The 144,179-nt window shown below is 41.3% G+C and overlaps 1 protein-coding gene across 2 annotated transcripts; it reads left to right on the top strand.

Annotated features, from left to right (window-relative positions):
• The first annotated feature begins 37,469 nt into the window (after positions 1 to 37,469).
• SAMSN1 (SAM domain, SH3 domain and nuclear localization signals 1) lies at positions 37,470 to 138,912 on the top strand. Of its 2 annotated transcripts, XM_076352125.1 has the most exons (16): positions 37,470 to 37,538; positions 52,130 to 52,267; positions 58,429 to 58,469; positions 60,935 to 60,972; positions 62,410 to 62,496; positions 65,564 to 65,631; positions 71,986 to 72,054; positions 80,855 to 80,978; positions 82,146 to 82,492; positions 118,606 to 118,677; positions 119,258 to 119,413; positions 121,473 to 121,593; positions 123,025 to 123,176; positions 127,326 to 127,532; positions 128,557 to 128,707; positions 137,672 to 138,912. In XM_076352125.1, exons 1-16 carry the CDS (start codon positions 37,515 to 37,517, stop codon positions 137,875 to 137,877), a joined length of 2,001 nt encoding a protein of 666 aa, XP_076208240.1. In that variant the 5' UTR covers positions 37,470 to 37,514; the 3' UTR covers positions 137,878 to 138,912. The 2 variants fall into 2 exon arrangements, with proteins under 2 accessions (XP_076208240.1, XP_076208231.1); XM_076352116.1 differs by lacking the exons at positions 37,470 to 37,538; positions 52,130 to 52,267; positions 58,429 to 58,469; ... (4 more) ...; positions 80,855 to 80,978; positions 82,146 to 82,492 and adding an exon at positions 100,000 to 100,186.
• Positions 138,913 to 144,179: the final 5,267 nt, after the last annotated feature.

The raw sequence follows: 144,179 nt of genomic DNA, 5'->3' as shown, positions 1-144,179 counted from the left end.
TAGATTATACCAGCCCTGCCCCAGAAAGAGATCGGAAAATGAACCTGAGTCACGACAACTCTCTCCGGCCACCTAGCCCTCCCCCTCCCCTGCTCACCGTGGCTGGGATGCCATTTTGATCAGGATAACATCAAAGCCTCATTCTTCCACACTGACCTACTTCTCCTTGGCAGTGAGGCTCTTAGCCCCTGCTTTTCAGGTAAGCCAGAGCAGGATCGATAATGTCTCATCTGAAACCCAAGCTCTAGTTATAACTCACCTGTCTCAATACGAATTGCATTGGGGTGTGTTGTTAACGATGTGAGGACCACCTCCTGCTGCCTCCCACCGCAGCATCTGACAGTGTTGGGAGTAATAAGCTCTTGGGTTTGTCAGCAGAAGAAATTTGAGTCTCCCTGCAGAATTTGTTCTGTTTTGCTTTTTACCTTTGTAGCTTCCTTAAGGAGATTTTCGGAAAAAAATAAAATCAAAGAGCTCCTGTAAGTTTTAATTCAAGTACAATTGCAGACTGCCAGTCAACTGACTGGTCAGAAGAGGGCTGTGGCAAGGTTATTGATGGTGCAAAACGTGCAATTGTCTTTCTGAAGCTGTCTTTGTTGGTGGCAGCTCTAATGACTTTTAGCCGGTGGGCGTCCCCACTGCGGGCTGTGGAGCGGGAGCCCCGTGCTGTGGTGCCAGCATGTGTGCTGCCATGCTTGGTGCAAGAGGGACATGGGACTCAGGAAGGTTTTACTGAGGGTCATAAAGTCCTGGTGGGGATGGACACCACTGGCACCAAGGTAAGAGCTGCCCCTGGTCCTCATGTTACCAACACTTTAAAAGTCAGAGTGATAGACATAAAAAATGCATCCTGCTTTGGCAGTTGCCTAATAATCCCTCAGCAATGCTTTTTTTTTTCCTCCCCCCCCCCCCCCCCCCCCGTAAGATAAACATTGCAAAAGCAGCTTTGCCCTATTGTATTGTCATAGCTTTTAGTATAAAATTTCCTGCTGATAACAAATTACTCCCTGTACTGGGATTCTGCTGTCAGGGCCCTGGCAGTGTCCCCTCGCTGGGGCTCGAGGCCAACTCAGAGCATGCCGCAGCAGAAAGGCCCATTCCCCTAGGGCCATGGGGGAGCGTGGCCAGACAGCCTTGTGCTGCAGGCAGGATGCAGCCAGGGCCGACCCCAGTGTTGGGAGGGCTTTCAGCTGAGCTTGGACCAGGCCCGACCTTCAGCCCTGACGCAGCCCTGCCCCAGCCCCATCCACTCCAAGGGGCTGCCTTCTCAGCTGAGCCTGGGGCCTGCAGTGGTGCCTGGGGGTGGCTGGGCTGTAGCCAGCCCTGGTTACCGTCCTGTGCCTGGCCCGGCTCACCTCGTGGAGCTGCCGGATGGTGCTGGTTGGCCTCAGAGGGAGGGCACTGCACCACCATGACAGCCCTGCCGCCCCAGGCCACCCCCAGATGCACTGTACCCTGAGAGTGAGCTTGGGCACTTTCAACCCCTGAGCTGGCTCTGCAGGGCCTGGCCCCTGGGCTGTGCACGACCTGCCCCCCACAGAGCTGCATGCCACAGGGGCTGCCCCAAGGCTCCCGAGCTGCCCTGGCTCCCAGGAGAGGCCCTGTCTGTGGGTGCCCCCACAGCCCCAGTGGGGCTCCGAGCTGGCCCCGAGCCGTGGTGGGGGGCAGTGGGACACCCTCAGGCCCCTGACACGCATGACAGGACAGCTCCCAAATTATGAACATGTTCATAAGTGTGGGCTTTCCCAGATTTTCTATGGGCTTAAATATTTGTGTTTGATGAATCCAATGTACCTGCCTGAAGCCAAGTCAGAACCTGTGGCAGGCTCAGACCCATACACCTTATGAGCTTAGCGGGAAAGACAGTAATGAAAAAAAAATTTGAGTGCAAAGAAAAAAAATACTTCTTTATTCCCTTGCCATGTAGAACTTCTGACAACATGGATTTGTTGTCCTGTATCATCTTTCTTTGATACTGTTACTCAGGCATCAGCTTAACTAGAGCTGTGGCTGTTGGAAGAATCTCTGGTTTGCAGCACAATGTCCAGTTGGGCTCAGGGTGGCAAGTCAGAGCCAAAAGACATTAATTTACAAGCAGATTCCTTTAGGAAACTGCCCCAGAGGGAGTCTTTTAATGAACACTGTATTTTTCCCCTGATTCTCTTTCTCACTTGGAAAAAGGCATTCTCAGGTGTAAAGTTCCTCTTCCCTGAGCAAAAGTGTATTGCATCAATGTTCAATGTCAAATGACTAGCCCTCTGCCTTGTGCTTTGGGACACAGTGGGTCCTGTCCAGAAAGGCTACAAAAAGGATTTTGTTCCTTGGATGAATCTCCAGAATTTTAGACCTTCTCTCCGTATTCTCCCTGATCCCATCGGTGGCACAGGGTTCTTCTGCTGGGTTGTTGGATTTCATCTCCTATGAGAACAAGGAAAAAAAAATGTGAACGGCACCCTTATCTACCAGTGAGTTGCATCATCACTAAGATGTTAGTCAAAGTATCTTTGAAACATTTTCTGACTGTTTCAGGTTTTGCGTAGTTCATGCTATTTTTTACCAGAAAGGACATTTTAAAATTTGAAGAGTGCTTTTGACTTTAACACCCAGTTTGATTGTAAACTTTAAATTCCTACTAAAACGAGACACTAAGTCTTCAGTGATTTCACCAGGAGAACAAATTTTCTCCCGTCTTCTCACAGAATGTATCTGCACAGGCTGGAAAGAAAAATGTGGAAGATAAATTAGAAACCAGGTGGCAATAAGATACTACTCTAATAGCTAAATTGCTAGATGCTGTGGTTACTATATACTCCTCAACATTAATAAGAGCTCCACCTTCCTATGCCTCTGACATACTTTGGTTTACTTCAGAAAGTGAGTTTCTACTAGGAATTTTTGCATGTATTTCTACAGCAGAAAAAAACAGCTGACCTCTGTTTAAAAATCAAATTGACTTACAGTTGGGAAAGGTTTAGTGCTCCAATCTTTTGAAGTTGAATAATACTGGATCGTTTCTCTTTGTTGAAATCTCATCTCTATCTGTTTTTTTTTTTTTAGTGGAAATATTTATTTGAAGAGGTCAGTGACGGCATTATTGGGAGGCGGTGGGGAAGGTTGTTTTAGTGGGGCTCCTGCTTTGGTTAACAACCTTTAGATGCAAATGCTTGTCTGAACACACAACTTCTGAGAGTTCGTTCAGCCCTGGATAATTATTCAGTGGGACACATCTGGTTCTTACAGAGTCAGCACTCCCATCGACTTCACTGAGACTAGTACTGCAGGATTCAGCCCCACATGAGCTAAATAGAGAAGAGAGATGAAGCTGTTTTGCTGAGGCAGACAACAATCATTGACAAAATAAATCCACTGAAGGAAGGAAAGAAAATATTACTACAGCATTATGTTAACCTCTGGGAAAGTACTGTAAAGTATTTTGCCAATGCAAATGAGAGAGGGCTTCAGAAGGAGCTAAGACACACGGGGCACACAGAATTCCTTGCGTATTTTTGTCATTTATTGGTTTGGGTTTCTTTTTTTTTAATGTATCTAAGTAAGCAGGGATTTGTCTGCTTTATTTTCATATTTTTGCTGGTGTGACTTGTGTTTAATTTGGTGTTTGTTGGGACAACTTTCTCCAAGGACAGCTATATCCAAACAAAAAGTAAAAAAAAGTGAGGAAGAGAGAGTACTTTTAGATAATAGGACAAGGAATGGGAGTGAAAGCTTCTCTAATGTCAAAGGGAATGTGAAAACATGCTTGGCTCTACAGCTGAGATATTAAATTTGAACAAAAATGTAAATACAGTGCATGCTTCAGAATACTACTTTTCATTGGAAACAGTGTTGTTGAATAGAACTGAGGTCATTGAAACATGAATGATACAGGTAAATTAAAGGTTTATACAGACTATACCAACACTATCCCATCCATTAAATAAAACTGGAATTGCAGAAGACAGCAGGGCTATAAAGGAGTGTTTCAAGAGAATTGATAATTTCAAAGATCACTACAGAAGAAAAAAGATGAAGAACAATTCAGAGGAGATGGTGAAGAGAGCATCTTCCAGATGGGTGAAGAGGGCATCTGCCGGGTGCAAAGAGTCTGGGAAGAGGAAATAGAGGTTACTGAAAATACTTACAGATGAAGTGAAAGAAACCGCAGCTTGTATGTTGAAGAAGCTTGTGAAGGAAGAAAATACGTGTGAAAATTTATAGTAGCTCATGGTACTTGATGGGCGAGGGGGGAAGACATGGGGACCGGGGGGAAAGATGAGCCTTGAATGTGAGGAAAGCTGACAGTGGCCTAAAGCATACCTGGCAAAGCTGAAAGCTAGTGCTGGAGAGGGCTTTCAGTGAGAAATGGAGCTGCTGAGGGCAGGATGAGAAGGGAAGGATGCAGATTATGGAAAAAACCAGGGGTGAGGCCAATGGAAGGAGCCAGGGGAAATGAGATAAAATGATAAAGGAATTTGGAGAAGAGAAAGATAATCTGAAAAGTCAGAAATGTGGGAGACCTTTAAGGAGATAGTGTCCTTAATTTTCATCCTACAACCCTGCAGCAAGTATTACAAAGGGGACATACCACAAATCTTTATTCATTGGTACTCTCTAACTGTCATAATGGCCCCTTGGAGGTTTTGGCAGACTCCAATTTAAAATAGCTCTAAGATATAGTGACATGAAAAAAGACTCAACACAGCTTCAAAAGATCCTAAAACTGCCCTATCTCAGTGAGGAGTCTTCACCTGCAACTCAGGGTCTGGAGCTCAGCTTTGTATTTTGGTTTCTCCAAGCAGCTCTTGGTTAGAATCATAGAATCATTAAGGTTGCAAAAGACCTCTAAGATCATCGAGTCCAACCGTCGACCCAACACCACCATGTCCACTAAACCATGTACCTAAGCACCTCATCTACATGTCTTTTAAATACCTCCAGGGATGGGGACTCTATCACTTCCCTGGGCAGCCTGTTCCAACGTTTAACCACTCTTTCAAGTAAAGACATTTTTCCTCACGTCCAACCTAAACCTCCCCTGGCACAACTTGAGGCCATTTCCTCTCGTCCTATCGCCAGTTACTTGGGAGAAGAGACCGACACCCGCCTCGCTACAACCTCCTTTCAGGGAGTTGTAGAGAGTGATGAGGTCTCCCCTCAGCCTCCTTTTCTCCCAGCTAAACAACCCCAGTTCCCTCAGCCGCTCCTCATAAGACTTGTTCTCCAGACCCCCCACCAGCTTTGTTGCCCTTCTCTGGACACGCTCCAGCACCTCGACGTCCTTCTTGTAGTGAGGGGCCCAAAACTGAACACAGGATTCGAGGTGCGGCCTCACCAGTGCCGAGTACAGGGGCACCATCACTTCCCTGCTCCTGCTGGCCACACTGTTTCTGATACAGGCCAGGATGCCATTGGCCTTCTTGGCCGCCTGGGCACACTGCCGGCTCATCTTCAGCCGGCTGTCAACCAGCACCCCCAGGTCCTTTTCTGCTGGGCAGCTTTCCAGCCACTCTTCCCCAAGCCTGTAGCGCTGCATGGGGTTGTTGTGGCCAAAGTGCAGGACCCGGCACTTGGCCTTGTTGAATCTCATCCAGTTGGCCTCGGCCCATCGATCCAGCCTGTCCAACTTGTACTTGGTTGTACAACTTGTTAATCCAGTGATCCTCTTCCCTGAACAATATTACCAAAGGTAATGCTGGAGGGAAAGAAACCAAGGCACTACTTTGAGAAGTGAGTTTCAGTAACTGCTGCAAGACCTATGGACAGTGGGCTCACCATCTCTTGATGTTTTAGTGCCTTTCTGGCAGTTATGCAAATGGTGTTAGTGGGGGGGAGGCTCAATACATGGATAGGTTAATGACCATGGGTAGTTATCTGACCTAAATAGGGGGTTCCCTCCTTAGTGTAATGGTTCCTTCTGACCTCACCATTTATGAACATGAAGGTCTAGTCCTCTGCTACCTGTGGCTTCTTTGTGCCTACAGGTTCATAGGACAGGCTGATTTCAGAGACTCCAAGTGGTGGATAATTCTCCCAAGAGAGTTAGATAAAAGTCCCATCTCTCATAGTCACGTTTATTAGGAGGTTTTATGCATTAGGAAGGGCATCAAATGTTGCAAGTGAAATACATCTTGAGCTCAGCTGACTGCAGCTGGCAGCATTTTGTAGTTTTGAACCCAGGCTGCTGTGTGCTCTTCAGGGGTCAGGTGGCAATGGTGCTATGGGTCTGAATGATATATGCTGGCAGATATGGTGTCAGTAGGCATGATGGGAAGGGGGCATCCATTTTATGAATGTTGTGTGTGCTGTGCTCCCTGGGAAGTGAAAGAAAGTCCTGCAAGGAGCACTGATGCTATAAGTGACTTACATGTATTTATCAACTGTCCAGGGATACAGAGAGATAACAAGGTGAGTCATGATTTCCAGAGTGTACCAGAGTTTGGGTGTATTGAGATATCCACAGAGCTCAAGGCCTCAAATTAAATATGTAGGACTCAAAGGATCCTTTTTCTCCTAGGTTCTAGGTGAACCTAAATGCTTCCACACCCACAGCTGCCATCAGTCAGGAGGGCTGGATATAGAGCAAAAGGAGAAAAAGGAAGGACAAATCGCTGGTTATGGCTATTTAGAATACACTTGTGCAGTATGCATCTCCTTTTCCATACACTCTTTTGGAAAAAAAAAAAAAGAAAGTCTGTAACTAAAGTCACATCAGAATTCTGATTCAGAGAGCCTAGTCATGTAACCTTCACTTACCCTGGTGAATAATTCGGTGGGATTGTGTATGGAGTTAACAAATTCTTCATGCCAGTAGAGGAAGAAAAAAGGGAGAGAAGTAGAGCTGGAGATAGGTCCTTGGCTGGTGTAAATCACATAACTCAACTGAAGTCAGTGAGAGATACCTGCTTGCACTGGTTGCAAATCTGACAACATTTCTGAAGAACTTAGGCGATAAAATTATTAAACAAGAGAAAAACATGTGGTCGTGGTTATGGCATGTTCCTCACTGGCGGTGGATGGACAGAAAAGAGAGCTGGATGGGTAATTATTCATGAATAATGTAAATTACGAATGTTTCTTTTTCCATTCATTTCTTTACAAACTGTCTGTGGAAAAGGTCACAGTTTTCTCAACTGTTCCTTACTTTAAATTATTTGTCAAATTTTTCTGGCAAATAATTCACATTTTAACTCATCTGCAAGGAGCATAGTGGAAGACTTCTGAATGGGTGTGTGGGTCTTTTAGGGTCTGTGAATTGTCTTCTTTCCTTCTTTCACATTGAATTCACAGGGATTAGGTCACCAGCATGAATGATGGATGCGCATCAAAAAATTAGGATTTAATAGCCATGAGATACACCTGCTTTTCGATTTTCATAGAAACAGATACAGTTCCAGCTGGGAAATGTCAGGTCCTGAAAAGCAAAACTTTTTCCAAGAGGGCTCTGGAAGCCCTTGTCCCAGCTGGGTTCACTGAAGTGTTAATGAAGCAAGGAGGGACAGAAGAATGTTCTTGTCTCTGTAAGGGAGTTGGTTCTCAGTAACCAGCTTTTAGTGCCGGAACCTCCTTTACTACAGTCAGTGCTATTTGCTGAGGTCAATAGTCAATTCAAAGGCACAGAAAGGATTGTGTCATTGCTAGTTTTCAATCTCACTTTAATATATGGAACTGAGCCACTTCAAGTGGTTTTCACCCACTGAAGTTACAGGTAAACCAAGCTGCTGACACAGATTTGGTACATGTTCCCAAATGGGGAGCATCTTTAAAAGCCTGTATGCAACTTGTTTACAGCACTGAAGCTTCTGGCTGTAGCAGGTCAGAGCCTGCCCTTTCAACAAAATCAAGAGGGTACAATAAAAGCACTGGTGGTTTCTTTGAGCCAAAAAAGGGTAGTTTAAAACTATCTAAAATTTGTAATGTATGCTTATCAGCCCTACTCCCACATGGAAATCACTGTGTCTCATTGTAACGTTTATAGTTCTGTCCTGTCTAGCTAGTTACGTCAGCAGGGAAAACACCATTCGAGCAGGCACTGGAACGCGTTCTAATGTTGACCAGGAATAGAAACACAGATGCTTGTGCCTCTGGAAAGTGATGACCCAGATATTTTTCACTGTGAAATTATTGGTCAAACATATAAATGTAAGATTTATAACACCTTTATTTGAATTCTTATGGCTTTTACCATCACAAGTTGGGATGATGTCGTAACACAAATGATGCAGCTACCAAGTGCGTTTTGACAAACCAGCCTTTAACAAGTGAAGATTAATGACCTATTCCAAAACTGAGCTTTTGTGTGTGCTGAATATTAAAATGAATAAAATGGGCTGTCTGCCAGTGTACTGATGACATACAGAATATTGAAATAAATAGCTGATGATGCAAAAAATGCTAAGAGAGAAATTTAATCAAGCACTGTATCGTCACATGTTTGTATCATTGCCATGGAACTGTTGTCACACCTCTTCTCAGCTGCCTGTACACTCCCCACGACTGATTCTTGCCACTGTTACTCTGGGGCTGTTAGTCCTGACTCCAGTGTATATACAAGATAAGGGGGAGTTGTTCTGTCATGGTAGCAGAATATTAATTAAAAACAAGTTCTGTACGTTTCAATTGTGAAAAGAACAATATGTTCACCCACCTGAGTACTTAATAATTACTTTCTAAATGTCTTTCTTCAGCAGGACTCATTCCCAAGATGCCTGGTATAGCCTAGCATTGGGAAGTATCTCTAAAATGAATATTAAAATAATTACTTCAAAAAACCTCCACACCATGATAAACCAACAAAGAAAACATAACACAAAACACGAAAACTTCAACATTTATATAATATCTTCCACCCAAAGATCTCAAAACCCTTGCTAAATGTGGTCATGCTAAACATCCTTCATTTGTATTTTTAGATACTTCATTTTCTTTGAATACTAAGTAGACAAATTGCTCAGATTCACTACTGTGTTCGTATTGCAACAGATACTTAAGCATCACTGTCCTCTGATGTGTATATATTTTTTTTCTCCTTCCAACACAGAAATTGTTGTATTTTGGAGGTTAACAGTTGCTTCTATTGAAAAATATTCAGTATGATCTCAGGACAGCTTGGAACAAGACATGAGAGAGAAACCCACAGTTGGTGAAATAAGGATATAGTGAGGTGATATACAGTTACATGAGCAGGAATTCTCCAAGGACATTTTGATGAAGTCCTCTATTGCTGTGAAAAGCTGCACGAGATTATTTATGATCACAAGTGGTCAGAATGTTTTGCCTGGTCAGAAATAGGATAAAAATAACACACAACATTTTTATTTTAACAATCTGCTAGTATGGAAACATGCTCTGTATCATAGTGCCATCCTTATTGGAGTAGATCAAAAGTCTATTGATCTATTGATTCTTCTACAAGCAAGTGAACTACAAATGTCCAAGGAAAAGCGCACCCATCACTCTGAGCCTGAGAAGCAAAGTCTTATGATGCTCTTGAATATACTTAAAAGTAAGAACAGGAGATTTCTAAGGGGAAACAATCACAGTTCTCTGTAGAGACTGGAGGGTGCGTGATAATCAGAATCTCCTCAGAATAATAAGGGAAAGCCGGAAAGGGGAATCACATTCTTGTTGGTGTGGTATTTTCCTAATCACATGCTCTTAATGAAAATTATGTGGCAGGGTCACTGAAAATCAGGTTAACCATATGGCAAGCACAGTGGTTGCTTCGTAATGCATGTGCTTGCTAAGGATTAGAAATCTATTAGAGAACAGATTTAGAATTCCATTGAAGAAAGTAATGAACTGCATTTCAGTGGAGAGAAAGTAATCTCAGATAAGCAGAGAGCACAGTCAGTTTGACAGTGTGTTGAAGAGGTTCAAGAGGTGAAGTAAAAGTCATGCAAAACCACTGAGGAGATACACTGAGGTGGAGTTCTTTTATTTGTTTATTGTGCTGTAGATTTCTTGAGGAGGAGTTCTGCAGATGAAGTGCATGGAAGATCAGATCTATTAAAAGCAACTCTCAAAATTCTGAACAAATGGGGCTAAAGAAGTACTTATCTAAGAAGCAGATAAAAAGTCTCAAAGATCCTTCAAATAAAAAATAAGAAGCTAGTGAATTATGTTTTTTCTAAATGTTCAGTGGACTATCACTAGATCAAAATTATACATTAAATGGCTCCACAGGGTACACAGAATCTATAAAAATAGATGAGGAGGTATTTTTAAATCTCAAAAATCTGAAAGGAGAAGAAGAAGCGTATCCCTAACTTTTATTTTACAAACAGAATCCAAACCCCAAAACCCTAGAAGGCATCTCTCCCCAGCTATAGAATGAGCTGTTAACAAACTAGTCACTCTGGATGGATTTCCTCATTTATTTGGATATGACACCTATGCTCCCAGTGAAACTGCATAAATATGTTTTTTCAAAACAAAGAGCGGTACCGCAGAAATCCGTATGCAAACAGTGTGTTGCTTCAATATCACTACCAGGCTGCCCTGGATTCCAGACTTGATGTGTCATAAGAATTTATTTTCCCTGCATAGCATGTATATTGGGCCTAAATTAGCTGTCAGCATAGGTAGATACTTTACGAGTAGCAACTTTTTACCTTTTGTTTCTCTGTGCTATGGGATGCATTAAACTCTACGATGTGATGGGCGTAGTTTTCTTTCCTCTCTGTCCACCTGTCAGCAGATTAAAAAAATGAGCCATTTCTGGGTGTGCCTTTGTTCCTACCATTTCAGGGTTCATAGTGAATACAGAAAATTGAGAAAAGCAAAATATTTTGAGACATAATCTGCTGTTTAGCTTGAGTAGCATCTTAGTTAAGATGCCCTTCTGTTAATAGACCTATACTGGGAAAAGAAAAAGAGGCTCTGCAGAGAGTCAGGGGATGTCAGACTTCTGTCCGTACCAGCCAACAGACAGTTATTAGCTCACAAACTGTCTGACCTGGGATTCAGAGGTCTTGGGGTCAATATTTGGCTCTGATTTCTGTGTCACCTCACACAAATCATTTAATCATTACATATTCCTGTTCCGCATCAATAGAATTGATCTGAAGCGTGGAATTTCTCCACCCTGGAGAACACATGGTAAGAAAGTATTTATTCTCAAGATACCGAGGTCAGTGTCACCCACAGGCCTTCTTGCTTGATCTTTTTCCCCACCGTTTCTTAAAGCCAATAGCAGACAACTTCTCATCCACTTTCAGGCTTTTTTCTGGTTTGGGGCTTTTTTTTGGCTTTTTTTGGGGGGTGGGTCTGGTTTGTTGGTTGGGTTTTTTTAACTTATACGTTGATGCGTTGTTTTCTTTCCATTCTCTTTTACCACTAGTTCTTTCAATGTGTTCTCTAATTGCGTGGTCTGCCCCACTAAGCTGCAACTTGGAATCACTTTCAGCTTTCAGCTTCCCGCACTTGTGCATATACACTGCAGTGTTTCAATGAAAGCTGCTTCTCCACACCTGTCTCCCCCACTGCAAAAGAATTTCTCTTCTATTTCCATTCTACAGTCTTCCTGACTAAACAGTTTTTCTCTCCCAGCTTAGCTGAACCCCATGCCTACAACCTCAGTCACATTTTTCCCACCTTGCATCCCCTTTTGAAACCTTCTGCACCCCTACTCTTGACTTCTTTGTACATGTTGACAGCAATTTATTCCAGTGAAAACTGTGTATATGCCTTTCTCCCATGAAATGACCATTTGACCTCCCTACCCCGTCCCAGATTGCTTTGCAGTCTTTGTAATAGTTCTGCAAGCGTCATCTCCCCTGATTCAGGTGCAAGTTCCTGAGTGTGCTGCTTCTCTAATCACCTCCAGTTGCCTCAATACCATCCTATTTTGTCCTCAATCTGCCTTGTATCTGTATATTTTCCCTCCTTTACCCTGTCCTTTCTCTTACTGTGCTCAAGCTTTTCTCTTCACAGTACAACTATACTTCAGTCTTTACTATCTTAATACAAATTGCATATGCACCCTTAGCTTCACGTGCCTTTACAAGTACGTTCTCCATTTTCTTTCTCCTTTTCATTTCTGTGTAATTGAAAGTGTTATTTAGAACTCTGAAGGTCTACTTTTCCAGTTACATCCTCACTTTTCTTCCCCTCTTGCTCCATCAGACCTCTCCCACTGAACTTACTAAAACCTTTTCTCTCGGAAGTGCCCAGGACTGTTACTCAGGGTTCATTCCTCTTGAGCCATCAATTACATTCATATCAAGTATCAAACATATCAAACCTTTCTCATGATGGCCCTCATTCTTGGGCAATGATCCAAATAAATATCTGAAAAATTATGTTTATTATCTTACCATGCTTCAAATCTTCCTTAAAATTCTCCTTGTCAATGAAGGCGTTGGTGATCCAACTCTCCTCTGTCATGCTGATCAGCACTGTTTCACATTTTTTCTTGTGTAGACCCGTGTTAACTCTTAATGTCTCTCATGTTGTTCTTGTGACAGTAACTGTCCTTTGCTCTGGATCTGCGTAGCCCATAGCCCAGTCAGGCCTTGCTCCATAATTGCCGATTTAAGTACTACAGCAATAGTAATAACATTAATAGTAGATAGAATCCTATTGACATTCAGCACTGTAATCAGCAGCTTCAAAAGTGCTTATAAATAGTACAGAGAAATTATTGGCAGGGAGGTCAGATGTCCTCTTAATGAGCATGGCTTGAGTCTGATTTTCTTGGACTAAATCAGATTAAGCCACTAAACATCATTCATAGCTTCAAATCCTGATTCAGTTATTTCTTTTCCTGAAGCTAAAAGATGTTTAAGTCCTTCTTGTGTTGATTCAGTCTTTTTCGCCACTGTGACAAGCAAGGATTTAAGAGAAGAGTTTGGCAAATAAGGGGTTAAAGGACAGGTTGCAGCTACCTGATCTGTGTGTTCAATCAGAAGGTTAATCAGTTATGGTGAGCTGACTCTCCTTTTTATACTAATAGAAGGGGATGTGGGCTGAACTGTTAAAAAGGAGGAGTTTTTCAGAAGAGGCCTCCCAAGAGATGAGGATGCAAATGCGGGTTTCTGTGGCGTGTGGCCAAAGATTTTACTATGAATATTGGATTATGCAAGCTGTTATTTATGCGTGGCAATGAAACAATCAAGACCTCCCTTACATTAACATTTTTCTGCTGTCCCATAAAGCTAATAACACTTGTATATCTCTCAAAAGGTATTTAAGTCTTGCATGTATGTGCAGCATCCTCTCCATCCTTGCTTTGAAGGGCTTCTTGGAATGTGCTCTACACTGCATCTAGTTTGTCACTACATCATTAAGAAAAAGTGCTCTTTCTGTCTGGCCCAGTAAAACCATTACCAAAACAGGGTTCTGAAACTATATTCCTCATGCAGCTTCTCACCCGAGCCTTGCTGACTCCTAATTGGTTTTAGATACTCCCTGTTTCTTATGCAGCCATCTCCTGTTCTTTTCAGTGGTTGGTGTCTCTAGCAGCTTGTCAGCAGGAGCTGTTTATTTCCCAGCTCTCAACTAGTTTGCATTTCTCAACAAGGTAGTCTCACACACTATGTGAACATGAGCGTCAAAGTTCAAATGTGATCATCTCTTCATCAAACTGCTAATTTGCAAAACCCTGACCCAATATGTTTGTATTCGTGGAGTTAATCTTCCGTGTCTCCCTATTATCATCTATTTGTATTTTCAGTGTACATTTTTGCTCTCTAAGGTACAGTAGAACACAATTTTACGGATGACTGGTGTGTTTGCATGGTTATTTCCAGCTTTCTTCTTTATGGCTATTATTGTGTATTGATTATCAGAACATAATGTTGGATGGAGTTTTGGTAAATTGAAAATTTCTCTGTAGTCCCAGATCTCAGTGTGAGTGGAAGACAAGGGGGATATCGCCCTTGTAACAAGGGAAATTCAAGGAGAAATTCTCCCTTGAAAGGTTTCTACTATCAAATCTCCCAAGACATATTTTCCTTGCATTTTGCCAGTCAGGCAGTCAAATTTTCCCTTCCCCAATTTTTTCTGAAGCTCATGGGAACGTCACAGGGAAACTCAAAGGACTTGAAGTTAACCTCACCTAGGGGGCTTAAGTATCCCTCCTGGAATTTCATACCCATCTGGTTTTGCTTGCAGGAGGGGTACAGGCAGAAGACATCTTCTCTTGTAAGAAAGGACTGATACAAAAGACTGATACCCTTACACATGCATTCTTCTGGTGGCCTGCAGTTCACACATACCTTTTTTTCCCTCAGTGTAGGGAAGTTGTAGCTTTCAGCATGCTTCACTGCCACCCAGACCCCTCCAATAAAGGCTTTGCTTTATCCATACATCCTTCAAAAATACAGGCTTTGAGCTAAATGGCAAAAGGATAATCACAGTCACATAAGTAGTCACTAACCCCCCCCCCCCCCTTGAATTTCTACAAAGCATTTTCTGCAGAGAAGGCTGTGACTCGAGATTTATAGTATTTCTTGGTATGAAATTTTTGAAATTTGTAAGGTCATATAAACACAAAGTGGTAAAAATATGAAGACCTGACAGAAGGAAGGATGCCATTTCCATGCATAACATCTTGCTACCGAGACAGGACTATCTAGGGATTTACAGTTCTTCATACACTGAAAATGCACTTCAGTCTCTAATATCCATTGTTGGGTCTCCATCTCTAATGAACAGTACCTTCAGGCAATATTTAATTGGGTAGTACAGTAATTTTGTGATCAAGATATAAATTCATTACAGACTAGATTGCGACTGACAAACTCATTTCACCTATGACCTAAACTGAATATGAACTCAACTATTCTCAGGTAGGAAGCTGATGTATAAAATAGTTTTCAACTCATTGCCAGGGGATTTAGAGTGCACGTTTTTAATGGTTTATTCTGGGGTTTAAACCTGAAACCAGTTACTTGAAGAGCTGGCCAAAACCAAGATATACAGATAAAGCATACATTTTTTCAAAATGGGATCACTTCACAGGATTTTAGTGTTACCAAAATAGTGCTTTTGTTGGGGAAAGACAAAATGCTTAATTTTTCTTTTAGCATTGGAATACATGGATGTAATATTTATCAGAAGTGTGTCTATATGCTATGTTCTTGACTATACATTAAAATTACAAAACCTAAATAAATGTTACAGTGCTCCCAACATTTATGTTTTTGTATGTTTCACTGGTGATGACAAATTTGGCACAGTTTTAAAAGATAGTTCCATAAAATGGAATACAGACAGCCCTAATGGCAGACATTGGTCAATAGCTTTTTTAAAACAGATCCCTAAAAGTCTGCCACAAGTGGAGAGTCCAGCTGGAAGGGAAGAGAATGGCTATCATCTCAGACATTTTAATATGTTGAAATTGAGCAAAGCAAAAATTACATTTATGCTGTGCAATTAATAACTTTTAATAATCATTAAAAGTCTCTCTTCTCAACAGAAATGAAGGGCTTGCTAGCTTCATGCCTGGGTGAACAAAGACCTTTCAGGAACATTTCACTGCTATTCTGTAAGTTTATTGTCTTAATAGATATTCCCATTGATCACTGTTTGCTTTACATTTTTTCACTACATATTTAAAATTGACATATATTTGAATACTTACCATTATATGGTCAGCGGAGCTATTCATTTAATAGGTCAAATAATCATTATATTTCACTAGGATGCTGGGTTTTAATTCATTTAACATTTTGATCTTCCATCAGTTTTTTCTTTAAGAGGATTTCAGTGCATATACAGGATTTGTATAAATCTGTGCAGTAAATTTATTCTTTTAACAGTTTTATTCTTTCATCAGAAATTCATTTAAATGGATTCTACTATATATCACATTCACTGCCAGTGTGGCTTTAGGTCAGGCTGTAATTGATGCAAAAGCAATGAGGTATTAAAAGAGAAAGGAAATATCTGAAATTGGAAAGGGTTCAAAAAGTGTGCCATTGTAAGGCCATGACATTCTTCTGATACGATGGGGGTGGGGGATGGACCACTAATAAACCATTCTGCTCCAAAGCCTGGTATAGTTGCTACTTTCAGGTTTTACTGAAGTCAGAATCTGTGCTAAGAGGATGGTTTCCTTTAAAGCTTGAAGGGGCATGTCAACTCAAGAATCACCTGTCAGGGTATAAATATGGTCCCCTCTATTGTGATAAATAAGTCTAGAAGTATCAAAACAGAAAAATGTAGAGAAAATGCTTTCTTCTTTTTCAGTTTGTTCATGCTGTGCATTTGACATATTCAGCTTTTTTGTTTTGATGATGTAGGTTGCTCTGTAGGTATGGGATACACAGAGCAGTAACTGTAATACATGCCTTTTTCCAAGTTTTAAGGTAGATTGGTAATGACAAAGAACAACAGAAAAGAATGAAGCTAAAACTAGGAAGGGATTTCATGTGTATGTGCGTGAACAGAGAGAAAGGAAGTACAGGAAAAAGAAGAATGATGTGGGTGATGTAAATATGCTAAGATTTCCTACATACAGAGAGATGGAAAAAATTAATTGCTAAATTTCTACATGTCATCTACTACCATTTAATATATGCAGCACAAGGATATACTTTTTAAAATATTAGACAAAGTTAATTTAACTTAGACTTTTTGATGAGATAGCTAAGGTGTTTCACTGCAGAGCTCAATGTGTGAGTTCATACTTTGTTCCAGATTCAGCCCCAAAGCTGTCTATTGCTTACCTTACTGATAACAGGTTCTTGGTCATGTGCATGGGGAAGTCAAAGTCAGTCAGAAATGCAGCTCGCTTATATGACACCTTCAGTGCTATTCGCTGCAGAAGCTGGTGTAACTTTACTCCTCTGGAAACAAAGGGTCCAGGATATACGGGGTAGCCTGTGGACCTCTAATAGCATCGGTGCATTCAGTTAACTTTCATGCCCTCAAATTAAATAGAAGAAGAAAATAATGTTTTAAAACTGAAAATACACAGAAAACAAACAAACAAACAAACAAAAATAAAAAAAAAAGATTGCAAAATAGCTGAGGAAAATTAAGAAAATCTGAGGAAATGTGCTGGGAGCTAGAGTCTGTAATATTTATGTACATGTGTAAGAAAGACTACATGTCTTTATGCAGTCAAATAGTGTCATTAATTTTAATGGAAAAATTTCCAATACAACAAATTTATGATTACATCTTTTTTTTTTTTAAGGAAAAACATAAACCTGAATCCTTTGTTTTATTTTAAATGTATGGCCCATACAGTACATCCTTGCCATTTTAAAAACTGTTCTTTTGCTAGAATTGCCAATGGTTGGAAGGAAGTTTGGAATATAAGTAGGGTTTCAGCACTGATGAGGAATGGTTGATTAGATCAATGAAGAAAGATATAATGAAGGGTCTGTTGAACATGTACTGTGCTTCTTATTTTAATTCAGCAAATAATTAGCTATAAAAATCAATTATTTACATGTAAAAAATATGCAGTCTTACTTGCCAAGTACAATAGTTACACATAATTTTCTTTGTTTTTCACAGAGATCTTTTAGATGGTATTATGTAGAGTAAGAGAGAGAAATCAGGGTCCTGGAGTAAGGCTCAGCCCAAGCCTAAGCTTAGGGGAGAGGTTAGGAGAGAGAAAAAGCCCAGTGCTGGAGTAGGGCTGCAAAGGGGCTGCCAAGGAAAGTGGTGGGCTACAGAATTATTATTCTACTGAACAATTTTTCACCTGGACTATGGCTGGGGATCCTTGAGTAAGGCTCGTCCCACCCCGTGTGTTGAAGCAACAGTTAAGTGAGAGAGGAACCCAAGAGCTCCCATTGGAGCAGGGTGGGAAAAGGGCTCCCAAAGGAAGTGGTGGGCTACAGAAAGACTTCTTTCCTGACTGCATTTTCATATGGATGGTGCCTGGGAGGCCTGATCTAAGGCTGAGAGATCCTGACCTAAGGCTCACCAACCCTCTATCATGGTGAGCATTAGGGTTAGAAGGGAGCCAAAATCTAGAGCTACTTTTGGAGTGGAGCAGCAAAGGGCTACCAAAGAAGTAGCAAGCTACAAAAAGATTAATTCCCTGACAACTTTTTCATCTAGGTCCTGCCTGGGGGTCCTTGCCTGAGGCTCAGCCATGGTCAAGACATAGGGTTGGGGATAGATAGGGTGAGAGTTAGGAGGGAGAGAAAGACTAGAGCTCCTGTAGGAATGGGACTGGAAAGGGTCTGCCAAGGAAAGTGGTAGGCTACAGAAAGATTTCTCCCCTGAACATTTTTTCATTAGGGCTATTCCTGGGGGTCAAGGAATAAGATTCAGACCACCCTTAGTGTTGGAGATAGTTTTAGAGTTAGGAGAGATACAAAGCCTAGATTTTCTTTCAGATTGTGTCTGCAAAGGAACTTCCAAGGGAAGTGGTAAATAATGAAAAGATTATTACCCTGCCAACTTTATCGTCCGGGCCATGCTGGGGAATCCTGGTGTAAGGCCAAACTCTCTGTGATGCTTCGAATTAGGGTTAGGCTTATGAGAGATAAAGTGCATAGCTCTTGGAGTTGGCTGGAAAGGGACTGTCAAGAGAAGATATGGTCTACAAAAATATTACTCGCCTGACAATTTTTCATCTGGACCATGCCTGAGGGTCCTGGGGTAAGGCCAAGCTCTCTGTGACAGTTATTGTCAGGGTAATTGTCAGGGACAAAGCCTGGCACTCCAGGTAGAGTGGGGTTGGAAAGGGTCTGCCAATAGAAGTGGTGGGCTAGAAAAATATTACTCTACTTCACTTTTTTTTAATTTGGGCTTTGCCCAGGGGCCGTGAGGCAAGCCTGAACTTTCTAAAATGGTTTGCATTTGGTGCCGGGAGAGAGACAAAGGCTAGTGGGGTTGCAAAGTAGGTACCAAGGGTTGTGGTGGGCTACAAAAACCTTACTCCCCTGACTTTTTAGTTCTGTCCATGACCGGGGTTGCCAGGTCAGTGCTGAGCAAAGGGCAGCCCTTAGGGTTGGGGTTAGGGTTAGGGTTAGCATTAGGATAGAGACAAAGCCAAGGACTCTTGTTGGAGTCAAACTGCAAAGGGGTTGCCAAAGGGGGTGGTGGGCTAGAAGGGTATTAATCTCCTGACTTTTTTATCTAGCCATGAATGAGGGATCCTTAACTAAGGTTCAGCAAAGGCCAAGCAATAAGGTTGAGGTTAGGATTGGGTTTGAGGTTAGGATTGGGTTTAAGGTTAGGTTTGGGTTTAGAGACAAAACCCAGAGCACTCGCTGGAGTGGATGTGCAAAAGCTATACCAGGGAACGAGGTAGGCTGCAAAAAGATTTCTACCCTGACTACTTTTTAATCTGTACCATGTCTGGGGGTCTTGGGCTAGTGCCGAACTAAGGCCAAGCTAAACAGTTGGGGTTATGTTTAGGCTTAGAGAGAGGCAGAATCTTGTTCTCCTGTTGCAAAGTGGCTGGAAAGGAGCTACCAAGGGCAGTGGTGGGTAAGGACCATGATGCTGGCTAGATTTTGGGTTAGGGTTAGGAGAGTGACAAAGCATTGAGCTTTCATTGGAGTGTGACTGCAAAGAGAATGCTGAGGGTAGGATTAGGCTGCTGAATATTTCTTTCTTGACACTGTTTTCATCTGGGCCATGGCTGGTATCCTGGGTTAAGGCTCAGCTCATCCTTCACTTTAAAGTTAGGGTTAGAGTTAGGAGAGAGACAAAGCCTATATCCCCCATTGGAGTATGGCTGCAGAGAAGTTGCTAAGGGAAGGGATAGGTTGCCAAAATATTTCTTTTCTGGACCTGCTGTTCATCCTTAGCTGAAGCTTAGTACATATCCACCATTAGGATTAGCATTATAATTAAGCAAAGGGTTAGGAGAGAGACAAATCTGGGGGTTCTGGGTGGAGTGAGGCTGCATGAGGGCTGCCAAGGGAAGCGGTAGGCTACAAAAGATTTATTCTGTAATAACTTTTTCATCTCAACCATAGCTTGGGGTCCCAGGCTATGGCTCAGAGCACAACACATTTTAGGCTTATGGTTAAAAGTACAGTGAAGATTAGGTTTAGTGTTAGGAGAGAGACAATGTCTAGATCTCCCACTGTAATGGGGCTGCAAAAGGGCTGGCAAGAGGAGCAGTATCCTGCAGAACAATTTCTCTCCTGACAGCTTTTTTATCTGGGTGATGGCTTCTGAGTGTGGGCCAAGTCTCAGCCCATCCTGGTGGTTAGGGTTAAAGCTAGGAGAGAGACAGTTTGCACTTTCTTCACTCAACCTGATAATCGGTTTTTCATTTTCCTTTCTAAGAGAGCTCTGTATTTATAGGATATCCTTCCATCACATTTGAAGTTACACCCTTAAACTGGTGTGATGGGTCTGTATGTCAGGGAGTTAGTTCCTTCAGCTTGCTGCAGTCAATTTACTTTTGACAACCAAGAAATTTGATTTTTATAATGAGGTGTAAATCACAGGAAAGTGTTGTCTATAATGGACTTCAGCAGAGTTAAGAGCAAGAGTGCAGTAGTTCATATCAACAGGATTTTATAATAGAGAGCTGCACAATAAAGGACATACTCTTCATGGAGAAGGAGAATTTAGAGAAATTTGGACAGCTAGGTAATAGTTACACAGCTTGGAGGTTTAAAAGCTGTTGTCTTGTTATGGTCCATTGTTGTTCTGGTGTGGTACCTGGTTTGATACGTAAGAATACCACAGAGCCAGAAGGCTGGCTGAAAACAGAAAGATGGGGTGAAGTGCAGCATGCCTGAAACAGCTGCAGTATGTCTCACTGCTCAGTACACTGAGCTGCATGTTTGTTAAATTGAATTATATCTTTAAATTAATTCAATTGAATGTGAGACGAATGAATTAAAATAATTCTCGGTGAGGCTATAAATATGGCTTGATGGAACCTACCACCACAAATAAGAGAAGCCTATAAAAATGTACTTGCATGTTTACATATCACTCCCCTGTGGTGGATTAGCAAGCAGAAAGAAGTCTAAAACCACAGGGGGAAAGTTTAAATAGGATGATGCAGACATTAATGAATGATTAACAGTAATTTCACAAAGGTGGAGGGTAAGCTGCTCATTTTGCAGAATCTCACAAATGTGTTTTGAACGATTAACTAAATTTGTTCGGCAAAAGTTTAATTAAGGCCACCACTGATTAACTACAATTATTTAACTCATTGTATAGACTGGCTATACACGCTATTGGAAAGCACAGCATTAACCAACATGAAGGTGTCCAAGGGTTCTTGGGCCTGTCTGGGCTAGCTACCCCTTTGACACCACATCTCCAAAGAACAGAGAGAGTCACTCAGAGAACATTACACAGTTCTCCTGAAAGCCCTCTGGTAGCCTCTGACAGAGTCTTCTTAATAGAGTGCGTATGCATATACAGCGTGCATATGCAGCCAGCTCTGTGGGTCAATGCATGAGTGAATAGGGTCAAATCCCTGTCCCCTTTGGTGAAATGATGGATGCTGCTTTCAACACTCTTGACATTTCTACAAAGCTGCAAAAAACAGACTGGGTCTTGTGTCTGCAAGTGAACTGAAAGCAGGGAATGAATGGAGCTCTCTTGTATACTCCCTTGCTCCTGCTTCCTCTAACACCCCCACCCTCCTCTTCCTTCTTGTTGCTCTTGTTCTTTATGAGCCCGAATGTAATCTGTCCCTGGCTGGTTACACTAATATTTTCAAATGCTGCTTACTGTCTTTTATGGGTAATACTCTTTTGGCACAGTTGGACACACTCATGAGAACAAGTGACATCTGTGTAATTTAATTGCTTTTTTTTTCTTGTCAGAAGGAGAAAAAAAGACTAGTGCCCTTAATAATAACTTATGATTAAAGCTGATTAGGAAGTAAGTATTTCCTGGAAAGCATTTTGAGAGGAAGCACAGATTTTCCTTTAAAAAAAGAACAAAGAATTCTTTTTGTAGTTTTATTAAAACCTTCTTACGTGTCATTTTACTCTATTGTTAAACATTCTCCCAGCTTTTCATGTCATACATTCTGGTTTCACAATGAGACTCTGCTTGTCTGTATCCCAAGCTCCAGTGAAGAGGTGTTGATTGTCAGATAATGGTAGGCCAGGTAAATCTCTCTGATAGCTATTGAATGCAGCTCTTCCTTCTAAACAGTTCCATGAATATTATTAAAAAATTAGTAGGAAATATGGTACACTTGCATGGTAGACATAGCGACATATAAGTTAAACACTGTTTATTATTAATGTTCTTTACTATTAAGAAGATCCCTACATCCCAGTCAGGATTTCTGTGGCTTCACAAGACTTGACAAAGATGTCTTATAGAAACAGATCCTCCTGTGACTGAACCCCTTGCTGCTTTTATGCCTAAATCACACAGTTTACTTGTGTTCCATCCATTGGCTTGATGCTCCACAATATACTTTGAATATAGTTTGAATACTTAATATTTTGGATATACTTAGTATTTTATTTACATCCCTCCTATATTATGATGTTTGCAGAGTCATAGTGCTATTCAAGCAGTAACTTTGCATGTCCCAGAAATCCCAGCATTACTTCATTAGCAGTTTATATGAATGTTCAGTTCCAAAATATCTCAGTTACCTTGTTTACAAAGATTTCCAACCTAACACACAAATTCACTAAAAGGCTAACTAATTTTATTGTTCCATTAAGAAAACCATGTGTCTTGCTCTATATTTGTATCCAAGGCCTAAACTTAATTTCTACTATACCAAATATAGTATTTCTATTCTTTTTTCGACAAGTTATAAAAACTAGCTAATTTTTAGCTAGCCATTTCAAAAGCCTGCTTGCTTTCTGTTTGTATATTTCTAAATTGTTATTGCATACAGCAGTACAATAAACAACACATAGTCAAGTAGTATCATAGCCACAAAAAGTTAAAAAAAAAAAGTCAGGACTGGAAACCATGAATTATCTTTGGATCAGGTTATTAAGAGTGTTCATATCAATCTGCTTACATGCTTTGTTTGTCCTAATAACACTTTGAATATTCATAAATAATCTCATCTTCTTCTATCAGTCTTAAATAAAGGACTAATGATGTCAGGACAGCTTGCTTTGGCATTTATGGAATGTGCTATGATCTGCCTATAACTGATTGTAGGAGTAGCTGGAAGAGCATATTTTTTGATTGCTTCATTTTCTGTTATCAGAAAATCTGTCAACCTTAGCTGGAAGGCTTTAACAGTTCCCCTACTTCAAGAAGGCCTCTACAATGTGTCATGCCCTTGAGAAGCATCTGTTGTTCAATTTTATGAAATGATGTTCAGGTCAAGCTGCAGAAGAGTAGCCAGGTCCTCCTCCTCCTCCTTTTTTTTGTTTCCCCCTCCTGTTCTTCAGAGTCCCCGGGGGTGCGCGGGGAGCCAAACGCTGTCACTGGGGAGCTGGCCTATGCAGGAGGCAGAGCCCCACAGGCTGCCATTTGGGTTCCTGGGGAGGGCTGGGTTGGGACAGGGGTGAGGAGGGAAGCAGGGGGGAAGCAGGCTGTTGCCAGCAGTTCCCCCTATTCTCCGACATTCTCAGGCTCAAGGTAACTCATTCTCTTGCCTCTTGAGGCATCAGCTTTGAAGTGAGCTTTTCTTCGCTCCTGGAGGCAGGGTTTAGACCCCCCTCCCTGCTTTTCCTACATGATCCCTTGGATTACTGTCAATATTGAAAACATCACACTAGGTACCCAAAGGGGCAAACTTAAGACCACATGAATGCCTTATATTCAGGTATTTCTATTTTTTCAAGAGCTTTCTCAAACTTCCATCTTTACAGTAGCATAGCTGTACCACTTCACTATTCTTTCAACAATATGCAACTATAATTTATCCATGATGGCTAGTTTTCCATTGCTACCAAGCTGTCTTCAACTCCATGTGTCACTTCTCCCACTGGTGAGCACAAATCCAGGTTTGCCCGCTGAGGTGCTCTTTGCTCATTGTCCACCCCACACCACACCGGAGGAGCAGATGTGTGTGGGTAGGGCGGTGAAGATGGGACCCTGTTCCTTAGCAGTCCCAGCAGCCGGCGTGTGGCCATGAAGACCTAGAGAAAATAAAATGAACAGGAGGAGTTTCTTATTGGCATACGCAGCGTGAAGCAGCTCTGTTTCAATGTCAGCAGGCTATCCTCTGCAGAGCTGGGTTACCTGCCCCCACAGAAAAATCCACAGACCCTTTTTTTCCACCCTGAATTCAGAAGTCTCAACTCAGGTTTGACAATTCGGTAGTCTTAGAAGCAATTGTCAAGTCTCAGAGAAAGTACTGGATTGCCATGATCTGGTTGTGAGGTGACAGACGGTTGTTTAGCTGTGTGTAGGTCATCAGGTGGGATGGGCTATATTCTTCAGGTTGGTCCCTGGCCATAAGATGATAGGTAGTAAGATGTCATTTTGAAATTCAAAGTAACAAAGGGCTACAGAGGAACTCTTTCTCTGGCAGAGTGTTTTGATGATTTGTGGCTGTCTCTCTTAGATGCTGCACTGTGGCTGCAGATTCTTCGAAGTATCATCTGCTGCTTCTTGTAAGTATAATCTCAGTTTTGTGAAGGTTTAACATTAACCAGCTGTTCCACAACCATATGGTGACCTGAGCAAGACACTGGACTGTCTGAATTTCTGTGGTGTTATTGAATGTAGGTTTTTTCATGGCTGCAGAAAAATGCAAGATAGAGAAGTTTATTAAATCAGTCTCTCTCTCTCTCTCTCTCTCTCTCTCTCTCTGTATTTACTGCTACTCTTGGAGCAGCTGCTTATGGTGAGCCTCTGAACTGAGTCAGTCAATTTACTCCAATAGATACTAAATCAGTCCCTTTATCCATAATGATTAGACAGCAGCAAAATGCACATCTGATAAAATGTGGAGAAATTCAACACAAAACTTAAGCTTCCCTCACAGAGAAAGAAACGAGCCCTAACCGTGACTGAACAGGTTAATGGCAAAACTGTAGCAAGTAAATTCATTCTGCAATATGAAAGCAGAATCAAAGCCATTAGGCATAGGCAATAGCATATTTAAGGTACAATAAAAAGAGTGCCTCAAGCTATATTTGTCAGCAACTATTCCTGCATAAAGAGTGTTTTATAATTAAAAAAAGATTACAATTGAGTTAAATCTTAACACTTTGCATTGCAGATTTTCTGTAAACAAAGTGATTAGTTTGGCTTAACTCTGTATTCCAAATAACCTTCGTGAAAGGTCTACTTCACTGACAACTACCATCCATCTCTTAAATTCAACAGTTTTATCTGACCTGGCTTCCTTAAACGTTTTATTTTTTTTACAAAGATTAAAAAATACGCTGTGGAGTAAAATTATCTCAGCTTTGAAAATATGAAATTGCATCTGAAGCAGTGCTTCAGTATGTAGTAATTTACTATGGTAGCTCTAAAGCACAGATGGGAGAGTATAGAAAGAGGATTAAACTGCTTTCCATATCCTAAACTTTATCAGGGATAACACAGAAAACTGTGTCATTCATTACTGCCTGGGGAGTTCTTAAGTGTTAACAATTTATCTAGCTGATACATTAGAAAAGCTAGGAAGTATTTTTTTTCATTAGCAATAACAGACTGCAACTAAATGAAAGTCAAAGTTGCACTGCAAGAGTTTTATTCGTATGCCAAAGAGAGGAAATTAATTGCTTCATCTGGAAATATTGATCATAGTACATCTAAGCCAAACTCTAAGTACATGGACCCAAGAAATGCACTGCTGAAAAATTTATTTTCCCAAGTCTTTATTTCTAAAAAGGCTATTTTTGCTGCATTACAAATAAAGAATAATGAGACACTATTTGTGATACTTCATGTCATACAAGGTTTGTGTTCATACACCGTGCTTCATATCACAAAACCAAAATGTTTTAGGATTAAGTTCAGAACCTATTAAAATCAAAAGAAATACCCTCATTAACATTTAGCAGACTTTGGATCAGGCCTATGCAAAGATTCAGCTGATAATACCAATACATGCAAGAGATTACAACCAAAGTCTCGTTATCCCTTGTAATTGTATCCCCCTCATGTTTGTTTTCACTTGTATGCTTTGGTATTTTTTCTAGACACTTCTGTTTAAGCTGTGCACATAGATTTAGCAGACCTTTATGACTGCATTAGTTTTTCAATGATTTCTAAGTTTCTACAAATCCAAAGTTAGAATGCTCAAGTGGCAAGTTTACCGTGATTTTCTGTAGAACAGATGACATCACAGAGTTCTTGTTCAGTTTGTAAATAAACCCATTAATATAACATGGATTTTAATAAGAAAGAGAGCAGCAGATCTGTACTTGCAGGTTTTCTAGACTTTTTTTTTAAACCAGTTTATGGAATCCAGCATTTATATATACACATATACTTCTCTGCCTCAAGAGTATACATTTCATCCTGACAGTGGTAAGTTCATTTAAAAACTTTCCATGATTTCTCTGTCAAATTCCGTAGGACTTCGGTGTGAAAGCCTGGACCTGCAGGTAGACAGCTGCACTGAATCTCTGTTACGTGGTATTTTTGTCTTAGTTTCCACTGCAAACGTTTGCTACAGATCTGTTTCTCATCTCCTAGCTTTTGTTCTATTAATCTTTGCTCCTACTGGCTTTTTGTAGGCTGGACTGTAGCTTATCTTCCACTACTAGGATTAATATAAAACCAACAGGTAACATGCAAGTGTAGGATACCTTTTAAAAATGGGAAAACATCTCTGGAGTACTTAAGACCACATGAGCAGACATACTGCTCAGTATACTGAGATGTTTGCACAAGAACGGATGAGTATCCCATCTCCAACAGTGACCGAAATTGTTATTAGTCATAGTCAGAAAAATAATTCCAGCCCTTATATTGCGTCTTTTCTTTTTGACTATCTAATCCCTTAATATTATATTATGCCTCAGTTGCTGTATGTGAGGTAAATAATATGTCTTCTTTAAGTAAGTGTAAACTGACACCCAGCAAAGCTATGGCTGTGGCTAACACCACTCGTAGAAGCAGTAAGGGTTTCCAGTTCCAGGCTAGGACATATGCATACACATTTATCCTCTCCTATTCAATTTTCACATAGTATCGTCATTTTCTCTTAAATAAGATTCCCCGTATCCACTCAAGCCGACTGGGTTTTTACAGCAAGGTGCTGTTGACAAAACGGTCTGACTTCCCTGTGGTTAATGCTACACATAGCAGCAAGCTACTAGTAATCAGCTCATTGCATTTGGCTTTCCCCCTGCCTTTATGAAATGGCTCCTTCTTCACCCTGACAGTTTCTGTCCTGTAAGTTCCCAGGGACCGGAGGAAGGAGGTAAGCAGTGAGCAGGGGGAGCTGACAGAGTGAGAAGATGCATGCCATCCTTTGTCCCTCCAGAAGTCACGCATTAGAGATAATAAAGAAAATTAGAGACTGGCAAGCGTACTACGTATACTGCACAGTTTAACCGGAGAATTAAACTGTTTCCAGTTTCATTCTGAGGACAAGCAAGTATCTTCGCTGGGTGCTCAGGACACAAATCTACAACTCTGGCATGTGATTCAGACTTCTGTCTTCTGCAGACTTCTTGCCTGAGCACCTACAGCCAGTCCTCCAAAACATTTTATTTTACTTGCTGCAACAATTTTCATTTCTGCTCCAGTGACCTAAATTAATATTTAATGTTTATTGGAGCTGGGACTGGGGAATCCAGCTGTATCCCCTGTCAAGTGACTGCTCTAGCAACCAAGCCAGAGAGTCATGTGCAAACATATGCACACACACCCCCACACTCCTCCTTAGCTCAACTGGTATATAATTAGTCTGTATAAAGTAGAACAGCTAATTCAAGGTTCTGGAGAAGGAGAAAGTCTCTCACCTGGTGGTTGGAGAAATCACACTGAAGAGGAGAACAGAAACCAAGAAGAAAATTTGAACCCTAATCCCCACAGTGAGAAAGGATGCTGCAGTCGCTGGGCTGCGATTGGTGGGCTGCCAGGTAAGAGGCAGCAGGAGGGGCGAGTCCTATCCACTCCTTTACCCTTACTCTCTACAAAGCTTCTTTGGGTAAGTTTGCTCTGAGGAAAGCAATCAGATTAATCACAGAGGTAACATAGGAACATGAATGCATAAATTACAGATCCTGTTTTAACTTAAATGTAGGGTAGCTGTCTAGCTGCTCAATATTGTCAAGAATTCTACAGTATCTAGATTTCTTCACGGACACTTTACATTTCTAAGTATCTTTAAGCACCTTAAGAGTGAGGAAGCAACTTAAACTACAGATTTGAAAATCAGTGTTTTGGATTCAGACATCCCATCATTAGTGACTGCTAGATGACATGTATATGACTATGCTTTTTAGTGACACAGACAATAAACTCAACTGTACAATAACATGGGAATAGTACCACATTCCCTGTCATAGGGATGTTCAAAGGATAACTGTGCTAGAGATCGTTAAGTTTTAGATCTGATAATAATGGTACCATGCGAGTGCATACGATGAAGGTGGGAATATATGTCTAGCAGAGCCATCTTTGAAGTCCTACTTATACACTATACCAGGTAAAACTGCTTCTAGCAGTTTGTAGCACCAAACCAATACATGTGTGATTCACTAAGCTATTCCTGATGGACATTTGGAGCTTATTCATGGACACTACTTTCTGCATACAGCAGTGTTTTCTTTTGTGTGTTATTAGGGTAACAGGTTGTTGAACCACATCTGGATTCAATAGAGTTAGAGTAAATCTTGGCTGTTCCACGGTTATCCAGGATAAAAAAGACATCTATTGCATTGAATCCTACTTTGAAGAATTCGAGTGAAATAAGAGCAGGGGGAGTCACAGGGGGATGGGTCACTCTTTGATGTACAAGTCTTTGAACTGTAACTGTATCTGTTGTCTGTACCCTTTTTGCAGATCTCTGGATGCCAGTCGTCTTCAAGAACTGTCCTGATTGTTCCTTTTTCTCATAAGTTAAAAGAAGTTAGGCTATCCAGGTAGAAGTTCATATGCAAATACAGAAATGCCGTTGTGCAGTTTGCCCTCTGTCTCCCCTCTCAATCCATCTATGATTCGTTAGGATGCTATTAATTCTCCTGTTGAAAGATTCTGTTCTACTTAAAGCAGAACAACACTGAAATTTCCTCAACAGTGTGTTGTTTTTTTTCTCTACTGTTTTTTTCATGTATGTTCCAGTTTTCAAGTTATCCATCATAGGCTTTTGGTGAGTTGCCTGAGGTAATCATGTTCTGCTAAATCGGGGAGGGGGGGGAGGGAGGCGAGAAAGATTACCTACTCAACCTTTAATAAAGTTTCAGGAACTGCCAACTCCAAGCGTCTTGTTTAACTAGGATGGATTTAAATGAGTGATAATATCCAGTTACTAAGTCTGAGACAATTTGGCAGTCTGAGGTACCATGAGGACTCAGCTACAACAAGCAAGGCTGCTCTCCACAGAAATGAATATGTGCTGGTATGCTGCCAAGGCTATTCTAGGGCTGCAGATGGCATCTACATTTCCCACTGTATGAGCCTGGGTTTAATGCGACTGATGCAGAGAGTGTGTAGCTGATGCAATTTTTTACTGGCATGTGATAATCAAATTTAAATTTTGTTTTCCCTACATATTTTAGAACACACCGATATACTATGTGCTGTCCCTGCAACATGTCCTGACAGCAGTGTACAGACTTCTTGCCCTTAACATCAGCCTCTTCTGCATATTTGATTACCTTAATAAAAGCCGGTAATAGTGGGTACAGATGGGGCATATTTTGCAGGTACATAAAGGCATGAGTTGCAATAGGGCATGAGGACTGCCACTTTTTTAAAAGGGGCCCTAAGAGGCAAATACAGTTTGTCTCTCACATGGCATGGTATGTTTGTAGAAGTGAAGGAAAGTGCTATAACACATGGAAAGGCAGTAAGACAGTATAGCAGGGTCATGGATAGTCAAAAAGGAGGACGCTCCAAGCTGGAGGCTCTGCAATCACACGCACAGGGATGTAAACAGCTCAGATTGCCACTGTGTCAGTTGATGTATCCTTGCCTCTAAAAAATAGCACTGTCGCAAAAATTAGCTACACGGGTATAACTGTTTGGTGACACTGGATGAGCTGGCATAACTCAGATGAAAAATATGAAGCTGTTAATATCTATCAACTAAGGGTCTACGCAGAGTAACTTCCAAAGAATATAAAGGGTCTGCCCAAACAGCATGGAGCTGTTAAGTTACGTAAAACAGTAAGGTGGGAAGAAGTGCTCTGTGTAGCAGCAGCATGTATTTCTTGCTGCAACATGAACTATTTTATGTAGTTGATTCCAGCTCATGGCTATATTTGCAGCCCCAAAGTGTTTAGACTGTTGTCTTTTAAGCAATTTTTGTACTTCCTGGATGCGTTGGTACTCGCACTTCAGAACTGGTCTAGAACATTAGGTTTTGTCACTGTATTTTACTAAGTACAGATTGACACCTAAGTTGCAGAGTGTTAGAGAAAAGCTTTATTTGACACAACAACAACTGTATAGCCTTTATTGTATAACTGATATGGATTGCTGGTCTTCTCTGGTTGTATAGAAGAATTCCTTTTTTATCAGGAAGATGGTTTTAAAAAGCTACTAAGTCTAACTAAGAATTAGCGTGGTCAAAATGTGCTGCTTGTACAGCAGAATTTATTTGGAGTGATTTGTAAAAGAACAGGCTATGGGCAGCGTGTACATATTTAAATCAGCTAAGGATCCATGAGATATATGAAAACAGAATGGGGAATTTCTGAGTCCCTAATTTTGATTTCCAAAAAGGTGAGACTTGCACAGACCTGGTAAGAAAATTAAAACATAAGCCAGGAGCTCACCAATGAAATTGTTAGGCTTTAGTTTTTCTACTCTAGATGCTACTGTGGCTTCGCTGTTTACCAGTGAGTTACTCCTGATTTGTATGAGAGTGAGAGCAGAGACTGGGCCCGAGAGTCTCAGTGTAGACTCTTGAAGGACAGAAGAATATTTTAAATCTGGTGTTGTGTCTACAAATATAGGCAGATGCAAGACTGAACTGGCTGGCTGGGAAACAGCTCCAGCCCAGAAAACTGCAGATAAGGTGGTGGTATGGACAAAATAGTACATTCTGCTCAGAGGCTACTCATCTAGGTGCGGGGGTCTGTGTGAGCTGGCTGGCTCTTTCTGTTTCACTTGGAGCTTGGTGCTGTCAGCAGCCATCTGTGGGTATCTCCCGGAGGTAAGGCGGTGGGTGGGAACAGGAGTGGGTGCCTATAGCCACAGGCAGTGGGTGCAAGTTAGGTTAGAAAGACTGTCCTCAGGCTGTATCCAGCTTAGCGTATAAATTGGTAGAGGAACTCTGAATTAAGTTGCCAGAAGTGCTCAGATCGATAGATGGATTCCTTTTGGCTTCATTTAGCTTTGGATCAGGCTCTCGAGGAAGAAACAGATGACTAAAGTCCTTAACCTGAATTCTCATAGGCAAAAGTGGAGAGCCAATCTTTCTTGCAGAGTGGATTGCAAAACCTCTGCTGGCCTTTCGAAGGTCTGTTCTTAAATGCTCACGGAAGGCCTAGGTGGCTACAAACTTAGAGGGCAGCATTGATTGTTTGGAGCTGTTTCAAGCAGGGTGTGCTTAATAAGACTGTCGTCATGATATTAAAAAAAAGCCATTAAAGTAAAAGGGAAGTGGGCTGATGGGAAGCTAAATGTTTGCAAAACAGGCTGGTTCTTTGAATTTCCCAATCCATTACATAACAAAAATTCATGAACTATGTGATTAAGAATACTAAGTGGTAAGTACAGAAATCAATTCTGTTTAGTGAGGATTCAGATCCCCTTGAGGCTTTAAAATGTTTTTTAAAGTCTAAGGAGGTGGGGCGGTGACATCTTTTCTATAAATGCATAGAATTACTAAGCACAGGGGATTTATTTAACCAGGAAACTTACATTATTGAGATTAGACATCTCGTTTTCAAGGTGCTCCTGGAAGATAATGACTCCTATACCCATAATTCACTCTAGACATCAGTTTTTTCTGATAATACATAAATCGGCCTGACGATAGAAGTTAGCAGTTCTCACTCTAAATTGCAGTATAGTGCTAGATAGTAATAAAGAATGTGTGGGCTAGATTCACTGAGTTTCAGTAAAATTATAAAGCAGAGGATTTGGCCCTCCCATTTAGGAAATACACATTTCCTCTCTAGAACAGAGATGCAGTTTTTCTTTTGATTAAAATATAACTGCTCTGAAAAAAAATGTAAATTTTCTGGGACAAGGGAAAGAACAATGTGATTATTTATCCTAGAAGGAATGTTAGCTTCAAGGCATGACTGAATGTTACAATGAATTGTATGGGAAACACCACGTGCTTTTATGATGTTGTGATTAAATGTGACCAGTTAGCAGGAGAAGGTGCATGAAATTCTGGTTGCACTGAATTTGATGGGAACTTTGCCAGTGACTTTAATAGGCACAGACCTTCCCAGGGATTCTGGAAACTGTGAAAGTATTTCACTTGCCTGTTTGATTTTGAGTTATAGAATATTGGCTCTTCATGTCTTTATTTGCTTGATTTTCTGGGCTGAAGTAAATGTTATGGCTATTTATGCTGAGTGAGCGTAAAATAATCTTTAACTGAGCTAAACTCTGTTGTAAATCCTTGTTGCAAAGGTGTAAAAGCTGCTGTGTTGAATTGATCATTGAATCTGTAAAATTGTCTTTTAAAAGGAGGAACGGAATACTGCAGTTTGGCAGGGGTGAGGAGGGTTGTGAAAGTTTTTCCTTACCAATTTTTAATTAGCTGCTGAATGTAAAAGGAGGAAATTAAGAAGCTGTCTCTAAATTGAAGGAGATTCTAAAAGGAAAAAAAAATCAATAACGTTTAAAGAATCAGATTTTCAGTTAGAACTTCATGGGTCCTTTCCAAACTATTAAGCAGATGTAATTTAGAGCCAGTGATTGGAACATTTGATTCAGGAATATCAAATGTTAGTAGCTCTGTCTTAGAGGCACTATTGTGTTTGTGGTCTGAAATGGAGCTTTCTGCCATTTGGAGTATCTTCAGAGGATGTTCATGATAGAAAATGTTAGACTTGTTTTATAATAGCAGTTTCCTAGGTTCACATAGTGGCTTCTCATAGAGCACTCGGTCATGGGTTGTGGGTCAACACGGAAAGTGTTCTGCACAGAACTGCTTTGTCATCTGCCTATTGTAAGTGAAGAGAAGGAGGTGAAATGAGGCAAGGGTTTTATCCAGTGTGCCGCCTACACGGTTGCCTTCACATGTTAGAGAATATGTGGTGTAGTGAGTAGGCACTTGCTGAAAGTAGACACACAGTCTCTTTCCAAAGAAATGGGAGAGCCAAGGGGAAGCCTCTAACTGACTTAATTTCTGAATCTCCCACTTTCCACCAGGATAGCCTGTGGAGCATAGTAGCAATGCACTGTGTTTACCCTGAGCTCATGATAAAGTAATAATTCAGCCTTTTATGTGGAGTGAATAGAGAAATGTGACCACTTAGCATATGATTAGTTATATATTTAACACTCATACTATATCAGGCAGTAGCATTGTTCCTCTTAGTTTTAAATCTGTATGAAGATGCTCAGATGACAAATAGATGCTCATCAGAGGAGAAGTAGATGTATATTTTCTTTAAGGATAGATATGCTGTGGGAGGAAAAAAAGAAGGGAGAAGAAAATAGGCGTCAATGTTAGTCCCAGATTTACTGAAATGTGTCCAGGTTAACAACTAACAATACATTCTTTTTCCTTTGTCCAGCAAACCAAAGAATTGCACAATGCCTGCGAATTGCACAGCTCTGCTGGTGAGTTCTCCCAGTGACAGATGAAGCTGCATCAGTAGAATGGCTATCATAGGACTAGGAGCCTGGAGCCAAGACCTGAATCATGGCTCAACCTTAACTGTTTGTATGCCAGGCTAGATTATGGGTTGCCACTTACTGTGAATACACAGCTGAAATCCAGTCTCCTGAAAAGGCCAAGGATGCCTAGAGATCTCAGCTATGAAGTCTATTCATTGTGCAGGAATAGAAACCTCAATATATGAAAGCCTTGATTTGTGGGCATTTTTTCTTTTTTAAGGGGTTTGAATTACTTGCAAGGAGGTAGAGCCCAAGCATGTAGAAATCAGGTAGCAGTGAAGAAAGAGAATCAAATGCTAACAGTAGTGCAAGATTAGAGCTAGGAAGTGAAGGTTCAAGTGTTTCCTGTTTGGTAAAACTGACTTCTGTACCCTCGTTATAGTGTGGGTTTGCTGTTCTCGTATGCTACTGCTGCTGCAAATTGCTCTATTTATACCAGATAAAATGTATGTAGATGTCACAACACAGATGTTACCTTCAAATTTGTTCTACTTAGTCGCTGTTTTTTAAATTATTTTCAAGGCTCAAATTCTTTACACAGACAGCTGTGATATCAAGCGGCATTAAGAACTCTTGCTGAGTATTTTATTTATATTATTCATCCTGATCAATCAATCATAAGCTGTTGCATCTTATTTTAATTACTATAGTAGGTGTTTCCTCACAGTTTGTAATTTATCCATTAGTCTAGGACTGGAACCTGATGGGTAATGTCATCTATAGTTTAGGCCTACGAGCAAACTTGACCCTTACAGATGGCTATATCAGTGAATTAGTAGAGGTCTAAAATGTTACCTTTTCATAAGAGGAGTTTTATCACTGTGAGTACTCAAAAACATGTAATAACAAACTTACAGTCTTTAGTCTTCGGATTTTAGTGGCTTGCACCCAGAATATCTGCAGCAGTGCTTTGGGATCCCACCTGAAGTCTTCACGGAAGGCTATTTCTTGTAAAGCTATTAGCCCGGCAGAATGGAAATCAGAGTGGGTTAAATTTCTCTGTTTCTCAATTGGGACATTTGAACTGAATATTTTAAACCTGACTTGAATAACTTTCATCCAGTACCGCCGCCATAATGCCTTTGGTATAGATATATGCAGAGGCCTGATACAGCTGTAAACAAAAGGATGGATGCACCAGGATATGAAATGAGAGCAATTGAATGCTGGAGGTCTGTCTTTCGGAGAATGAAGGAAGTCAAATAAGCCATCTGGGGCATGCACTCAGGAGGCACGTCTGCAGAGTCTAAACCGGTATAACTCCCAGTTTCAATCTCCAGCTCCGTATTTGTGAAAAGCCTGCCTCTGGTTTTCACGTTTTACTTCAATGGAATAGCGCCTAGCTCATGAGATTTCAAGCCTGATGTGATGAATTGCACCTGTCCAAATGGTGAAGCAAGAACAACTGAAACAAGAGTTAGCCCAATGCCTTAGAAAGTTTCCAGATGAGCATTTATCTCTCTTCACAAAAGTTTGTCTTGTACAGCTCTTTTTTGCCTTCCTACATAGTTGCTTGCCATATATGTGTATGTCTGTAATTGTAGATACAGGCTGCTTTTTATTTTTAAATTTTTTTTCTTCTTAAATTATTCTCTTTTCTGCATGTCTACAAATATAAGCAAAATGAAAACTGAATAGCTCAGTATAAGATCTGTGCTTTCTTAGCTACTCTTACCTTGAGGATCTGTGGTATAAAATTAAGAAACTTCCTCCTAAAGGTTTCAGAGAAAATATGCATAGCAAAACCCCCTGAAAAGCCACAACCCAAAATCAAGAGTCTGAATGAAAAACACATCCCCCTGAGTTACTTAGGTGTTGATTCCTTATTGTATCTTGTCATTTTACTAGCTCTTCAGTCTTTCTGGAGTTTTCCAGATAGCTATTATTGTAAATAGGCATTTTTAAAAAAAAGTAATTCTCCATAGGTGGGACAGGGTGCTTTTGATCATTACTTTCATAGTACGTGGCACATGAGGTTTGTGCTGTTATTTCAGTTATTCCAGCTGGAGAACCTGAGGCACAGGAAGGGTAAGAACTTGCTCCCTCACGAGGAAACTAGCAAGTGAGGAGCCACAAAGCAAACGCAAGCCCATCTGTGGTAAGCTAGGCCTCTCAGATGTCTATTTTTGTATAATCGCATTAGGAAAGTGTCACTAGGTGGTAATTGACAAAATCTGTTAGTGTTCCTCAAGTTTGTAGGGGGAGTAAATGAGAAGTCTCTCGTTAATTGGCTTCTAAACTGTAACATTTTTCATGAAGCTCTTCATAGCCAACCCTACTTTTCTAATATGTGAAACCAACCTGAAATTATAACTGAAAAGGAGGCCTGGGAAAAGCCTTCAAAAAAGACTTTTATATACTTGACGGTAAATAGGAAATGTGCAAACTAGAGATCTTTTCCTTTTAAAATCTTGAATCTTATTTGTCCTCTGGTGTTTGTCAGCGTGCCTTTGTGTGAGCCTTGTTTCGGTTTTGTTCAGGGTAGAAACTAACTTATGTTAAAATGTATTTATCCTACCAAAATACGGACATTTCAAATTCATTGGGGTGCAGGATCAAACTACAAAATTACTAGAGTAAACTGAAATAGTCAGAAGTATGAGCAATGAAAGAGACGCTTGACACAAATATGAAGCTCTGGGCCCAAAGAAAGAAAATCAAGATCTTGGTCACAATTTGTGGTGAATTTCAGCTTATCTCTTTGGTACCAACTCCTGCTTGTTCATGTAACCAAATATCATAGCATTCACATAACAGCTATGGGAAATTAATTGTGGGTTGGGCGGCAATATTATTCCAAAATGAGTCTAATTTCAGGTATTTCATAATCTGAAACAATTTGAGACTCACAGTGCTTTCGGCATATTTCTTCCTCAGACTGTTCTACTCTACTACAGGTGATGGAATTTTGCTGATTTATACCAGTTAGTGACATAGGCTACTGTTTTTCTTTACAATTGCTTATCCCTCATCTGCCTGTCCGTATACACTGTAATACCTCTCATTATAACCCATGGATCAGCTTTGAATACTCCCAATTTTTTAATTTCCAGATTTGCCATGTTTTCTAATAGCAAAATTAGTTTAGTCCTAGTCTGCATCGTCAAACAGTCAACATGTCAGACACCAGTTTGGTAATTACTCTTTAGTGTACAGGCCCAGAGTGTGAAGTTTTCATTTGTTTTTGGTTTTTGTTTTTTGTTTTTTTAATTTGATTGTGGCTCACAGGTTTCTTTTCCAAGGTCCCTAAGGAAGATGTTTCTATTCAAAATGCAGTCAAAAATAATTACTGAATTTTGTAAATTAATTCATATGTACAGAAAATCAGCATTTTCCAAGAATTTCTGTGTGTCTTTTGATAATCTGAGTAAGCTGAGATTTGCCTTGGAGTTAGCTGTACGTTCCAGAGGTCTTAGGCAGAAAGAGTTTTATATCTATTAGATGATAAACTAAATGGAAACAGCCTGCAGGAAAGCATTTCCTGAGTCCATCATAATCATTCAGATCATGCTTTTGTTTTGTTGGTAAACATTGTTCTTTAATTCAGAAAACAGTTTGTACTGGCCTGGCGAAGCCTGTCTCATTTGATAATGGGCTCTGAATCCAGTGGATTATTGCAGGGATTTCATCTTGCAGTAATCTCCAGGGAGAAATGTACAAACAGCTGGGAGAGCAAGGAGGAGCTGCAGTGTGCGGCGGGAGTTTGTGGAGCAGAATTTTGGGGTGCTGGAGTGGATCTCAATACCACCATGAATCTTTTCTGTTTTTCTCTGGTAAGTGTACACACACATGTTTTTATTTAGTGGGTTGCTGAGTTGATCTGGTGGGTGTGTTTGGATGGAAAAAAAAATCAAGGTCTTGCATCACAAACTGTGCAAGGGTTGTGTAACAACAGTGAGTCCCTCTAGCATAGATGAAAGAGTTTATGTATGAGAAATTATATGTAGCAAAATACGATTCAGTAAAAGTAAGATGAAGCAAAAAGCATAATAAATGTACTGTGCGCTATCTGTGACTATTACAAAACCATGCGGATTTAAACACGAGGCATTTGACCTCAACACTGTAAAATGCCTCATATGTGTGTTAAAATTACTAAATATATGTATGCTATAATTTGCTTTAAGCTAGGTTTTTTTTTGAGATAATAGTATCTGTTTTCCTTTTTAAGTAGTTTGGGAGAACTGCTAGAACTTTTCAAGCATTAGTTTTCTATTAGCCAAGCATGAATACATAGTCATCAGGGCTAATCCGGTCATATGGCAATATTTACTCACAGACAGAGGAGTTCATTTAAGAGCCTCTTCAGGTTTTTTTTTCTCCACTTTCTTCCCCCCCCCCTCTTTCCTTGCCCCAAGACAACTGGTCAGAATGAACAGGTAAATCAGGATAGGAAATCCACGGAAACTGTTTCTGTTTTTAAAGCTTAACCATCTGCCAATACCAATGCTCGGTATTAGTAATGGTAATTAGGTGAGTATATTTGCTGTATTTACACAGCACAGTAGATCTGTTTGCCCATTTTTCATCTTTTGTCCAGATATTTAGTATAACTTCCCCATATGTTTAGAAAGAACAATAAAAATCAATATTCAAACTGAATTGACACAAATTCAACTAGGGGAGCTGCTTTGTGTAAACCATTGTTTCTGATTGCTAATGCTATCTTAGTGCAGAGTACTGGTGTTCTCCAGATTGTAAGGATTAAAAGCTGTTTTGGAGTACTTAAAGTAAAATGCAGTGGTATTTTAGGATTCTGTGACAAGAGGCACTCATAAAAAATAATTCCCTGGGAATTCAATGACACTTTTGATCATAGTTTAATGGGTATTAAACTGTGTATTTGTTCAAAATTAACAAAGGCTTTGTGGTACAATCTGTAACAGCTTGAAAATACTAATTTCTGAAGTTCTTTGGGACAGAACTCTTCTATCAATATTTTTTTGTTCCATTGGGGCAGCTTCTTGCTTTCTGTGTAGGTCACTGTTCAAAAAGGTGTTGAGCCTTGTATCAGTTGAGACATCAGCATTTAGACAAAATGTGAGGTAGATTGTGTGGGTGAGAGTAGGTCAAGTTGCAGTTTCTCTGTTAAACCAGGTATGCAGCAACTGGAGTTTTTGTGAGAGAGACAATGACTGCAGCAATAATGGATGGTTCAAACAAGTGAAAGCTAGTGCCATGATAGTTTCTGTAACGAAATAATTAGTTCTGTTTAAAGATTGCTGCTAAGAAGATAACCTCCGTTCTTTACAAGCTTTCCATGGGAGCCATTCTGTCCGCTTTGGTAATCTTTTGAGCACCTAGCAAAACACCTCAAAAGTTATCAAGATCTAAAGATAATTTATAGGTCACTAATGTATTTCATAAAACTGAAAGCCCTGTGCAGTCCTCCCTATGCATGCGACGTAGTGCAGTTGCTTTCTGTAATCAGATTGTCTAGCTTGGAAATGAGCTAGTGATCCAAGTATGTACACTAGCTACTTTTACTCTGTCAGCCTGTGACTGCGAAAAGGCTGACAACAAAGTGGTTAAGTATCAATATAAGGGTATTTACTTTACTCTTCAAGAGAGTCAAGTCAGAAATAATGTACAGCAACAAAATAATTAGGCTTTAAAGACAACTTTTAAAGACACTAGAGGAGCCAGCTCCTTAGTAGATGCAGATAGCCACTGATGAATAGAAATCACTGCTGATTTACATCAAGTGAACATCTGGAGTAACTGCTAAACCTGAAACCATGGTAGAGAAGTTTAGACTATCAGCAGACAGAACAAAAAGAGCTGTCCAAAAAAAAAAGTATTCTCATGGAAATATTTTCCTCACATAGACTGACTGACAAGATTTCAGACTGCAATGAGTGTGTGCTTGTGTGTAAGTGTGTGTGTACATATGCATATATTTTTAAAATACATTGTTTTCTAGCTCAGACAATAGTTTTCTACCCTAGGGAGTATAGTGGTTGAAGTAAGCTACAACCTGAGGGAACGACAAGCATATTCTGTTCAAAAACAAAGCAGAACCAGACTTCTGGCTGATGCAAAGTGGTGGAAGACTATGGTAATTAAAGAATCATCAGTTTATGCTGTCAGATTTGACTCTCTATGGGTTTACTTTCATACCTGTCCGTAAAACTGAGACATATTTTTAGCATGAGAGACGCAGTGTTATGGGCCAGTCTAGCAAGTGGTGACATGGAGGCTGAAGACACTCAAGAGTCACAAGATGGTTGTAAGAGCTTTGGAGCCTGGACTGGACTCTGCCCTTCCCAGGGAGGCAGAAGAAATTACTCCAATCTGTTGCCACCTGGGAGCCCTTTGATCTCCTAGTAGGAGTGCTCCAGCATGGGGTGTTTCCCCACCAGTACTTTGTGTCCTGAGTTGACTTCAGAATGATTTGGTTTCTCAACTAAGATTAATTTTGCATGAGACTCATTGCCTTGTTCTCAAGGAATTTGCAGACAAATTAGATTTGCCTTCAAAACCTTGTGTCCCTTTTCCATTTACAAAATGATTGAAAGCATAAATGTCCCTTCTTTTGTAGACATATCATGTTAAAAGGTCAACCTTAGACCCTGAATTTGCAGTGTCTTTTCCATCTTATGGTGCTTAGCATGTCAGACAATTAAATCAGAACGATACTCTTTGTATTATGGACAATATGCAGAGGGGTGCCCAAATTAAGCACTGCTTCTGTATGAATTGCAAGAAATTATGTCGCCAAACCATCTATTTTGATACCCTGCCTAATAAATGGCAGCATCCTACAAAACTGAGAAATAAAATATATTATTGAATCGTCAAGTCCTTTAATTAAGGTAGAATTTTTTTTTTTACATTATTCTGCTGAATCAACTCTCCAATATCGAGGATATACATACTGGGGTTAGCACCAATTCACCTGGAATACTACCAGTTAATCCTGTCCTGAGTTATTCTGTTTTCTGATAGGGTATGCTTTTACTGGTTTGGTATCATTTACTCCTGGAAGCAGCAGACATGTCTCCTTAGATGGGGCCATTTTTGACCACGGTTGTACGCTTAGCCCAAATAACAGGTTTTTCAGATATTTCTCTACTTTTGGTCCCACAAGGAAGACAGAGGCTTCAAGTCATTGATAAAGTACCCACATCGAGGAAAGTGTCCAGGCATTGAGCTTCCTTGGCATGTAAGAACCTGTGTCTATTCTAGCAAACCCTCCAAAACAAGGTGGCTGCATGCAACCTGCCTATCAAGTACGGTTTTGATGGTGTTTTAACAACTTTGCCAAGGAGTCGTTTGGATGTCTGTTAGTTGACATAAGACAAGTGAGGGCCAGGGACTGTTCTGGCAGGGGGCACCAGTGCAGGTGATCACGTTACAGTACCCTGGTTCATTCTTGTCCATCATTTCATTTACTAAGAGAGGTATAGCCAAATGTGTTTCTGTCTCAAAGAAAAACTGAATTTCAGTAAAGTTTCCTTAAGAAAGTGGATGTGAGGGGCATGAAAGACTTCCTTACACAAGGCAATACTTAAAGGATAGAGCCTACCTGCTCTGGCATTGAACAGTGGCATTAGTAATGGAACTAATGAATACAGGGAAGAATTTCAGATACTTAAGAGGTGCTGACATTTTGTATATCAGAAACCTGTGCAAGAAGGGCAGTAGGGAAAGGATACAACACTCCTAATCACAGGCTTGCTCAGATCAGTTATTCTGAGTTGAGCACTGATCTTGGGTTTTAAGCCAAATAAGATCCCTTGCATTTGTCTATTTCTCTTCCATATGGTAGCTTTCTAACTACCACTTTTGCTAGTAAAACATGAAGTTAAGTACTGAGTGAAACTCTAACCATCTTAGTGATTTTCAGTGGCATTGAACTAGTTATATATTTTATTGTGATAGTTGGTTTAAAGATGTGCTGACAGCACAATGTAAAATATATTGCACCTAATGTTATAAACTGAAACAGCCCTTTGCACTAACTAATGTTTCTATGGTGAAAAATGCAGAGAAAATAAGTATTAATAAAAGTGGTGTAATAGATACATTATTAACTAGATGGAGCCTCCATATCTTAAAGAAACCATAGAGTAAATAAATAGAAAGATGCTAATGCTAAGACGGCTATTGGGGCATGATGTTACTTAGAAATGGATTTGACTTAAAAATATGTGTTTTAACAAAGAAGGATTTACCTGAATGTGGAAACACCATCCTCTAAAGTGTAGTGTGAGTAGAAGAGATCTGAGTGGTTGAGCTCTGTGATGCTTCCCATGTAATCATCTTCATATACTCCTTGTTCGTTTTAGCTGGATTGCTATCATCCCACCATACACAGGAGTTCACATTTAAACACTGAGCTCGAGAATGACCTGACTGCATTACTAAATGCACCTCTCTCTGCCTTATGATCGATCTAGTCTCTGCATGCCATAATAATAATATCATGCAAAGAAAAGAGCTACAGATTATTATTTTCTTCTAGATCTGAACTAGAACCTTTTCTCCTACAATACTCCTGAGGCAAAGGGCTTCAAAAGGCTTTCTCATCCCGTGTAGGAGAAAGGAAATGTACTAACTACTCCAGAATTAAGTTAATGTTTTCTTCTGCTATGTCTCATATTGCTTTGTGCTGTTTAGTGCGCTCAGGACTACTAAAGGAGTTGATATGTGAAATGGAAAACTTTAGTGACACTGCGGTTTTTGGTATAAAAGTAGACCTAACTTAAAAAAAAAAAAGGAAGCAAGAAAATTTCAATTTCAGTTAAATACTTTGAGTTGCCCTGAAAGAAAGTTATTTCTTTCAATATTTACCTCCTACAATGGAAATATACTCCTACAAAGTATAAAACCAGTCAGCAAAGAATACTCTTTTGTAAACTGAAGGTGAGCTTTCTCTTTGTTGGGCACTCTCTTTCTCAGTCTTTTGTGCTTTCTCATGCAGACTTCCTTGCACTCGCTTTCTTGGCCGTCCTCTCTCGCACCCCATCTCTCTCTCGTGCACGCTCATTCTTTCTTGTGCCTGCTTTTACTTGAGCCCACTCTCTCATGTGCCCTCACTCTTTCTCATGCCTTCGCTCTTTCCCACAGTTTTGCCCTTTCTTGAGCCCACCCTTTCTTGAGCCCTTGCGCTCGCTCTTTGTATTGCTCAAGCCCTCTCATTCTCACACTCTTTTTTTGTGTGCTTTCTCTCTCATGCTCTCTTATCCTCACACGCTCTCTTTTTCTCGCATGCTGTTTCTCATGACCCTTCTCAGTCTCTCTCTTTCTCTTGCACTCACTTTCTATCACTCTTTCTCTCCCTTTCTCACATGCACTCTGCCTTTCTCATGCTTTAGCTCTTTCTCATATATTTTGTTGCACACACTTGCTCTTACATGCTCATGCCTTCTCATGCCCACGCCCTTTCTCATGCCCAATGTTTCTCGCATCTTTACACTTGCTTTTTCTCACATGTGTGCTCTCTATCTTTTTCTTACGTGCCCACTCTTTCTCTCTCACCCGCTACCTCTTTCTCATTCTCTCTCACATGAACTTGCTCTTTCTCCTATGCTTGCTTTTTCTTGCACATGGTCATAATCTTTCGAATGCCCACTCCCCTTCTCATGACCTTGCTCTCTTTCTCACTCCCCTTCTTGCCCCTTTCTCACGCCTGTATGCGCTTTCTCACACCCCTTTCTTGTTACTTTGCACCCTTTCTTGTGACTTTGTTCTCACTCTTTATCACACCCTCACTTTATTGCACATGCTTTCTTTTTTTCCTGCCATGTCTTTCTTTCCTGCACACTCTTATTCACATGCTCTCTCTCCCTTTCTCTTTCTCTTTTCCTCTCTTCCCCTGCCCCCTCTCCCCTTCCTTCTCTCCCCCTTCTTTCCCTCCTTCTACTCCTCTTTCAAGCATCCTTTCTCTCATGTACATGCTCACTCTTTCTCACACGCTGGTGCACCTGTTCCATGTCTTGTGCCCTCACTGTCCTCACAACCTCATGCCCTCTCTTGTGACCCTGCACTAACTCTTTCTCACGTACCCATGCTTGGATTCTTGCATGAGCAAGAAAGCCCTTTCTCACAACACTGTGCCTTTTCTTGACGCCTCATGTTCTTTCTCACAACCTTGCACCCTAACAACCTCACATCCTTTCCTGCAACCTCACATTCAGTCTTTCTCACAACTTCATGCTTGCCTTCTCAGGTACACTTTATTTCTTGCACCATGCCTCTCTCTTTCCAACTCTCTCACGCATGCTCTCACTCTCTCTGTTCCTTGCTCACTCCCTCCTTCCTTGCATACTCATGCCCCCACTCTCTTTCTCCTCCTGTGCTCCATTTCTTCTATACATTCATGCTTTCTTGTGTGCTCCCCTTCTCAAGTGCTCTCTTTCCCATGCTCTCACTTTCTCATGTGCTGTCTTTTTTCTACACTTGCATTTTCTCACATATTTGCACACATTGCAGCCTTGCCCCCACTTTCTCTTGCGTCCACCCTTTCCCCCACCCTCATGCTCAGTCTATTGCTCTCTCTCCGTTTCTCTCTCCTGTCTTCTCTCTTTTCTCTCTTTCTCTCTCCTACTGACTCGTCTCTCTCCTTCTCCCTCTTTTTGTCATGTGAAATCTTTCTTGTGCATGCTTGCTTTTTCTCATGTGTGCTTGTTATCTCATGCCCTCATGCCCTTTCTCTTGACCCTGCACTACTTCTTGCAACATTGGGCCCTTTCTTGCAAACTCATGCTTGTTCTTTCTTACCCACTCACACTAGCGTTCTCGTATGCACTTTCTCTCTTGTGCCATCTCTCTATTTCCCTAACTCTCCCTGTTTCTTGCTCCCTTCCCCCCCTCCTTCTTTCATGCTCTCTCGCTCTCTCCCCTTCTCCCTCTCCCCCTCTTTTTCTTTATCTTTCTTCTTTGTGCACCCTTGCTTTTTCTTGCAAGTGATCATATTCTTTCTTGTGGCCACTCTCTTTCTCACATCCATGCTTTTCCTCGCTCCCTTGCACCCTATCTTGTGCCTTTATGCCCTTTCTTGCAACCTCACTCTCACTCTTTCTCATGCCCTTGCACTCACTCTTTCATGCACACATTCTCTCTCCCTTCCACACTCTTCCTGTTTCTTGCACACATGGTCCCTCTTTCTTGAGTTCTCTTTCTCTGTTTCGCTCCTTCTTTCTCCTCTCCCCTCACTCGTTTTCTCTTTCATTTTCTATGTCCTTGTCTCCTCCTCTCTACCCTCCTCTGTCTTTTTGTCTCTTTGCATGTCTCTCCTTCTGTTTCTTGCTTTATCCCTCTCTCTCACTCCTTATCTCTTTCTCTCTGACATGCGGACATGCACTTTCTCATGTGCACTTGCTCTTTATCATACATGATCATGCTTTTTCGTGCTCGCTCACTCGCTTATGCCCTTACTCTTTCTTGTACCAATGCACCCCTTTTTGTGCTCTTGTACCCTTTCTCATGGCCATGCCCCCATTCCCATGTTACCCTCTTGCTCGTGACCTTGCACCCTTTCTCACAACCTCATTCTTGCTTTCTTATGTGCTTGTGCTCGCTTTCTTTCTAACACCACCTCTCTTTCCTAAACACCCTTATTAGTGCACTGTCTCCCCTGCAATCCCTACCTCACTCATTCACGGTCCCTCATGGTCTGTCTCGCTCTTTCCCATCTTTATCTCCCTTACGTCTTCTTTTCCTCCCTCTTTTCCCTCTCTCTCTCATTCTCACATAATCTTTTTCTTTCTTTCCCTCTCTCTCCTCATATTATCTTCTCCCTTTTTGTGTCCCCCTTTGTCTCTCCCTCTCTATCACTCTTTAATGTTCTTACTCTTTAACTCTCGTTCTTGTGTCCTTACTCTTTTTTGTGCCCTTCCTTATTCTCAGAACCTTTCTCTCTCTTGCATGCTTGCTCTCCCTTGTTTCTTGCGTGCTGGCTCTTTTTCTTGTGCCCTCACACCCATCCTTTCTCATGCCCACTCTTTCTCATGCAAGATTTATCTCCCTCTTTCTTGAGAGCTTTCTTTCTTGGGGGCCCTTTACCTCTCTCTCTGTGGCTCTCCGTCCATCTAGCTCTCTTTCTTTCACATACACTTGCTCTTTCTCACAGTTGATAATGCTCTTTCTTGTGTTTGTTCCCTTTCTCTCAACCTATTCTCTTTCTTGTGCCCTTACTCCCTTTCTGTCAACCCCATTCTCATGACTTCACCCCCTTTCTTGTGACCTCACACCCTTTCTCTCAACGTCATCCTTGTTCTTTCTCATGCTCTCACACTCATTTTCTCATGCGTGCTTTCTCTCCTTCTGCCATACTCTCTCTTGGTTTCTGGTGCGGTCCCTCTCTCAATCTCTTTTTGACCTTTATCTATGATTCTATTCTATTCATAAATCATATCTATTGGCGGCCGGTCATGAGCGGTGTTCCCCAGGGCTCAGTACTGGGGCCGGTCTTGTTCAATATCTTTATCAATGATCTGGATGAGGGGATCGAGTGCACCCTCAGTAAGTTTGCAGATGACACCAATTTGGGCAGGAGTGTTGATCTGCTGGAGGGTAGGAAGGCTCTGCAGAGGGACCTGGACAGGCTGGATTGATGGACCGAGGCCAGCTGGATGAGATTCAACAAGGCCAAGTGCCGGGTCCTGCACTTGGGCCACAACAACCCCATGCAGCGCTACAGGCTTGGGGAAGAGTGGCTGGAAAGCTGCCCAGCAGAAAAGGACCTGGGGGTGTTGGTCGACAGCCAGCTGAACGTGAGCTGGCAGTGTGCCCAGGTGGCCAAGAAGGCCAATGGCATCCTGGCCTGTATCAGAAATAGTGTGGCCAGCAGGAGTAGGGAAGTGATCGTGCTCCTGTACTCGGCACTGGTGAGGCCGCACCTCGAATCCTGTGTTCAGTTTTGGGCCCCTCACTACAAGAAGGACATTGAGGTGCTGGAGCGTGTCCAGAGAAGGGCAGTGAAGCTGGTGAAGGGTCTGGAGAACAAGTCTGATGAGGAGCGGCTGAGGGAACTGGGGTTGTTTAGCCTGGAGAAAAGGAGGCTGAGGGGAGACCTCATCGCTCTCTACAACTACCTGAAAGGAGGTTGTAGCGAGGTGGGTGTCGGTCTCTTCTCCCAAGTCACTAGCGATAGGATGAGAGGAAATGGCCTCAAGTTGCGCCAGGGGAGGTTTAGGTTGGACGTGAGGGAAAATTTCTTTACTGAAAGAGTGGTGAAACACTGGAACAGGCTGCCCAGGGAAGTGGTTGAGTCCCCATCCCTGGAGGTATTTAAAAGACGTGTAGATGAGGCGCTTAGGGACATGGTTTAGTGGGCATGGTGGCGTTGGGTTGACGGTTGGACTCGATGATCTTAGAGGTCTCTTCCAACCTTAATGATTCTATGATTCGATGATTCTATCTCCACCCCCCTTCTGTCTCTCCCTCTTTCTTCCTCTTTCCCCTCGTTCTTCCTCATTCTTGCTCTCTTTCAGACACTATCTCTTTCTTGCCATCTCTCTCACACACTCAAACTTTTCCTTGCACACGTGCTCTTTCTCACATTAGCTCTCTTTCCTGTGCCCTCACACCCACCTCTTACTGTGCCCTCTCTTTCTCGCACATGGTCCTGCTCTTTCACCCACTTGCTCCTCTTCTCACGACCTCACTCTGTTGCAACCTCATGCCCTTTCTCATGCCCTTGCTCCCTTTCTTGAGGCTTCACTGTCACTCATTCTTATGCCCTCGTGCTCGCTTTCTTGCACTCCCTCTCCCTCTTTCTTGAGAGCTGTCTTTGTCACAGGTGCTCCCTTTCTACCTTGCACACACTCGCTGTTTCTCACATGTGCACTATTTCTCACAAGTTGTCCTGCTCTTTCTCGTGCTCCCTCCCTTTCTCACACCCTCTCTGTCTCGTGGCCTTGCACCCGCTCTTACACCCTCTCCCCCATTCTCATGACCTCACCCCCTTTCTCTCAACCTTGCTCTCACTGTTTCTCATGCCCTCACGCTCACTTTCTTGCACACACTTTCTCTTTCTTGCACAATCGCTCTTTCACGTGCCATCTCTTCCTCACACACACTCTCTCTCTGTACTACTCACGTGATCTCTCTCCCCCTTTGTAAACGGTCTTATGATTTCTCCCACTCTTTCCCTCTCCCTCTCCCTCACTCTTCCCCTCCCTCTCTCTTGCTCTTTCCCTCTGTTTCCCCCTAATTTTCTCTCATGGGCACTCTCCTTCCCACCCATACTTCCTTTCTTGTGCCTCCTCCTTTTCTCAGACCATCACATCATTTCTTGTGCCAGTGCTTCCTTTCTAACACCATCATGCCCTTTCTTGTGACCTCACACCCTTTCCTGCACCCTTGCACTCTGTTTTTCTCATGCCCTCATGCTTGCTTTCTTGTGTGTGCTTTTTTTTCTGCATGCCATCTTTTTCCAGCACTCTCTCTTTCTCACATTCTCTCTCTTCCCCCCTCTTTCTTGCACTCTCTGTCTCTCTTTCTCTTGCATGTGCACTTTCTTGCACCTTTGCTCACGCATGCTTGCACTTTTTTTTGCACACTCCCTTTTTCAAGCACTTGCCCTCTCTCATGCTCTTGCCTTTCTTGTGCTCTTGCTTTTCTCTGTGTGCTTGCTTTCTTATGCTCCTCAACCCTTCTCTTGCCCTCAACCCTTCCCCTTCTTGCACTCACCCTTTCCTGTGTCCTCATGCTCACTCTTTCCCATGTGAGCTTTCTCTTTTTTGTGAGCATTCTTTCTCACATGCTCGCTCTCCCTCTCACTTGTACGCTCTCATTCTCTCTCTCATGTGCACTTTCTTTCTCACATGCTCACTCTCTCACATGCAGGCTTCCTTCCTCATGAGCTATCCTTTTCTCATGCCCTTGATTTTTCTCACACCCTCACTTTCTTGTGCCCTCACGCACTTTCTTAAAACCTTGTGCTATATCCTTTTCACACCCTCATGCTTGCGTTCTCACACACGTGTTCTTTCTCAATCCATCTCTCTCTTTTGCCTTGCACCCCTTCTCTCTCCTTCTTGTGTTGTCTCCCTCTTTATTCCTTGTGCATTTCTGGAGTGCTCCCCTTTTCTTGTGGCCTTGACTTTTGGTGCCCTCCCTCTTTCTTGCACCCTCATTCTGCCTTGCACGTGCTTGCTGTTTCTCATGCAACCATGCTCTCACATGCTTATGTGCTTTACCCCACCCTTGTGCTTTCCTTTCTTGTGCCCACGCCTTCCCATGCCCTCACACTCACTGTTCACACTCACTGTTTCTCACGTGGGCTTTCTTTCTCATTTGATCTTTCACACGCACTCTTTCTCTCCCTCGTACTTTAGCACTCTTTCTCACATGTTCTTTCTCTCTGTCTTGATCTCACCTCCCCTCTTTCTCTCTCACTGTTTCTTGCTTTATTTAGCTTTTGCTCTTTCTTGCTTCCTCACTCTTTCTCTCTCACCCTCTCTCTCTTTCCCTCTCTTTCTCTCATGCTCACACTTTTCTCATTCATGCTGACTTTTTCTTGCACTGGTGCTCTTTCTGGATATCGGCATGCTCTTTCTCATGCCCACTCCTTTTCTCATGCCCTCACTCTCTTTCTCATGCCTGGTCTCTTTGTTGTATCTTCACTTTCTTTCTCACAACCTTGCACCCTTCCTTGCGACCTTGTGGCCTTTCCTGCAACTGTGCACTCACTCTTTCCCATGCCCTTATGTCTTGCTTTCTTCCTCATGCCATCTCTTTCTTGCACCTTTCCACACATTCTCTTTCTTACACACTATTTCCCTCTTTCTTGTGTGTTCTTTCTCACACACTCTTGCGCACAGGCACTCACTCTTTCTCATGCCTTTGCTCTCTTGCTTACTTTCTTGTCCATGCTCACACCCTTTCTGTATATCCCCTTTCTTCAGCGCCCTCCCTTTCTTGCACCCTTGCCCCTTTCCGTGCCCTCTCTCTTTTTGGTGCCCTCGTTCTTTCTCGTGCCCTCACTCTTTCTCATTCCCTGGCTCTTCCTCACACGCACTTTCTATTTCTTATGCACTTACTCCCTCTCTCACACACTCACATGCTTCCTCATGCACTCATACCCTTTCCCGTGCCCTTATGCTCACTCTTCCTCAGGCGAGATTTCTCTTACTCATTTGACGTCTCTTTCTCATGCGCTCTTTCTTGCCCTCTCTCACTCTTAGTCACGCTCTCTCACAGTTTCTCTCACTTGCTCTCATGCATTCTCTCTCCCTCCCTTCCTACCTCGTCTCTTTCTTTCTCTTCTTCACCCGCTCTCTCTTCTGTGTGCTTGCTCTTCCTTGTGCACTTGCTTTTTCTTGTGTTCTTTCTCGTGTGCACTCGTGCTTTCTCATGTGGTCCACTTCTTGCATGCATCCTCTTTCTCATGCCCTCACTCTTTTTCATGTGCTTCCTATTCCTTATGGCCTCACTTTCTCATGTGCACTTGCTCTTTTTCTGCATACTTGCTTTGTCTTACACACCTGCTCTTTCTTGCACCCTCATGCTCCATCTTTCTCACATAAGCTTTCTCTCGTTTGAGCTCTTCCTCACGCTCTCCCTCTCTGCCTTTCCTAAGCACTCATTCTCACATGCTCCCCCTTACGCTTTCTCTCCCTTTCTCTCTCGTTGTCTCTCCGCTCTTCTTCTCTCTCCCTATCTCTTCCCCCTCTTTTCTTGCTCTTTTCCTCCCTTCTCTCTTTCACATAGTTTTCTTTCTCTTTGTCTTTTTTCTCTCTCTTGTCTTACCCTCCTCCTCTCTCTTCCTCTGCTCGCTCGCTCTCCTTTCACTCTTCCTCACCCTCTCTTTTCCCTCCCCTTTTCTCTCTCTCTCACTCTCTCTTTCACACGAGCTCTCTTTTATGCTTCCATCTCTTAATTAAATACACTCTTCACCAAAATTCTGCATGATTCCCTATTGAGGGAGAAGTATATGGTTGCATTTTACATTGCAGAATCCTGGAAGTGTGTAACAAGGTTTTAAACTCATCATTTTTGTCTAGAAAGGCTCAATCCACAACTTCAGACAGGGAGCCTGAACCATCGTTGCTACATGGCAACATAGTTACAGGAAGAAAAAGTAATATTCTTACGAATAAACACGGTTGGTGTCAAAACCCAGGCTCAGCTGGCTGTTAGGAGCACAAGCCACGCGTAGTGTGCTTCATAAGCCATGCGCCATTTTGCCAGGAAGCATTAACTCATTAGTTCTTAGAATAAATTCCAGTATATAACTTGAGTATTTTCAAGAGGTTCAACTTGTAATATTTCTCCCACAACATTTATCTTGGCTTATCAAGACTCTAGTAGACTGAAGCAAATAAAGATCTGTAGATAAACATTGTGGTTGCAAAAATTAGTCACGTCTTTGAACTGCTGTTTCACCAGTCAATAATATTGCCTGTAAAGCTTTACATATTAACAATATAACTTCAAATATACATCTGTGTTTATCTTCTGTACTAGAGGAACAAATGCTTTTAAATAATAATATACGATGTTAATTTCAATGGTGTTGCTCTGCTGTAAGTCACACTGCTATAAATTTGATTTATTCCTTAATTAATGCAGTTAAAATCAGTAATCAAAATTCATTGGAAAAATATTCAGTGCAGATCAAAGTGGCAACATCTAAAATCTAGGATCATTAATTAGAGTGTCTTTAGTTTTACCATCTGCTTTCATTTAACTCTTGAATTATGGAATGGTGGTGTGTGTATGTAATCCTGGCTCTTGGAGTTGTGGGATAAATGCGAAAATCTTAGTTTCTGTTAAAATGTTTATATTCTTGCTGGTTGGAGAAAAAGAACCCTTCAATGTGCATTATAACATAGAGTTTAAAAATTTGAATGCAAATGGAATTTATTTTTAATTCTAGCCATTCTCATTATTTTGGGGGCCTAAATCATGAATCTCAAATTCTGGGAGCTGGCAGCATTGTTGCCATTTATTTCTAAGGAATAGGATTACCTTTCTGCATCAAATCAACTTTTTCCCATGAAGAAGAAGTACTAACTATAAAACATTTTTACAGTTTATATACAAATTTTCATGGTTTATAGTTTTCATAGTTTTCACAGGAATTTTTATGTCGTATTCAGGTGGAGATATACACCTGATTTTACTCATTCTGAGCAGTTAATGTTCATTTTTGCTGTATCCTCAGCTTTACCCCTGCCAATCTGTGCAATCTAAGCTGTGATACTGTGAACTCCAGCATTTGGGTACTTACAATAATCAATTTCTACATGCTTTTTTAGAGAAAGAAATAACTAAAGGATTTCAAAAGATAGGGGAGGAAAATCACTCTTTCTATTTTGTAAACCACAGAAACTGCTTGAGTTTTTAATTGCTATTATTTTAATGTGTTTACAAGTGTTGATCTCTGAAAATCTGTTTAAATATATTTTAGGAGGGCTCAATGGACAGCTTGTATGAGCCTGTCCCAGAACATCAAGAACCCAAGGATACAACTACTACTGACAGCCGGTCTAGCACTCCAGTGAGCGTGCATGTAAACTGTGGACCGCCTGATAGGTCGATGTCTTTGGTAAGTAAAATTTAATTGCAAAGTATGCAACGTATTTTGCAAAAAACTGTTACTCTGTATGCAGGCACATGTGTGTTCAGCTGGCTTAACTGACAGTTTGAACTATTTAGGCTCTTTAGAGCCACTGTTCAAATCCCATCTCTGTAGCCAATGACCTGATTTCTGTACTGTCTTAACAAGCATGCTTGAAAAACAGGTCATGAGTTTCTATACAGCTAGCAGCAAAGTGAGATTAGTGCAGCTTCACTGTACAAGGGAATTTCTCTTTGCAAGTAATACCATATGAAAATGCTGGGTACAGATATTAGTACTGTACAGGATATACTATTGGTGTCTTTGGTTGTCCTTTTTATTAACAAAAAAATGCGTTTCTAAAGTGTGAGTTGTACAATTTTTGCAACTGATGGCCTCTGGAATAACCTTTACATTTTACAAGACCTCATTAGGTAAACATGTGAAGGAGGTTGTCTTCTGTTTTTTTTTCTTCCTGAATAATGTTACCCTACTTAATCCTTTATTATTGGTATGTTATTGGTATAATATATCGTTGAGGCTTTGACAAGTACTTTAACATAGTATATTAAATTTCATAATCTTTTTAATTTCATAATCTCCATTCTCTGCTTTACAATGCTCCGTTTATAATTACTATCTCTATCTATAGCAACATATGATGCAGTCTGGGGAAGGAATAAAGAGAAAACAAGGATATTCATTACTCAAAGAAGAGAGACCGTCTTCCCTTCAGAAATTATGCCAGGCTTTACCCGTGTGTGCTCTGGGTTAGGTACTGGGTAGCTATAAGACTGTTGGGCCTATGGTGTTGCAGTATCACAGAGCAGGTTTGCACACAGGATTTGCGTGGCGAGAGTGCTGGAGCTGGTGGGATAGGCGAATGGCTGGGGAACTGTGGCATGCACTTGTTGAATTCCTAGAGGAATGGAAATAACTTGTTCTTCTCGTGCCCTTCTGCTGCAACCGTCTCACTCCCCGCATGTCTCTCTCTTCCACATAATCACCTTGGTGCTTTATATAATGTTCCTGGTTTTAAGAGTATAGCAGTGCAGAGATCTCAAGATGATTCCTCATAGCATCAGCACAGATATATGAGCCTGGGCTCTGAAATGTGCCTGCATTATAATTTTACTGTAGTAGGTGGGAGATGCTCTCCTGTGTGACAGGTTTCTCCCCATTATCAGACTGTGACCTTGTTACTATAAAAATGAGCCACCTCTACTCTGTTCCAGCTAAGTGTGTTTAATCACGGTTGTGAAATACGGCTGTAACCTGATCCTAGCATGCTTGCAGTATTTCAGTTGTGCGAAGCTCTAGCTATTTGGCTAGGGCTGTGTTACACAACCGCATTGAAACATGCCATTCTACTAACAGAGGTAGACATCATAGTTCAGCTCCTACATCTCTTCAGTCTTTTTCCCTTTGCTGTGACTACAAACCAACTTAACAGTTAATGACAGCTACACTAATATTTCTTTGTCCGACAGACGTTTATCTGCTAGGAACAGCATTTAGACAAAGTAAACCAAAAATTGAAAGTAGATTTGTTTTCTGGTTTGTTGCCCAGCATGTGACATATGACCTCCTAAGATACTTTGTGATAGATAACTACTAGAAATTATCCTTTATCTTCTCAAGCTATGGTAGAGACACATCCCTAGCAGTGTGCTCTGCACCAGGTTTTCACAATGTGTAAGACTAAGAATTAAAAGTGCAGTGATAATTTCACCACTCTTTCAGTAAAGAAATTATCACTGCACTTTTAATTCACTTTTAATTCACATATTCACCTCAGGCTTTTTGTTTCTTGCTTTTTCTTGTTTTGTTCTGTTTTCTGATTTGACAGCATTACTTCAGACTCTTCATTATATTAGTGTAGAGTTAGGCTTCATAAATTTTTCAGCTAAATAAAAGTAATCAACCTATTCAATACAGAACTTTCTTTTCACTGAGACAGCCTAGAGAAGCAGATTTGCTACTAGTGTAGGATTAGAAAATCCTGTACGTTAATCTGAACAAATTGTAGCAAAACATTTTTCACACTGCTCAGTGCTGGTTTTGTGGGATGGCACTGCGTCGTCCATGAAGATACGTTTACAGCAATGAATAGAAAAATCTTGGTTTCTGTTAACTCTTATCATACATTTCTGTCTTCCTAAAGGAAATATTTTAGTGATGGCACATTTATTCATCACTAAATTTAAAATTCATCATCAATAAAAGTAACGGTAAATGGGTAAGCAAACTGTTGGCTCACTAGATATTAACAAGGGTTTTATTTTGTTCTGTTTTGAGAGAATATTCAGCTCAGCACTTAACTAAAAATAACGGCTGGATGCTGTGTCACAGTGCTGGCTGTAGAATCAACATGATTATTTATAAAATACTCTCTAGAAATGGAAAACAAGATTAGTGATGACGTGTTGGCAGTAAGACCTATGGAAAAATGCCACTAAGGCCAAAGGACGATGTGTAATCTTATCTGCTATTTCTAGCATGTGAGTTATTAGACCTACACCTTGGATGAAGCCGTTAAGCTTATTAACTGAGCCCATTTGTACTTCTCTCCCATTTTTAATCCCGTCACTTGGTTCCAGGCTGCAGGGCGGCCCCCATAGCATGATAAATTCAGAACATTATTGGCTCCCTCAGGCCCTGATTCAGCCATCTATCATTACTCAGTAATGCACATACTTAAGTGCACTGCTAAGTAGGTATGGGCTCGAGTGTATGTTTAAATGGTCGGCTGAACCGTGGCCATGCAGATTCCACAGAGCTGTTAAATCTCCTCAGGGTGGAGCAGCCTGGAACAGCACATTTCCTCCTTAGGAGGCTTTTTCCCCTTCGTTTTTTCTACACAACTTTGGAAATCAACAGGGCAGGTGTTCAAGGTCTTCTCCCCTCAACTTAAAAAAGGCAGGCTAGTGCTAGAGGAAATTTTTCCTTATACTGCGGCAGGGTAGTTATTTTCTTGCAGTTATATCTCATCTGTTGTGATTTGTCCTAATCATAGCTGGGCTGTGACATTCTTCTGGAGACGTGGGAAATATAGAGTACTGTGGTCACTGAAGCTGTGCAGGACATAATTCAGTGAACATACTCTTTGGGCACCTTTTTGAACCGTGATTATTTTTGCTCCTGGCCAAATATCTGCCCAAATGACACATCCTGGATGAAGAATAATCTCTGTTTCATGTACACTGTTCTTCTCCTTCACATAACTTAGAAGATCTGTTTAGTATCCAAAATGTTTTGCCTGGGATATTCCCACTCCAGGTTCGTATGGTACTGTCTTGTGCCTGTTATACACACTTGCATTTTGATTTTAATTCTCTCAGGGAACTGGCCTGTTAACTTTTTGGTTACTTTGCCTGTTGCTCGGCTTCAGTAATATTCTCAGACAGAAAGAACAAAAATACATTTTTGGATTGTTTTTGAACCTTATACACAGCAAAGCTGAATCGGATCTTCCTCAGAAACAGTTGGTAGCCAACAGTAATGAATCATATGAGTGCTCTTTGCCTTACCTATGCTATTAACTGGGAAACTGAATTTCTACCTCTTGTAGCTCAGTGTTACAGTCTTCTAGCTCATGAGCTGTCTTAAGCTTCACAAGAAGAGAGTCTCCAGTATTAAAACTATTTTCATATATTTCCTGTCAGATTGCAATCACCAAATGTCATGAGACCCACATATTTTTCAACTGCTGACTGTGATATGATCGACTACCCTGTATATCAGAAAAGTGCCAAATAATTTATCAGTCTTTCTAAGTTATGGCCAGGAAAATCACAATCGGTCATGATACCTGCTTTAATCTGCAGTGTTATAATTGGCATTTGATTCCAGTGAGGGAAAGAAGAGCACTAGTTATCTGAAATGATCATTTCCCTGTTTGAAAGTCTTAACAGACTCATGTCTTAACAGGCACAGGAGCTCTAGCTTTCTCAGCCAGCTTGGACACACCGATTCAATTCTTTAATTCAGAGTTATTAGACAAAAACAGGGAGGAAAGGACTTTATTAATAAATTTCATAATGCTGAGTTTCCACACGTGCAATTTGTTTTTAGGAAACAGATTGCTCAAATTTGGGATAGGGAAGGAAAGGATTGTTCCCATAAACAAGGTAATTATGCACTTTGGAGAATGTGGAGATTAGAGCCTAGATGAACCTTAACTTACATTCTAAGGTAAAACATGTTTTTAAAACTGCTTAATTTCTAGTTTCAGATTAATTTTAAGTGTAGTCAAATACTGAAAAGATTCTTAAAAAAAAAAGTACAGACAAGAGTAATTTATTCTTGTACCCCAATTTAGCCAGCTGATTCAGACATAGCAGGAAGAGGTGTGTCAAATAAAAGGTGCCATTTTTAAATGGCCATTTAAACCCACTGTCATATTTCATTGTGGCACTGCATCCCATGATATCCAGTGAACTCACATCAGTATCACCTCAATGTATGATGTAATGCCATACATGCATCTTTTGCTGGATTTTAAGAAACTCATGCTGAAACATTGGTTTCAGATCGTGGAGCAAAAGATTAAACCTACAATTCCATGTTTCATGTTCCATACCAGGATGTTGACATTACCCTTTTAAAAGAGCCTTAAAATCACTTTTTCAACATTTTTCAACTTCTCTGTGTGTCTGTGCACCTCATCTAGTCATTTCTTTAGAGCTATTGAAAAGATTTGTCCCGACTAATGCTGAATTTCTTTTCAGCAAGAAATTTATCTTACATTGCTTGCAGTATTTCAAAGTAGATGATAAATTCTGTATACTCTTTTGATCTGCATACAGCATCTGTGAACAAATCTACACATGTAAAAAAAAATTCTGTGAAACTGCATAGAATTATTAGCATTCACAAATGTCCAGGTGCTAAAAGGACCTCCTACACTCAGCTAAAATAACCTCAATGCAGTAAAACAGCCTTTTCTTAATGCACTCCCCTGAAGAAGCTTTAAAAAAATCTATGATGGCTTTTTCGGAGAGGAGGGGAAAAATATAAAATGCTCAATTATGCACTTACATCATTTTATGTAGTACATGTTTTGGCTTTTTATCATGCAACCTGGATGACATTTTTAAATTACTGTGGTCAGAGCCATGCAGATTTAGATAGTATTACATGAAGGAAATAAATTAAACATAAGAATATGAGAAATAGGTCCATACACTGAAGTTTTCATATTTATAAAATAATGAATGGTTATTTTTTTTTTTTTAATGTCTCTTCTTGCACAGCAGATTGAAGTGACATTCATCATGGACATTTTTATCCCAGTTTCTGCTTTCCAGGCTGGAAGAAATAGATATGAAAGTGATATAGTGCTTTGATATTCTGTCTCAGGAGATATCAAAATAGTATAGGGATCAGAGATCTCTTCTGTCCTAGCATGACATCCTCAGGTTTTCTTAAAGTTAAAATTAACTTCAAGTCCCAGGGTAACTGCGACAGCAAAGATGCAGTGAGATGTTTTGGCATCACTTGCAGAGCGAGGCACCCTTTTGTTCACTCTTTCAACACCCACATAACTCTTCTCTTCCTTCCCACATCTTGTCAGGGTACATATCATCTGGGCCCTGGGGGCTGTGTGACCTTGCCTCCAGGCCAGTGCTTGATTCTGATTTGGTGCCCCTCAGAGCTTTGCCAGGCCGACTTGCACAACTTCCAATTTTACTTGCAGTTTCCTGCTCTCTTACACGTTCCTCTGTGTGTAATGGGGTTACAGAGTCTGCATCCTTCTGTGTCCCTCAGAAAGCCACATACCATTGTAATGTGTGGGTATTTTATCCTCATAAAATTTAAAAGAATCATACTACGGAAGAAATATTATATTCATTCTTGGGGTAAGAGTCTTGTTCTCTGCTTTTTCAGGGGTATTACAGTTGTCAGCTGCTTGGGAGCCACAGATATTGAAGCCTCCTAAAATCAGGACACATAAGTCCATATATTCTCTGCTGCACTATGTCTTCCACAGCTTCAGCTGTTGGAAGAAGAAAGACTGGAATTGTTAGTGGATATTAAAAACTTGCATCAGAAGTACATTATTCAGTGTCTTTCCAGTGAGGAAAATATTACATTTGGATTAAACATTTTTGATTTTCATAGACTTCTTTTCTCTATCTTTTTAAAAGGAATTTCCTGATTTTGAGAACACAGTGACCAAAAAAAGAAAGTAAGTTGAGACCAGTTCGAGGTCTACACAGTGTCACTATATTTGTCTGTACTTTTCATCCTTGTTGTTTTATTAATGTTTGCCAATGTTGCTTTAATTCTCATAGAGTACATGTATTAATGTTGGAGTTGGAAAGCAAGTAACAAGCTTGTAATGCATTACTAAAGCTCTTTGCCATGATTTTTTCATATACATTAATATTTCTTCCAAAATATCAGAACCAGGACAGCTAAAATCAAATGCAGTTAATCTGAGCATGGTTTAACCATATGTCTGCTTTTCTGGAAGATTGAAGTGGTAACCTATTTTATAGCATGTTTGTACCATTGACCTGATAATCTCCTGAAGAGTATTTTGTTTGTGTTTTTAATCCAAGTAAAAAATTAGTTTGCAAAATGATTCAGATAAAGCAGGTCAGACTGTATTTTATCAAGTATATTTGTGACAGTAGCATGCTTTGCATCCATTCATTGAGACACAACGCTATGGTTTGGGCTAATGATTAATATATATTAGTAAGCAGGGGTATTTATTTTGAAAATTCTTTTTTGGCTTCACGTTGAAGGCTATTGCATTACTGAAGTGGTCCCCTTCAGATGAAATCTGAAATCCTGCCTAATGGAATGATAGAGACAGATTTTATCTGTCTGGCTGTGACAGACATGAAAATCCCTGGACATTCTTTTTTCTTTTTCCATTTTTAGGTTGGGCTCCACTAAACTCAGAACATCAGTGTTATCTATGTTTATTGCTGAGAAATTTCAAAATAGATAAAGATTTCAAAGAAAATCAAGAGCTCCTTTGTCTTAAGTAACAGTTTTAATCTATTTCTGGTCATCTGATAAAAATACTAGTAACTTATCAACTGCAAACACAGAGACGTATGCACTCAGAGCTGTGAGATCTCAGTTATCTGTGACCAGCCAGGGCCCTGTGAAAATGCTCCCAAAATTGCATTAATTAAAGTATGGACACAACTCTATTATTCATGGTTTTCTCATCATTCTTTAACACTTTTAAGGAAGCCAAACTACTGTGTAGGTCTTACCCAAGTTTTACTCTACCAAGCTCTACCAAATATGATGCAATCACCTAGCTGCCTAAGAGCCTCCTGCTTAGATCAGAACTAAGTCTGCCCCAGGAGTAGAAATAGTAGTCTATAGCTACAGTGTCAAATCTTACAATGCAAATAAAACTATTCTATTCTAAACCTAATCCTATTTTAAATGAATTATCAGAATTTAGAAGGGTTGTCTAGATCATTTGACTAATTGATATAAAAAATTAGTAAACTGGATGAAAATAATTTCACTCAACATGAAAAGATTTTGTAATGGAAATTATTTCATTGTGAGTGTCCAGCCATCACTATCCTGGCATGATACCCCCACTGATAATGCAGAAATTTTCACATTGGGCTTTTCTGTAGATATGGAGAAAGTGAATGAGGAATTATCATTCTCTTTTTCTTACAACAGGGCAACAAGGAAGCACCAAATGCAATAGAGTAGCAGAAATAAAATAAACAGAAGTATGCCTTGTTTAGACAGTAAGAATTAAATTGTGGAACTCTGGAAGCAAAAAAAAATCCAAGTGGTTTCAAAAGGATCTAGTGTTTACAGACCAGTTCCTTAAAAAACCAATAGTTCAGTTGCACCCTTTTGCTCAGGAAACCCTTCAGCACCTATGTGCCTGAAGTTGGGAGATGGATCTCATTTTTTGTGCTCTTTCCCTTCTGCTGATCATTGTCACAGATTAGAAAGTCTCTGGTCTCATCTGGTATAATCTTCTGGCTTCATCCTCTAGCTCATAGATTACTATCCATTGGGGTTCTTTATGGATGAAGTGAAACAAATTAATTCACAGGGTAAATCTTTGTTAATTCAAAGATTTCTTTTTCTTCTGTTAAGTCATTATATTCTTTAAGTCATCATCTATAAACCACTGACTACAGACGGAAGCATGAGTTAGGACTATTCCTTGATGTAAATGTGCAAAAAGCTCAAGGTTTATTTAGGCAATAAAATGTCACTCACAGTCATGGGGACGGTATGTTCATATGTAGCTCTTGGTTCAATCCATTGTTATGTCACCAAACTTCAGGCACTAATTTCTAAAAGTTATAGGACATTGCAGATCATGTCTAAAGAAAAGTATTTCTATTTTCTTCTGATGGGCTCCCTGATTCAGTCATGAATTCTTCATTCCAAAAAAAAAACTTGAATAACATGTTTTTACAGAATGAAAACTCAGAAGCTTCCAGAGCTTTGTGTGGCATGTGGGAGTAGATGATCGGGTGAATGAGAAAAGCCAAGTAACTCCAATTAAAGCCAGTGGGAATTGCACAGCTAAATCCCTGTGCCCTGCTTTGAAGAATTAGGTTGAAAATATCCATATTTGATTAAACGTGCTTTCATTTTTCATTCTGACTTTCAGCTAATGGTAAATTCTTTTAATTCTTGTAGATCCATCCAGAAGTCCATGTCTGAAAATGAAGCATTTGGTTAGTAACTGCTTAAATCATTTACTGTATACTTGCTAATCTCACAGAGCCAACTTTAATTAAGGGTCTGATTTGCTTTACAGATGTTGGAGCAAATGGAAAGGAAAGGAAAAAATACAGTTAAGCTATCAATATATTCCCCCCCCCCTCCATTTTCCACAGACATGTTTGTAGGTAGATACTGAAAACAAACTAGTTAAACATAGAAACCAAATTGAGATTTAAAGAACCTATTATGGGACAGCTTGAGAAATACTCAGCATGTCCAGTGTTTCTTTTAATCATTTCAATAAAAAAGTGAAATATCTCTGATCTAATCAAATTCATGTCCCTGCCCATTCCCACGTTAAACTACTTTGCTCCAGGTTTCACAAACAAGTTCACCAATGAAGACATTCAGGTGTTTTTTTTTTTTAACCTGTCTTGACACACCTGTGATTATCCACACTTGTGATTCAATAGGTTCTATTTTGTAAATCCTCTGTAGGAAATAATCATCAGTTTCTTAAAAAGTAGAAATTACTATTTTTTTCAGTGAGAGCTTACTGTTAACATTCTATTATTTATTCTCTGGAGTTTGGGTTTAGTTGTTGTATCTAGCCCTTACTGAGTAAAAAGGTTATTACATCTGCCTGTAACGATGCAGCTATATTTCATATCAATGTGTCTCAGATAGCGGAAAGTTCCCCTATGTTAAGACTTCATTCTGTAGCCCTGCACTGGGAAGACTTTCATGCAGAACAGTATCATTTGGTCTACAGCATCCAGGCTGTAATGAATTCCCAGCACTTGACAGAATCGACAAGCGCGTTCATAAAGAAAATTTTCTGACATAGGGTGAAACTTAACCCTTTTTTTAAAAAAAAAAAAAAAGAAAACCAGAAAGCACAAAAACTTAATAGTTATCAATATGCTGTGAAGCATGACTGCTTCGAAGTTCAGGAAAATGGCCATCTTGTTCTCAAAGCCAACCTAGTTTCTCCCATTAAGCTGAGACATACTAGCCTTGGAGCATGTGTGACACAGATGTGGGCATCTTTGATGCTATTTCTTGCTAACACACTAGCTGGTTAACTGTAAAATTAAATAATATTTATACAATTCCTGGAAGCAAAATAAAGGCACAGATGTTCTGTGGGCTCCTAGGTCTTAAAACCAGGGTTAAGATAACAATAATTCTGATCATGTTTTAACAGTGTTAAACGAGCTATTAGCAGCAAAAGATGATAAAACTTGAAGTCTGCTCACAATAAACACCATCCATCCATCAAATTTCCTATATTGTGAAATCATCAATTCATTTCTGTGTTTGAGCAGACGCTACACTGTTCTGCAAGCTTGTTTGATTTGCATTCTGATGCTATTTTTACAGACTTTCCTGTTATTTCACAGGTTTGCTATGAATTCGGGTGACCGCTCTCTGTGCTTTTACTTTAGACAGGAAAAATGTGAATGGCACACTTTGGCAGGGTTCCAGGAAGCCGGAGAATGATTCGTGCATCAGAAGGCACTGTCAGCTTGAAGGTAATTGCTAAACATATTTCAGCTGATTTTGCATTTTCCACAAAGTATTTTAAAGGGCACCTAGGAAAATTTCTCATTTTTCACCAATAATCTAGCTAAATAATTTGTCAAGTCCTTTTGAGATTTATCTTGTCCCCAAGGGGGGGGAAAAAGTAGTTAAAATAAAGCTTACCTTAAAACTGGGAAGCTAAGGACACACTCTGTGAGCAATTCAGTCTGTAGTCCACAGGCCAAAGACGACTTCTACTACAGTAAATTGCCATAGTCATGTTGTATAGGGCTTGCCAACTGTAATATGAGCCTACAGTAGGGATCTGTGTTCCCAGTATACTTTACACTGCTCCAGATATCCAACAGGGAAACAGTAACTTTTGTCAGAAAAAAGGTCTTGTGACAGGTGCAAAAGAGAGTTGGCAAAATTTTGTAGGCAACTGTTTTGTCCGATTCTCTTTCTAAACCTGTTTTGTCCAGCTTTATTGAAACAACCTTACAGCTAATATATGGGAAATTGCTAGTGACACTGTTTAAGAGTTGATCAGTATAAACTCATAAAAATAACTATGAGAAATAACAAGTGAGCAGTTGCCTTGTCTATTTAAACATAAACTGGATTTTTAAAAATCAAAATGCTTTGATAATCTGCTTAATGTTGCTTCCAGGAATGGAATTTGTATTTGTACCTTTTAAAGTCAAGGTAGATCCATTATAGTTGCCTAATCAGCCCAAACCAGACAAGGTTCAGCAGAAACAGAAACCAAGATATGTGAGATTAAAGTGGAGGCGTGTTTTGTTCCCTACTTAAGACAACAAAGTGGGAAGATGGCCATTGTCTTAATTTTTACTATCTCCTCTACAAATGGTCTAGATATCCACTGTTAGGAGATTCCACTGTTACCTGGACACGCCAAAGAAAGCACAGGACAGGGCACCAGCTTTCCCTTTGGATTTCATTCACTTCACCACTTGAAGATAAACTCTTAAATGCTTGGAAAATAGATCTGAAATTGCAATACCTATTGTATTTGCCCATGTATGGGCAAATTGGGTTTCTTGGAACCAGAACCAGAAAGAAGAGATGACAGGAAAGTTTAGAGGAACTCTGCTCTTGTGATGAACTGATGAGGGGAAAAGGGACCTTCAGTGAGTCTCATTGGCTTGCAAGGGAAAAGGTTGTAAAGATAGGTGAAAGAAAAATGAGGCATTTCTCTCCAGACAGGTCTTACTTTTAAGCAAAAACATTTTGGAATGATTCCTCATACTACTCCAGAGGTTGTCGGTCTGGAGGCAGAAAAAGGCTGAATGAGAAAACAGAACTTTTTGACCTTCCTCCAGAGTCTTCTCTACTCAAGACTTTTTTCACCCTTTTAAATATCCAAAGCATGCAAAAGAAGCAGTGCACATTTTAAAAGCTGACAAGTGTTGTAATTGAAGGGCAGGGGCCCAGAGGGAACAGGAAGCAAAGCTGGCAGCTAAATAAAAATCTCCCTTTCCCCTACTGCAGTAAAATTATTTGAAGGGAAGTCCCCTTCACACAGTGGTGAAAACCATTGCAGGGAGATTTACAGTGTATTCCTATTGATCAAGATAATTTGTCACTATTGATCAATCCTTTCTCTTAACAGAGATAATCCTTCAAGGTCTGCAAGTTTATTGCATAATATGAATTTCTGTTAGATATAATAAGCCATGTGTGGTGGCCAGCATAGACTTCTCTGCTTACTTCAGAGTTGCATTCACAGACCTGATCCAAATCTCACTGAAGTCAATGAAAAGACATCCACTGACACCGGTAGCCTTTGGATTAGGTCCTTAATGCTGCTGTGTGTATAACCCCTGCAAAAATCAGTTTTCCAGACTGATAAGGCAGTAAAAACATATATATCCCACAGACACAATAGTGGGAATACCTGTCTTTGCTCACAAGCCCAAACCCAAATTGTCAGTACCAGATTTGCCAGCCTAAAAGTATTGTTGAAAAAGATGACTATGCAAGTCACAGTCATTGGACTTCCATGAAAGAGTATGGAGGAGAAAAACAGAAAAGAGCTGACAGCTCTCAGAGTCAGTGGACATAATTCTCCACCGCTCCTAATTCACTCCACAGTAAAGTGACTGGTAATTGTTGCCAGACTAGGAAGAAAAGAACACTGCAGCTTACATACACCTTTTGCAGGTTTGGGGTTTTTTTTACCCATATACCCTATTCCATATTTCAGTGGATCGGAGAGCTGATTTAAGCAAGATTTAAGAGTACTGCGGATGCATGTTGTTAGGGCTAGCAAAAGAGATCACGGTTGGGGGGGGGACCACTAAGGTTTGCTTTAATAACTTGCTGTTGTTCATTTGGTTTTGACCAAAATTACATTAAAAACAGTGTCACTGTAAGTCGTCTTTCAGGCTAAGGTCATTATATGTTGCCCCACAGTTCTTTGTGATTCAGTTGCAAAGAGCTACCAAATAATACTATTTTGGACGAGACCGTAAGAGGACTTGTGGGCACAGGACTGAACGCTGCAAGACTTAGGTCTTAGAGTAAGCTTACAGAGCACAGGGGCACGGTGTGCAGATATGCCTGCAGGAGATGAAAACAAATTAGCCTGAGAACCAGAAACAACCCAGTTATGTGAAACTGGTGTTGCATAAGCACTTCTTGATATGAGTTATGCTGCTTCTAGAAGACCAGCTAGCTCTATATTTAAATAAACAACTGGATTGTCAGACACCTGGCCCTCAGTGACTTCAAGGAGATTTGCAGGTGCTTGAGACATCTTAAAATTGGGTCAGTCACGTTAGATTTAAACTTATGTTAAACTGAGGACTAAGAACAGATGAAGAAGTAAGCATGAATGAGTTTTCTTTATGTGAGTCAGTTTGCCAATTTGTTCTGTAGTCTTACTTCAAAGCAGTTTGAGATAAAATGCATGCTTAAATGATATAAGATTAAGTTCAGAGAGTCAAAATGTCACCTCAAAACATCAAGTGCAATTCACATGATATTCCTCAGAATAACTTAAAACAGGAGATTTTAAAGCATGTTTGTTTTGGGTTTTTTTGTCATAATTCACAGAAGATAATGTTATTGGTGATGGAATACCTTTGCTGCAAGGAAAGAAGATAGAAGAAACCACATGCCAGGTGAAAGAACTACTCTTCTTTTCAGATTCTAATATTTCATTCAAATAAAATGCATATTTCTTGCTTCCATTCAGTATTGCCTAGCCTAAACTTCATACTCAGTTTGCCTGTGTATTTCAGAAGCTGAGTTTAAAAGAAGACTCTGGTGACTACCTGATTTATGCACCATTTTCATTATGCAGACCGTATGGGTTTTAATACTTAGAAAACTTTTTCTTTCCCTGAGTGAATACATTTCTGTTAAATCCATGTGCTGGAATTGTGTCTAGCAAGACCTATACTAAGTGTTTAGATCAGTCTTGCATGATCCATATTGGCATATGTATCCTAATGTTTTCTGAATTTCTATAAACATATACTGTATCTCCGCTTCATAATACTATCCCACTAGTATGAGCAATTAAGGAATTCTGACCCTTGGGTTTGCAGAATAGTAATAACATAAAAGTAGGTAACAACCCATCAGCTGGCAAGCAGCAGGGAGGTGGGGGAGAAGGACTTGTAGCTCTGGAATTAGAACAACTGACGTTTGCTTTTTATTTCACTTCCAGTCCCATGTTTGCCTTGTTAATATGTTACTTAAAGGGCCAATTCATACCTGTTGCACATCAGCTTAGCTCTGCTGATTTCACATGACACAACAGTTTACCCAGTTTGGGAATCTGACTAAAAGTATCTAACACACATCTATATATATGTGTGTGTGTGTGTCTAAATGAGGAATTAATACAATAAATTATTTAAAAGCTGAAAATCTGGAAAATTTTCCTTTACAGAAGACTATTACATTCAAGGTGAATATTACACTTTATAAAAGGCTCCAAGTTGAGTTTCCTCTGCTGTTTCTATACAATGTCAGGAGTCCTTTTGGATGTTTAGGTTAAAAGAAAGAAAAAACTGTACATGCATCACTCTGAAGGCATCTGAGATAAGACAGAGAGCTGTGAAGACCCAGACTTTAGGGAGTGCTCAGCTCCAGTGTAGGCCAGAGACACGATCTGGCTTAAAAGGAAGACAAGTGAAATGATCTGTGTGTCGGAGGACAGACGACTGTATTGGTGACTTTAAAGCCAATATGTTCCAGTTTTCTGCTGCTTTCCCTCAGGGTTTTATCTGTCTCTGTATTGTTAGTTTGTTCCCATGATTACCTCCTCTCCCTGCTGCCAAAAAGTACGTGGGGAGGAAGGAAAGGAGAAAATAATTATTTTCTCTTCTGCATCTCTCATTCTCTTCCTCTGTTCTCTTCCTCTGGCCTTCTAAGTATTAAGAAGACAGATTATTCTTTGATTTCCCACAGCAGTTCTTCCCTTAGTGTGAGGGATCTCTGGCTCTGCCTCTGTCGTGCCACGGCAGCCTCTGGGCTGACTCCTGCTTAAGATCCTGGAGGCCATTCCCTAGACGTGATAGAATATGGAGGGAAAAAGGGAAGAAGAAATAATAGGGAATAAGGCCTATGTTTGCTTGAAGTGTAAGTTTCCTTAAAATCCCTTAAAGCATCTCCCCATGAACCATTTGCCCCATTTTAAAAGCAAAGCTCTATTTTTGACTTCTTTAATTTTTTCAAGGCACTTTTTGGGGCACATGACTAACAAGCTGTAGAGTCTTGGATAACTCCAAGCTTTGGTACCAATTTAAGACCTATTGAACTTGGCTTTTACAGCTTGCTTTCTAAAAATTTCATTTTTTATGACATTATTTTGAGTTTTAGTGATTATTACCTCTGGCCTTCATTATCATCAAGATAACATTGATATAATGCCCTTTTAAGCTTCCAAAATAGTCTGATTATGTCTGTTTTCATTTGCTGTACTGCATTATGCACACAAATAAGGAAATGTTGAGAGAACAGCATTATGGTGGAAGCTCTCACACTTCTTCTGCAAAATCAGCACAAATGATTCCCCTATGAAGTGCCTGTATGCTGATGCACACAGCATTGGCAACGAACAGGAGGAATTAGAGGTCTGCATGCAATTGCAAGGCTGCGGTCTCATTAGGATCACAGAATTGTGGTGGGATAGCTCACACAACTGAGTGTAAGCTGCCATGGATGTCACTCCTATCTTCAAGATGGCCAGAAAGAAGATCCGGGGAACTACAGGCCAGTCATTCTTACCTCAACCCCTAGGAATGTGATGGAGCAAATCCTCCTGGAAACTATTCCCAAACATATGAAGGACAAGAAGGTGATTGGGGGTAGTCAGCATGAATTTATGAAATGGAAATCATGCCTGATCAGCCTGAGGACCTTCTACAATGAAACGACTAGCTTGGTGGAAGAGGAGAAAACAGTGGATGTTGTTTATCTTGATGTTACTAAGGCTTTCAACACTGTCCCCCATAACATCCTCATGGACAAACTAATGAAATAGGGACTAGAAAAGTGGACAGTGAGATGGATTGAAAACAGGTTGAATTGCTGGGCTCAAAGGAATGTGATTAATGGCTCAAAGTCCCGCTGGAGACCAGTCCCTAGTGGCCTACCCCAGGGGTCAGTCCTGGTTCCAGTACTGTTTATCATAGAATCATAGAATCATAGAATCATTAAGGTTGCAAAAGACCTCTAAGATCATTGAGTCCAACCGTCAACCCAACGCCACCATGCCCACTAAACCATGTACCTAAGCGCCTCATCTACACGTCTTTTAACTACTTCCAGGGATGGGGACTCAACCACTTCCCTGGGCAGCCTCTTCCAATGTTTCACCACTCTTTCAAGTAAAGACATTTTTCCTCACGTCCAATCTAAACCTCCCCTGGCGCAACCTGACGCCATTTCCTCTCGTCCTATCGCTAGTTACTTGGGAGAAGAGACCAACACCCACCTCGCTACAACCTCCTTTCAGGTAGTTGTAGAGAGCGATGAGGTCTCCCCTGAGCCTCCTTTTCTCCAGGCTAAACAACCCCAGTTCCCTCAGCCGCTCCTCATCAGACTTGTTCTCCAGACCCCTCACCAGCCTCGTTGCCCTTCTCTGGACACGCTCCAGCACCTCAACGTCCTTCTTGTAGTGAGGGGCCCAAAACTGAACACAGGATTCGAGGTGCGGCCTCACCAGTGCCGAGTACAGGGGCACCATCACTTCCCTACTCCTGCTGGCCACACTATTTCTGATACAGGCCAGGATGCCATTGGCCTTCTTGGCCGCCTGGGCACACTGCCGGCTCATGTTCAACCGGCTGTCGACCAACACCGCCGGGTCTTTTTCCACCGGGCAGCTTTCCAGCCACTCTTCCCCAAGCCTGTAGCGCTGCATGGGGTTGTTGTGGCCAAAGTGCAGGACCCGGCACTTGGCCTTGTTGAATCTCATACAGCTGGCCTCGGCCCATCGATCCAGCCTGTCCAGGTCCCTCTGCAGAGCCTTCCTACCCTCCAGAAGATCAACACTCCCGCCCAACTTGGTGTCGTCTGCAAACTTACTGAGGGTGCACTCGATCCCCTCATCCAGATCATTGATAAAGATATTGAACAAGACCGGCCCCAGTACTGAGCCCTGGGGAACACCGCTCGTGACCGGCCGCCAACTGGATTTAAACTCCATTCACCACAACTCTCTGGGCCCGGCCGTCCAGCCAGTTTTTGACCCAGCGCAGAGTACACCTGTCTAAGCCGTGAGCCGCCAGCTTCTCTAGGAGAATGCTGTGGGAGACGGTGTCAAAGGCCCTGCTGAAGTCCAGGTAGACCACAGCCACAGCCTTTCCCTCATCCACTAGGCGGGTCACCTGGTCAAAGAAGGAGATCAGGTTGGTCAAGCAGGACCTGCCTCTCATGAACCCGTACTGTCTGGGCCTGATCCCCTGGTTGTCCCGCTCATGCCTTGTGAGCGCCCTCAAGATGAACCGCTCCATAATCTTCCCCGGCACCGAGGTCATGCTGACAGGCCTGTAGTTCCCCGGATCCTCCTTCCGGCCCTTCCTGTAGATGGGCGTCACATTGGCAAGCCTCCAGTCGTCCGGGACCTCCCCCGTTAACCAGGACTGCTGATAAATGATGGAGAGTGGCTTGGCAAGCTCCTCCGCCAGCTCCCTCAGCACTCTTGGGTGGATCCCATCCGGCCCCATAGACTTGTGAGTGTCCAGGTGGCATAGCAGGTCGTTAACAGGTTAACAGGTCATCTTCATTAATCACCTGGATGATGGGACAGAGTGGACCTTCAGTAAATTTGCAATCAGTGCAAAACTGGGAGGAGTAGCTGATGCAGCAGAAAGTTGTGCTTGCCCATCAGAAGGCCTTCAACAGGCTGGAGAAATGGGCAAACAGGAACCTCATGAAGTTCAAAAAAGGGAAGTGCAAAGTCCTGAACCTGGGGAGGAATAACCTCTTCCGCCAGTACAGGCTGGAGAAATGGGCAAACAGGAACCTCATGAAGTTCAAAAAAGGGAAGTGCAAAGTCCTGAACCTGGGGAGGAATAACCTCTTCTGCCAGTGCAGGCTGGGGGCCAATTGGCTGGAAAGCAGCTTTGCAGAAAAGGTCCTGAGGGTCCTGATGGACACCAAGTTGACCACGAGCCAGCAATGTGCCCTTGGAGCAAAGAAGGCCAACATCCTCTTAGGCTTCATTAGGCAGATTGTTGCCAACAGGTAGAGGGAGGTCATCCTTCCCCTCTGCTCAGCAGTGGCAAGCTGACCCACCACATATGGGTGCTGGGTTCAGTTATTGTCTCTCCAGTACAAGATAAACAGGGAAAATACTGGAATAAATCCAATGAAGGGCGATGAAGATCATTAGGGGACTGGAGCTTCTGTCATATGAGGAGAGGCTGAGAGAACTGGGACTGTTCAGCCTGGAGCAAAGAAGGCTCGGGGGACCTGATACATCTGTACAACCACCTGATGGGGAGAGTAAAGAAGAGGGAGCCAGGCTCTTCTCAGTGGTACCCAGTGACAGGACGAGAGGCAATGGGCACAAACTGAAATACAGGAAATTTCATTTAACATAAAAAAAGCACCTTTCTACTGTGAGGGGAGGTCAAACACTGGAAGAGGGTCCCCAGAAAGGCTGTGTAAAGTCCATCTTTGGAGATACTCAAAACCTGTCAGGACACGGACCTACGCGGCTTTCTCTGGTGGACCTGCTCTGAGCAGGGAGTTAGACTAGACAATGCCCAGAGGTGCCTTCTTGCGTCAGCTGGTCTGTGTGAGTCTGTGATTCTATGAGACATGGAAGAGCCAAATTTACAAGCAAGAGTAAATAAAATAGATGAACATTTTAGGTTTTTTTCCCTCTCTCAAAAAAAAAAAAAAAAAAGAAAAAGAAAAAAGAAAGCAAATAAGCTTCCCTGAGTGCTTCATAAAAACTTTAATCCCTCTCCATTTCCTAAATAGATGCTCATTTCATTCCATTCATTCTGTAAGTGCTGGAAAACAGGGGCTTGGAACAGGAGTACAGGTTGAGGAATACAGCATGAACAACACTGTAATAATTGTACCTTACCATAAAAAATAGCTTTACTTTCTGCATTTATTTTTCATATCTTTGTTCTTGTTTATTCATGTCTAGCAGGGCTCCCTTGATGGCTCAAACCCTTTGTAGCATATTGGGAAGGACATAAAATATGAAGTAATACAGTCTTTGGGCTAATACATTTTCAAAAATGTTTCATGCCTCATTTCTCACGTAAATTCTTAGGTTGCATTCAGCCTTCAAAGTGTCATTCATATTCATGAAGAAAAAAGGCTAGTGTTCATTACTTTCACTGATAAGCTATAAGCACTGTCAGGCTTGCCCACTAGGGACCGCATCAGTGCCCCAGGGAAAGTGTATTCTCATGGTGTTGCTATCATGAGGACGTTGTGACCAAGAAATGGATTATGGGCAGATGATGAAAGTGTATATAGTCTTGTCTTTGCTTAGTTCTGAAGATCCTCCCATTTTCTCTGCACTGTTAATCCAATTCAAACTCACACCCTTGGGGCTCAACATCCCAGGCAAAATGAGGTGAACTGAACAAGACTTTTTAGAAATGCATCAGTGACACTTGCTCCTCAGCTGGGGGGTTGCTGCTGAGGAAAGTCATCTGTGGCTTTCCTGCTCATTGAGAAGGGGGAGCCAAGATCTAGGACGAGATCAAAGCATCTCATGATATAATGCATGGCTCTGCCACTGTACCACATACACTGTGATGTCTCCAAGATGTTACTGAGTCCTGGACAACTAAGGAAATTAAGACAGCTCAATATCAAACTGATTTCAATGGGTGTTAGCTGGTGTATGTCAGCCATTGCTTTCATATGCACACAGTACTGGGTTGAAAGACTGCTGAGCTCTCAATCTGTATTCAATGACACAATACTAATTATGTTTATTCATCTTATTTATGTTGGGGTTTTTTTATTTTACTTTTCTTACCATCTAGGTGATAAACTATGAGCAGTGGATTCCACCACGAGTTCACAATCCAAGTGTGGCTGGTAACAGTGAAATGGTGAGTTGCCATGAAAATTGTTCATTTTTTTTCATCAGCAGCTAGCAGCCTGGAAGAACATGCTGTTTTAGTAGGATTTCCTTTACTGTATGTTGCTTCCCCAAAAGTTGAAAGATCTTTATCCATATCCATACTATTAATCATGCTATCTCTTTATCTTTTCTAGAATAACTATTATTGTTCTGCTATCATGATATTTCTTTATCTTTCATAGAATATCTTATTATTGATCTGTGATTCCCAGGAGAAAATGTGCCTATAATCCTAGCCTGTTTAGTTTGACTCTGCAGTCATTTTTGAGTAGCTGGAGTACCAAACTAAAATAATGGGAATATTTAAAGGTCAGATATGTATGGGCAGAAGCACATGAAAGAAGTTTGTACAGTGCTTGTCTATATATTGGTTGACTGTGACTTTACTGACATTTTTTAACATAAAATTTATCCAAATTCAGTGCATTTTACAGAACTAACTCTCTGTATAAATAGAGCAGAAAGTTCTCTATCATCATGTACTATTTTAATATTCACTATGTGCAGCAAGGGTATTACTGAAACTTCCCAAAAATTTCTATGGTACAATAATGATAGCACCATTGACACAGTAAACATGCAGTAATTTTTGTCTTCTCACTATTACACTGTACTCTGAATTTAAGTGCATAGGTAATCATGATTAAGTCATTGCAGTTCTTTGGGAAAGGCCAACCAGTTGAGGAAAAATCAGAGACATTAGACTCTGCCATGACTAATTTCTTTATGCTGAGAAGTGACATGCTGTGCAAGTACTTTCATTGAAATTAATGCAGTTACACCCAGGAAAGAGAGTGCTCAACAGGACTGAGATTGCTGGAATCTGACCAACAGTGTTTTACACTTAGCTTCCAAATTGCTGTATTTCTGTCACCGGGTTAATCCTCATAACATCTCAGTGAGCAAAGATTTCTAAGGTATTTAGAATATCTTAGGATACTGGAAACAGTTTATCAGACACAATTTAGGTCTTTTTTTCTGTAAGACTTTTTTATAAGTGCATTTTTAAAATGTATATTTTTTGTCCATAAGTATTCATGCACACTTCATGCAAATTATTTGCAACTAAAGGGCAGCCTGTGATTTGTATTTTTACACAATTCATTTTTATTTGTGGTGTGACATGATTTTGCATGACTAAAACCTGTTAAGCAGGGAAATAAAGAATACTCTTGTTCATGAGAGAATTCTTTCCTTATAGATAGCTTTGCTTATAGATTGGGCAAAACACAAACACAGCTACAATATTCAAGTGAGCAAATGCTCTGACCCTAGAATATAGAGGGGGGGAAATGTAAAAGTCTTTAAATGTGTTTTAAATTAACAGCTTTTTATGAGTGGAGACTTACTGTTCTGTGCACTGGTCTTCAATATTCCCCCATAGTTCCTTTTGGAACATCCTTCCCCTTCCACAGAGAAGGAAGGTACTGGAAAGTAGCATACTCCAAATTAGTGTACATTACTGGTCCAACCAGTAGCGCTGCACATTCTGTCATAGAATCATAGAATCATAGAATCATTGAGGTTGGAAAAAACCTCTAAGATCATCGAGTCCAACCGTCAACCCAACACCACCACCCACTAAGCCATGTCCCTAAGTGCCTCATCTACACGTCTTTTAAATACCTCCAGGGATGGTGACTCAACCACTTCCCTGGGCAGCCTGTTCCAATGTTTCACCACTCTTTCAGTACAGAAATTTTTCCTCACGTCCAATCTAAACCTCCCCTGGCGCAACTTGAGGCCATTTCCTCTTGTCCTATCGCTTGTTACTTGGGAGAAGAGACCGACACCCACCTCGCTACAACCTCCTTTCAGGTAGCTGTAGAGAGCAATGAGGTCTCCCCTCAGCCTCCTCTTCTCTGGACTAAACAGTCCCAGTTCCCTCAGCCGCTCCTCATCAGACTTGTTCTCCAGACCCCTCACCAGCCTCGTTGCCCTTCTCTGGACACGCTCCAGCACCTCAACGTCCTTCTTGTAGTGAGGGGCCCAAAACTGAACACAGGATTCGAGGTGCGGCCTCACCAGTGCCGAGTACAGGGGCACGATCACTTCCCTGCTCCTGCTGGCCACACTGTTTCTGATACAGGCCAGGATGCCATTGGCCTTCTTGGCCACCTGGGCACACTGCCAGCTCACGTTCAGCCAGCTGTCGACCAACACTGTGTCACTGCACTTCCTTCTCTCATGTCCTGGACAGCAGCAACGAGAGACACCAAATTCAGATAACACAAAGAGCAAGAAGAAAATTGCCTGAAACCAGAGCATAACATTTAATGGGTCTTTCTCACTTTTATGTATGCTTTCACTGAGCTGTGGCTGGGGGTTGCCAGGACAATACACCAAAATTGTGAGACCAGGACGGTCAGTTCACCTGATTGTCTGGTTTCTACATCAAAGAATGTTTTACCTCTGTTTGGGTAGGCAGCTAAACTTCTGGATTTGAATTCTTAGGTAAACCAAAATAAAATACTGTAAATTTAAAAGCTGTCCCATCACTAACTGATACTGCATGAGCTTTTTTCTCCATGAAAGGGGGACTGTATTTATTATTTAAGCACTTGTGACATTTCACTAACAATAGACTCTACCAAACGAGTGCTTTTAAGGTAGAGATGATTAGAGTTTGCTGTTAATAAAATTATCTGAATAGATTATCTTCCGTTTATCTTGATGTCTCCATGATGGAAATCCCAGATCATAACTCAAAGTCATCATGTTGCTTTTGTATCGTTACTTATAAGTGAACAAATGATTATTACTACAAGAGATCTTATATTAGAGCCATATTAGCATTTTAAACCCACTGTGATTTATTTTGCAAAGACATCTCACAATGACAGACTGAAAAATTACACCTCAATTTCTCTCTTTAGCTAAACTAAAACTGCAGTCCTACTATCCTGAATTTGGAAGAGAGGAGAGGGGGCTTGAAATACAAATCAGAACATGACTAATCTAAGGATGCTTGGATTTGGCCCACAGTGGATGATGAATACTCCGATACAAGCTGTAAAAGGGCCCTAAGCTGACTAGAGCTTTAAGGGGGATCTGCTGAGACCCTATCCTACAGTGAAGATCCTCAAGAAGACCTAAAGGGTTTTAAGCTCAAAAACACTAGGTTTTATTAGTCTACAAAATAAAATAATTCATTCTTCAAATGGCAGAAATTGAAAGCACCTAGGTTTTGTCTATATTAGTAACTAGCACAGAGTAATATGTGAGTATCAGCACAGCAGAACAGTCGGTGCTGATGTCCACACTGTATGTTGGTGGATGATGTCCACTCGAAGCCACCGAGGAGAAGGGGTCCAGAGCAGACGATCACGCCGGGGGACCCTTCCTGAAGCAGCAAAACCACGGCAAAACCCACGAAGGCAAAAGCGCAGGGAGTGAGAGGGTGCCCTGCACACCCCACCCCCCCCCCCCCCCCCGAGCCGAAGGAGGGAGCTCCTGAGGAGCGGCAGCTCTGACTCAGCGTGGGCAGGGACAAGAGGGACGGCGGCCAGACCCCCTCACTTACAAGACCAGGTGGATGATCTGCTCACTCTGGTGGCGGAGCTGAAGGAGGAAGTGGAAAGGTTGAGGAGTATCCGGGAGTGTGAGAGGGAGATAGATTGGTGGAGCCGCACCCTACCGTCCCTGAGGCAAAGGCAGCAGATGGAGGCTCCGCGAGACGCAGAGGATCCCCTGCCTTCTTGCCACCAGGTAGAGAGAGGGGACCTAAGCGACAGGGGGGAATGGAAACAGGTCCCTGCTTGGAGTGCCAGGCGAACCCTGCCTGGCCTCCCTCACCTTCCCGGTTGCCCTTACACAACAGATATGGGGCCCTGGAACTTGAGGGCGAGGCAAACGAGGATGTAGACGAAGGTCCATCCAGGAGGTTGCCTAGGGTGAGGCAGTCAGCCCCACGCATTATGACTGCCTCTGCTAAGAAAAAAAGGAGGGTAATTGTCATAGGCAATTCCCTTCTGAGGGGAACAGAGGGCCCTATATGCCGACCGGACCCATCCCACAGGGAAGTCTGCTGCCTCCCTGAGGCCCAGGTCAGAGACGTTACTAGGAAGCTCCCTGGTCTGGTACGGTCTTCCGATTACTACCCGCTGCTGGTTATACAGGCTGGCAGTGATGAGGTTGCAGAGAGAAGTCCTGCAGTGATCAAAAGGGACTTCAGGGCACTGGGGCGACTGGTTCAAGGATCGGGAGCACAGGTAGTGTTTTCCTCTATCCCTACAGTGGCAGGGAAGGATACTGAAAGGAGCAGGAAAACGCACCTGATCAACGCGTGGCTCAGGGGCTGGTGCCATCGGAGGAATTTTGGCTTTTTTGATCACGGGGAGGTTTACATGGCACCGGGCCTGCTGGTGACAGATGGAGTCCAGCTATCTCACAGAGGGAAAAGGATCATTGCTCATGAATTGGCGGGGCTCATTGAGAGAGCTTTAAACTAGGTTCGAAGGGGGAAGGGGATAAAACCAGGCTCACTAGAGATGAGCCTAGGGGTGGCATGCCAAAGCTGGGGGCAAAATCGATAGCCCAGCTCAAGTGCATCTACACCAATGCACACAGCATGGGCGGCAAACAGGAGGAGCTGGAAGCCATTGTGCAGCAGGATAGATATGACCTAGTTGCCATCACAGAAACATGGTGGGGTGACTCTCACGATTGGAGTGCTGCAATGGATGGCTATAAACTCTTCAGAAGGGACAGGCGAGGAAGGAGAGGTGGTGGGGTGGCCCTGTATGTTAGGGAGTGTTTCGATTGTATAGAGCTCAACGATTGTGATGATGATACGCTCAAGTGTTTATGGGTAAGGATGAGGGGGAAGGCCAACGAGGCAGATACCCTGCTGGGAGTCTGTTATAGACCACCCAACCAGGATGAAGGGGCAGATGAAGCGTTCTACAAGCGGCTGGCAGAAGTCTCACAATCGCTAGCCCTTGTTCTCGTGGGGGACTTCAACTTCCCGGACGTCTGCTGGAAATACAACACGGCAGAGAGGAAGCAGTCTAGGAGGTTCCTGGAGTGTGTGGAAGACAACTTCCTGACACAGCTGGTAAGTGAGCCTCCCAGGGGAGGTGCCTCGCTCGACCTGCTGCTTACAAACAGAGAAGGACTGGTGGGAGATGTGATGGTCGGAGGCCGTCTTGGGCTTAGCGACCATGAAATGGTAGAATTCTCGATTCTCGATGAAGTAAGGAGGGGGGCCAACAAAACCACAACCGTGGACTTCCGGAGGGCAGACTTTGGCCTGTTCAGGACACTGGTTGAGAGAGTCCCTTGGGAGACAGTCCTGAAGGGCAAAGGGGTCCAGGAAGGCTGGACGATCTTCAAGAAGGAAGTCTTAAAGGCACAGGAGCAGGCTGTCCCCATACGCCGTAAGAAGAACGGGTGGGGAAGACGACCAGCCTGGCTGAACGGGGAGCTTTTGCTGGGACTCAGGGAAAAAAAGGAGAGTTTACCACTTGTGGAAGAAGGGGCAGGCGACTCAAGAAGAGTACAGGGATCTCATTAGGTTGTGCAGAGAGGAAATGAGAAAGGCAAAAGCCCAGCTAGAACGCAATCTGGCCGCTGTTGTTAGAGACAACAAAAAAAGTTTTTACAAATATATTGATGACAAGAAGAGAGCCAAGGAGAATCTCCATCCTTTACTGGATGCGGGGGGGAACATTGTCACCGAGGATGAGGAAAAGGCTGAGGTACTCAATGCCTTCTCTGCCTCAGTCTTTAACAGGCAGAGCAGTTATCCTCAGGGTACTCGGCCCCCTGAGTTGGAAGACAGGGATGGCAAGCAGGATATACCCCCCATAATCCAAGAGGACCTGCTACGCCACCTGGACGCTCACAAGTCTATGGGGCCGGATGGGATCCACCCAAGAGTGCTGAGGGAGCTGGCGGAGGAGCTTGCCAAGCCGCTCTCCATCATTTATCAGCAGTCCTGGTTAACGGGGGAGGTCCCGGACGACTGGAGGCTTGCCAATGTGACGCCCATCTACAGGAAGGGCCGGAAGGAGGATCCGGGGAACTACAGGCCTGTCAGCCTGACCTCGGTGCCGGGGAAGTTTATGGAACGGTTCATCTTGAGGGCGCTCACAAGGCATAAGCAGGACAACCAGGGGATCAGGCCCAGCCAGCACGGGTTCATGAGAGGCAGGTCCTGCTTGACCAACCTGATCTCCTTCTTTGACCAGGTGACCCGCCTAGTGGATGAGGGAAAGGCTGTGGCTGTGGTCTACCTGGACTTCAGCAGGGCCTTTGACACCGTCTCCCACAGCATTCTCCTAGAGAAGCTGGCGGCTCACGGCTTAGACAGGTGTACTCTGCGCTGGGTCAAAAACTGGCTGGACGGCCGGGCCCAGAGAGTTGTGGTGAATGGAGTTTAAATCCAGTTGGCGGCCAGTCACGAGCGGTGTTCCCCAGGGCTCAGTACTGGGGCCGGTCTTGTTCAATATCTTTATCAATGATCTGGATGAGGGGATCGAGTGCACCCTCAGTAAGTTTGCAGACGACACCAAGTTGGGCGGGAGTGTTGATCTTCTGGAGGGTAGGAAGGCTCTGCAGAGGGACCTGGACAGGCTGGATCAATGGGCCGAGGCCAACTGGATGAGATTCAACAAGGCCAAGTGCCGGGTCCTGCACTTTGGCCACAACAACCCCATGCAGCGCTACAGGCTTGGGGAAGAGTGGCTGGAAAGCTGCCTGGTGGAAAAGGGGTGCTGGTTGACAGCCAGCTGAACATGAGCCGGCAGTGTGCCCAGGCGGCCAAGAAGGCCAATGGCATCCTGGCCTGTATCAGAAATAGTGTGGCCAGCAGGAGCAGGGAAGTGATGGTGCCCCTGTACTCGGCCCTGGTGAGGCCGCACCTCGAATCCTGTGTTCAGTTTTGGGCCCCTCACTACAAGAAGGACGTTGAGGTGCTGGAGCGTGTCCAGAGAAGGGCAACGAGGCTGGTGAGGGGTCTGGAGAACAAGTCTGATGAGGAGCGGCTGAGGGAACTGGGACTGTTTAGTCCAGAGAAGAGGAGGCTGAGGGGAGACCTCATTGCTCTCTACAACTACCTGAAAGGAGGTTGTAGCGAGGTGGGTGTTGGTCTCTTCTCCCAAGTAACTAGCGATAGGACGAGAGGAAATGGCCTCAAGTTGCGCCAGGGGAGGTTTAGATTGGACGTGAGGAAAAATGTCTTTACTTGAAAGAGTGGTGAAACATTGGAAGAGGCTGCCCAGGGAAGTGGTTGAGTCCTCATCCCTGGAAGTAGTTCCCACTTGGCTTTCACTAACTCTCTGCTTCAACTTCTTATAATTTCAACACAATTGTCTAGTGACACAAAACTAACTAAATACACATAAAAATGTTCTTTGCCTGGGCATAGAAATCTTGGACTTCTATTTCTGCTTACAGAACCTCATGTCTTCATAGAAAAATATCTGAACCTTTGGCACTTGAAGCACAGCCATCTTTATAAGCAGTTATCTGTTAAGTGAACGGTGGTCTTTTTTAAAATCTGAAATTAACATACACCCTATCCCTTATCTTTGCTGCAGGGGATCGATGTAAATTGCAATATGTGAATGCTGGGGCTTCAGACGTACTTCATGCTAAGACTTTGCAAAAAGCCTTTAACCCAAATGAAAGCTGAGAAGTTCAGAATCTCTTGAAACCCACCCCTAAGCAGCCTGCCCACTATACATTAGACTGTGCTGGCAAACTCCCTGATGACTTTGTCTCAAAGGATTATGCGTATGAGAAAGCAGAAAGGATCTATGATGTGTGACCTAATTGTTGGGGAGAGTGCAATAAAAATCTCTGCATTTCTACCTTCTGATAGCATCAGCGCTAGCACTTAATCACTTGTAATATTGCCAAAGATCCATTGCCACGATGGGCCAAATTTGTTACCGGTGTAAACGGGTGAACATCCATAGAAGCCAGACAATATTGATCCAAAAAGTAGCTATCGGTGAATTATGGTTTTACTCATTTCTAATATAGTTACTTTTTTTGGTTTCTAATGAAAAGAGATACCTATGTGAAACACAGCATATGACTATGGAAGAGAGGCTATTTGCTGTCAAAAGTATGAAATTTCTCTCTGAAGCTCACAGAGAAATCCAGAGTCAGACTGGGAGTGAACTCAAGTGTTTCTGGACTGATTTGCAAGGTAGCAGCTGGTTTAACATAAGTGAAAGCGTGTGAGATGGCTGCACATTCACAAAGTTCCCACTCTAGGAGCCTGTAGTACCCAAACCTTGAGTTTCTCCAGTAGTATGTTGTTGGAATGTACAGTAACAGATTTGAATTGTCATTTACGTTATTGTCATTTAACCTAGGAAAGGAAATAAGGCCTTGAATAAAGGAAGACATCAGTATTTCAGAACACACTCCCATACACATTTAAATGCAGCAGCTCACCGCATCTGGGATTTCTGTGCATACCTAAACTGCTTCTGGATGATGTAGTGGATGCATATATTAAAATGTTTTCTGGAACTAATCTGGAATTGACTATTAAGTAATAGTGGGGTATTAAAGAAAAGTAATATGTAAACGGCAATATGAACACTGATCTAAGTTTGATGTCTCTTGTGATTTGACTCTTTCCTTTTTTGTATCTATTGGTCCAAGCAAGGAAGTGCCTAACTTTTAAAGCATTGTGTAGATGATTAATTCTTTGAATCTGAGACTTTCTCATTCTCAAAATAAGCACCATGTTACCCTTAGTTTTTATTTGTAGGGTTTGAATACTTTTAACATCTTTGGTTTTTTGCCAGTATACAGAACCAGATGATAAAGCAGAGTCCATGGGAACATTAAAACGATTGCAGAAATTGGTCCGAACCAAAAAAACGAGTACACAAAGCTTGGAGGATGTCAAACATGTTTTGCTCCCCCTCAGTAAGTAAAGCATCACATCAACGTTATTTCCAACACTTGGCAAATGACACTATTGAACATAACTGTAAACAATCGTGTCCTGGTCTGTCATTCACCACCCACGATTTTCAAACCCCAACTGAGATGTTACTGTGATACCACTTTAGTGCTGACTTGCTCATAGTGTGAAAACCTGTTTCCTGTCACACTAGCTTGAGTTTTGTAACAGTGTATCTTGCAAGTGGGGGTTTTAGCTAAATAGAATTGTATAACAGTGGGGCCTCTGTGCTGAGGACAATTTGTTTTTACAGTAGTTCTTAGTTTTGTATCACATTTCAGATCAGAAAGGCAAAACTCACAAATGCAAAGATAACTTTCAGTGTTAATTCATGAGTCAGTAGCAGCTGGGAGCGCAAGAAGGTCTGCGGTATGATAAGCAAGTTGGCCTCTCATCATACCTGATTGCCTAGGGCCATAAGACACCGGAATTCTAAACCAATGCTGAGCTCAGGTTATTTTCTCGAGTCTCCTATAGATCACTGATCTGACTGTGCAGCAGTTCTTCATCTGAACTTGTTTTGCCAACATTAATTTAACAGTGCATGCATTTGTTGTACAATGCATTTGTGTATATGATTATTTTTAAACCAATGCTAGCAAAATGAGTTTAAACTATCTGATGAACTACTGCTCCAGCCAAATCGTTGCTTGGGCTGAAACACATGAGGAAATTTAGATTTCAGCAACTACTTTGTAACTGCAACATACGTACTGGGAAGGGGTGGGAGAGGAATTATCTGGAAAAGCTTTCTGAACTTTTCCAGTATTTAAGCTAAACTCATGCTCTCTGCAACTATGCAGCAATATGACATTTAATTAGCAAATTTTCATGTTCAGTGCAGAACCAGTATAATTTTCCACGCTTTTGAGGGAACAAGACAAATGTACCAAATGGAGAAAAAATCTTGCTTTTGGCTCAGATGTCTGACCCAGTACAAAATCCTTTCCATCTCCCTAATTATCATTATTATTTGTTTTCTATGGAGTCCTTGGCTTTTTCATCATACAGAATGCAACAGACAGCATTTAAGGAAAAAAGTGTGCTATTTTCTCTATGAATTGCAACATACTATAACAGAAGTATTTGCATTTTTAAAGATACATTAGAAGATGCTTATCTCTCTGAAGAGGATGAAGCAGCACTAACTTCTTGCATGAAACTGACAAAAACTCAGGAAAAGAAGACCTGGAAAGACAACATGAGGAGAAAAGAAGAGACTGAGACTAGGGCAGATTTTATTTCTGCATCTCTGGGCCGCTCATACACCTCCAGACTTAATAACTTAGGAACTATTTCAATCCATTCAGAAACCGAATTTCACTTGTGGAATGACTGGAAGCCATTTCCTGATAACCAGCTCTGTCCTTGTGACTTCCTGATTTCAAAAATAGAAGAATGGGAAAACTGTACTTGCTCTTCTCATCAGCCACATCTTACATATTCCCTAACTGATATGGATCTACAGTACTCCTGGGTAAGTGGAAGTGGTTTCTTTTGTGTTGATATGCATAAAAAGTGGAGACTCTTTGCTCTGATTCAGCATTAAAGAGATGCTGTCACCTTCCATGTGGTTATGAAATGCAATAAACCAAATTTAGATTTCAGCTAAACGGATGTGAATGCATTGTTCAGGCTAACACCAGGGGTTCATATAGCCCTAGGTAGTTCATTTTTAACCATGCAGACATCAGCGGCACCGAGATGAAAGGTTTTAGGCTATTCTGTTTCTCATCAGACACACTGTTTTTTTCATCTGTACATTAAATACTTGTCCTTCCAGGCTTAGAAAACTTTCTGGAAGTCTGGGGTAAGTCAGTAAGGGCCAATGAAGTCAGTGGGTTTGGATCAGGCCCCTAGAGGTCACTGCAATACTAGTAAAGGGCACCAGAGTTATTTAGACAAATACCAGGTCGAAGAGGCATTGGTGTTTCTGCCTTCTTGGTTCAGGTCAGCTGGTGGAGCCTGCTGGAGTAATTTTTGCAATTACTTCTGTGGCAGCAAGAAGTTTTTAGGGCCAGATATAAAGGAGCAGAGTTTAATCTTGGTCTGAAATTATCTTTCTGGAGGAGGCTTTTCTATTTTAATTGCTGGCTTTTTTAAAAGGGCTATTTAACACTAGAAAAATAAAACCAAGAAAAGCTTTAGTTGGCGAGATATACAAAATATGGACACTACAATCAGGCTTTTCTCCCTATCCTCACTGGGTGCAGCAGGTCTTCTGGCACTCCACATAGTGGTAAGCACACAGAGGGTGACTGGTTGACTGAAATATGTCAAGGAAGGAGTAAAGAGTAGCCTCTTTTCACTTTATGCCCATTCCCTGTACAGTGCTCCAGGGACAGAGCTGGTTCTCACTGTGCAATAAGGCCAGCCCCCAGGAACGTGCATCTAAACCACAGGAGGCAAGATACCTGCTGAAACCTGCCAGCTGAATGTTCAAATGGAGACCTGAGCAACCATAACCTTAGATCAGAGAGCCTCCTGCTGAAAACAGCATTTTCTCTAACGTGTGCTCATACATCATTAGGAAAGGTACACATGCATAGATGTGTGGGTCAATATAGCAACCGTATTTCTGAATACATGGAGGTAGTCATTCGGTTTCTTTTCAATGACACAGTAGCTGACATAACAACAGGCAGCACCTGAAACATGGGATTCATCTAGCTGATTGTAGCCCAGAAGATTTTTTCCTGGGATTTGACATAGAAAACAGAAAGGCTAAAGCTTTGATTGATGGAACTGTAATTAGAAGAGAGAGAAAGTAAACTGCTCCTAAAAAAAACTGAGAAAGGTACAGCAGTGAGACCGTGGATAGCCTCAGCACTGCAAACTCCCAGGGAGAGCCCTTGGAGACAGACCTTTGGGGCAGACTGTTGGCAGAAATAGGCTGTGAGCTGTGAGCAAAGGCTGTGCTCTGTTGGGTGAGTCGTCCTGTCTGCCAGTAAATAGGACTCTCTGTAGAAACCGAATTGTGTCAGGGATGCTGGGCTCCATCATATGCCTGCTCCTAATGAAAGCAGCTTTCAGCATCCCAAGCTAAGGCTGAAGTCCCAGGGCAAAATAATAATAATAGATGTGCAGGTCAGATTTATGAGAGCATAAGTGTCAATTTAAATAATTTTATTTCATTTTGTCACAAACAGGCTGTTAACGTCCTCTACCCTGGTGAGATTTGTCCTACCCATGTTACTATTAAGTGCTAGCAAGAGGTTTAGTGCTTTTTTTTCTGCATTATTGTTTATTTTGCCATCTGCTTTCCTGACGGGCTCCCTGACTTTAATGTATCTCTGTGGGCTTAGTGTCTTTAGATTAAAATTACAGGCAATGGCAAGACATCTCATTCTTTGCATTTGCATTCTACCAACTGGCTCAATTGAAGATTACAAAGACTGGATTTTCAGTTTTGCTTTTTAAGAATCAAACAAGCCAACACTGGTGGTTTTGCTATGAGGGGATCAGACATTGGGGATGATGCAGATGTTCTTTCTGATGTTGATTTACTTATTAGAGTAAAACCAATATATTCTATAATACTCTTTCTGATTCTATGAGTAAAGTATCATTCCATTTTCTTGGCTGATCTTGGCTTGGCTACTACTCTGTTGTCTTTGCTGCAGCGTGATGTGGAGGAGATAGCCTGAGATGTGCTACTGAAATGCTAGTTGGTACGTCCTGAATTGAGGCAAACAGGCAAAACTGGTAGATACAAGACTAAGATCCAAGACTCTGCTATTCCATCAACACACTGTGGCTGATCTGCTTTGGGGGACAGGCAAATACCTAGGCTGGACACATATTATCCAGACTCATCTCAGCAACATACACAAAGCTGATTGAGCCTAGCCTTAATTAAAACTTGAATTGCAGATAGTAAATTAAGTAGTGCTCTCCCATAATGGCTAGGAAAAAGACCTGTATCTCTTCATGATAGATTGCTGTTTAGAGAGACAAAATATGAGTGATCCTAATTCCCTTCCTCCAGTTTCTTCCCCTGGCTCCTTTCTTCCTCTTCCTTTCTTCCTCCTCAGCACTTTACACAGCCTCCCTTATGGTGCTTCATATTGCCATTGTTTGTTTCACCTAAAACAATAAAAAGACTGACAGAGATCATCCAAGCTAGTCACCTAAACAAGAACTGTGAGAACAGACTGCAAAAGTCACATCCATCTTCAGTTACAACAGGCTCACGGAACTCCTCCAGCTACTCATCCTTCAGCCTGCCCCGCTTAAGCGCACAATAAACACCTGTGTTAGCTGACTGCCTCTGGCACAGGGACATTGGGGACAACTCAAATCTCACCCATCCTGCCCATCTTCATGTATTATGAAAACATTTTAGAAGCCTGTATTTCTGTCCTTTAATTAAATACAGAACTGTGTGCGCTGCATTACCATTTTATAGCCACGGTGCCACCGTTAGCAACTTTGTGCAAAGTTAACTTAGACATAGGTCATTTTTTTCTGCATTGTTCAGCTGTTTACAATATAATTAGTGGTTGGTCAAAATTTTGCTAGGGGCAACATAGAGCATTGCTTTTTTAGGTGTGTCAAGATTGCCATGTGAAATTATTGTTACTGATATTCTTCCTAAGGAGATGTAATTTGTAAATAGTTCTTCTTTAGAAAGTGGAAGAATTTATTTAAGAAAATATTGAATACTTCAGCAAAAAAGAAAAAAAAATGTCTGGATAAAGAAACTACTATGCTGCATATTTTCATATTACCACAAAGTATATTGGGGAAAGAAATGAGCGATCCAGGCCGGTGTTTGCAATATTATGAATCAGCTGAAAATCAGACAAAGGATGGAAGAAAAGATTGTCCAGACACCACTTTAACAACCACTTGACCTTAATGTGAAAGGTTATTGCTTTTTATACTTCTTTTTATTCCTCAAGCTTAGCCCTGCAGAAAACAGTTCAGCTGTCTGTCTCAGACTTTTTTCCTCTTTTTTTTTTTAAATTGTGGTTACTAGAAGCTGCCTTTCTGCTGTTCATATGCTAAGATCTTCATTACCCTAACAAAGTAGTATACTTAGAAGTGCTGTGTCCATATGACTTTTATACGAGCCATTTCAGCCTTCTGTTGCTTTTTCTCAATCTGTGCAATTGCGTAAGACTTTTGCAACCTCATGTAAGGCATGGAAAATCTAGAGTCAGAAGCCTGGAAAGTACAGGAGCTTGATGGGCTTGGCTGGCCCTGAAAAAGACACCAAGTGGAGCCCATAGTGGGGTCACAACTGAGGGGTCCTCTTCATAAAAGGGTTCCCAGACTGTCTTGGACAGCCTGAGGCAGAGAGAGAAAAGCTGATGAGTCCCTTTCTCCTCTCCCTCAATACTTTAACATGCTGCTTCACTGGCTGACCCGTCCACTCTCCCAATAACTGCAATTGTTTGTAGGATGACACAGGCATCCTTTACAGGAAAGGGAGAGGAGACAACGTCTCCTCTTGGAGACAAATCAGCAGAGAGCTACTGGAAGGGGGTTTCTCTTCTTGCAGTATCTTAGAAGCATGGTTAGGTTTAACAGTAGAAGGATTTAGTCACTGATACCACAAGAATATTTATCTGTTGCAACCTGTGTTTGGTATTCAGTGAGAATGAGAAGACGAGGGTAATTTCCCAAGACTAGAGAAGACCTGGGATTTTGGTGAGGAGAAAAAAAAAATCTAAGGGTTCTGCAGAAAAAGATATCTTTTCTCTCCCATTTTCAGGTTAAGGGGAGAGTAGAAAGCTTCAAAAGATTGGTTTCTATCCAATATAAATGCATTACGTTGTGGTGGAATGAACAATAAGTTTGGGAAAACTGCAAGTGACTTTATGCCAATGCCTGTGTTCATTCTCTCCATGTTCCTTTCAGGAATGTCTTACGGTCTTATCACAGTTACATTAGCCCTGCTATTATGGCCATGGTTCTCTGCCATTTCAGTGACCTTGTGGCTTTTTGCTTTCCTTCTGGTCTGACTTGCTTTCTTGCCAGACAAGCCATTTCTCAGCATCTCCGTTTGACCCTTAGCAGACATGTCTAGTTTGACACTTGTTTGTTGAAGAAACACCCTTCTTCTCAGCTGTATTTTTGGACATTTTCTTGTCCTAACTTTTCCTGACGTATTCTACTTAATAGGTTCTTGTTCCTGGTTGCCCCATAATAGCCTTGCTTGCTTGTTATGATTGCTCTTACCCTGCACTCTGTACTGCCTCTGCTGCTCCTGATCATTTTGGTTCTCAAAGAGGTGCTGTATATTGCCTTGCGGTTTACCCAGGTTATTGGATCTCTTGTGATACCAGCGACTGATCATTGTTCTCTAGGTTAGCGGAGTGGGGAGGAAGAGTATGGACAGCCAGTAATGAACAAACAGGACAGAGTGCTCTTCTCTAGCAAAAGAGAAGCGCATCTTTGTGCTTCAAAGATGAAAGCAGCATTTGACCGTTTGCACAGCCCAGAGAATGGCTGCAGGAAGATTTCTACTTCATTTCAGCCAGCAGTTTCTTCTGTGCGCTAGAATGCTGTGGGCTTTAATGGACTTTCTGGCTGCTCAATTTTCTTAAGCAATTTGACTGTTTTCTGCATTTTTTCTTTCTTCAGCTAATGTCTCTGTTGAGAGACGCCTGAGCATGCCTTAGAAGAGCTTTCTCAATTACATTTTGGATCCTCATTTGGCACAAATATAGCACTAAAAAGAATGCCTGGAAATCCCCAAATTGCTTTTCTGAGACACCAATTTTCAGCTGCTCCGGTCACTCTAGCTGCTTCAGTGTCAGTAATAAGTGGTCCTTTTAAAAGCTGTAGCTCTTACTTGTTCCTATTTCAGTGACAAGGTAGGAAGCCAGATCCTCACCAAGTATAAATCTATTTTCTACTGATGTTAGGAAGTCCTGCTCAGCTTTACCCAAGCTGAGGCCCAAAGTCTTTGCCCAGGAAAGAGATGAAGAGGAGCTGAAAGGGTGGCAGTAAACAAAGCAGTCAAGACCATGATGATGGGTGTTCAGGTGATAAGCTGTGGCTGAGACATGAAAACAGGATTTGTTTTCTAAGATATGAAACTGTCCCCAGCTGCTTCTTTTTTGTCTTATTGTATCTTCATTTACAAGCCCCCTGACAGGTTTCCTGTTGCTTTTTATAACATTCTAGCTAATTTTACCTGTTACCCTGCTCCCCCCATCAGTCCACTAGCTCAGCCATTCACCCTGTGTACTCAGCACCTCTCCTGCAGGGTAAAGAGACAGCTAGAAACCCACCCAACCCCCCCCGCCCCCCCCCCCCCCCCCCCCCCCCCCCCCGTGCTTCCCAGACTGCAGAGTCTTTGAAGATACACAAACTGATAGACAAAAAGGAACAGTGCTACAGCTAAATGTAGCACATGGTTAAATTCAAAGGCACTCGCTATTTCCCAGTTCAAACCCTGTCCCAGAACCTTTGAAAGCTTATTTTGAATTTTAAGCCTTGTGAGGGGGTGGGGATTGAGATATATTTATACATGTTTGTCATAGTCAAATGCTGGTGAAATTTGAATGGCTTTGATTTTAAAACTGGGGAAAAGTCAAGATCCCTGACTGAATTTGCAGTGTTTACTTTTCCTGGAAATACCAAGCAAAATACAGACTCAGCCAAAAAGATACAAATGCTAGTGAACTTAAGAGCACTCATTTTCCTGATGCTTCAGTGTCTGTAGAGTCTTACTTTGTCTCCTGTCACAGGGAGCTTTATTTAAGAAACTACTACATCAGGAAGTCGGTAAATATTGTATGGCTTGCTTCAGTTAAATACAAAAAGTGAGAGAAAATCACCTCTTAAAGCGCAAGGCTTCATCTCTCAAGCTTTGTGCTTGGAAGAGAGGAGCCTGGGAGGGCGTCCAGCCTTGCTATAGCTGCACCATTGTACTGTGCTGATAACAAACATCTGCCACTGCCATTCTGCATCCTACAGTCATTTTTGCTATGTCCTGCATAGTAATGTGAAAAATTTAAAAATTTATTGTCTTCATCTGTGGCCACTTTGACCATGCAGTCTCAAAGCAGGTTTTAAAAAATATGGAAAATCTGATGCGACTGTTCTTTACTACGGTAACTCTTGTCCTGTTTTATATTTTTAATACCTTACTGGAATTTTCATAGCTATATAGGGAATTATGTCACAGTTTCCATTAATCTTAGAGGCACGTATACCTAACTGTACTAAAAAGCTTAACAGTTCCAAACTTTTCCCTCCAAACATTGCTGGACTGTTCTGTAAAGTTGGATTGCTAGTACTTGCTAGTATATATAAGGCAGAACGATAATTAAGTGAATTTATTTGCAGTAAAGGATACTTTAAAATACCACAAGATCTTTAATATGGTTGCAGATAACTGCAGAAGAACATTTCAATTCACCTCAGCAGATTTCATGGGTTTCCTTCTGACATAGCTGTTAGGTACTGCAGAGCTACAGCTAGAGAGAGAAATGAAAGGTTATTTTGGATTACTTTCATGAATGTAGAATGAAGGGGAATATAATTGTTAAAAGTGCAGGGAAAATTGTGCATTTCATATACTTATTCTTTGTAAATGGCATATGAATTCTTAATAGAAAAAAGGAATGCTACCTACTTCATGAAACATGATTAAGAGTCAAAATATAATTAGACTAAGTGCAGTTGTTGATAACAAACTGTCTGATGAAAGGATGACTTCCTGTTAGCATCCTTTAGAATTACCAAAATGATGCAGTTTTGCATACTGAAACAAATAGATTGCATTGTCTGTCTGCTGCTTTTATACCTACGCTGTGATAATATTATCCTTCTGTGGATCTGCTGTCAGTCCAGTATTTTATAATTGACATTTTTCTTCTTGTTTTTTTATATTAAAAAAATTATAAAAGCTATCATTTCTTCCCACACAGCATACAAAGCAAAAAAAAGTATACATTACTCTGCTTCAGCAGTGCTCCTGCCGAATCAATCAGCTAATACAGGCTGTGTTTTGATCCTGTGTTGTGCTAATGCATTAGCTCCTGGTGCTGGCAGGAACATTTTGACCAACGAAGCCATCAGGTGCCTTGGGATCTGCCTATCCAAGACTGCAACTTTTTAAGTGCAATTTATCTCCTTACACAAAGTAATGCAGTTTTACTTCTGCATAGATTCACTTCTGAAACCTAAACTTTGGCCTGATCTTGTGCTTGTTGAGTTGGTGACAAGCTTTCCATTTGTAGCCAAAATGTTTAATCTTCACTGTGCTTGCATTAGCTCAGTATACCTTATATGTGTGCTCATCTTTATTCAGGAGAAAAAGCAAGCTTAGCTTCAGATTTCTTCAGTGTCCCTGATGAAGTTGAAATTAAAGTGCTACCCGTGTGACTAATTTGGTAAGGATTTTGAGGCTAAGGCTTCGGTAAGGAAGCCACAGCCTAAGATGACTTAAGGATCCTTACCAACCGTAAGTTACAAGAGTACGTAGGTGGTAGGTAGCAGTGCATACCATGCCTGATATTCCTTGTCTTCTTCCCTAGCTAATTCAAATGACTTTTCTTTTGGGGAACATTAATTTTCTGGAAGTTCTGAGCTGGCTCAGGAGCTGATTATGTTTGCTTGCTTGTTTTGTGAGTAGATTGAGCTAGTTATTCTCTCTGGTAAGTCATTTTTGTATGCTTTAAAGTGTTCCGGTAAAGCTTATTTGTGAAATAAGCCTTTCATAAATCAGAAGGAATTAGTTCTGTTTTCATCTCCCTCACATAGAAATGTAGGAAAAGTCACATGATATCAGTGCTCAGCAATGGCATAAATGGAAGAGTGAGGATTTTCAGTGCCAGAAAGGCATTAAGATTTCCAGGGCTGCAGCATTATTATAATGAATGTGTTTCAAAGTCCAGTAAAAGAAGTACTTCTGTTGTGACATTCTCCAAAAGCAGGGTATGTCTTGCATAATTTCAAACTTGTTTTTAGAAACTGAAAATTTAAGTTGAATACTGGGTTTTCATCCAGCTTCGAAAAAATAATTGTGGGTAAAATGAACAAGAATAGGGCCTGAAAGATAAGATTGGAAGTGAAACAATGGACACACAGTGGACACATCTCGAATTCTGCTATTTAAATACTTTCAGGTATATGAGCAGATCATTAGAAGACAAAGACCAGGGCTTTTCAGAAAGAACTGGACAATTATTTATATCTGAGTATTCTCTTTTATTTTGAAAGGAATTCACCTATGGTAATGAAATTTCTGGACTGACTTTCTGTAGACATTTAATTGATTGAAGAAGTTCACCTTCCCTAATACATAAGCAAACCAAATTGCAAACTTGAACATAATTCTTGCTGGAAGTGCTTACACTCCAATCCATTTGAAGAAATCTGGCTGAATATTTCTCATGAAAGGACCAAATTAATTAGGTTAAATGACATGAAACTTCTCGTTCACTTCTACTTACAACTTACGTTTGATAGCATACCACAAGAAATGACGACAAAGTGCATGGGAAGTGGGAAAATCAAAAGTTCAGATAGTTTAAGATCATGAGACAGAAACTTTTGCAGATATTTTGAGTGTTTCTATATTTAGTTCTGGATTGTGTAGGTGTTTTAATACCTAGATTTCCTTCCTCACAGACCATCCTTGCTTCCACATAACTCCCCTAAAAATTAATCAGCATGGCAATACGGCGATACGTGTGGCCTCAGTTACGACGGGGGACTAGTGTGTTAGCTGCCATGCTAGCTCACAAGACAGTTCTTGTTCTCAGATAAAAACAGATGACAGCTCACATCCTACAGCAAGATGTGTACAGGTGGAAAAGGGCAAAATCAGTTAATTCTGGTGACTATTTTAAGATAGGCAGGATATAATTCAGATTTTTTTAGTCTGAAAGCCTTGAAGTCAAACTCCCAAAACTTCGCTTGCAGCTATATTCACTCAAATTTTCTGCACATCTAACTGCAGGGTCAAAACCTGAGGATTACGTGCAGTCAATGATCAGCTGCAAAGTAAATAAGTTTTAACACAATTTCTTAGCATTTCACTGAACTATAATGCCAAAATAAATCCTTATTCCAGTTCTTCATAGCAGCATAGCTTTCTTAACTTTGTGAATGATGATCCAGTGATTAAGGATGTAGATAATGCAGATTCAATTCCCCACACTTCTACAGACCTCTTGTGTGATATTAGACAAACCACTTAACTTGTCTGCCTCAGGCTTCATTTGCAAAATGGGGATAGTATGTTATTTTACACGTCAGACAGTTGTTGCATGAGCAAGAATACACATACCAACTTGTGCACCAGAAGAGCAGGAGTTCAAACAGTTTATTTGCAGGCTCTGACACCTCCATTCAGATTCATCCTTTGCACTGAATGAGGCAGACATTCAGTAGAGAAAATGTGGCAAATATTAAAGCTGCATCATTAAAACTGCATCATAAAACATACATGCATATGGGTGAGATTCAGGTGTCACAGATAGCATTAATTCTGCCTTCCCCTGGCTTTAAAACTTTGTTTTCTTAATCTAATGAGTTTGTGTGTGTATGGTATGTGAGGGTGCTATTTTTTAGGGGTTTAGGTATTATTATTTAGGTTTGTAGGCGTGTTTGAACCGAAAGATGTTTCAAAGATTTTTGTGAACTTTCACCTCCCAAAGCTAGAGGAACATAATATTAACATTTCTCGTCACCAGTTTGTACATATATTAAAAAAGTTACTTGCTGTAAACTAACGGGCCTATATCTAGCTTTCAGAGTTTTGCTGCTCCTGGAGTGAGACTCCTCTCCAGTTTGCTGTCTGTATCTCAGTAGAACTTTTAGCAGATCATGGAGCTGTTGGAGGGAAAAGCTTTGTTGCCTTTCATCAACCTCTGTTTTCCGTGGCAGCAAGGCAAAGGAGACAGAACACACTCAGATAATATGTGTGAAAGAAGTAAAAAGGGTCAGTTAGGTGAGAGTAAGAGGTAAAAAAAGACTCTCTAGAGAAGTGGTATGCAAGGAGTGAGTCAAAAGCTCATATACTTTGTGGGGAAGTGCGAGGGGAAAGAGTTTGATAATACAATGAAAAGAGATCAAGATTGGTGGAGGGAATCATGAAGAAAAGTGGGGTATTTGTGAAGAGGCAAAGCATCCATCTCTTTCCACAGAGCACAGTTTCAGAGACAGCCTCCCCTTTCCACTCCCTTCTCTCCCCAAAGACAAGTTACTGACACAAAAGTAATTACCTTATACCTACTGAGTACTGTGACTGTCCCTGTGAGTGCTTTTAGCCCACAGCCTGAGATAAAGCATGTTAACTTAAATCCTTAATGAAATAAATTCATGTGACTGTGCTTCACTTCATCTTGGTGATGAGCTAAGAGCATGTTCCCACCCTGACCTGGGGCAACTTACTCAATTGTGACCATTCAGCCCTGGCCCAAAGCATCCCATGGAGCCCCAAGTGAGGCAAGCAGGGCACTAACCATGACCGGCACAGGGTGCAGCAACCACCTGGTCAGTCGTCCCCAGTGAGGGACTTGGTGCTGAAATCCAGCACGAAAAGTGCCTCCTCTTCTTTATGGGGGAGCTCAGCGTGGCTGCAGCTTGCCCACCCTCCATCACCCCTGCACTGGAGCAAGTGGCTGATGGATCGGGGTTACCACCTACGCCTGCCACACAGACGTACAGAACAGGAGCCAGACCTCCCTGCCGCGAGGTTCGGGCCTGGAAGTGAGCATGAGAGCAAATCAACTGCTCAGGTCTCATTCCCAGTATGCGTGATTTGGCAGGTCTGCTGATGGAGCTAGCCTGACCCACATCCTGCTTGATTTTGAAGGTATTGCCATTAATGTTAGCACCTGAATCAAGTGTTGCAACAGGTAAGACCACAGCTCTGGAACAGAGTGTTGTAAGAAAAGACAATCAAATGTAAGATTGAAACTAATCACCTATTCTTGATGATGAAGCATTTTTGTGTTTCTGCTGGCTATCAATCAGGTATCATATCAGTTAGATGGGTAGAAAGAAAGTTTTAAAACCAATTACAAATAAAGCCATCTTGTCCCTCTCTGTCCCTTCCAAATTTTGGTTTTCACCCACTTGAAACCGTGTTCAAGGAGAAAGGAAGAACAGCATTTTCCTCTAGAAGCAAAATGAAATCGAAGCCCTGCAAGTGAATATGCAGTGTACCACACTTTATTCCTTTTCATGTTAGCATTTGCACAGCAGTCCTAACGCTGTGGTGGCACAGCGACTTGACACTCTGACATCAGGGAAGAAATTCAGCAGGAGATGTTTACTGGTAAAAGACGGCTCAAACTACAAAGAGTTTCCTGTCAGCAGGCTGCGCATTAGAGTTAATCAGAATTTACTTTTGTTGATCTTGATTCTAATCAGAGATAGGCAGGCAGACATCATGTACCTTCCCTGAAAAAATCCCCTGCTGCACTGCCAGTGCTTGTACATTAAGCTGGTCTTCTAAATGCTGAATGAAGCATGTCATGTTTTGTGTATGAGATTAAAACAGAGAGCCTAAATTTATTTTTTTATCAGTTCCCTTTATGGAAAATCTCATATTTGGGTTTTCTGAATAGATGTGCAAGGCAACTGTCACTCTTTATCTGTAAATGCATTTCTGAGAGGCTGAGCTTCAGCTGGATAACTATAAAACAAGTCATATAAACCCGCAAATTACATGGGATAAAATGCCCTCGTAGCTGATTAGTAATCGCAGTGTTCACTAACAGAATCGATTGAGATGTTCTAGGCACGAACATTGCAATGTAGCTTTGAGCTACATTTTAACATTCACTCTGAGAAACAGCGTGCTGTTCACTAACACGCCTGAACCCACAGCAGCATCGTCCTGCCAGTTACTTTCTGTTATTCACCACAGACAGTAAAGTGTATTCTGCTTACAATAAATCGTACAGGAAAACCACTAGTGACGCACATATTTCTGTTGGAAATTATTACACGGATGCTGGATCAGCCTGTGGCTGTGTTTTACAAGACACCAACCTTGCTGACTTTGAGTTTTCTGAACAGGAATACCTAGAAGATATAGACACAACTTTGGCTCTTACTCTTCAAGGTAATAAGAAAGGGATTTGTTCAATAGGTGAAAGTCAATCTCCTTGAGAATCCTTCTGTCACAATAGTATAGATTTTTATTAGCGTTAGTGCTAACCTGATATAGTGTAGGTATGACTGATCTGTTCATCTACTGCTAATGCAAGAGAATGTGTTGGGATCAAAGTTTGAAATAAGTTCTTGGTACTTCATTTTCCCTTTAGGCCAGGCAGTGTTGGGAGCATGCCAAGGACACAGTCTGAGGGCCTGGCAATGAGACACTTTTTCTTACTCACAGAGTAGCAACCGCTTTTTGTACCAGACACATCTTTAAATTCAGTAGGAGCTCTGATAGTGATGCTCTATAGCCTGTCCCTGCCATATCTCTTTGTGACTCCATCGACCTTCGTGGCAAAGCATTAGCATAAGAGAAGGAAGAATCAGAAAAATATTTTTTCAGGAAAAGAAGGAAGCCCCATAGTCTGAGAGAGGCCGAATTCACAATTCCTGGGACTTGGCATGATGAGGGTATTCCTGCTGCTCTGCACCCTGACAGTTGCTTAAACAAGCTTAGACTCCACTCTGTTGTCATTCCCTCATGCTGCTTCAGTGGATGTATGGCATTAAAAATCCCCTCAATGTAAAATACTTAGCAAAGATCAAGTTTTTGAAGCTAACTTCAGATGTTAATAATTAGCTTTGCTGAATCGCCAGTTTCTGCAGGCTTCTTAAGAATTATACTTTGTACGTGATAGGAGTCTTCTTGATATAATGTCAACCCTCAGCCAAAACAAGGGTGTAAGCTTAAAATATTCTTTAATCCCATTTTGTCTCTTGAAGACTCCAAGTTTCTGTAGCTTCTTCATTTTTTATTCCTGATGAAAAGCACATAGGAGCTTATTCAATAGAAATTACACGCCCTGTTGCATGAAGCCCCTAAGCATTTTGGACCAATTTTCAGTACTAAGTTCTGGATGCTCACAGTGATGAGTTTGCAGTGAGTGTGAGAGTTTCAAAGATGGCATCTTACGCATCCAGCTCCATTCCCCAGCATCCCAAAGGAAAATCACAGCCTCAATCTTTGGAGTTAAAATTAAAAGTGAGTGTTTAGTTTAAATAGTTATAAAGACAGCCCAGCCTGCAACATCTGGCTTCTTTCATGGGTTGTTGGCAGGAAGGAGAGCTTAACCTCATGTTTTCACACTTGTTCCTTTTAGTTTCTGTAGAGTCTTTGCCGTGGTAGTTTATGGAGAGAGCTCTGCTGAGGACTAGCAGTGACTTGGAACTGTGGCTGGCTCTTGCTCAGATTAGACCAGGAGAGGGAAGTATCTAGCTATGTTCTGGCCCATAATTAATACATATGAGGAAATTGTGTTCTGCTCATGAACATTCCTTGAGGAAATAAAGATTAAATTTGTTAAGTAAATTATTCACTGCAAATTAATCACGCAGCTCCACTTGCTATTCTGAGATTTCTGCAATATCTAAGGGAGCTAGATCATACAGGGAGAGGCATGGCCATAAAAGCAGAGGCTGAAGGAATGATTCCTTTCTTGTACAAAATACAAGTCTTATTTTAATTAAAATAACACTAACACACTCTGGGATTGCTTAGCATTAGGGAAAGCAATGTACAGCCCCAAGGTATCTCTGAGTCTCCAGTTAAACTTGGACCAGGTTTGTCTGACGGACAATGAAAAACGAGTTGCTAATATGAAAAAAGTCTAATTTCATTTGCTTTTTGACAGGTGGCCAGTATGCTAAACCCTTCAATCTACTTTGCACTCTACTTTTTAGTTTTATCAGAATAATCAAGTACTGAAAGGGTAAGTTTACACTTGCAGTTTAGACTGGAAGCGATCTCTCCTTTCAGCGCAAGATAACTGGATGGAGCCACTGAAGGGATATGTCACTGTTGTGGCACTTGATATCATGTGGGAGGGAGGAACATAAGGCACTTGAATATCCAGGACCATTCATCGTGGTCCTCACTAAAACCGAATAATGATAATAACAAGCTATAAAGTATGTTGCCTTTTATAAATATAATGACAGTGGGAATCATTCTTACGGGGTCATCTTAATTATTTTTAAGTGGATAACCTTGCTCCCCATAGGACGTCCCAGAGAGGAGAGTGACATTGCCTGGGTATTTCAGGATGGAGGAGTCAATCCAAGCCCCATAAAACTCACCTGAAAAACTTCTATTGATTTCACTGGGGTTTGGATCAGGTTCAAAGACCAGCAAGGAAATGGAATAAGTTACATGCAGTCATGTCCAACAGAAAACTAAGTATGAGAATTTTTCTTTTAATTTTACATAGATATTCATTTCCCTTTGAAAAATTAGCTTCAAATACAGAGGATATAAGCACCAAGCTTATTATTAATTTTTAATTCAAAAGAGCTCCTTTTGAAATGTATTGGTTAACTAAATTAAACGAACTTAATGTTATATATGTTTGATTTTCTTCACTTTGTTACTTTTTAAAACTAGTGTGGGTCAACCTTCCAAGGGCAAGAACATAATCAGGTCAGCTTTCAAGCGGCTATAATTTTTCTGATATGTGGATGAGGAAAGGAAATAGATATGGGTGGGTACTATATCTCTTGAAATGGCCTCTTTCTTCCTGTTTAACAATAAATAATCTACAGAAAGGAAGCTCATATATTACTCTTCAGATGAGTTCCCATTTTATTAATCATGAAGATTTTAACAGGGGCCTGAGACAGGAAATCACAGTCTAATGATCAGCAGAGTCTGATTTAATCCTCATGTTTGGATCAGATTAAAAAGAAAAACAATATACTGCAATGTACATCTATGTAGATAAATAATCGGGTTTAATTACTATTAAACATACATACAGCTTTCATAACAACATACGGCCCTACTGAATTACTAAGGCTGATTAAATATCCATGGTAAAACCTCCTTATGGTTAGAAACTTAAATGGACTTTTCAGGTGGTGTTATCAGATATATGAAAGAAACATATCTCTCAGAGTTCATAATTATTATTAATTAATTATTGACTATTAATAATAACAATGGTTATCTACTTTTATGGATATGTTATTATTAATAATAATAAATTCAACTCTGTTCTAGATGAGTGTAGTTCTGATTAAAATGTGACGTGAAACATCTTGGTTAATGGGCTGAGGTTCAACACATACTCCACTGCAATCCAATAAGGTAGAGAACACTCTTGCATTATATTTGGCAGAATTTCAGCACCTTAACCCCAGTTCCTCCTCCTCTTCTTACTATCCCAGTTCTTAGAAGGTCTGGAAAGGGAAACCTCATCATACCATTAGCATATAATAATTATTCTTTCATCAGTCAGTCTCAGTCCATTCAGTTGCCCATCCATCAGAATCCAAGAAGGCCTCCGAAACTTTTCTTAAACATTTAAACAGAAGTCCAAATAGCAAACCGAAATGGGAATTCATCCGATGAGCCGTGCCTTATCCCTCCCTGGAGTATTCATATGATAGAGGAAGCAGAGAGCAATTCAGCCAAGAGACTACCTGCCTATCTAGCATTGTCTCCTCATAGATGCATCAAAAAGTTGGAAGTGTTTATGGGACTGGGAAAGGCAATTCTAAGAAATAAGACCTGTGCATTTCTTACCAGCTTTCAACCACCAGTTCTTTTTGGTTTTCAGTTTGGATGGTTTCTTGTTTTAGCTTTCCTTAAAATTTGAGTTCAACCATATTAAAAGAATGACATAGAGAAAGAAAGGTCTGTGCACTGAGTATTTGGATTGACAAGGACCTCTGAATTTTTATTTGGTGCAAGAGACCTCCACAGTTACTTGCTTTTTTAAAAGAGCTTTTATCTATGCAAAACTTATGAGTAAAAGTTGCTTAGAATAAATTTGCTTGGAAAAAAAATTTGAAAAAATGTTATCAAAATTTTGAAAAAAAAATTTTTTACCAAAGTTTTTTCTTGACATTTATTCTTGAACCTTTTTCTTGCAACTTACTTAGAAATAGATTTCTTTTTCATTTGTAGTAACGTTAAATTAAGATTTAATTGAAGCTCTGTGGGTGGCCCAAATGTTTGGGGTTTGAAATTGAGAATTTGCCTCCATCTTTCAGCAAAAAGTTGGGAATTTTTCATGGTTTCAGGTTTTGTGGCCTATGATTCACAACAAATAAGTTTTACTTAGGATACTCAAGACTTTTGTTTGTTTGACTCTGGCAAATAATACCAAGCAAAATGAAGCAGAAATTCAAAGCTATCTTAATGCCCCCACCCTCATTTAGCCTCTGGGCTGTTTTTCAAGAGGGTATAAAAGACCTTTGTCATTCTCCTCTGTCTCTTTGTTGTAAGCTTTCTGTTAGACTTGCTTTTTTCTCCCTGTGACTTTGTCACCAAATCAAGGACAATGGAGGACTGAAAAGTGCTATTTCAGGGAGTCCAAATTCTGTGATGAATGGCAAAAAAATTATTCCACCATGCAAAAGAAAAAGATGGCTTTAGAAAACTTCCCTTCTCTGCCAGACAGCGACCTTCGATCTCATTGCTTTTATTGCATTACTGTAGAGCTGAGAGAGAAAGGGAGGCATTAGGCACCAGCTAGACCATGTACCACAGCGTGGTGCGAATCTGCTGGGGGATAATATCCCTCGGTCCACTGAAGAGCAGCATACCTTCTTCACATTCGAGTCCCAGCAGAAGTGGAAATGAAGGGTGCAGTTAGTGCCACAAGGCTGAGTGGGAAAAATGAGAGAGGAAAAGAGGATGATTTTCTTGAGGTCCAAAGTCTTACTGAGGCCTGGTGGTGACATAGAAGGAGATAAGTCTTAAAGCATTTCTCACTCTGAACCCTTTCCTCATTTTCAACTCATCTCCTTAGTGCACCTCTCTCTTTCTTTTCCCCGTCACTTCCTCCCCTCCTTCCTCACTCCCTCCCCAAAGATTTCAGCTCTCTCACCCATGCCGCAAAGCAGCTGCGTGAAGTCACATCCTGATAGAATAAGGAACTGCATAACTGATGTACACTTGTGCAGTACACTTCGTTGTACTTAGTTTGGTTACAAGCTAGTAGCAGTTGCACATCAGCTGGATAAACTTGAATTAAAAATGTTGAAGAGAAAACCATCTAACGTGTCTGATAAGGAGAAAAGTCAAAAGCCAAAGGTAAGAATGTTTAATTTTTATTGTCGATGAATAATAACAGGAATTCTTAACCATTTTTAAAAGGAGGATTTCCTTTTAAATCCTAGCTTCCTGATTTCCTGGTGTGCTAGCAAGTGCCTCAGTGATATAATCTCAGGAATCTATTTGTATATACTCACTTTATAAAAGTAATGATCCAATTCAAGGAATCATCATTGTGAAGCTGCTATAGCTCTGCTAAAGAGTCCTGGTACTGGACTTTGTCTATTGTTATACGCTCTGCATCAGTCTTCTAACAGGCAGGCTCACAAAAATCCCCTCTCTGCCTTTCATCTATGATAAACTGATGATGTCCCACAAAAGAGTGTGAGAATTAGTGAAGAATTAGAAAAGCTATTAAATTTGCTCCTTATTTTAATAAATGTGCTTCTGCATCATCATAACCAAAGGAGGAGAGGGTACTTGGCAATCAGTGTTTGTCATCTTCACTTTTCTGGGAATTATTATACTTTCAGCCTGAAATAAATACTCTCAATAAATTGATAGTATGCTACACTGGACACTTTCCACAATCTGGAATTGCAAGAAAGAAAGTAAGCATTTTGCAAGATGCATAAGTATGTGTCCTGTGCTGGAAATTTATTTTCAGTCCCTGGACTGGGTGCAGAATGACCTTTGCAAGTCTATTGTAAGCCTGAAGAGAAATGGTTACTGCTAGACCTGAGCGCATCAGTATCCATTTCTATTTCAATTTGCCAGTGCTGAAAATTTAAATAAAAGATTAGAAAAGCCTTTTAGTACATCTCTGCTCTCAGTAACTCACTGTCTCCTAGTTTACAGACCCATCTTCTCATTGTTTGGGAATACACCTCACTTTGTGATTTCTGGGCCCTAAATATTATTGCAGACACTATTTCAGCAGGAATGTCTTCTGGTTTTACTCAGCATTGGCTTTTGTGTATTGCACTTGCAGTTTTAGACTATGACTCATTAGCAATTAAAATTAATATTTTTTGCATGGATTTGAAACAATTCTGAATCCATTTTCCCATGGGTTTGAATGGGTTTTAAACATTTCACTGGTTGGTATGGTATATATTTTCTTATGTTCAGTCATCATATTGTTTTTTAAAGACAGGGCAGAAGTATAAATAATATCTAATTACACTATAGGTTAAGCAAGAAATGACCATGAGAGACTCTGTGGATGGGCTTTGTTTTCCTGTCTGTTAAATAATTTCAAAAGCAAGTTTTGGTCACTCTCTTCTTCCAGAATAATACATTCCTTAACAACAGTCTGATTTCTTTTTTTTTTTCCCCCCACACAGTTAGTATTCATTCATGAATGCACTCCATGCTATTAAAATGCTGGCATTGTGGCTTCTCAAATATATATTTTTATATATATATATATAATGGTCATGGATTTGATTCACCGTATGTGTAAAGCAGGGATAAAAAGAGTCTAACCACTTGACTGGGTGTCAAACCTGCTGACTTTGCTGTGCTGACTTTGTCTTATTATAAATGTTTACAAAAATGGAAAGTAGTGTGCTTTGAAACACTTCATCTACTGTAGACCCACTTTTGCACAGAATTGTGTAAACTTTCCACGATGAGAATGTTTTTGCTGAATGTGCTATTCACAAAAAGGGCATGGGAGGAAACAGCCCCACGTCACACGGAATGACAATCTTAGCTTGTTGTAGCATGTTTCAAAACGTGCCCCACGGAAGCAACGCAAATACTTAAGTTGCTTAATACTGAATTGGGTAACATGGGGCGCAGGTCCTTACCTCCCGACAGAAGTTACAGGATTTCACAAGTGACTTCCCTAGATGACTTCCTGGCTGCCCCTGCTCTGCGCAGGCAACATTTGGTGCCTCCTCATACTCACAGGGCAGGATGCCCTTGTCACTGTGGAGGTCTTGGGCTACCTCACTTTGCCTTTAGGCAGCTTAGAAGTCCCAGTGTCTCCAACACATCCACACGTGGCTGACGCAAGACCTACGGGAGAGCCATAAGGTCTGGAGAGTTAAGTGAAAATCAGGTTTGCTACCTTAGGCCCTCAAAGAGGACACCAAAAAGATCTTTTTAGGTAACTGAATCTTACCCATAGTGACCTTAATCACAATTGTGTCTTTATCGCAATTGGATGAACTTCTGTGCATTAATTCAAGTGCTTCACCAGGATTTTCTTTTTAATCCTTTTGCTTTTATTACTTTCTAATGTGAAGAATATCAGCATCCAGTTATGCCTTTTGATAAAGATGAAGGAATACCACGCAAGGCTTGTGTTAAAACCCTTCTTGAGGCAATTGGCTGTCCCTGTATAAAGCCTCTAGTAGTGGTGGGCAAGTTAATGACCAATGCAGGACTAATATAGATTTTCAGTATCTAACTGCCAGTTCTCTGTGTGCAATGCATTTACTTTACTTTATTGATTACTGTGGTGCTTAAGGGACTTCTGCAGATGCATTAGGTGCTACATAGACAAAAAGTAGCACCTTACAACTCTCAGTGTCTGCTATGAAAGGGTTGATACTTGTCCATTGCCATGAAATAGTAGTGTTGCAGTTTGTTTCGTTATACAGCAGGATTTCTGTAGTGCTGCAGTCATGCTAATAACTTCTTTGCATATCTGGCAGCTTTTGCATTATGCATGGATATGCATATAACTACTGTATGCTTTGTATGCAAACTAAATAAATACGCATTCGTTGCTAGGCAAAAAAAATTCTACACCTGGTGTCATCCCAGAGAACATAGGGAGAGAAATGTGAGAGAAATATTTTCAAAAGACATACTGGAAGGATTCTGTTCCTTTGCCAATGTTTATCATTGTACCTGCACATACTGCCATGGAACTGTACATTTATACCTTGTACATCAGCTGAGGACCCAGGTAGTTGAACTATAAAGGAAAAGTCCTAAGGCTTAAAAATACCCTGCTTAATATCCTGGGCTGCATCCAAAGAAGCGTGGCCAGCAGGTCGAGGGAGGTGATTCTGCCTCTCTACTCTGCTCTGGTGAGACCCCACCTGGAGTACTGCGTCCAGCTCTGGAGCCCTCAGCATAAGAAAGGCACGGACCTGTTGGAGTGGGTCCAGAAGAGGGCCACGAAAATGATCAGGGGGATGGAACACCTCTGCTATGAAGAAAGGCTGAAAGAGTTGGGCTTGTTCAGCCTGGAGAGGAGAAGGCTTCGGGGAGACCTTATTGCGGCCTATCAGTACTTAAAGGGGGCTTATAAAAAAGATGGGGGCAAAAATTTTAGCAGGGCCTGTTGTGACAGGACAAGGGGGAATGGCTTTAAACTAAAGGGGGGTAGATATAGACTAGATATAAGGAAGAAATTTTTTACGCTGAGGGTGGTGAAACAGTGGCACAGGTTGCCCAGAGAGGTGGTGGATGTCCCATCCCTGGAAACATTCAAGGCCAGGTTGGACGGGGCTCTGAGCAACCTGATTTAGTTGAGGATGTCCCTGCCCACGGGAGGGGGGTTGGACTAGATGACCTTTAGAGGTCCCTTCCAACCCAAACTATTCTATGATTCTATGATTCTATATTGAAGAAATTCAACCAGTTGAAGGGCTAATCTTTCTATTTCAATCCTGTCTAATCTAACCTATCTGTCTATCCAGGACCTTAAATGACTTTCTATCACAACAGAGCCTGTGCATCTCCCATCAGGGCATCCACCTAGAGGCAGCTCACTCTCAGCGCTTCCTTTCAGTCCTCACCTGCCCCCCTTTCTTTTCTGCCAGATGAGACATGGCTTGGTTTATATGGCATAGCTGTTCTGAGCTGCAGTATTATTTGTGGGCAGGTGAGGTCAAACAAACAAGGTCTTGCAGCTAGCCTTGAGGTTCATGGTCATGCTGATGGCGGGAGTCAGCCCAGCTCCGGCAGCTCACTGCAGGGAGAGCATGTGTCTCCTGCACTGCTGGAGTTTTAGTTGCAGAGCAGGAAAGTACTGTAGCAAGTGGGGGGGAAGGATGCTTTTACTAGATATGTTTTGTCTATGAGTTTGTGCAGTCTGTCCCACCACCCCTTAGAGAGCTGGGGAGGAGGAGAGCAGTTGACTTAGAGGATGAAACAAAGACCCCTAAAATCACCTGGATTTTAGCCTCTTTGGCCCTTAAGATGTTACAGATGTCAGTGTATCTGGGGAGTGGCATGAAGCAGATTTAGTAAGATGGTAAGAAAAAACATTCTAAGAAATTACACAGGATCTAGTCTTCTCTTTTCATATGCTTCAGGCAGGTACCATATCCTGGCACCATACAAATAAAACACCATTAAGGCATTTCACAGCTACTCTGCATTCCACTTTACACTGGTTTACACATTTGACCAGGTGCAAATGACAATGGAAGGTGCAAATAATCTGTAAAACATCCCTGCATTGTCTTGCCCACTTCACGGGATGTAATGTGCTGGGTAGAGCCTATTTCTTTCTCTCTATCTCAAATTCCTACAGACATAGCAAACTTGAGAACTGCATGATGATTCTTGGCTTTACTTCAAGCTGAAGCAAAGACTACTTTGTGCCATTTTTTTTTCTGGCTCGACTGAAGAAAGCCTTGTGTCATTATTCTACATGACAGTTGATCTATGTTTATGCTAAAGGTTTAAGATGTTTTTGTTTCCTTATTCTGCTTCCAAATGCGCTTGGTGCTTGAAACTCAGCTTACTTCTGGTGTGTAAGACAATTCAGGGTCAATGCCTGTGCATTTTGTTTAGGCAAAAATATGTTCAAGCTTCTAATTAAATCAATATTCGCTTACTTAGGTGATAAACTAGTATTTATTTTCAGGGTTATGAGAAAATAGTGGCAAATCCAATGGGAGGAAATATTTTAATGTGCAACTTTGTTCCCTAGTACTATTTCATACCAATAATTTTCCTTTTTATAAGCTTTAAAAGAAACCCTGCCTCCACAGAAATCAACGCACATTTTTGCCATAGACTTGAAGACAGGATTTCCCCTTTTTATATATTCTTCACAGACGGCCTGATCCTGAAAACACTTAAATGAGTAAATTAGCTGTGATCCCATTGATTTCAATGGGATTTGTCATCTGAGTAAAGTTTATTGCTTGCCCAAGTGTTTGGAGCCTGTAGTGCAGACAGATGCTATAAGCAAGTTTTTTGGTGCTGCTTTTTTCTTAGACAGTGGCTTGTGACTCTCCAATGGGGACTACTTATTAAAGAAAAGAAAATAGAAAATAGGTACAGCAAACCTAAACACCAAAAATCAAGACATAGTTAGGTCTTCTGTAGGACAAGATCTGCAGTGAAGAAATTGCTCAGTATTAAAGAATATTAACTAGGATTTATCCTTAAGTGGGGAAAGCTGAGGGTTTTAATTTTATTTGAAAAGTAAAGACTGGTAGAGTTCTGAAAACAGCAAGTTTTATATTCTTTTCTTTCCCCCTGAAATTTTGAGTGCATAATAAATGAGCCACTGTTAATGTCACAGATGCTAATTTTCACAACCATGACTGAAGTGATGTTCGTTTCCATTTGCATTTCATTCTAACAATGATGAGAGGTGATGAGTTGATGATAAGCTGTTTTCACCGTACTGCCCGCTGTGCAAATTTATGCTTATAGGCAAAGATGACACATAGTTCTGTCATTAAAGGTCTTTACTGCATTGCCTTTTGAAGAAAGACTGTTTGTCAAAATCCATTTGAACTCTGTTAAATAAGCAGAAACAGATGACAACATCTGGGAAGTAGTTTTAAGAACCTGGTTTATAGTGGAAATACCTGTGGGCCTTTATCAGGGAGGGTTCAGAGAAAGAAAAAATGATACTTGTAATAACCATGTATGTGTAGATGGGGAAAAAAGGGATTGCAGGTGACACTTCAGAAGGTGTTTCCTGTCTCCCTCAGGCTTCATAAAAAACTAGAACAAGGTTAGAGTTAATCTTGGGTTATTTTTCTTGTGTGAATAGAAGGCTCTACAATCGTATTACTGTTCCTCTTACCTCTGGTATTTTTTCTTCATTTATATTATCATCTTGCTTCTTGATCATCAGCCAATTTTTATGTTTTTTTTCAACAGCAGTTTCAGAAAGTTGTTTGTGTCTTAACATATATGTTAGGATATCTCTTCTAATAAGGTCTTGAAATTTGAGGAATTTTTTTTTCTCACCAGAAAGTAAGGGTCCAAGGTCTTTGTGGGGAAAGAACAGCTGTCTCTCTCCTGCCCCTTGCCAGGAGGCTGATTAGGATGTCCAGACTCCACATTATGATGCCCAGATCAACACACAGGCTCATTGAGGGCTCACACAACTCTAGACTAGCTCATGTGCCAAAGGAAAAAATGACATCTGTGGCCTGGTCCAGTCCTGGCCTCCTTTGTGTGTTCCCTTGATTACAGCACCTTTTAAATTTTGACTAACTTTGTGCAAAATTCAGGTCATTTCTTATTTCTTCCTGGTCTTGGTTTTCCTTCACTATCCGGGCTTAAATGCTTAACAGCAGAATATTTTAAAACAAGTGAGAGCAAATTTCCTGAGGGGAATATTTTCACATTAATATTAATTTTGCTTAGAGTAACAAACCCAGTTTGGTTCTTTGTTTGTTTTCCTAAGCAAGCCAGAGCATTTCAACATGTCTGAACCACCTTCTCCAGCCATTTTTAGAAACCAGACTATCAACCACATCATTTATAACTACTCTCTGATAAATACTGTAGCATAACTACCAAGATGACATAAATCAGCATTAGTTGCCTTCTAATTCTTTAATTAGCTTTATAGAGCAGTTGACTTACTTACTTCAATATTGTGTTTCTAGGAAACCCCAAATACCCCCAACTAAACATTGGCCAGGATGCCTGTCATTGCTGGAAAAAAGCAGTAACTGTATACGGGCAGGACAGGCAGAGGATGTGACCTACAGTCTCTGTAGGTTTCAACACTCTTCTAGTAATCTGTGTCGTAGCGTAAATCCAAATTGAAGTCATTATAAAGCCATCACTGGCCAGCTGGTATAAGCAATTTGTGGGTGGCTACAAACACTTCATCCAGAAGACTCAACCCCTCGATGTGTGGGCAGAAACCCCTGGCAATACCCACTGCAGAGAAGGAAAATAAAAAGCTTTCTGGGCCTCTGTAATCACAATATCCCTTAACCTTTATCTTCCGAAAGCTTGCAACAGAGACAGCAGAGTTACTTCAATTCTTAGAAACAGTTATACTCTCTTCCACAAATTAGCAATGTCAGCGTTTTTGCTCTAGACGTTTTGCTGCTTGGCACCAGGCTACAGATTATATATGCTCTGAATATTTAGCAAGTCATATGTCCTTTAAATCATCCTAATGGAAAACTTTGTTTTGTACACCAGATGAAGGCATCTGTGTGCATGTGTGTTGATATTCCACAGGAAGATGAATGACCATCTACCTTTTTCCCCAAGTGAAATCTCTCCTGCATACCTGCTTGCTCTTACCTTTCTAGCTTTTTATATCTTATTCCACTTACAGTGCGCCCAAGAGCATGTTCTTATGTTTTTTGTTCTTCCTAAACTTGAGACTGAAATTCCAGCCTAGGGAAAAGTCTGGAGATTTTGAACTGTTTCAGGGAAGCTGCTTCTTTGATTATACATATTATACACCATACTGCCACTTTTTTCCCCATACTTCTTTGGTTTATTCCATGGATACACAGAAAGCTGGATAAGGACTTCACCTGTACACAGTCTTCAGGCTGCTTAGTTGCCAGTCGTAACATCTACTGGCATCTTTCTGGTAAGCTGAATGTCAACAGCAAAGGGTCTCTCATCTCTAACCATCACCCAGCATTGAAGATGACAAGAAGATTTCTCCGGGAAAAAGACCTAGTGATCCATCTAATGTTTTGCACCTTTATGTCTTCTGGATGGAGTTTTACTCCCTTTCCTACCCTTTTATGTCTTACCTCTTTTATAATCTTCACAAGAACAACCAAGTAACCTCACACTCCAGTCCTTGATTTCTATGGGATGATGAATGGTTACTTCCTTGAGAACTGTAGGAAGTTGTAAGTTCCTCTACTTGGTCATGCTGACCTCATTCAGAAGGTGTGGTAGGTTTGCTGTTTGTTCAAGTATGTTGAAAGGCAAGTGAGACATGGGGCTACTGGAATACTTGACTACTTGGTTTTAGGTTTTGCTGCAGGGTTTCTCATGGCTTCTTCAGGGAGAAGAGAAGCAGTATAGGAGTGCTCTTCAACCAGAAAGCATGGAAAAGCTATGGTGCAGTTTCATCTCTTCCCTTTACCAAGTTTGACAGAGATGGAGCTTTGTCACTGGCAGCCTGCAGCCGTGAGATAAAGAAATCGGCTTCACTTAGCAACAGCACAGCCAAAAGCAGATGTGTGAAGATGAGATGACGAAGTGGCCAAGACAGCTGAATGAGCTCACGCAGCTTGACTCTCTGCTGCCTTCACCTGTGCAAAGCAGATGCTTTACCACTCATGAATGGCTTTCACTCGCCACAGCTGCACTGTTTTTCTCCTGTACTTCTGTCTGTCTGCCTCCTTTTTAAGGTCAGATGTTAAGTCCAAAAACTACTTCACAGAGCTGGAAAGGGGACATGGTTCACTGGTGGATGAGCAGCTCAGAGCCTGTGTAGAGGGTGTATGAAATGACTGATGATGGTAGAGCAGGCAGTCAGCTCTAGTCAGGAGTACATGGCAAGGCTCTTCTGATATTGGCTATTGGGGTGTTTCCATGATTTTCTTTCTGTCTCTATAATGGACCTTATACTTGTTTGATTAATGTCTCTTGGTAATTGTGTCTTCATGGGTAAAATGTTTGAAAACTATGTTTGGTATTTTGGTTAGTATCTGAGGGAATGGGAAGAGCAGACATGTTTCTGCCCATTCATAAAAGCTTAAAACCTTGTAGATGGTACAATCCCCTTTGCAGTGAAAGGCCACATTTGAGTAGGATTTGGAGTATGGCCTTGAATTTGGGCTTCACATAACACCTCAAAGCCCTCACTGCTGTCTGTGCCTCGGTAGCATCATCTCATTGGTGAGTGTCTCTCAGCTACGCGTGGTTTTTGTGGAGGTTATGGGAGCAGGGGAGGGTTGAAAAGCTTAGTCTCAGTTTTGTTGTGCATCAGAATGAAAACACACTTCAAACGTCTGGTACTTTTGTTTTTCATGAGATGAAACTGTAGTTTTCCACTGAGCTGTGATCACAATAACCCCATGCCACAGAGATAATCGAATGGGGAGAGGGGAATTGATGTGCCCATACTAGACTAGTACCATTTGCTGTACCCAGCACTCACAGTGAGCTGTTGATTGTACTCATTCCTTTCTGGTATAAGAGTGACCTGAACAGAATCAGGATGCTATCTTGTCTTCAGATGACTAGATTTTTTTTCCTGGGATTGCAGTTATAGAACTTATGCTACAAAGAAAACTCAGAATTTAACACATCATAACTTCTGCACTAAGAAGTATTCTTACACAGTGCTAAATCATTAGGAAACCCTGAGCTGGAAACCTTCTTTCAGCTTCCATACTGGTTCAAAACCAAAAGCTTATTGAATTTATTTTATGAGTTCAAATTTCCAAGGAGCATATTTTAGATTCCCAGGCATATATTGTGCAAGCATGTCTAGTTTTTGAAGCCAGCGAGGCTGCAATGAAGTGCCACTTGTGCTTTCTTCAACTGGACAATAATGATAACTTTGGCCTGTTGATGGCAATAAGCCAACACTGGAACTCAGCCTTCTGACAAGGGAGGATACATGAAGGGGAAAAAAATGGTGCCACTGGTCATAATTTTAAAGGAGTTAAAAGTTAAACTACTGTAATGAGTATAGTCTTTTTTGTTTCGTTTTCTAAGATAAAAATAATGTAAATAAACGGACATATAGATTTGATGAAACACTAAAATTCACAGTGACTGATGATAGATACTGCACTGAATTTTGCTTCTCTACTGTACTGCATCTCCATTAAGGCAATTTCAGCTAATCTCACTATGGATTCATTAATCAAGTGTAGTCAGGATGTCTGAAGGGAGATAATGAGGGGGAAAAATTGGTCTATTGTTTGGATCTTATTCTTCAGCTAATTAGTTTGTTTATCATGCTCCATAATATTTGCATCCCGATAAATAAGTTCCAGTCGCAATTAGTTATCATAACAGATGACTAACACATCTTTATCTACTTACAAGTTCAAAATTATTCCATAAATAGATCAATTAACTTTGTGCTCTCATTACATTGTGTGCCTATACAGATTTCTAGCCTGCAGTATCAGTTAACAGTGAAACGGAAACAAGGTGGACCAGTAGGATTTTAGGATTTTCTCCCTTTTAGCCAAAGGTGCAAGCATCCATGGAGACAAAGTCCTTAATCCTACATCTTCTTCTCTAAGCACTAACATCCTAAATGCATACTGCAGTATCAGCAGTCTCTTAGTGCCTTCCAAAATTTCTCCTCTAAAGAGCCTAAGAAAAGATTTGTTCATTTTTTACTCATTTTTTACTCATTTAGGATTACATACTGTAGATCTGCCCCACATAAAGCTGTCACTATATTACTTTAAAAAAAAAAAAAAAAACAGAAAACACAAAACGTTGAGGTTCTAAGAGCCCAGTGGTGTTGGAGACTGCTGAAGATGAGAATGTTTATAAGCTCTGTGATATTAACTGCAGCACTCAACCTCAGGTGACATAAAGCATGCAAAAAAGAACTTTCTGTCAGTTTTATTATTTCTAAAAAGGTTCCCCTTGAAAGAGAAGAGTGACCTTGCTCTGCTGAGCTGACATATGCCACTGAATTAATGGCTAAGCTTTGCTGTAGGGAAGCTTGCAGAAACATTACAACTCCAATGGCTGAGTTTGCTGTGAACATTAATCAGGGGAACCAACATGATGTATCAAACACTCATTTAGAAGTAATAAAAGCCAACTCTCTTTCTCCCCCCTCCTCCAAGTTTCTTAGAATTAGCTTATTGTTGGTCATTACCTGTTGTCAAGGGTAAGACTGCAGGACGGCAGTAAAACTTGTATAAGGGTTTTCTAAAGTTTGCTTACTCTTTAGAAAAACCAAACAAGCTTTTGGGACGGTCAGATTTAACTGTGACTTAAAGGTTATTTTTTAATCTTGTTTCCCTCTGGGAGGTCATTTGAAGGAACACCTTCCACTGAAAACGTGCCTCTCCCTAGCAAGGAATGCAGAAGCTGCCTTTCATTCTCGGCGACTCCCTGGGAGCAGGACCAGCTCTCACATCATGCATGAACGAAGCGTAAGACAGGCAAGGAGGCTCTCACTGCCATCGAAATAACCCCTGTAAAGGATCTCGTATGGCTGTGGTACAGTGATTGCGTCGCAGAGGCTCTGACCAAAACACTGTCACACCAGGCAGGAGTATTTTCTGCCTGTCCCCTGCTGCTCCACTCCAGGGTTGGCAGGCGAACATGCTGCAGCTGGCAGCTGTGGACGCTTCTCAGGCTTGCTGAAAGGAACAGCAAAGCCCTCGGATATGCTGTGTCTTCCCGTGCTATTCTGCATGCGGTCTATGTATAGCACGACGAGGCGGTAGGCTCCTTATCGCCATTTCTGCTCTGGCGTGGGAGCATTCATGGTAGTCGTATGAGGGAGATTCCCACCTTCGCTGGGGGAGTATGCCAGCTGCCCCACTCCGTGTGTGCTGGACAGGCATGGGGCTCCCTTTAAAACTGAGCCCTTGGGGGCTACGTGCTTCTTGGCTCATCTTTGGGCACACATATTTTCGTCTTCACTTAAAGCCCATTCTGCAAACACACATGAGTAATTTCTCTCGCACGAGAAATCCAGCTGAACCCTGCAAAGTCAGGACCTAGATAACACACAGCATTAATAAAATCATGCTGTATAAGTAAGCAGGGAAAGGACTTTAATTGAAGCAAGGTGATTCATTTTTAAAATATGAGAATTCATCTGTGAATTCGTCTGGTTCGGAGAGGAGAAAGTTTCAGGAGAGGAAAGACATTGGTATTTGAGGGATTAAAGATCAAAACCTGCAGTGCTTATGTAGTGTTTAACCAGTCTTTACTCAGACAGCGCTCCCCTTTGCTGAAGTCACGGTTCTGTGGAGGGTGGATTTCCAGGCTTGTCCCTCGATGTTTCTGCCCATGTGTAAATGAAGGGTAAAAAAGGATAGCAGGGAGGTAGAAGTGCACATCATGCCAAGTCCTTAACTGTCATTTTCATAGCTCCTCTGAGTTTGTCACACATCCTTAACCTTCTTTTAAAGTCATTTTCTTTTCATGGTTTTGTGTGCCACTGAAAGTCACTTTTAATTAAATGTCATATAAATAATAAAGTCTTAATTACATAATTATTGCAAATACCTGTGTGCACACTCCCAGAATTGGACAGACTGCCAGAAGAGCACTTGGAGTGACTTTTCTCACCAGGAACTGCGAGTGCTCTGCAGCAGCTGGGCAGGAATGATGGTACTCAAAATTCAGGGTCAATGTGCATTTAAAGGAAGAGGAGTCAGATCCCTCCCCCCTTGCGCATTTTGTAACGCTCAGTTGCAAAAAACTTAAGTGTTAAGATCGACGTTTCTTAAATTGCTTCCTTATTTAGTTCCTCACAAACTTGTTTAATCAACGTGGCACATTTTTTGCCAGATGAAATTGCCTTTTTGCTCAGACTTCCTACGTGGCTTGCCTCTTCCTGAGGAAGACTTACAGACCTCGCAAACCATCTCACCCCTGTTTAACTTCATGAACACTAGCTTCACCCTTGCTCTCAGCTGCGTCGGTGCCTGCCCTGCGCGAGGTGCCCTTTGAAAGCACTCAAGAACCCAGTTTCTAGTGGAAACTCTGACGTACGGGCTGGGTTATCGGGAACTACGTGTTTCGTGTCAGCATTGGTTCAGGCTTGAGAGACCGAGGCTGGTACCAGATAGTGGTACTGATAAAACAGCCGCTCGGTGTTTACTTTGGAGAGCGAAGTTTGTTGACCTGGAGGAGTGTTAAGTATGATTAACTCATTATTTTATACAGCTTTTCTTTTCCAGTCATTTTCCGTCATTAAAATTAGGGCGTTTGCTCTGAGGCTTCATGGTGGCAGTTTTGTTTAAAGACCACTTTGCTCCCCTCTCTCCCCACCTCCATGCAGTTACTGAGTTCCAGACCACAATAACAACCAGTCTTTTATAGAGTCATTTTTAAGCCAGTTAAAAATGCCATTTCAGTAGATTGCCCTATTTGAGTTAGCAAGAACAAGCTGTATCTTTTTTATTGCTTTTGACTGGCTAAGTACAAGGTTTAGGCCATGTTTCGTGTGGGCTATAAAGTTATATTAATAGCTCGGTTAGTGGTCACAAGTTCTATATGTGTAACTAATGTGTAAACAGGAAAAAATCCCTGAGGTAGGGAGGTCATGATGTCTTCTCTTTTTTTGCTTCTCTATTACTCTTTGGAGAGTTACTGAATCTTGTATGCAAATTCTCATTCTATATCCAGAAGTGAAGGGGTTTTTGTTGTTGTTGTTGTTTTTTCACAGAACATCCCAAAAGCTAAAAATTGCTATCTTGCCTTCAGGGAAAGTAGGAGACAATTTCTTTGATTATCAATGCCAGAAGATAAGCTAGCGGAGTGGCAATATTCATCCCTACTTTGGTAACTCTTAATTTCATTCTCAGAGTAGTCTCCTCCTTCTGAAGGAACTAGGAGCATCAGAGAATAGAAGAAATGAATCAACCCTGAGCTCCACTTATTTCCATCAATCAAAGCAGCAACCACAGACTGTCTTCTTGGGAGCTACTGTGGCTTCTTCCGAGGAGAGAGGGAAGAATACAAGTGTCTGTGGCAGGCGAGGAAATTGGGCAACATGCTGAGCTCCCTTTTTGTTACTCCCAGTGACTGCGTTTGCCCCTGTACAGCTTACGTGGTCTGGGTAGCCTAAGGATGAATGGAAGCTAAAAATGAAAATGCATGGAGGAATTTGAAGAGACTTACTTGTGCGAGACAGTCAGTACAAAGCCATTGCGTCATGCTGGCCTTAAAAGTTATTTTGAATAGGACTTGAAGCAAAACATAATGGGCCAGAATTTCTCACAGCAGGGAACCAGAACTCTGAGCAGTGTGAATTGTCCAAAGGAAAATATGAAATGAATATCACCCATAATGATTATTCAGTAGGATGACTGTTGTCAGTTTTGTCTCAAAGGTTGTCTTTAGACACGGAGAAGCTCTGACTAGTTTGTCATAAGAACTAACTGACTTCTCCTATGATATGCCCTATAAGGGAAGGATGTTTTATAACAGAAAGACGCGGATTGCAGAACCTCTTCTTGTTGTTGTTTCTCTATTTGTATACCATACCATTTTCTGGGGAAAATGATAGGCTATTTACAGACAAACACGATCACCAACTGCGGACTGTCCATATTAAAATAAACAGCAATTACATAGCACTTACCCCTTTAAAATGATTATTTAAAGTTCCTGGATTTCAGGGAATTGAAGATATAGGAAAAGATGGAAGAAGGATTTAAAATACTGAAAAACACCTTGATATTTTCTATTATGCTACTTTGGTGTACCAAAGGGGAAGGGATGAAAGTTAATGCATTGATATGTAGAAATTATTTGATCGGTCTTTGTGTGGGAAAATAAACGTGTTTCTCCCCTGCCCATGCCTCCATTAGATTTTACTGAGCAAATTCATATTTGCTTAACGTATCCATTGGTAGCTCTTGCATGAATCCAGCCAGAAAAATCACTTAACTTTATAGGATGCTGAATCCTGGTATCAAAAGTCAATAGCATATTTTCTCCTAGTAGCTTTGCATTTACTTTAAAAGCTTCCCTTCACCTGGAAATAAGGCCTGTCTGTATCTTCACAAAATAGGTGTTCCCTGACACTAATGCAGTGACTAATACTACCGAAAGTAATAGTCCTGTTCCCTTTGCAGCCCAGAGCTCCTAAATCTGCTTTTCGTTATCAGTATAATGGGGTTGAATACATTTTTAAAAGGTGGTAGCTATTGATTACTTAATGGAAAAAGTTAGTTTAAAGAATTGCTGAAGCAGCCCTATTTAGTGCTCTCCAGTGCAACAAGACCATTATCTAGAATAGTGGAACTCATCCTGTAACCCTTATTAATATTTAATAGGGATGAAGCAACATTGAAGTACACTACAAAATAGCCCAAGGCTTCTGCACATGTAGGATATAAGGTTGTTTCAAGGGTCGAAAAAGAATAACTGATTTCCCTGTGCTCAAGCTGTTTATAGGTAAGGCCAACAATAAACAATGTTTTTCCTCTTGTTCCTTTTAAAGTATTTGCAGCACATCTGCACTTTAATATACAGTTATTCCTACTAGACATCTTGAAGTGATTGAATGCAGCAGAAAGGTCAGTGTATGTTTAGAGACCGCTGTGTGAGACTATTTTATACTTTCCCAATATTGCTGTGAATCCCAGCCTCCCTCTTTCTATCCCTTCCGCTGCGTACTGCAGGGCACATTTGGTTGGGTTGACAAGCCAGTGAAAGGTGTTAATCCTGTCTAATAGAACCATAATCCTTGGGGCTGTGTTTTTATATCATACTACTGAGCTAACCCTTTGTCAAAGGATATTGTTCATCTACCTAATAGCAAAGTTCTTTATGGGAATTTTAAATAAAATTAAAGTGTACAATCCAAATTGTCCTTTTCAATTTCACAGGGTAAAAACAAACAAATAAACCACAGTGTTTAGCCAACAGAGATTTTAAGAGAGATTACAATCAATTAAGAGGAGAGCTGTGTGATTTTTTCTTTCTTTTTTTTTTTTTTCCCCTCAGCGAATAGTAAATGTCATTTTACTTGTCCAAAAATATTCACAAATCTGGGTCAGCTTCTTCAAATAACCTTTGGCTGGAAATATTTTTCAGGTTAGATGGGCCCAGAAACGTAGTGAAAAAAAAGTTTTTTCTTTTTCTCTTAAGCTGCAGTGGTTAGAACATGGACCCAAAATATGGGTACACTTTCCTCTTCTATCTGGCTGTGCTCAGGCCTCTCCCACTACTATGTCCACATTAATTTTTCTTTTTTTTTTTTTAGGGGGGTAGCTGGTTAATAAATAAGTGTGGGAAAACAGGGAAATTAAACAGCAAGGAGCTTTTATTTTCAGTTGTGTTCCAGGGGATGCTGATTTTCTTCTTCTCAAATGGAGACTTTAAGACAAAGTATTTGCACATGGTTTCCCATAGCTTTTCTTTGTCATTTTTTTTTCCCTCCGCAAACTATTTTTACTTTAAAAGTGACTGTGTGTAAGAGATAAAGGAGCTAATATGGATAGTAACCCTGTGATTTATGAGCAGGGACAGAATAAGATGGGGTCCTACCTGGATGGAAACACCCAGGGGAGGTATGTGTGTGCTCCGTGTAGCCGGTATCATTTTGATGAACTCCATCCTTAAGATCATGGTTGCGAAGCCTGACTGACACCTCACCACCCTGTGCGGCATCAGGAGCCTGATGCTGTTACTGATGAGTCCCGCAGAGGACTAACTGCTGCCAGGAGAGGAGAGCGTTAAGGAGACAGAGCAGCAAACAGCAGCTTAATAGCTGTGGGCAGAACAGGTACGGGGCCATACCAGCACTCAGAAACTTGCCAGCAGCTGAAATCGTTACTTAGGCCTCGGCTCAAACAGGTCTTTGTTTTTCCAGCTTTCCAGAGGACGGCACTCCCGCAGCGTTACTAACCTTGCCGCCTGAGTAGGGAACTGGAGGATGGGCGCAGCAAGGGCGGTGTTCCCTGCAGCACTTGGTGTTTGGGCAGTTCTGCTCCTCTTATCATCACTGAGAGATTTCTCCTTAGCTTCTCTGGAAGCAGGTTCATGCCAGCATTAAGCGTGTCTGCAACATGAAGGCAGGCAGTGAGACCAGTTATTAAACCACTCCTTTTCTCCTCCTCTTTTGTTGCCCAAAGGATGGTCTACCTCAGTTTCTTCTGAGGCTACCTCGTGAAAACTCTTACCTGGTAGAGAAGATTGGAAAGCTGTAATGGTAGAGCAGAGCCAGGAGCTCACAGGCCTTTTTGAGGCTTGGGGTGTTCAGGGATGGAGAGCGAAAGGAGGTCGCTGGAGACCTCCCGGGGAAGGGGGCACAATGGGCCCTTTAGAAACCATCTAGAAAGATGAAAAGATGGCTCATGTGGCTTGAGGGGAGGAAAGCAATGGAGCAAGGAACTGGTTTGGCTGAAATCACGTGGGCAAGGTAAATGGACGAATAAATACAGGAAAACCTGTAACCAGGTAGTCTGAAATCACTTACGTGTTTTTTCCCTCCAGAGGGGATTTTGAATACTCAGAAATATACTGAGATGATACTGCATAGTATATAACAGTAAACCCTGCTTCAAGAAATCTGATACTGCATTAAAAGACTTTCATTCAGTATGGAAGAGTGAAGAACTTTAAAAAAAGGAGTCGTTCTGGATTTAGCTTTGAGTATTGGTGAAGATATAAACATAAGCTCTTAAACACACTGTAGAGTTGATAAATGTCCAAATTCTGGCTGTTATTAGGGCCACACTTAAAGGGACTTTTGACTTGTCATCAATGCCAATTTTATGCAGTTTGCCACCATGGGCAGTGCAGAGTCAGACAATTTTGCCTGGGCATGTCTGGCAGGTATTTCTGTGTGACCTCTCTTGCAAAAATCTGCTGTACCGCTTCCTTCCTTACCATGTCAAGTATCCACACACAGAAAGGGTGAAAATTAGAAGGAAGTAAAACCAATCCATTCACGGCCTCTTAATGCACAGCTCAGGTGATACAGCCTTTCTTATGTGCTGTGGCACAGGGAAAAAATGCACCCGTGCACATTTAAAAATCAGATTTTTGAGTTGGGGGATTGGGAAGAAAAACAAGGGGCCCGCCTGATTATTCTGTTACTTACTCCCTCTGCAAATATGCATTTTGGAAAAAATGTATTCATAATCCTCAGCGGTCCTTGCTGATTCCTGTTGGTAAAGAACCATAAACAGTCTCCCCAGCTGCGAAAGTAAACTGTACAAATTGCCACAGTTGACACCACCATAACCGACTCTATAGCTCGTATAATATTTATGGAAACACCTTTTTTTCTAAGCTCACAGACAGCAATTTTACCTAGAAGTAACTCAAAGATATCTGTGTATAATTAATGTGAAACAGATGTAGAAGAACTCAATCATATCCATGAACTAGTTAGTATTTGAAGCAGTATTTGTTCGCTTATTCATTTTTCTGCTTCTGGCTGTACAGTCACAATTTTTTTTCCCTATAGTCACCTCCTAGTTTGTTTCTAGCTGGATGTAGTAGTTCATGGTCCACTGATCTGGGAGGACTTTTTAACACAAACAGGTGACTTGACAGTTGTATTTAAGTCTTAATAACAGAACAAAACACCATCAGTAAGTCAAGGTTTGTCTTCTCTTTTTTTACAGCGCACAAGCAGCTTTGGAAGCTTTGACCGTTTCAGGCATCACTTGGTATCAAAGACAGATGATTCAGCTGAGGTCTGTATAACACAGAGTTTTACTTTCTTCAGTTCACTTTCCCACAACAGTTATGCAAAAACATTGGGAAACTATTGTGTAAATTTTACACTGGTGAGAACTTTGCTTGTGTACCTGGATCTGTCTGGGTGATTGAGCCCTTGCCAAAACGAACAAGAGAATCACACCTAAACTTTGGTACTTTGATGGGAAGATTAGAAACAATTTTTCAAAAAGACAAAAGTGCACTTCAGGTTGGTGCATGCCCAAGGTAACAGGCACGTGTATGTAACCCACAGATGTATCATTTTTGTTTTCAAGAACCTGCATAAATCCCCTCAATTCTTGTTTGGATTAAGGACAATAAACAATGGGAAACAACATTTTCTAGCATAAAATATATTTTCTTTCTGTCATTCACACATATAGTGGTGTGCTGCAAACCTCTTTAGGTACACGATTCCCCCAGGAAAATGGCTATGACTGACTTTTGTCATCCTAACTGCATTGGTGTCCTTAATATTTTTCTGTAATTCCTATTCCTCTACACTGAATTTCATTTTCATGGTGAGTTGTTGCTTACTTTTTTATTTCGAATCAGATATCTGAGTTGGAGACTATAAGTGACATTGGAGATGCAGTACAAACTAAAGCAGCAAATAATGGAGGACGTTTGGGTAAGAAGATGAGAGCCATTTCCCTTACGATGAAGAAAAAGATGGGTAAAAAGTACATCAAGGCACTCTCCGAGGAGATGGTAAATACAGCTTAAGAATCTCATGTTTGATGATAATACATGTGAAGTAAAAATGTTATGTCCATTTTTCCTGTTCATGTTTCAATTGCCATCAGTTATGACAATCCATAAAAACATGGTAACACATACTGAATTAAAACAGCTTTTAGTATGTACCCTTTCTTTCATGTGTATGTTAATGTACACACACATGCACATGCACAGTTAAAGCATCACACACTAAGGGCCCAAGATAGACATAGGAGTTTTACATCATTGAATTTTGCTTTGTCACCAAGGAGCTTTTGTATAAGCATTGCAAAAAAATCTCCTGATGTGGACACAAGGGAGTATTGGATGAACCCCATTGGCACTCCGATACTCAACCTGTACAAAACGCTTCATTAGAAGAACTTATCTTTCAGTACAAGAATTATTTCCAAAGTTCATTTTGTAGAGGTCAGCCAGCATCCTAGAGCATGACAACTCATATGCCTTATCTGCTTTTACCTTATCTAATCTTAATGAACCTATCTTTATTAAACATAAAAAATATATAATGTTTCACATACTGCAAACCCTGTTTTCTCAATATGTTGTGTCAGTGAGTTCCAAATGTTAAAAAACATAAGGAAAGAGGACTTGTCGTACTTAATCATCCTAAAAAATCTAGGTAGTCTGCATTGTATCTCACACATGTGTCAATATCAAATAAGTAGGGAAAATAAATAAGAAACTTCACAAGTAGAAAATAGCGTTTCACAGGATACCTTTAGACAGTTTTTGGAGGTCAAAGACAAGGATTCCTATTTTATTAGTTTAGTTTGCATTTTTTGCTAAAATTTGAGAGGTTGCAATCCATGATTTTTATATTATAAGAAAGAAAAATCAGAATTTCAACATTTACCTTCTGCACATTTATAGCAACGATTCACATGACAGAAACTCAATGAATTATCCGGTTGGACGCACGTGTAGCATAATCTTCATTCCTGCAGGAGACGATGACAATCAATACCAGCCCACTGATTAATCTATGGGTTATGCTGCTGACTGGTGTAACAAGCACTGTCCTTGTTGAAAACCAATATAGTCTTTCATTTCAATGCTATGCCTTATACATACCTGTATAGGTCTCTACTTCATACATGCACTGTCATCTTTGCTTGACTTCATCAGCCAACTGATGAATAATTAATATTTCCCCAGATATAACGTAGCATCCTAAGTACTGCAGGGTGTTTCAGTTGCATCAGAATATCATGCACATTGACAAGGTGATGAAATCTGCTGAAGAAATTCCTTCCTTTGAAAGCTCATCACTATTTCATTTAGTTGTTATGTCACCCCTAACTTACCTGTGATTTAAATATGGATCTTATTGTTTTGAATAGGCTGTAATTCCTGAGGTGTGATTTAATGTTATAAACTCAAGGGGCCAATTTCATACACCCTTAGATTTTGTGAGAGAAACCTGCATCTCTTAATTCCGAAATGCACTGGATTTTGAGGCCAATGTGTAGGTCGGGCAATGTGGCGAGCATGGTGCTAGAACACACCGATGCCGTACGCGTGTGCAAGCTGTCTTCAGAATGCCCTGCCTTGGGTGCCAGCCTGCCGCCAAGCGCCCATGATTTTCAGAAGTTCCATGCAAAACACAGCTGCGTCAGCTAGCGCTTCACCATGTGCTTTCAGAATTAAACTTTATACTTCCTCCTCTGAGACAATCAGAAAAAACACCTTATCTGGCTACCTGTGAATTTCCCATTACAAGCCTTTGTTGCTGCTGTGGTATATTGCAGTTTTCTGAGATGGAGAATCAGTTTAGCTGCTTGAGCAGGAGTGGAATGAAGTGAGTGGGGCAGAGAGGAGATGGGATTTCTCCAAGATCATAAGGTGCTAGGGGTGGTGCTGGGCATCCTTAGTACCAGGCATCAACTTCTAAAATGCTTTCTCTCATAGAGTGTTTCTTAATAAAGTGTAATGATGAGTTAATCTCCAATGATGATTTAAAAGAAAAAAACGAATGTTTGTCTAAAATACATCTCTTGGTGGCTAACTTCTGATTTTTGTGTTAAAGAATGAAGAAGGAAAAGATGACAGTGATCCTGGTGGTGGAATACACACTGAGAAGGTCTCCCTAAAAGCCAGTGACTCTATGGAAAGTCTCTACAGTCTGAACAGTGGCCAGAGCTCATCTAGTAAGTACAAGATATCCGTACTTCTTATTCAGTCACTGGATCAATATTGTTATTGTTTAAGTCTGAGGTATCAATCAGAGCTGGTGATCAAAAACGTGATAGCAGAGAGCTCTTCAGTCTGGCAAACAAAAGTGTAATTTGATTAAATGGGTGGCAGCTAGGGTAGACATACCTCTCTCCAGAAATAAGCTGAGTGTTTTTAAGAGTGGAAATATTAACTGAAGTAAAAAAATAACATGGATTATAGGGGATGTTGCTGGTATATATGCCATAAATGTTTTTTGGGGTTATCACTGCTATGGTGCTGGCACCCATCGGGTTGCAATCATTGGGTGCAGCCACACAAGCATCCTCTCTGGGGGTAGTGGCTGTAAGTCCATCCTTCGCCCTGCAGATGTGAGGCAGACAAAGTGAGAGGTATCTCTGAGATGATGGGTGATGGGGCCCTGATCTGACGGCTTCAGGTCATGATGCAGAGAGACAGAGTCTGCTTCTCCGCAAACCCACTGAAAACCCTCCCCCAACAGGGTAGTCTCAGTCGGAGAGCAGATGAATCTCTGATGAGAAGTGGAGTTTGCCTCCACCTCTCTATCCGTTGCTCTGCTGTGGACATTTGCTGGGCAACGGGCCACAGCTGTCCATGATGACGTTGCTGTGCCATCAGTGCAGGCACCACGTGAGCCCTAAGTGGAGACTCGACTTGCAGTCCAGACCATTTGCACTTAGTAGCTAATCTGGCCCCAAGACGGAGCTGTGCACTTAAGCAATCTCCTCAAACAAAACCATTTTTATGATCATTTTCTATTATGTGATTTGTGAAAATTGTATATGGGGTTTACTTCCAACACACTGCTGCTCTTATCTAAAAACATATTTGGATGGGATATTGCAGAGCTTGCTCAAATTTGCTTGAATTACTCTGCCGATATTTTATTGCTCAACTTGGATAAAATGACAGGCAGAAATGTTGATAAGATTAAAATTTCCCTCTGCAATGCAGGTTCCTTTGATGTTTCAGCTAGCTCTGTAATGAAATAAAATAACTTCTATAGTACTTGTTTTCATTTCTCTGAATAAACAGGAGAAGTTCAGCAGAATTAATTCCCTAAATTGCACTTTTAGAGTACATTTTATTAATCTGCAGAGGTAATATTTCAAAAAATCTGTAAGTAAAATATGTAGTCTATTAGTATCATCACCAGAAAAAGATTGTTGTAGGGAAGATGTTAATGAAAGGTCTCCTACCTATTTTCTTCTGTCTCTTGTAGTATGCTTTTTACTGAATGTATTTTTCCTGGAATGTGTCAAAACCACACAGAGTACACTCTTTCTCTAATTCTGTGCTTTTGAACACTTTCCTCTCGGCTGCTGTGCAGCATTGCATGTCTGGGCATTTGGTGCAGGAGATCTCTCAACTTGACTGTCTTTAAGGTGGGGTGACCAGCTGCTCAGATGGAACGAGCAACAGGGACAGCCTCCGGTTTGATGACGAAGTCCCCTATAGCGGGCCCTTCTGCGGTCGAGCCAAAGTTCACACCGACTTCACACCAAGTCCTTATGACACCGACTCTCTGAAAATCAAGGTAAGTCAACCACCAGGATTTCTTCTTTTCCAGTAAGAATGCCAGGGGGGCATTTCTTACATGTGAAGAATGTGTTTACTAATGCATTTTTAACTGTTAAGCACATGTAACACTCTAAAAGCAAGGCCGATCTGGTTTTGCAATGCTTCTGTAAGGACTTAGTTCAGACAATGCTGCAAAGCCAACTGCTGTTAAAGGCTTTTTAAGGCATAGACTCCAGGTAGGTAACTCATCGTAGTATCTACCTGGATACCACAGCTTTCCTCAGAGTAAAATACATGTTGCTTCCCACATACTAGGTCTGGAGTAAGAAAAACTTGAGTCTCATGGGATGTGAAGTTGCCTCCACAGCTTTTTCAGTCACAACTAGGATATATCAAAAGCTCAGCGGCACACATTGTCTTTAATGAAAACAGTTTACCTTTCCATTAAGCTTTTATTTAAGCATATCTTTGAACTATGAATGTTCTCTGGCCCTGACAACATGGCAGGGGTGTCCAGGCTGTGTGAGTGAGAAAAAGGAGCTCCAGACATGGGCCCAGTTGAACATTACTAAAAAAGCCCAGCCCTTTTCTTCTCCTTCCATGCACAGATACATTCAATATCACCATCCTTCAGACTACTCATGTCTGTAATCTGGACTTCTTTCTTTTCCCTCTTTGTAAACACCTTCGTATCCAGATTACATTCACACTTCAGCATCTTTTCTTCTTCTTCACAGCCTCTTCTTTTTAGAATCATAGAATCATAGAATCATAGAATCATTGAGGTTGGAAAAGACCTCTAAGATCATTGAGTCCAACCGTCAACCCAACACCACCATGTCCACTAAACCATGTCCCTAAGCGCCTCATCTACACATCTTTTAAATACCTCCAGGGATGGGGACTCAATCACTTCCCTGGGCAGCCTCTTCCAATGTTTCACCACTCTTTCAGTAAAGAAATTTTCCCTCACGTCCAACCTAAACCTCCCCTGGCACAACTTGAGGCCATTTCCTCTTGTCCTATCGTTTGTTACTTGGGAGAAGAGACCAACACCCACGTCGCTACAACCTCCTTTCAGGTAGTTGTAGAGAGCGATGAGGTCTCCCCTCAGCCTCCTTTTCTCCAGGCTAAACAACCCCAGTTCCCTCAGCCGCTCCTCATCAGACTTGTTCTCCAGACCCCTCACCAGCCTCGTTGCCCTTCTCTGGACACGCTCCAGCACCTCAACATCCTTCTTGTAGTGAGGGGCCCAAAACTGAACACAGGATTCGAGGTGCGGCCTCACCAGTGCCGAGTACAGGGGCACCATCACTTCCCTGCTCCTGCTGGCCACACTGTTTCTGATACAGGTCAGGATGCCATTGGCCTTCTTGGCCGCCTGGGCACACTGCCGGCTCATGTTCAGCCGGCTGTCGACCAACACCCCACCCCTAGGTCCTTCTCTGCTGGGCAGCTTTCCAGCCACTCTTCCCCAAGCCTGTAGCGTTGTATGGGGTTGCTGTGGCCCAAGTGCAGGACCCGGCACTAGGCCTTGTTGAACCTCATACAGTTGGCCTTGGCCCATCGATCCAGCCTGTCCAGGTCCCTCTGCAGAGCCTTCCTACCCTCCAGCAGATCAACACTCCCGCCCAACTTGGTGTCGTCTGCAAACTTACTGAGGGTGCACTCAATCCCCTCATCCAGATCATCGATAAAGATATTGAACAAGACTGGCCCCAGTACTGAGCCCTGGGGAACACCGCTCGTGACCGGCCGCCAACTGGATTTAAACTCCATTCACCACAACTCTCTGGGCCCGGCCGTCCAGCCAGTTTTTGACCCAGCGCAGAGTACACCTGTCTAAGCCGTGAGCCGCCAGCTTCTCTAGGAGAATGTTGTGGGAGACGGTGTCAAAGGCCTTACTGAAGTCCAGGTAGACCACAGCCACAGCCTTTCCCTCATCCACTAGGCGGGTCACCTGGTCAAAGAAGGAGATCAGGTTGGTCAAGCAGGACCTGCCTCTCATGAACCCGTGCTGGCTGGGCCTGATCCCCTGGTTGTCCCGCTCATGCCTTGTGAGCGCCCTCAAGATGAACCGTTCCATAATCTTCCCCGGCACTGAGGTCAGGCTGACAGGCCTGTAGTTCCCCGGATCCTCCTTCCGGCCCTTCCTGTAGATGGGCGTCACATTGGCAAGCCTCCAGTCGTCCGGGACCTCCCCCGTTAACCAGGACTGCTGATAAATGATGGAGAGCGGCTTGGCGAGCTCCTCTGCCAGCTCCCTCAGCACTCTCGGGTGGATCCCATCCGGCCCCATAGACTTGTGAGCGTCCAGGTGGCGTAGTAGGTCATTGACTGCTTCCTCCTGGATTACGGGGGGTTCATCCTGCTCGCCGTCCCTGTCTTCCAGCTCGGGGGGCCGAGTACCCTGAGGATAACTGGTCTGCCTGTTAAAGACTGAGGCAAAGAAGGCATTGAGTACCTCAGCCTTTTCCTCATCCTCAGTGACAATGTTCCCCCCTGCATCCAATAAAGGATGGAGATTTTCCTTGGCTAAAATTTCCTTTTTGTCAAAATTTCCTTTTTGTCAAAATCCTCACCTGTATCTCACTGCAGTCTCCCTCTCCTCCTCCCTGGCCTACATTACAGCCATTGCTCTGCCAGTACTTGCAGTCTTCACCACTTGCCCTCCACTTCCACCCACACCTAGGGCATTTCTTTCAAAACAGTTTAATTGGTCTTGAAATGGCAAATGTCTGCAGGCTCACATAGGTTCCTTTTTTTAGTCACTGGGGTGGTGTATTTTAGAATTATAAACTAATACTTAGGGTTGAAATCCCCTAAATTTATCTCACAAAATTTCAATACCCTGAATCTGAATTCAAAGTGCATCTGCAACTTGGCTTAGAGCTACTGCCTAATCCTGATCTGCATCCACGTCTGAAGTTCCTGAGCCTCCATGAGTGTGTAGAATAAAAGGTGTGCTTATAGAGCTTTAAACAAATGTTTGTTTAGTTTCCATTTCAAACGTGCTCATAGCTCTGAGCTCTATATTCTAACAAAACCGGGTCACTGGAACACAGTCAATTTCGTACTTGGGTTTGTACCAAAACTAGGGTGACCACTTTACTTGCAGTTTCTTGACCAGACCAGGAAAGATTCAAAAGTCTTGGAGTTGTTTAACATATTTTAACAAACTGATTTTTAACTTTGTAACAGAATGCCAAATGAAGTGTGTACATGGGGATTTGTTGGGTAACTCTTTAAAGACTTTCAACATTTTTTAAAGTTCTGTGGTTACCTGCCCAGAAGAGAGGACTCAATTCTGCGGTCATGGGAGCAAGTTGTGTAGGGGGTATGACTTACAAGGGAGCCTTTTTTCTATAAGAATTATTCAGAGTGACTGTTTTGCTGAGCTGAGACCTTGGTTCCCACAGCGTGGCTGTGAACACCTTTACCAAAAAGCCTTCTTGAAGTAGCTGTATTGTCACTCTTTTTTGCACTCACATTTGTGAGTGAATGCACAAGTGTGGAGAGCTGAAGCCTTTAGATCTGTCTGCTAAGGTGCCTTCCACTATTTTCTCAGTCAATTGTGTTAATAATAGTGGGAAAATTTGTCAGTCCTTTGGGAAGGACAGACAGGAAGATATTAAGGGAGTTAAATGTTCTTTATTGCCTTTGAGAAATGTAGCCAGTGTTTTTTACTGTAAAATGGGTAAGAGTCCACCTTTCACATAGCTCAGCTATCAGTTTTTGAAGAGCCTTCAGATGCTGGATAATAAGATTATTGTGTAAATGATTTGGCACATATTTGGAAAATAACCTCACAGTGTTCCCTTGCTTTTTGCCAAATCTACGCCCACTATCCATGGCAAAAGTTGATTGCTGATGCAACCCTACCCCTTTTCAGGGATCAAATGGAGCACAAAAATGGTGAGAGGGGCTGCTTATGCTCATCTCTCCTTCGCAAAGGTTTGGAGACAAAGACTAACTCAATTTTCTGTAATTATTTTGCTGGGATTTTATAAAAGCAAAGGAGCTAAATCTAGGTAATTTTAAAAAGTTACTTTGCACTGATTAGTTAAGATTCTGTGCTGTCTGTGCTGGTTTTGGTCTGTAGCGGAAAAGCTACATATAACAAACCAGATGTGTAAGCAGTGGTGTGCTTTTTTAATTGTTCTAGAAGGGAGACATTATAGATATCATCTGTAAAACCCCCATGGGCATATGGACAGGCATGCTGAACAACAAAGTAGGAAACTTCAAGTTCATTTACGTGGATATTATCCTGGAAGAGGAAGCCACACCCAGAAAGATAAAGCCGCACAGAGGAAGCAAAAGGACCAAGCCTAAAACGTTGCAAGAGCTCCTGGAGTGTGTCCACCTGCAGGTCAGCCAATGCGTTTCCCAGCTGTATTTGAAACGTTTCATTTCTGTGCGCTCAGGTTTGGATGTCATTTACAGGCAGAAGTAGAAAGGCAGGTTTCAGCAGTTTTGATGTCAGCAAAGCAAAGCAGCTTCGCGTCTGTCTTATCTGATATGAGTGGCTTATAGAACTGCATTTTACCACATCATTTGGTTAGGCTAAGAGACTCCATTCAAAGAGGCACGGTGGTGACTTGTCAAGTCACCGTAACCTGACTGCAACTGTGTGCCTAAGCGTAGGAGGTGTGTGACTGTGGGCACCTCAGGGACAGGACTGCAGTCTGACTCCAGTGCCAACATCTAGAATTTGGGTTTCTAATTTCTCGTGATCTTTAGGGAGCAATAGTCTTTTTGCACTATGCTCATGTTGCGCCTCTCTCCCTCTCTGCAACCCTAGTTCTTGACTGAGTGTCAAAGCGTAATTAGGTCATGATTTACAGGTAACATTTTTAATAACGGTTATTGCTTTGGTGCTGATGCAAACACTCCTTTCCCTGGACACGCAGTTTCATACTGCGTCGGCATACAGCTCAAGGGGGACCACCTGTGACACAGCACGACCGAGGGCTCCTTCGGCTTCTCACCCTCACTTATAGCGAAGGGCTCCTTCTGTGCAAAGGCAGAGCACACCCTACCTCAGAGGCCCTCCTGGACCCAGCATGGGAGGCACTCACAGGGTGACCCACAAAAGTCCAGACGCTCAGCAGATTAAATAATTTCTGGCAGAGCTCTGTCCTGGTCCAATTTGCTGCCGGGCTCTGTTAGACAACTCGGGCACAGATGCTGGGATGGCCAGGAGGACCCCCAGGCGTCTCCGCCTCTGACGTCTCTTGCTCTCCAAATCTGGTTTTATGCCAAAGGCAGGTCAATCAGACTGGAGAATGGAGCCCATTTCAACCTGACAAAAAAGTAAAAGAGAAATTGTGCCTATTCCTCTGCTAAACATAGTGATTGTTTACATGAGAGGATTTGCTTCTTTCTTTTTGTAGGAATATGCCTCAACCCTCTTGCTAAATGGCTATGAAACTCTAGAGGACTTAAAGGATCTACATGAGAGCCATCTGATTGAATTAAATATTTCAAACCCAGAAGACAGGGCAAGATTGTTATCAGCAATTGAAAATCTACAGGACTATGACAGTAAGTGTTTAAGCTTTGTTAAGTCATGTGCAAAACTGAAGAAACACATTTAAAAAAATAGTGATTCTCACACTGATCTGTTAAATGATTTTTCTTTTAAATATGAAACATGGAGTCAGATGGTTTTCTTATTTGTTCAGATAGCAAACTGCACAACTCTTCTAGATATGTATATGATCACTATACTAGTAACAAATGAATGATTTAAAATTTCTTATTTATAGGTCCTACACTAGAGATTGGTAGCAACTATTGCTTAAGAACAACCCTATTTATGGTTGGGGACCCAACCCCCAGAGAGGTAAAGTGACTTCCCAAAAGTCACAAGGTCTGTGCAAGAGCAGAAAATAAAACCTCCCAAACTCTGTAGTAGTAGCTTAACCAAAATAGAGCTTATTTCAAATAGCTACAGTATCCTTTAAATTTTTTTAAACATCATTCTGCAGAAGAATACAATTTTTCCTTCCCTCACTTCATCCCACACTTAAATCCTTACCCAAATCAGTTTCTTTTGTAGGAAGGTTTTGTAAAAAAAATAAACATATACTAATAGCTGGTTTGCATTCTTTTCTCAAAATGAATCTGACTCAAGTTTCTGGTAAGCTTCCGAAAGCTGATCATACGGTGTGTGTATATGTATGTGTATTGATCACCATTATGTTTTCTTCACTTGTTCCTTTCACTGGGAGTGGAAAAGCTAGGATACAGAACAGAAAATACTGTTCTCATGATATTTTAATGATATTTCCAGCCTGACTTCTAATTTTAAATAATTTATGTCAAATTCCTAGAAACTACAGCTAAGCATCTACTTAATTAGACACTCAGGCAAAACAGGAGATGTTTTCCTCTTCATTAATATTCGTGCATACTCACCCCTATGCTAAGCAGTCATTTCATCAAATGTGTGCTTGCAATTGAGAAGCATCTGAAAGAAAAGGAGACCTGGAAAAGCAATGTCTTCCTGGGATATTTTAATATCAATTCTTGTCAGGTGTCCACTTTTTATCTCCTCAGTAGGTAGGTAGCTTTCCAGTTCTCACTCCAGCACGTGTACATACGTATGCACATACCTGCATGCACATATATACCCTACGTGCTTCAGGACATAAATCTCTCGGTTTCTAAGCGTGTCTTTGGCTACCTCATCCATTCAGCTTTCCATGCAGATGTTCTTTAATCTCCCTCTTCGTGTCTTTGCTGACCTTGTCTTTTACTGTACGTTTGGGCTTTTTCGGGACCCCATTTGTACATGCAGTCTTTCCTGTTCTTAGCTGGCTTCCAGGGAAAGGTAAGGTTCTTGCAAACACATTGGAGAGGCATTAAAAGGGTTTTCCTTGCTCACCAGGTTCAGTAGTTCTTTCTGGTCTATAGCTTTGTGAGATGACAGGCTAGAAAAGGACTCTTGAAGTGCTGTCTATGTAGAAGTAGTGGTTGAAAGAGTGAATCCAGGAAAAAAAGGTTACATTTTCCAAGAATTGTATTGCAGGGATCTAGCTGGAAATCATCTGAAAATACATTCATTTCCCTAGTCTGCGCTTAAACTGAGTATACATATACTTGTGTATACTTCTTGGTAAGTAGTCTTGCTGCCCTTTCTGCACCTGTGTATGTTTGCACTTGTGTATGTTCTTCTATATCAATATTTAACACACAAAAAAAAAAAAAAAAGAAAAATGCTAGATTGTAATTTTGCAGTTTTGCATCTGTGTGAAAAACAAACCCAAAACCTAATGGTTTTTCACAGACCACACGAGCGTCAAACTATTCTGGAGTAGTGAGGATATGGTTTACTATTTATATTCCTTGTGTAACAAAAAGCATAGCAAGCAGCCTTAGATGCCTAACCTTTTTAGAAGATGACACCAAGTTTTTCTTTTTCTGAAGGTGTCTTAATACTTAATATTCTACATATACCTGTGCAAGGACCAAACCTAACAAGGTCCCTACATGTCCCATACACTGAAAATTAATAAATTTACCTTAATTATCCAAATAGGGTTCTTCCTAATTGGCAGCATGGCATTAAGTCAATTCTCCAGGCAAAACAGTGTCCCTGATGTTGTCTGTGTAGTAGTCTAATAGTTTAAATTCTTGTAACGGTTCTGGAAATAATAACATTAAATCTTATAAAGTGGCCCATGCTTCAAAATCAGTGATGACACTGTAGTCTTAGATCAAGGGATGAAATTAATATTTGCTTCACATCCACTTTAGATAGGCATAGCCAATCTTTCTAGTATTCAAATTCAATAAAATAATATTCCCAGAATTTATGAATACTCACAGGGACCAGAACCAAGACATCTTTATATATCATGCCAGCTATAAGCATTCATTTAAGTCTAGTTGAGTTTCATAAAAGACTCATCTATTTTTTAAGGTAAGCCACGCATAAATATTTTCCTGGTTTGGGATACTGTCTTGAATCAGGACTGAATCAAATCCTTGCCTTGTCTGGTTGCCAAAGGTTCATAGCGTTTGTCACATGACTGGTAGGGACAGAACAGAACTTAACAACCTGCTCTAAAAAGGAATATACTACAGACTAAAATTGATAGAAGCTATCTGTTAAGTCGTTATAACGAAAGATGGGGAGTCAAGATGATCTTGGGGATAAGCTCAGCATGAGTCTGACTTCGTCCAAATCATTTGACCTCTTTGTCCTTCTGTCAATCCGATTGGAAAATTGGGTTGAAAGAGCTGGGTGCTACTGCGAAAGTGAATTCTGCATCTGAACTGAACTTTCCCAGGTCAATATTTTTTTTTTCCTAAATGGGCATGACTCAGTCCAGCATAAATGATTTTTTAATTGAAATTGATTTTCTGCATTGCTTAGAAGTGAGCAGCATAATTACCCACAGCTACAAGGTAATCTGTTTACTGGCCAAGAGTATTCTAGATATAAGTTCAGCACCTTTCCAGGTAAAAGTTCACTCTTTTTATAAGCTTTGTGAAAAAATATACTAAGGCCATAGACCATATTTACTGTTTTAAGCCCATCTTTCTCACAGAGCTTGGAATACTTCCGTGTCTTTGCATTACATTCATGCTTCCATGAAGCACGTGTTTGATTAATGGATGGAGTCTCAGGTATGGTCCAGAGTTGAAGTGCAACGGTTTCTGAGTTGTTGTGACTCTGCTATTATTCAGAACAGCCAAGCGTGCTGGAACATAGCCTCATTTTACTAGATTCTACTATAAATGTAGTAAAACAAGATTTAATATTTCTTTAATGTGATATCTGATATTGTGAAATGTCCAGATTTTTTTACAGGGCTTTTAATTTCTTTTTCTTTCCTTGGCTTTTTCTTGACATTTATTGTATGTTATACTAAGTGATTTCTTCATGCCGCATACTTGTGATTATATAGTTCATGTTGCAGAATGAACAGTTATTGAGTTTTCTAACCAAAAGACCTGCAGCAATAGTTTCCACATTATATGCTTCTTAAAGCTGTCCAAAATGTGGGATTTCTGGCAGTGAGAATTTTTTCATCTTACATTTGACTTAGACCTGAATGAATCTGAAAGGAAAAACTTTACCCATCTTATACCAGGAATTAAAAAGTAAGTTTTATTTGGCACATGCTACCACATAGTGTTTTTTAAGCAGATTTTTCTTCCTGGTACTGCACTATCTTCTTTCTACCTTTCCTGGGAGTCCAGGCCCAAATTCACCATCTTCAAGTACTTCACGTAGCAAGGCCATCCTAGAACTGCAAGGTCTTGTAAGCTCCTCATGACCTTCCCCCCCTTCCCAGATCTCTTTTTAGATTTTCTGTATGTTGATCAGACCTATATATTTGGGACAAAATGATTGGTTTCCATGAATTCATGGTTAGGGATGAAAAAAAAAGCTCTTTTTCATAAAGTATTTCTTAATAGCTTTTCATTCTTCTCCCAGATGGCTTCTAGACAGGAGATGGATGTCTGTGCTTTTGTAGGATGCTATTTTTAAAGTGAAGCAGTTGCTGGATGGTTAATGAATAAAGTAATACAAGAAGTTTGGAACTTTTTTCTTGACCGCTTCCCAGGACACACGTTTTTGTGTGTGCAAAATAGCCTTGATTCTCTCCTCACTTAGATGATGTAAGTCAAGAGGTTCATTCCTCAAGTCCAGTGGGTTACATTAGTCCAAAGTTATTCTGAGTTAAAGAAGAATTAGACTTCATTGGATATGTGCATACAGTTCATTTTACAGAAGAAAAAAGGTGCATATGTGCAATTTGAGGGTAATATTTTATGCTTATCTCCCCAAATCCACTTCCTTATCTTACTTTCTAAGTGCCAGATCATACTCTAAATCCCACTGCCAGTACCAGATAAGGCTTGTTCCTTATTTATTGTACTTGCACAGCAAGATAGTAGGCAGCTGAGGACACAACTTTCAGCTCTCAGTTGCATTCCTCACGTGAGGACCTAGCATCAAGAGTACTATTTTACACTGGGCAGTCCCTTTAAGTACGTGGGATTACACAATATCATGTCAAGGTCAAACAGTGCTCAAAGACAATCTCCCCTTCTGTACTGTGGTACAACTCATTGACCTGGACGTAGTATTTCCAGATTTCCCAAGGAAGCTCATCCTTGCATGAGTATTAGTATTTTTCACCTTTTTTCAGGCACATCTGTTTGCTTCCAGATTTTAGAGAAAAAAGAACCTTCTCATTTCTGTTTTCACCATAGACTCTCCTCTCACATCAGTTCAGTATCCCTCCCAGAAAAGCTATGCCACTGACTTCAGTGAGTGCAATTTTTTAAGTTGCATGTCTGTAAATATCCACAAAAGGTTTACTCCTTTGAGTCCCCAAAGTATTGCATGTGTGTACAGAACCTCTTCAGGTTTCTCTGCTTCTTTTTCAAGAAGTATGACCATTTACTGCTTCAAAATGATCCTTTCCGAGTTTGATGCTTTGTGAGTTTTCATTTCATTTTAACACTTAGGTGGTCTAACTGATACAGGCACTACAGGTTGATACATGGCCTTCATACGTACCTAGGAGGTCTAACATCAGCCTTGAAGACACACTTAGTTCTATTTAGTTATTGTATGGTGCTGCTCAGTACGTCACCGCTGCACCTTCCAGGAAGGCACGCAAGTGACAGCCTAAAGCATTGTGCTCCTAGCCCAGTTCTTCTTCTGGGCAAAACTCATGAAGGCAAACTCTCAGAGGGCACGCTCATGAAGTACGGCTTGCTGCTGGGTGACCTTCTTTTTTTCCAAGACAAAATCCAAGCCTCCTGCCACTCATCTGGTTTAAACCGACATAACCACACAGGAGTCAGTGTGACCTCTGTACATTCTTGAGCTGAATTGCCTTAAACCTAAGCTTAAAGTGCTTTCCTCATCAGGACTTTAAACTCATTAAAAAAGGGGAAGAAGCTGGTGAAAGAAAAAAAGAGATCTATCCCTGCATGTGTCGTGCACATCTATGTCATTGAATAACAAATATTCATTTCAAAGATCTAAATAGCGAGGAAGATAAGTATGCATCACACATCTATTACCAAGGTTAAAGGCCTCACATTTTTTTCAGAAGTCTGAATATAATCCTACCGTCTAAAGTAGTATTAGAATATATGTGTCAAAATGATGCATATCTTGGACTCTTCTGGCTATATCATAGACAACAGTGACTGAAAGCTATTTATCTTATATGAAACTGCTTTACTGTAGAAAAATGATAGGACTTCCATTGCTTGATAAGATAGCTATTTCTGATGATTCTGCAACATCTAACGGCAGTTTAATTTTATCAATTCCTGTTTCCTGTGCATTGTATCTTTCTTCTGATGTCCAAAAGATTAAGACAGCAAACTTACCTTTACTAATATGGAACTTGAACATGTACGTGTTAGAGGAAGGAATTAAGTAGAACTGAACGCAAGACCCAAAAGCTAAAAAAAAAAAAGCAAAAAAAAAGGCGTAGTTTCTTTTCTCGTGAAGCAACATCTAAAGCTGTATGCTACATGTATTTATAATACTCAGTATCCTATTCAAGTGGTTTAGTAGTTACTGCATAATATTTAAGGTTGCTTTAAAGAGAGGAAAAAAAAAAAAGCCAAAGTTTGCTTTTAGTCTTTTCTTCTTAAATACGGGGGGTGGGGTGTTCTTCAACTTTTTCTGCTCAGAATGAAAAACAGAAAATAGAATATTATTACTGTCTCAAACACCTGAACATTTTTGGTTTTCAGTTTTTCATGTAAAAAATTCTTCCAGTGTTATGGGAAGAGACAGAAGTTTTACATTTCTGTGTGTTTTCTAAATAGAAATTTCTTATTCTCCTAGCGGACCTAAATTCAGATTTTAAAAAAGTCTCAGTTCCAGGCTTGTCTGTGTCTTTTTCCCTGAAACACACAAGGGAAAGACATTGCTACAAAAGAATTTAGGATCTGCTTTTCACATAGGAGCTACTCAGATTATCACTAGTTACAGGACACTAATACACTGACTGAAACCGCATTTTCTTTTTAATCCACTAGTTACTTGGTCTTCTTTCCATTGTAAAACAAACAAAAAGTGGATGGAGGTTCCTCTTTGACCTTCAAAATGTAAACAGGATTAACACTTTTTAGGTCACCGCTTGCCAGGGCAGCAGATGATGCTAGAGAAGCTAATAAAAGTACCAGCAAGCAGCATTAGGCCGATGAGGGAATTACAGCGGAGGGCAGGGGAGCCCTGCCTGCAGCCGCGCAGAAGGACTTCACCCAGCCACCATCTGAGCTCTGTCAGCCCACAGCCACCAAGACCTGGGTCATCTTGGCGCCGGTGGGACGGGTGCGAGGAGCTAATGACCCAGTTTAGACAAGGCTTTACTGGGGCATCTGCTGTTATTTGTGGTAAACTACTTCTGTTGCTACTAATAGCAGCAGTAATACCTTCACTGGTGTAATGCCTTTTGTAATTCCTTCCTGACTTAAATCAGAAATCAATTGGACCCTACGTGATCAAATATTTTCCCTGCACAGAGAGATAACATTTGACATGACAAACTGTGTTCTGTAAAGTGAGGAGATCAAACAGTTACAGACATCAATTAAATCTGCTGAAAGGTGTACTCTTTCACGCAAGTGCAATTAATCATTATTTTATTTGGGAACAAGGTGGGACTTCTATTCCTTGGAAAGTATTTAGAGTAATCTTTTTTTTTTTTTTTTAAATACATCAGGTTATGCCTATAACCTCAGGCTTAATGCAAAAATGACTAAGTTGAGACTTTGGATTCTTTCCTTCAAAAATCAGATTAGTTTATTAACTTAATTAGGCAATTGAAAGTTAGAAAATATTAAACAGAATTAATCAGTCCAAATGAATCTACAAGACTTCCACCAAGACCTAAAAATGCTTCTCAATATACCAAAATGCTTTGTGAAACAAGTTCATTGAAATTGCCCACAATGAAGAAAGGTACTGACTCTCCTGCTGTTCCACTTCAATATTTTCAGAGTGCAACATTTAAATTTTTCATTTCTAATTTATTCCTTGTTATACAACACAAGATTTAAAAAAAAATAAAAATTGAAATTTAAAATCTTTCCCATCTTATGAAATCTTATAACTTCCAACAATTGAAACAAATGTCAGTATGAATTTTCCTTGTAGAAATTTTATAATTCTGGGAGCTAAACTAGATTTAGATTTTGACAAAGGATAAAATCCTTCATGTATTAGGACTTCCATTCTGCCTGGACTTGAATTGAGACAGCTTAAATCTGACTAAAGATTGGAAGCTAAATATTTAACCATGGAGTAACAAGTCAAGTGAAATAAGTGAACTTTCTTTGCAAAAGCAAGAAGGTACCATTTTTCTGAAGGGCTAAAATCTGGGGTACAACCACCTGTTTCCTGTGAGATTTGTTCTTTATGCTTTGTTTGGAAAGCAAGCCACAGTTTGAAGTAAAAATACAGTTACAGGAGGACGATAAAAACAAAAAAAAAAAGTAAGTAAAAAAAAGTAAAAATTGTATATTTTATAGCTTGTTTTCTCAAGAAATTTACTGTGAGTAAACATCATGTATTTCACAACTAGAAAATACGAACACAAACTTTAACCACAAGATATATTAGATTCATCATATACAGGTATATCCTGTCTGCAAGGCACCATTGTTGAGCTTTTTTTGAGAGGTCTGTCGATACTCTTGCTGAGTTGCAGATTTTTGAGTTTGAACAGATTAGCCATACAGCAGCTAAACAAGGACAAATTATTTGCAAGATAATTTGCTTCTACATAGTTTTGGAACAGTGTTCAAAAACCATACAGCAGGAGTTAGGCATCTTAGCTTTCTCTGAGGCCTTTGTGTTTTGGAAAATAACCTTTTGGATAGCAAGCTAAGCTTAGGCACTTTCCATCAGCCACCCACTCCCACTGAAAAGTCCAGTGCTTTAGAAAAACTGATTACCACATCTTTATGCTAAGCACTTCTGAAGACCAGCGCCTTATATCTCACTACACATGCACAGAGTAGGTAAAATGGCGGGGGTTACATTCAAAAGACACAACAACTATAATGCAATGTGTTATAAACAAGGCGCAGTAGGCTACATGATTAATTGCGTGAGCAGGCTCTGGAATACATGAATGCGGGAGGGGAAAAGCTGCCATCTCTACTGCGGGCACGGTGACCATGCACGGTGACTGTTGCACCTGTGAACAGCCTAAAGGACCTCAGTCTAAAGGATGAGGTCAAAGTCTCCGGCATTCATCTCTGAGCAACGTACTGCAGGATCAAAGCCAACCTCAACATCAACTTAGATGTTGTTATACTCATGTAATCATATTTTTAGTTCTTTGATGCTGAGGTTTCTGTTTCTGATTGACAAAAGATATTGATCTAGTCCTGTGTATATTACCAGCTCTGCTTCTACAGTTCTTCAAGATCAGTCATGTTGCTATCCCAAACTCTTTCCCAGGATACTTATTTTGACAATTTTTTTCTTTCTTTTTCTGTTCTTTCTAGTTGAACAACAGCAGAAAAGTGAGGGTGATCAGGAGACGCAGAGCTTAAGCCCTCACCACAGCTTTGACAAATCACAGTTAAATGACTGCCCAAGAGATTCTGGCTGTTACATCTCATCAGAGAATTCAGATAACGGTAAAGAAGAAGTAGACCCAGAAATCCTGTCTGACATGGTGCAGTCTATAACAATCACTGAGTCAAACTGATTCAGTCCTGCTGCTTTTCTGCAGATTTTCAGAAAAGACAGTCAGATTTGCCAGTATGATGGCACAGAAGCACATCACAAAATATTCTCAACACCAAAAATCTACTTCTGTCTGATGTATCATGCTCTAGACTGTTCAATATGTGGACACTTGATAGTTAAATGTTAGCTGATAATAAGAATATCTCATGTTTTTCTTTTGAATGAATCCACAGACATTTCACTGAAAAAGTTTATATATATGTATTTATAAATATTTGTACAGCAAATGCATTTTCTATAATAATAGAGAATTGTTTCAGGTAGTGGTACATAATCTGGACATGTTCATTTCTGGAACTGTCCAAAATGTAAATATTGTACGTATTTATTTTAAAAAGATAGGAATTAATCACACTGTCTCTATTTCAGATGTGTTTTGCTGATATTTGTACAGAATGTATTTTCATCGATATATCATCATAATAAAAAGGTGGATACATTCACATCCTACTTTGAAAAGTACCAAGTTAATTCTTATTAATATTAAAGCTGTTTCATACCATTCTTCTCCAAAACAGGCTCTAAAGTAGACTATCATCTCCTACACTTTATCCTGGAGGTACGAAAGAACTGTAGTGTGAATCTGAATCAAGCTCTCTGTGTTCATTATCTTTTAGAAAACATAGCCATCTGAATGGCTTATGCACCGGCAATTTCTTTATGGTTATTTTCACACCTGTTCTCATTCTTCCCAAGCATTATACAGAGAATGCAAGCTTGGAGCGAAAAAAAAATCAGTATCAATGCCATGCTTTTACAATCATTTTTTGTGAAGCTCTTGCCTTTTGTGCGTGATGTGAAGTTTGTTAATAGAGTATTTGTTTGTGTACAAAACTTGGAAGCTAATATGGTTATTGTGCACTGTTGTCTTTCATATGAGATTTTATTGTCATTTCCCAGTATATTTTGCACTGAAATACACATTTTAACTGCCTGTCTTCTTTTAGAGTACTTCCTTCAATAATAAACAGAATCATGTGTTTGAGCCCTTTAAAAACTACTTGATTTTTAATGTGGTCATTACATTTCAAAGACTGCTCTGTTCTAAGACTAACACAGTAAATGGCAACTCCGCTGAGCATTTTTATCATGCATAATAATCGGTGTATCAAATCAATAGAGAAACTTTTTGCTCACTAATTAGTCACACAATTTTCATAATTTAAGGCATTTTGCATTTAAGTTTAAAAGTTTCCACATATTGCTGACAGCTTAAAAGAAAATCACCTTCAGAAGAGATCCCCAAAAAGAGTATTTCTGAAGAAGCTATAAACAAATCATAGAATCGTTTAGATTGGAAAAGATCATCAGGTCCAACTGTTAATCTAGCACTGCCAAGTCCACCACTAAACCATGTCCCTAAGGACCATGTCTACAGGTCTTTTAAATACCTCCAGGGATGGGGACTCAATCACTTCCCTGGGCAGCCTGTTCCAATGCTTGATAACCCTTTCGGTGAAGAAATTTTTCTTCATGTCCAATCTAAACCTCCCTGGTGCAACTTGAGGCCATTTCCTCTCGTCCTATCGCTAGTTACTTGGGAGAAGAGACCGACACCCACCTCGCTACAACCTCCTTTCAGGTAGTTGTAGAGAGGGATGAGGTCTCCCCTCAGCCTCCTTTTCTCCAGCCTAAACAACCCCAGTTCCCTCAGCCGCTCCTCATAAGACTTGTTCTCCAGACCCTTCGTCAGCTTCACTGCCCTTCTCTGGACACACTCCAGCACCTCAACGTCCTTCTTGTAGTGAGGGGCCCAAAACTGAACACAGGATTCGAGGTGCGGCCTCACCAGTGCCGAGTACAGGGGCACGATCACTTCCCTACTCCTGCTGGCCACACCATTTCTGATACAGGCCAGGATGCCATTGGCCTTCTTGGCCGCCTGGGCACACTGCCGGCTCATGTTCAGCCGGCTGTCGACCAGCACCCCCAGGTCCTTTTCTGCTGGGCAGCTTTCCAGCCACTCTTCCGACACTTAGCCTGGAAAAGGGAAAATGGAAAGCTTTTCTCCCTTTCTTTTTTTTTTCCCCAATGGAAATGCTTTCTGTAATTTTCACGACTCCTCAAATGGCTACTGCTGTAAGACTCCTAATACACAGATCTGCTTTGAAGACTATAGTATAAAAATGGCAATTTTAGAAAATTGCATTAACTAGCTTTCAAAGATTTGCAGTAAATAAACTCTGTTCAGAAAAAGAAACAGGAATGGGACATGCTAAGATTTGTTTCTGGTTTTAACTTACTTTTTACGCTGGCAACAATCATCATCATTTAGCAGCAATGACCCCATATTGCCAGGCATGGTGGGGATGCAGAATCCCTTGATGGGGTGAAGTATGTGAGAGCTTGTATCAAGCAGCTATATTTGTTTCTTAATGCTTTTCTAACCAGTAGTGTGTCATGACACGCAGTACTGACTTTACTTAATATGACTTTAATAACTTCTGAAATAATATATTTGGATTGGCTTCTATCATCTCCTCATTCTAGAGAAGGACTAAAGTCAGCTTGAATTCCTCTAAGAGGGGCTTACCTTTTTGCTATTGCGGCAGAGGCGCTTAGTGTTCAGGCTGCTTCTATCTAGACATCTGTAAAATTGCTGAACCTCTAAAAATATGTTGAGGTGAGTTTAAATACGATTATGACTGTCAAGAAACAGCTAAGTTAGCTGGGTCAAGGACTAACAACCACAGAAACTAGAGATGTACCGTGATACAAATACTCTGAGAAATGTTTATTTGCATAGGTTTGCAAATGAAAATAGGCCTCCCTAACTAGTTACAGTGAGACAGGCAAGGCTTTCAACAGAGCGAAATACCCAACAGCTGCTACTATTTTACAGGAATCAAACCCTGCATAACTTGGGCTGATGGCAAGAGGATAAAGGTGTAAGGTTAACTAGTTAGTAATTATGGGCATGAGCTGTGGTTTAACCACTCCTGCCTCTAATCAATAAGGTTTTGTCCAAAGGGCTTATTGTTTAGAAATATGTGTCAACTGAAAGTTTGTTTGTGTCAACTGAAAGCCATACCACCCAAGTCACAGAAGGCAAAGGCAGAGGCTGGGACAACGAAGAACCACCTATTGTAGGAGAAGATCAGGTTCGAGACCATCTAAGGCACCTGAAGGTGCACAAGTCCATGGGGCCTGATGAGATGCATCGGTGGGTCCTGAGGGAACTGGCGGATGAAGTTGCTAAGCCACTATCCATCGTATTTGAGAAGTCGTGGCACTCCAGTGAAGTTCCCACTGACTGGAAAAGGGGAAACATAACCCCCATTTTTAAAAAGGGAAAAAAGGAAGACCCGGGAACTACAGGCCAGTCAGTCTCACCTCTGTGCCTGGGAAGATCATGGCACAGATCCTCCTGGAAACTATGCTAAGGTACATGGAAAATAAGGAGGTAATTGGTGACAGCCAACATGGCTTCACTAAGGGCAAATCGTGCCTGACAAATTTGGTGGCCTTCTATGACGGGGTTACAGCATTGGTGGATAAGGGAAGACCAGCTGATGTCATCTACCTGGACTTGTGCAAAGTATCTGATGCTGTCCCGCACAACATCCTTGGCTCTACATTGGAGAGACATGGATTTGACAGATGGACCACTCGGTGGATAAGGAACTGGCTGAATGGTCGCACTCAAAGAGTTGTGGTCAACGGCTTGATATCCAAATGGAGACCAGTGACGAGTGGCGTTCCTCAGGAGTCAGTATTGGGACCAGCACTTTGTCGGCAACAGGGACAGTGGGATTGAGTGCACCCTCAGCAAGTTTGCCAACAACACCAAGCTGTATGGTGCGGTCGACACGCTGGAGGGAAGGGATGCCATCCAGAGGGACCTGGACAGGCTTGAGAGGTGGGCCTGTGCAAACCTCATGAAGTTCAACAAGGCCAAGTGCAAGGTCCTGCACATGAGTCGGGGCAATCCCAAGCACAAATACAGGCTGGGCGGAGAATGGGTTGAGACCAGCCCTGAGGAGAAGGACTTGGGGGTGTTGGTTGATGAGAAGCTCAACGTGACCCGGCAATGTGCGCTCACAGCCCAGAAAGCCAACTGTATCCTGGGCTGCATCAAAAGAAGCATGGCCAGCAGGTTGAGGGAGGTGATTCTCCCCCTCTACTCCGCTCTCGTGAGACTCCACCTGGAGTACTATGTTCAGCTCTGGGGCCCCCAACATAAGAAGGACATGGACCTGTTGGAGCAAGTCCAGAGGAGGGCCACGAAGACGATCAGAGGGCAGGAGCACCTCTCCTATGAGGACAGGCTGAGAGAGTTGGGCTTGTTCAGCCCGGAGAAGAGAAGACTCTGGGGAGACCTTATAGCAGCCTTCCAGTACCTGAAGGGGGCCTACAAGAAAGCTGGAGAGGGACTTTTTACAAGGGCATGTAGTGATAGGACAAGGGGTAATGGCTTTAAACTGAAAGAGGGTACATTTAGATTAGCTATAAGAAAGAAATTCTTCACTATGAGGGCGGTGAAGCACTGGAACAGGTTTCCCAGAGAAGTTGTGGATGCCCCATCCCTGGAAGTGTTCAAGGTCAGGTTGGACGGGGCTTTGAGCAACCTGGTCTAGTGGAAGGTGTCCCTGCCCATGGCAGGGGGTTGGAACTAGATGACCTTTAGAGGTCCCTTCCAACCCAAACCATTCTATGATTCTATGATTGTTCAAGACATTTGTTACTTCCTGAAGGCAGAGCAGATTAGATCTCAAACTGAGAAACTTCCGTTCTCTTGAGCTATTCTGAGAAAAAGAATGAGGAAATTTCATACCACAAAGAAAAAAAATGCGTTTCCTACAAGAAGCATACCCAACCTTCTTTCGTCTCTCAGTGGTCTCGTTAATCACACTGATCATGGATTAAACTGTTCGTAATAGCACACGCAGTCTGCCGACAGGCTTTAGTGCTGGGTAATCTGAATAAAAGATAATTCTAGGAACTGTTGGAGAAAGTCTGGTGGAGATCTGAGCTACTTTTGAGGAATCTTTAAAATGTCCCAGAGATAGGGAAGAGAAGCAAGCAGCAGAGGTTTTGTTCCTCTCTGTCACTTGCTCAATGGTGTCATGTCCCTTTTCATTTTTATTAACTTTCCTCCATGATTAAGGAGGACTATAAGGTTTGTAAGACTCTTATTTGGAGATAACCAAGAGTCCACTGTTCCCTGTAGTTACAAAGCGTACAAAAAGATGCAAAACCCATCAGTAATAGTAGAGGCGAAGCTAACAGGGCTACCCCTACTAGCCTTTAGCCGGTGGGGATTTCCCCTGCTGCAGAGGACCGCGGTGCAGGTGCAGCAGACTTTCCTCCCGGGTCTGCGGCGCTGGGCTGGCTGCTGGCACGTGTGCTACCGCCTGCCTGTGGCGGAAAGCCTGCAACTCAGAAAGGCTTAGGTGACCCACAGAAAAATTCAGGTGATGGCAGGCACCCTCGTCCCCAGCGAAGAACCACCTCCGGTCAAAGTTAACGTTGCTTTTAGCAGCGCTGCCTCATGCCCAGCCCTGTTCACTGCTGTTCACAGCTGGCATTGCATTAAAGGAGGGCTGCTCTACTGTAAAAGGGGGTAGCAGAGTGCCAGACCACAGCCCTGCGATCCACGCAGACCAGCCTGCAGATCCCAGGAGTCAGCATCCTGCTCTCCAGGGTTTGTAAAAAAACTTCTGAAAGTCAGTGGGCATAAATGCATCAGTGTAGAGGCTAGCAACAAGGAGGGGTTTGCATTCATTTTGCTGAGGTGTGAATGAGCACATGAAGCATAAGGCAGAACGTGGGCATACCTGTGGAAATTGTGGAGGAGACTGATCTCCCAGGGACTCAACTAATTACTGGCTGCCAGCTGGACTTTGCAGCGCTCGCACAACCCTCTGAGCCCAGCAGTCCAGCCAATTTTCCACCCACCTTACCGCCCAGCTACCCATCCCGTACTTCACCAATCCTGCCACTGAGTGGCCAGTCTCTCCTGTGATGTGAGGAAGCCCACAGCTCACTAGTTATGATATAAAAGGGGCCTGTATACCATAGAGCTTGCTCCCAGATACTGGCAATTAAAATAATTTCTGGCATTGTCAGGGGATCTGCATCACAGTGGTGGAGCCATTAGAAAAGAAGGCTGGTGCAGAGAGCACAAGGCAATATTGAAAGAAAAAAAGGATACCTCAGGTGCTGTGAACCAGAAAGGCCAGTTTCTAGGTGTCACTAGGTTCACAGGATGAGTACAACCTGCTCCTTTCCCTGGAAATTAGCTGTTCCATCAAGCCAAGG

The sequence above is a fragment of the Aptenodytes patagonicus genome, chromosome 1 (genome assembly GCF_965638725.1).
Source record: "Aptenodytes patagonicus chromosome 1, bAptPat1.pri.cur, whole genome shotgun sequence".
NCBI lineage: Eukaryota > Metazoa > Chordata > Aves > Sphenisciformes > Spheniscidae > Aptenodytes > Aptenodytes patagonicus.
Note: the sequence above shows the minus strand (reverse complement) of the source record. Positions and strands in the feature narration are given on the sequence as shown.

Bases quoted from the DNA above. Each gene is read 5' to 3' on its own strand.
- SAMSN1 (XM_076352125.1), top strand. From the start codon at position 37,515: ATGAATCTTTTCTGTTTTTCTCTG. The intron at 58,470-60,934 runs GTAAGTTGAGAC...TAATTCTTGTAG, and splicing joins ACAGTGACCAAAAAAAGAAA to ATCCATCCAGAAGTCCATGT. The intron at 65,632-71,985 runs GTGAAAGAACTA...CTTACCATCTAG, and splicing joins TAGAAGAAACCACATGCCAG to GTGATAAACTATGAGCAGTG.